Source organism: Tiliqua scincoides, chromosome 2 (assembly GCF_035046505.1).
Source record: "Tiliqua scincoides isolate rTilSci1 chromosome 2, rTilSci1.hap2, whole genome shotgun sequence".
Classification (NCBI taxonomy): Eukaryota; Metazoa; Chordata; class Lepidosauria; order Squamata; family Scincidae; genus Tiliqua; species Tiliqua scincoides.
In genome coordinates, this window is record NC_089822.1 from 72,649,254 (window position 1) to 72,772,061 (window position 122,808).

A 122,808-nucleotide genomic window follows, 5' to 3' on the forward strand; every position below is an offset into this window, starting at 1 on the left:
TAACTGAATATATTAAAGATGAACTTATATGAATGAATGAAGGTCTTGCAATAGCTCAAGGCCTATAAACAACCTTGCACAAAGCAAGGCTGGCCTTTCCTTTGCTGCTGCTACTGCATCACAGACGTAAAAAACAAGCAGTGGAGGGAGCCCTCAACCCACAGCTCACGCAAGAGGTCAAACAGTCACCCTCACACTGAGAGCAGTTGCGTTGGGCCAGTGTGGGCTCCAACAAATCTCCAGAGGCTCATTGGAGACTGGGGACTCCCTGAGGGCTGCATTGAGAGTCCTCAAGGGCTGCAAGTGGCCCCAGGGCCGGGGTTTGGGCACCCCTGGTCTAGAGGTTAGAGCCTCCATTAGCCCGAAGATAACATCAGAAGGTCGCCAGTTCGAGGACACCAGCAGCTCCCTGAAGGGCTGAGAATGGCGAGACCTTGAAGCAGCTGACAAGCCCAGCTGACTGATTCCACTTGCTCTTGGTGTGAGCAAGAAGCATCTTGGCTGCCCTCCATGTGAGAGATGGAGCTGCTTGTCAGCCTGCGTGGGAGAACTGGAGGACAGAAGTGAGACCAAACCAGGAAGATCATTCTGAAATGTTGGTTCTTGAAAGAGAGAACCTCTATGATTGTAAAAAATCCCCTTGAGAGATTTAGAAATGCCTGCCTATGTAAACCTCCTTGAATAAAGTCAGAGGAGTAATCCAATGACCAGAAAGGCAGTATATAAATACCTAGTTATTATTACCTAGTTATCTTTTAGTATGTCTTCTTGTATACATCTTGTATAAAGACTCTCTTGTTTCAGTACATTTTCACTTAAGGTTCACAGCAACATGTGTTGCCATTTTTAGAGTCATAACATTCTACTTTATTCATTTGGGGATTATTGTTTCATTTTATTGTTCCTACTAGTATTTTACTGGTGTTTTGTAATGTAACAGCCCAATCCTATGGACTCTAAACAAAGGTGGAGCACTTGTTCCGCCACTGCAGACTGACATAAAGCAGTCGTAAAGTGCTTTCTGACAGCACAAATAGCATCACACAGCCGGAGTGCCAGTGGAAAGACTGGAGCTTTCCTGCCTGCCCCAGCAGATCCCCAACTGCCCACTGAAGGAAGGAAGGTGACTGGGAGGCAGAGGAGGGCAGACCAGGAACAGGAAGGGGTGAAACAGGGCAGGGAGTGGGCATCATGAGGGTGGTGAGGCTATGGGACCCAGCTGTGATGGCGCACATCAGATCCTATCACCCTTTTCTATAAGCTTCCTGCCCCCTTTACCTCCTTGGACTTGCATTAACAAAAGCACTAGCTAGCACAGGCCCAAGGAAATCCATTGTGGAATGGGAGGCTTATGCGGGGGTAAGGGGATTTAAATCCCTTTTCCCAACTGAAGCCTCCTGATCTGCCACCTTCTGTGTCTGTTTTGGCACAGCTGCACCAGCGGGAAGAGGGATGATTGGGCTATCGTTGTGTTGTTTAATGTTGTAAGCCACTTCACATGTTTTTATAAAAAAAAAAAGAACACTGAATCATAATGATAATTCTTAAATGAACATTGTTTTCTGTAACTATGCATCATAGGTGGAACCTGAGAGAAGTGGAACCAATGCAGGTGGAACCAATAGAGGTGGTACCAATGATAGAGAAAAACACCATTTCCTAGGCCAGTTGTTCCTAAACTCCTCTGAGGGAGTTGGGAACCCTATAAGTGGTTGCCACCATGGGCAGCTACGGGGTGTGTGTACCCTGATAGTACTACAGCAATTGTGGCGCTATGGGGACTCAGGGGCATTTAAACAAACTTGGAGGGTTGTGAATTTGCCCAGGAGGTCTTGGAGGCTCACAACCCCCTCTGTGAGCTGCCTCACTGCAGCAGGTAGCTCTACAATCACAGAGGGGACTACAAGTTTCATAACGTCCCCCTGGCATGTTTAAATGACCCTGTAACCCTGCGGCACCATGATCACTGCAATGCCATCAGGGCACCCATTCCTGCACCACTCCCCTTAAGGGGACTGGGCCACTTCCGGTTCCCATGATGGGTCATGACCCACCACGTTGGGAACTGATGTTCTAGGCTATCCATCATGGAGCATTTGTTTGTCTTGTCAGGTCATGCCACAGGTCTAAAGCAGTATGAAGAGATGATGCAGTTCTGAAGGTTTGACACTCCATGGAGGACGTACGAAGGAACTTCCTGATTATTCTTCATTCTTTTTCCTGCAGTGTCTGATCAAATGCTGCTGATATTGAAAAAAAAATTAAATCATTGCAGACTCTTGCAGGATCTAATATAATGTTTAACTGTGTGATTTAAATTAGAAAACCATAAACAAGGAGTTGGAGTAAGGAATTGGAGCAAAAATCTGTCTTCTGTCCCGTAAAGCTGTTTAGATCTTCTTTGTTTTGACAACACTTTTGAGCCAGCATCTCTGGAATGCTAACCATGGTGTAGCTCCATAAGCACAAAAGCTGCTTGAGGGTATTGCCATCATCGCTCTATACAGGCTGTCATGGCTCCCATGTCAGCAGCCTGATGATACATCAACTGCCTAAATATGATTGACCTATGTGACACCTGGGCCAACACAGTTTTATATGGCTGAATACACAAAGATCATATTCTTCAAAAAAGTGTTGATTGGAGATGTTCATGCTCATGTGTATATTGTACCGATATTCTATTTCTTGCTGTGCCATGAACTGTGCTCCCCACAGCTTTTCTCCTTCCATTAATAGCACTGACTGATTCTGGTCTCCTTTTAAAAATAGGGTTTGTGGAATGAAGAGCTAGAGACACAAATAATTGGGAATTTCTTGTAGCGAACGCCCATGAAAACCAGATGTTGTTTATGGCCTTTTTTTTAATTGGTGTGGATGCATTTTGCTCTGCATTTTTTTTCTGTGTCTTCAAGTCTCAATGTGTTGTTTTTTTTTTAAAAGAGAGAGAGAGGAGAATATACACTGCTGGGCCGCAGGTGCTCTGTTCAAAAACCTCTTTTGATTAGCAGTTCTTGCGCATCCACAATTAACACGCATTGCAGAATCAGCTTTTCACTAACCCTATAAAACAGAAACGGAAGTTTGTAAAACAATATCAGAGTCCAATATTTCTTGACTTTGATTGTGGATGGGCAGGTTATAGTGGTAGTGGGAACAGAATGTGAATGAAGAGCATGGTTGGAAAGGAATATACCTATTTCTTACATTTGGAAAGCATTGTGATATTAGTTGTCTAGCAGTGCAAACCCTATGCATCTCTACTAAAAAGTAAGTCCAACTGAGTTCAATGGGATTCACCTCCAGGTACTTTTTGTCGCACTGCCACTTAGATCATCACCATATTTCAGTGTTAGTGGAACACTGTACAAAAATGAATGAAACGTGTGCATTCCTGGAACACTGTCCTTTCATTCAATGCATTTGTAGAAAGATGCTTCTAATTACTGAACAAGGTTCTGTTTGACTAACATTTCATGTTTTTTTATCGAGTAAGGGCCCCCCTGACCTGGCACTCAACTCCACACATGCTGACTCAAGTCTGCCTGTGTCTGGGGGTGCTTGCTTACTGTTTTGCCATGTGGAAAACCTCTTGGGGCAAGCATTCTGACAGGCGAGTAGCAGGGAGTTCCAGCTGGGAAGCAGGAAAGGGTTAATGTGAGCAGGAGGGGGAGGTGGAACTGGGCTCTATTTTCCCATCTCTGATAGGAAGGAAGGAATGGATTATCATTGGACAAAGATCCGCAAATTTCCATTGGCTGAAGGAGGGCAGGAGGAGGAGCAGTGGAGGGGCAACCCTCATTGAATGGCTGGCGCAAATGGGACTACATGTGAGTAGGGCTGCCAAGGATTGGGTAATCCTGGTAAGTCTCCCAGCTGCTGCTTGTGACCCTTCTCCCTCTCACTGCTTCTGTCCCGGATCTCAGTCCCTCCCACCCCTTCTGCCCTCTTTACAGATGGGCGGAGACAACATGGGAGTATTATTAATTATTATTAACAGTATTTATATACCGCTTTTCAACTAAAAGTTCCCAAAGCGGTTTACAGAGAAAAATCAAATAACTAAATGGCTCCCTGTCCCAAAAGGGCTCACAATCTAAAAAGATGCAAAGGAATACCAGCAGACAGCCACTAGAACAGACAGTGCTGGGGTGAGGTGGGCCAGTTACTCTCCCCCTGCTAAAAAAAGGAGCACCCACTTGAAAAAGTGCCTCTTACCCAATTAGCAGGGGTATTCAACCAATTAGAATACCAATTGGTATTCTAATTCATAATTCAACCAATTATGAATACCAATTGGTATTCAACCAATTAGAGTATTCAACACATGCACACACTCCCTGTCAGCAGCCCCATTTTTTCCACTTTTTAAACTGGGGCTTTTTTTTAAAGGGGGGGGGTGACTCAACTCAAGTCCATTAGAGTCACTAAAGGCTGACTCGGAGACTCAGAAAGTGCCTCCGTTATGATTCGTTTTCAAGTTAAGTCATGGGAGGCGGTGGCTCAGTGACTCGATTCAAGTCAAGCCACAGTGAGTTTTCCCATCCCTGAGTTTTCCCACCTCCATTCACCTCCAGAGATGGCACAAGTCTGAGGAGAGTGGAGTGACTTGCAGCCACTCCGTGCTGCTTGGGAATGGGGGTTGGGATTCGGAATAACAGCAGGATCCCAGCCCCGCCTCCTGTTCCCTGCCTGACCACCCTCCACCCACTCTCCCCCTGCCCCGGAATGCCTCCCTTCTGCCTCCTCCCCACCCATCCTGGAGCCCTGCGTCAGCTGATGCAAGTGTTGCTCTGTAAGCCGCCATGGAGGCTGGATGCAGCCTCTGTGCTCCAGCGCACCTCCGTGCACTGGTACAGCTTGCTCCCGAGGAGGCGCATCGAACCTCTGGCTTGCAACCCTCCTAGGCTGGCGCAAGGAACTTGCAAAAGCCTAATGCGAGGTTAAGATGGCACCCAGAGAGAGAGAGAGAGAGTTATTAACTTTAACCCATAGATCAGCACAGTCAGGACTGGACCACCCATGAGGCAACTGAAGCAGTCACCTCAGGCAGCAGATTGGTGAGGGTTGCCCATCTCTGTCCACTTACTTGACTCTGCTGTTCCACCACTTCCTTCCACTCCAGGTTTGAAAAATGAAGAAGAGGAAATGTGAAGGGGAGGAGAACACTGAGCTAGAACACTGGAGAGTGGGAAGAGCAGAGGCTGGCACATCACTGGGTAAGGGGGCAGCATTTGGCATCAGGAGGGCTTGTGCCACCCCTGAGCACAGGGAACTAACTTCCGATTTATAGAAACAAACACAATAATCTAAGAATTCCAAACTACATCAAGGCTGTGGTTTGTGTTTTACATGATCTCTCAGTTTAAAACAATGGAAGATACTAAGAAATACAGTATTAGTTGGCATATATTTTCACTGTACACTGCTGAGTTTGCCAAAATAAGTGTATCTTAAACATATTACTTAATAGACTATAGGCCATGAAGTGGCTTTTGACAATTCAAAATTTTTAAAAATGCAACAACAGTGGGGTACAAGCACATAACAATATTCAGGCACTCACAATGATAGTTCTGACCTGCTGTCACTACTACAAATGGATCCTGAATTATTAATGGTTAATAACTAATTCTTTTCATTTTGCCCATTGGATTTGGATTTTTCGCAATTTCTCATCTAAATCAAAATACCTCTGTACCTGTAGGGAAAAGCACAATGGAGCTTAAGCAGTGGTAGGTGCAAAAGGTTTCAATCCGAAGGCACTTTGGAGAAAAAGATCAAAAACAGGTTTTTTATTCAAAAATCAGATCATGAATTAAAACTGTAAAAGGAAGTAAAATGCAGCCATGTTGAGTCAGGTGCCTTTCCTCACTGCTTTATTGTGATCTCTGTCCCCTGAGGGCTGGGGATAAGAATAGGCCCTCAGTTTGGCTGTACTTGTCGTAAGAGGCGACTGAACAGCCACCGGGTAGATGGGACTCGTTAGCCTGGGAAGGCAGCTCATCTGAGAGAAGGAAAACTCTGATTCCAAACCTCCACTGCCTTGTGGCTACATCCAGTTATGGAAAAGGCTTCAGGAGTCAACCTCGAGGCAAAATCCGGAGCCGGAGTCCCTGAGGCAGTTCATGGCTGAACACAGTCACGTTCTGGCAACTCCTGCAACGCCGCTGGAACCAGCCGTATTGGCCTCTGCCTTTCCATTGGACCATTTCAGCGACGTGGAGAGGGGGGATTTGCTGCATGGGAAACAGTCTATCCTCCATACCTACTTTACCCAGGCTTTGCGCACTGGAGAGGACACTCTGTTCCAGAGCCACCATTCAGAGCGCGATACCAGAGTCTTCTTAGACTGAAGGATGCCAACAAGTTTATTGTGATCTCGGTATAAGAAAGGCTCAAACAACTTTCAAGTTCCATAAGTCTTTTATGTTGCGCTAATTCAGAGTGTCCCATAGGGCTTCGGCCACATGGTCCATGGGCACAAAAGCCACTCCCTCCCCACTATGTGTGCAGGCATAAGAAAGGATGAATAAAGAGATTCCCAGCTGCCACTTTTTAAATGCCATTGCCCATCAGAATTGGCAAAAGGGGTTCACCCACCCCTAGTGACAGGAATAAATTAATACCTTATGAATCAGAGAAACTGCCAGAGGCAGGACTTGTGAAAAGCCAGTTAGGGAAGCTTGTGCCGATAAGAAGTTTCCATTCCCCTAATGAACTTTGATTTCAGTTATCAGGAAGGACAAAGTTTCTACATGACACCTTTCATTTTCACCCTGCCACAAGCTAACACTTAAACTAGGTGACCTATGCTGGGGACTGGACAGGAAAAGTGTGCCCTTGTTAGTCCTGCTGGACCTCTCAGCAGCTTTCCACACTGTCAATGATGTCCTTCTGGGTCAGCTGAGTGAGCTGGGGCTTGGTGGCACTGATTTGTGGTGATTTTACTCCTTGGTTGATAGAACCCAGAAGTTGGTTCTGGGGAATGCCTGTTTGGTGGTCTGGTCAGTGACATGTAGGGTTCTATCCTGTCCCCCTTCTAGTTTAATATCTAGATGAAACTGCCAGGAGAGATCGTCCAAGGATTTGAAGTGAGGTCTCTCTCTCCTTTTCATCAAATTTGGAGGGGGGCTGTCCTGGAGTGCTGAGAGAGTTGGAACCTGGATGTGGGTTAATAAGATGGAATCAAATCTGGGCAATACAGAGGTCTTCCTGGACTGGAATTCTGCAATGGAGGTGCTTGATCATCAACCTGTTCTGAATGGGGTTGCACTTTTTTCAGGAACTGGTGTTCAGTTTTGGAGTTCTCCTGGATCCACAGCTACTCCTAGATCATCAGATGGTGGTGGCTGCCAGAGGGGCTTTTGCCCAGCTTTGGATGATGTGTCCGCTGCAGCTGTACCTGAGTCTGTCAGACCTTGCCATAGTAGGCCATTCCTAAACTAGACTTGGTTAGACTACTGTAACATATTACACTTGGGCTGCCCTTGAAGACTGTCTGGAAACTGCAGTTAGAGCAGAATGCAGTGGCTTGTGTGGTTGCTGGCACTCATCAGTTCAACTCTGTTAGGCCACTGTGACGGCCCATTCATTCCTGGCCCCAACTCAAGGTGCTGGTGTTGACATTTAAAGCCCTTTACAGCCTGGAACTGGTATACCGTAGGGACTGCCTGATTCCATATATTCTGGCCAGTCCCCTAAGATCATCTGATGGGGCATTGTGTTGAGTACTGCCTTTAACAGAAGTTAGAGGGGTGATGGTGAGAGCAGAGCTCTATCTGTGGTGAAACTGCAGGTGTGGAACTCCCTCCCATATGAAATGAGAACTGCCTCCTCTAATTCTAGTAGGAGCTGGAATTAGCATTCTGAATGTGGGTGGCAGGTGAGCTGCCTTTTACTAGTACCACTTAGGGTTTTCTATCAATGGATTTTTATTACTGCTTTTACTGCTGCTGATTCAGTTTTTTATCTGAAGTTCTTGATCTAATTCTTTATATTGCTGCTTTAATCGCATCTATTCTGCTATCAGATTTGAGTGGGATTGCCAGAGATTTGCACTTTTATTTTTATTTTATTAGTTTTTTTGTTTGAATTGTATTGTTATCTTTAAAACGGTGTATCTCATTTTATTAATGCATTATTTATTATGAATTTCTTAACTGCCTTGAGCTTTTATGGAAAGGTGGGATATAAATCTTTTAATACATTCCAGGGAGAATAGATTTTGGCTTACGTAGGTGGCAGACAGAGAAAACAGAATTGACCACTTTGACAATACTCCATAATGGAAGTTTGGATACTACTTTAAGATGGATGCCAGTAGTGCTTTCCAGCACTGACATAAGGCCAATGCAGCTCTGAGGTAAGGAAACAAACATTCCCTTACTTTGAGGAGGCCTCCACGAGTGGCACCCAAGTGCAGGATGCAGCACATGCCCCATTGGCACCACTATGCCAGTGCTGGAAAGCACTGATGTAAGGGGTTAGAATTGTGCCCTTAATGTGTTGTATATTAGCCTTGCTTTGAAAATGGTCCAAATGATTTCAAATCAAATATTTTAAATATGGCTGTTGCAGAATGCAACCAAGTCTATGGATCATGCTCCTTTAGGAGTTTGGGTGGCTTCTTTTAGTAGACAAGTTTAGATGACTTGCTTGACTGACTCTGCCAAATCATGTGGGAATGAGCGTGGGCGCAGACTTCTCCTCCCTACCTGATACCCTGTTCCATTGCTGCATAAGCACATGGCACGCAATGGTGCCAAGGTGCACAGGATGGGGAAAGGGATATACATCCCTGCCCTGGTCCTTACCTACTTCAATGGTGCTAGTCAAATGGATCATCTGAGTGAATCCTCTGCAATCTAAACAGAAAACAAAAATCTTCTAGTTTTTGAAGACATTTCCCCTTGGTTAAGTGTATGGTTTTTAATTCTCAGTGTGTAAATGATATGGTTTATCTGCTCTCACAGGTTTTAGGATCCATTTGGGGTTTAAATATTTGAATCTTATACTTTCTGGTTATTATGCTTGCATGCTGCTTTCAGTACTTCTTTGACCCCAAATGTAGCCTATAAATATCTCAAATATTTGGAATAGTGCAGTCTTTCTCAACCAGTTGTATGGGTACCACCAACAGTACTCCAGTGGTACTCACAGGAACCTTGAACCCCTGCCGCCTGGCAGTGAGAAAAGGAATTCAACACAACTAACAGCAGTCGGAGGCTTGAACCAGTGGGAAGAGCTCCAAAACATTCTCTTCCACACCTGAAAAAGCCCTCCCATCCACCCTGAGCCTCTTACAGGTGTTTGTTGCATTGCATTCAGCCTCCCAACCTCGAAATAACTAGTGATGATGTTGTTGCCCGTTACTTCCGGCGGTACTTCGAATAGGTGGACTATGTGAAGTGGTTTGGCAGAGGACAAATGTTGAGAAACACTGGAATAGCATGTTTAAGCTATGTTTAAGCACATAGCACAGAAATTAATGTAAACCAAAGTTTCCAAATTTTGCAGTGAAGTAGATTTGGAAAGGCAGAAATAGCATCTGGAGCTTGTTCCCCAGATACATTGTGATTAATTAATTATAAGTTTTATTATGCAAATCTACTTCTAAATACCTGGTTGCTGGGTTCAACAAAATGGCAATTGCTGTGAATATCCCTGCCTGTCCTGTGGCTGACATTTTAAATCTTCGTTAGAAGCCACATTTTCCATTTTAAGGCTGCTGTTTTACATTATTGTTCTGCTGATATTATGGTTCTTAATATGTGAACAGCTATAATTTAATTAGGCTTATACACAATGTATTTCTTTCCATTTTACACGTTCTAAGACAGTGTTTCCCAAACTGTTGGTTGGGACCCACCAGTGGGTCTGTAAGCTGATTTTTGGTGGTTCGCAAAATTTTTGTAACATTAAAAAAAAAACCTTTGCTAGCACCCTTATCCAGAAAAAATTGCTACAGCAGGCAATCCAGATGGAGAGACTGCTCTTGTAGCTGGAATGCTAACCTGTGGTATGAAGTCCATCTTCATACCCCCAAATTAAAATGTCAAATTTTCTGATTTTGTCTAGTAATTGGCATGCTGTAGATAAAGTGTAAACCCAGTTTCAGTCTTTTGTCTGGCCTGGAAGTCCCTCACTGCACATCTTGCCCTCCATCTCAGCCTTCTGGGCGCCCTGGAATAACTGTAAAGGTTTGGGGGAACAATTCTTGAACTCCATTTCTAGGAAGCGTCTAACAAATTCTACACACACATAATATATGTAAACTCTTTATGGGAGAGCTCAGGAACTACGGGGGCACAGGAGCCCGATTATTAATTATTCTCATTAATAAATAAAAATATTATTTCTTTCTATATCACATTTTCGGCCTCATTAAGCTTTGTGGGTCACGATAGACTATCGTTTAAAAAAGTGGGTCCCAGTGCTAAAAGGTTTGGGAAGCATTGTTCTAAGACATAGTGAGGATTCTATGTAAACTAGCAAATAACCTGTCAATTCAGTGTATGGAGAATGGGGAGGGTGGGTTGTGGTGCTTGCTCATTCCTCTCCTCCCTGCAGGTGCTCCCTGCCACCCCTCCAAATCAGCTCCATACCCCACCATATACCACCTGCAGTTCTGCCCATTCCTCCCCCCCCATCAGTTTCTCTCTTTGTCTCCCTCACCAGAACTTGTATTTCTTCTGCATGCAAAGTTTGTTGTTCCCAGCCAGTTTTCTACTTCCATAGGCATCAACTGATAGGCAACAGAAGAGCTGAATAGTGACAGAAGAAAGTGTAGAACTGCTTTTTTATATACAAATACAAATACTAGCAATATTGGTGGTCCAAGTCAGCCAAACATGCGGTGAGAAGATGCTTCTGAGCATGTGCAGAATGCATTTTCCTTTTTCTTTTTTTTTTAAAAAAAATTATTTTCCAAAATAAAAACAAACAACAAATATAAACAAACACATAACAAATGCAAACTCAATACACAACACAAAAACACACCGTTGGAGGGTGCAGGCAACCATATGTCAATATATCTAATCAATCAATACATATTTTCTAATCTTGTTCTTCTTCTAGTTTAGCCTCTTAATATCATTTATCTATCATATCATATCCTGTATAATATATCATGTATACAATATATTCATCTAAATGCCTATCTTATACATCTACAACTTCATTTTCAACCAAGCATAGAATGGTCTCCATCGCTCTATCTGTGTCGGTTTGCGCTGTTGATCCAAAATCTCTGTAAGTCTATCCATTTCCGCCACATTCATTATTTTCTCTATTAATTCATCTTTCGTTGGAATTTTAGTATCTTTCCAGTATCTAGCATATAAAATCCTTGCAGCAGTTAACATCATAATAACTAAATACACATCATTTTCTTTATCTATAATATCTAAGGCAGTCATTTTCAACCTTTTTCAGCTCACAGCACACTGACAAAGCACTAAAATTATCAAGGCACACTACTAGTTTTTAATTACATTATTATGTTACAATTAATTTAACTAATATAACTAAGGGCACAAGCCTAACCATAACCAGGTCTACTCAGAAGTAAGTCCTATTCAATGGGGTTTACTCTCAGGAAAGTGTGGTTGGGATTGCAGCCTAATACACTGAGGGCACAAATCTAACCAGGTCTACTCAGAAGTAAGTCCTATTTTGCTCAGTGCGGCTTACTCTCAGGAAAGTGTGGTTAGGATTGCAGCCTTAGATCATTACATAACAATGAAAGAAATTCCCAAGAAGCCTGGAGAGGAAGCTATATGTGGTTTCTGGAAAGGTTTTGAAGCAGGTCTGTTCAAACTGTTATCAACTGATATGTTCTGAGATGCCAGGAGATGCTGGCAAAGAGAGATGAGACTGAGCATACAGGAGAAACCGGGGTGGGGGGGAGGGGCAGTGAGGAGATGTGACTGAAACAAGTGCAGGATTCACTGGGGGGGGAGAGAGAAAGAGAATGGGAAGCAACTGGTTTTGAACTTTGGAAGGTGGGGAAGAGGGGTGGGGAGGGGCAGTCAGAGGGGTTAACTGCAGTTATGATGGGGGGATGTGTGTGCAGGAGGGGGGAGGGGGAGGGGTGGGGGAGAAAAGTATCACTTGCCTGCTCATTTATTCAAGAAAGAGTGCAACCAAGCCTCTGTATGTCTACTCAGAAGTAAGCCCCATTAAGTAAGTCAATGGGGCTTACTCCTAGGTAAGTGTGGATAGGATTGTGACCCAGCGCCCTTCCTGCCAAAGCCTTGCCAGTGGAGGCAAGGCAGGGAGGGTCAATTTGGGGCATTGCTGGCATGGAAAAGGGTTTCTCCAGGATCCTTTCCAGCTGCTTCTGGCTCCTACCTGCCTTCAGGCTCGCTCTCACACCCTTCTTGCTCTCGCCGTTCGCCCTCACTCCCTCCACGTTCTGCTGGGAGCTCTTCTTCCATCTTGTGATGCATATATTAGTTTTGGTCTCATTCTTTCTTTTACATATATGGCCACACCCCCTTTTGTTTTTAAATCTGAGGCTACAAATACTTCTCCTAATTTTTTGTTCACAAGCAGTGCTTTATTCATATTTTTGATGTACGTTTCTTGTATACAAATTATATCCGTATTTAACCAGAATACATCTTCCTGATAGAAATCCACCAATACACAGGACTAGGAGAACAAACTTTTGAAGAATGCAGTAAGGGCTAAACGTTTGTGTTGATAATCACCAAAAGCATAATTAGCAAGTGTGAGCTCCTTTATCCAGATGGGTATCATGGTTTGGGGGGGAGGGGATTTAGCCTGCCTGCTATGATCTGATGCAGATGGGGGACCCTATGACTGCTTTTGCTCCAGGAGAGAAACTCCCCTTGGTGCCAAACAGGAGCATCCCTGTTGGAGCAAAAAAAAAAAAAAAGCCGCAGGGAGCTCTAGTCTGGATCATAACCACGAAAAGTCTAACGTCTCATCCCCACTGCCGTTGTCTCAATCTGAATTTGGAACCCTGAAGCTGCTATTTCATATGGAAAAAAATACATTAACAGTCAGAAATACAAAGAAGCAGTGCTATTGGATTGTATGGCGCTCAGCCTCGGGTGCCAGCACTTGAGGAATCCAGCACTGCTTTGCTGACGATATGAGACACTTTCCACTAGAAACGTGAACTGCAATGTGTAGACCAGGGGTGCTCACACTTTTTTGGCTCAAGAGCTACTTTGAAACCCAGCAAGGCCCGGAGATCTACTAGAGTTTTTTTTACAATGTTTGCACCATCATAACATATAACATTTATGTGTACAATGTATGTTGGTGTACCTTGAGCCCCACTGAGTATAACAGGACTTACTCCTGAGTAGACATGCCTAGGATTAGGCTGTGAGGCTGCAATCCTAGCCACACTTACCTGGGAGTAAGCCCCATTGAGTACAATGGGCCTTACTTCCGGCGTTTCCTCCCAGAGGCACCTGAAGGGGGGGGTCGGCACTCCGCGATCTACTCATTTTGCCTCGTGATCTACCGGTAGATCGCGATCCACCTATTGAGCACCCCTGGTGTAGACCAAGGCAGAATCTTCTTCGCATTCCAAATTCCGCTGAACTGTTCAGGGCATCTGAGACATTGTATTTATACCTAGCAGGCACTGTCATTTGATGCTTTGCAAGTTTATGCACAGACCCTGTGACCTATTTCGTTGCCACTGAAGGCAATGGACGTCTTAATGGGTTCCTCCCCCACCACACACACATTTAAACCAATGCTATTTATAGAAGAATCTATAGCCAAGAAGGTTTTGAAACCCATTTTTCTCTTAGCGTCTTACTCCTCATCAAGTTTGTTTCAGCCAAAACATAAAAATATATCCCTGTGTGTCATAACTGGCATTTACTAACGTCCAATTTCCACCTTCTCATCACGTCATGACTATAAATTTGATAACAGGCAAAAAAAAACAAAAACAAAAACAAAAACAAAACAACATCTTGGGCTATTTGGATTTGAAGTGTCTGCCTTCTAGGAAGTTGGTGACATGATTTCCTCTAATGGCCAGACTTCAAGGGGTTTCACACATGACAGGTAAAGTGCTTTGGAGCTTCTCTGGGTGCTGTCTGCACCCTCTGGAGTGCTGCAAACACAGGAGAGAAAGTGAGAGACAGTCAATTTAAAATCAAAAGTATAGTCACCAAGGTAGGCTTTCATTTGCACAACAAATGCAGGAAATGCGGGAGATAAGCCTCCTAGGAAGAATCCCCTTTTATCTTGCATTCTCTTCAGAGGTGTCATGATTTCTTTTTACAGTCTCAGAATGTTCATTCCCAATTTTCTACTAAAACACTGTAATGTTCTCAGAATTGTTTTGAATTTCACAAGAGATGCATTTGTGTGCCAGGAAAGGTACACAGTGGGGAATGTACAGAGTTTCCCTTCTGCCAGAGGAATAACTCTTCCACCAAAGTAAGGGGTCCTTTATCGTATTTTTCTAAATTTTCTAAATGTATGTTTTTAATCTAAAAGCAACACTAGTGGCCCAATCCTATTCTGTACCAGTTCACACTGCACAGCTATGCTGTCGGAGTGTGTGCTGCATGGAATGGTGGGGGGGGAGGGGTGTGTGACCAGGTGGCTTGGAAGAATTAAGTAAGAATTTTGTACTTACTTCACTGTAGACCGCCTGGCCATCAGTGGGTTTCCTGCAACCTACGTTAGCTCTTTTGCTGATGTAAATCTAAGGAGAGAACATAAGAACATAAGAAGAGCCCTGCTGGATCAGGCCAAAGGCCCATCTAGTCCAGCTTCCTGTATCTCACAGTGGCCCACCAAATGCCCCAGGGAGCACACAAGACAACAGACACAATCTGCGTCCCGGTGTCCTTCCCTGCATCTGGCAATCAGAGGCAGCCTGACTCTAAAACCAAGAGCTTGCACATACCTGTTATGGCTTGTAACCCACAATGAACTTTTCCTCCAGAAACTTATCCAATCCCCTCTTAAAAGCATTCAGGCAAGATGCCATCACTACTTCCCGTGGCAAAGAGTTCCACAAACTAATTACAGGCTGGATAAAGAAATATTTTCTTCTGTCTGTCCTAACTCTCCCAAAACTCAACTTTCGAGGATGTTCCCTGGTACTGGTGTTATGTGAGAGGGAAAAGAGCCACTCTGTCCATCCCCTGCATGATTTTGTATGTCTCAATCATGTCCCCCCTCAGGCACCTCTTTTCTAGACTGAAGAGGCCCAAACACTGTAGCCTTTTCTCATAGGGAAAGGCTACAGTAATCATTTTGGTTGCTCTCTTTTGCACTTTTCCACTATATCCTTTTTGAGATGTGGTGACCAGAACTGGATGCAATATTCCAGGTGTGGCTTTACCATCGATTTGTACAATGGCATGACAATATTAGCTGTCTTATTCTCAATGCCTTTCCTAATGATCCCAAGCATGGAATTAGCCCTCTTCACTGCCACCACACATTGGGGTAACACTTTCATCGAGCTGTCCACAAGGACCCCAAGATCTCACTCCTGATCTGAGCTGGAGTGAGTCCACACTGTGAAGGGAGTGTATGATCACAGCATGCAATGCTGCCATTGAGATCCTTCCCCTGCTTGCCCCAACCTGCTCCTGCCATGACTATACTTGCGCCCAGTGGGCACCTGGGATCCACTGGCAAGCAGGTGGAGCCTCCAGCCATTCGCTCCAGCAGCTCTGGAGTGTACAAGAGCAGCCCAGCTTTGACAACACCATAACAGGGCTTACAGCAGCAAATATCTGCTGCCATAGGCCCTGCATTAGATTGGGCTATAGGTCAACAAACACCATATTCTGTAAATTCTCATACTCTTTGTGCAAATTTCTTAATCAAAGATGGTTAATATCTTCTTCTGCAGGGTTTCTTTTCCTGAGACTACAACAAATCCATGAGTAGGCCTCAGGGCCAGACACTTTCACCCACCCATACCTCCACTCCTCCTTCTCCATGTCAGAGATACTTTGGCCTACCACTCTCCTCTCCTCCGTGCTTCTTCTTTCTTGCCATCTTCCTCTTCCTTTTGCAATTCAGGGCGTAGGAAGAGCAGAGACTGGCACATCACCAGGTGAGTGGGGCAGGAGGTCTTGAACCAAACTATGCAGGGCTACCTTGACCATCAAGGCAGCAGCCCACGATTACACAATTCAAAGTGTGTCCAGTCAGTCAAGCTGGAAGCTGCAAATGAGATTTAGGGCACAATCCTAACCCACTTTCCAGCACTGACATAAGGGCAATACATTCCCTTACTTTGAGGAAGCCTCCATGAGTGCCACCCAACTGCAGGATGCAGCACACATCTCATTGGCACAGATACGCCAGTACTGGAAAGTGGGTTAGGACCTGAGCCTTAGGTTTTCAGGCTAGTTCTGGAGTGGCTGGCTTCCTGAACAAATACAGAATATGATCCAGAATCCTCTGCTCTCTGGGTTTTAGATCTCACTCTCACTTCACCCTTGAGTGACATTACAGCAACCAAACATATAATAACAGCCCAGGAGAGAGCAAAAGCATAACCAGTAAAGATCCGAAAACAAATTGCTCTTCAGAAAATGCTGAAAAGAAAAAAGGGAAGGGGCACTGTTAACCTCACAGGGACATGCATTTCACAAGGATGGGGCTACCACCAAGTAGGCCCTCCTGCACATGTTATCTGACTGTACTTCTTACAATCACAAGGAGGCCTCTCCAGAAGGTCTTGGGGCACAGGTAAACAAATGCAGCCAGAATAGGGTCCAAACAAAATTATAATATCCTGCCTCTGTCAACAATCTCAGAGCCTCATTTTGTATCAATTGTATCGAATGGATAGGACACCCTCACTTAGACTGCAGTGCAGCACTCCAAACCAGAGGTGACCAAAACCTGATCTGACCGAATCGGGAACGCCCAGCAAAGTGGCCTGAAGGGTGCCATGACTCATAGTAAAGATTGCCCGTGAAAGGCCCAGTAGAAAAAACAAGGACACCCTTCCCCTGTCTAGTTCCTAGCAAAGAACATTCACTAAAGTGATTGAGGGCCTGATCCTATCCAACTTTCCAGTGCTGATGCAGCCATTCCAACGGGGCATGTGCTGCATCCTGCAATTGTGGGGGGACGGGACAGTAGCAGATGCCTCCTCAAGGTAAAGGAATGTTTGTTTCCTTACGGTGGGGTTACACTGCAGGTGCATCAATGCTAGAAAGTTGGATAGAGTTGGGCCACAAGTTGCTTGGTTCAATACCAAGTCAAATGCCAGATTATAATAGATCCAGAAAATCAGTTTCCTCCTGGAAACCCTAGGGTTGCGTCACCACCACATGTTCCAGCACTTTCCCAAGAATTGATATAATCTGCAATGAGAAGTTTTTGAATCATTTAAATTGCAGCCTCATGAACCACCAGTTTCATTGATGGCCTCTAATAATTCATAATTTAGAAGTTCAAATGAAATGATCTAGGAACTGAGATTAATTCGCCCATATTGATATTGAATTTGTTTATTTTTACTTGCTTGCACTAATGTGCCTTTAAATTGCTTGGTAAACTCAAATGTATTTAAGGATGTGAACAGAAACAATGAAATTAGAGGCCTTTCGATTGATTTAACTAAGCATCTTAAAGTAATGAGGGACTGTGTTTTGCCTGCAGTATGCAAGGTAGTTCAGTTACCTACGATTCAGCAGAGGAAGGGAAAAAGAAATAATCAATACCACACCGATCAATGTTTATCAACAGTGGATGTTACATTAAAGTTAACAACATTATCAGTAGACATTCAGCTGAAAAATCTATTGACTTTAAGACAGTGGTTTACAACCTGGAGGTTCCTTCAAAGCTGATTGGATTTTTTCAAAGTGAAAGATCAGTAATGGGAAATAAGCTTCCCAGAAAGAAAACTTGCTCACGTCCCTTAATTGGCACTCTCAGTTCATACAGTGAGACCCAGCAGTTTGGGGAGCCCAAGCAGGCTTGAACAGTGTCCTCCATGAAATGAGCATGCCCTGGACCAAGAACATATTCCAGAAGCTTCTGCAACATCCATGGGTTCTGTAGCAAGCAAATAAGTGGAAAGGCAAAAGAGTGAGAATCCCAAGATTAAGATGAAGAAGTATGTTGGTAATGAAATATTTTCCACTGTGAAAATGACCCCATTTGGCAAAATACTGTACTACGACTGTCAACTTTTGAGAAGATGTTGGAGTTGAAACAGGCAAAAGTTGAAAACCTACTTTTGGAAGAAAATTTTAAGGAACTTGGACAATAGATTAGTCACTCCAAAGGCTGCTTGGTTTGATTTCACCAGTGTGGCTGACTACACACACTCCTGAACCAACGTGGTCCACCCACACAACATTCCACCATGCTGCTGCCTCATGTTTCATGACATGAGCTTGCAAATGCGTTTTGCTAGGCCAGTCTCAAGCTAATGTAATATGTGTACAATAGTGTTGCCACCTAATCAGTTTTAAACTGGCTTGAGCATATCTTTTTGTTGGCCACCAGGCTGTTTGCTTTTTTGCTCAGCCTCATGTTTGTGCAACCATATCATGTTTGCACATGATGAATGTGCAACCATATCATGTTTGCACATTCAAAATTCTGAACACTTACAAATGAGGAACAGCTCTTCCTTCCTGAGAATTCTATGCATGGGAATAGACCTCCTATCACCAGGTGGCTTCAGCAGCATGAGGGGCATTCCTTTCTAGTGGTATTTATGCCAACTCTTCACTCTGAGGGTGACCAGTTGAGTCTGTGGATATCTTCACTCTGTGACCAATTGTGTCTTTGGATGAAAAACCAGTAGTCTTTGGTCCCAATCCAACAGCACAGGCGTACAGCAGCAAGAACCTTCTTTAACAAGCAATATTTGTTCCAGTCACCTATGGGGGGGGGACGGCTCCAATTGCCTCCTGCTCTTCTTACCTAACAATTTCTCTGCTGCTTAGACTTCTGGTTCAGATTGACATCACACAATCTCCCCCTCCCCCAATTGGGAAATATGGCATGCATCCCTTCTCTCCCCACATGGCAATTCAGCCTTCTACAACCTATCCCTCTCAGACCTCTTCCACATTCAGATGTTTTCCACTACATTCTCATTGTGCCAAACAGTTTTCAAAGACTTCCACCGGCAGCAGCAGGACTGAAGAGCGAACTCTCAGAGCTCATTTTACCCACTCGGGGACAATAAGTGGATTAGTAACAAAACGTCCTTGAATGGCTAAATGTCAATGCGTATCTGAAAATTAGATGTCTTTTTTCCATGGTTTCCATCCACATTGCTGAATAGCGCTGTGCATTCCTTCCTTCAGGATATATGTATTTCGCTGCTGTATGAAAAACAAAACAATGTATTATGTTACAGATCCTGTTTGAGGGCATGTGGAACAGGGGAGGGCAGAGTGGATCCCAGCAGCACTGGTGTATGCCAGGATCCTATACCTGTTGCCTCTCTCCTTCCTTACTTTCCTTGGTTCTGAGCCAGCAATATGGCTGGCTCGGAGCTGAGAGGACCCAACTGGGCAGTGGAAGCTTGCCCTAGATAAGGGAATGAAATTTTATTTACCATGAGGAAACCTTCACAACTGCCCCTCACCATAGGATTCAGCATGCACTCCATTGGTGCAGCTGCATTGGCGGGGGTGGAATTAGTTAGGATTGGGCACTTAGAGGCTGAGAAGGAAGAAGGTGGCAGGATGGGGTCTTCTTCCCTCAATTGTGCCAAGCCAAGAGAGTATCTTTTGGCCCCTTTTCTTGGAGACTGAGAAAGCAGGCAAGGTAGACTCCTTTTTCCTTGGCAGAGCTGAGGGAAGAAAGTGTCTGCCCACTGCCCCAGAGAGAGAACAATGGAGTGACTTGCTCTGTTGTCATCTCCTCTGCTTACTCTTTGTGAATGGGCTTTCTAGATATCTCTGTCAACACAGAGGCCTCTGAGGAAGCCCATTTGCTGATGAGAAGGGCAGGCAAAGGCAATGACAGAGCAGTGCATCACTCTGGTATCCTACATAAAGATGGAACTTGGGGGCTTCATATGTACCTCAGGTGAACCTTCAGAGCCTCATAGGGCCCTCAACCAGTGCTCAGCCTGGATGACCTCTGACACCATCTTTGATTATGCAACTAGTCACTGGTGGTTGTATTTGCAAACATGCATCCACATTCATATAAAAAGGTGCATCCCATCAGATTGATAGGACTCCAATAATGACCATGATGCATGTGGGGGGTTGCATGCATGTCAATGTTCTTTTAAATACACATCGGTGTGGAACACTGCCTATATGCATTGATCTATCCTGATGGATGAGACCATAATATATTACACAGGCAAGCACCTAATGCAGCAGGAAAAATATCCTAAACATTTCATTCTAATTTGTGAATAGAGTTTTTTAGTGCCGAAGAATGCAATAGAAAATATGAGACACTTTCCAAATTCTACCTGATGTCCAGCTTAAATGTCTACTTTTGCAAACATCTCCTGGTTCAGCGCACTTGATATGATATCATTATATAATTGCAATGTCCAGATGTGGAACTCCCTGACCCAGGACCTCTGTCTAGGCCCTTTGTTATCAGTCTTCCATTGTCATCTGGAGACATTTGTGTTTTGGCAGGTCTTTGGCCTACTTTTGTTTCCCCTTGCCTCTGGCTAAGCAGCTTCTGGCCATTATACCTCTCGGCTTGCCTGTTCCAGCACAGGATAGGATTGTGCCCTAAGTCATATGAACACAATACTTCTGAGTAAAATAAATAACATCTTTTTCAAACAACGCTGCCTCTGACAAATAACTGAGCATCTCAGAAAGTCATAATGGCTTGCACTACATGGAAGAAACACAAACCACAGGGTTTCATCTGCAGCCAAACCCTCACTGCTGTATGGAAAGGAACAGCAGTCTTGCCACTCACTGACCATGAGGAATCCATCCTTGCCTTGTTGGAGGGCATGGCTGCTTAGCCTGTTCTTCAGATGCAGGAAGACTCTTGGGCAACCATTGAGGTCAGGTCAGAGGAAGTGAGGAGTGAGCTTCTTCTCCAACAACAGAAGGTTCATCTGGCTACTTTCTGGAGGCTTGCAAGAAACAAATTAAGATTTATTCAGAACCTCTCATTAATGTTCCCAAATGAAGCAAGCACAGGATGCCAAGATCTATGTCATCTGATTATCCATAGTGTTGCTTTCATCTTTAAAAATAATCACAGGACAGATTGCATCGCAGTGTGGGAAGAGCACGCACTGTCATCCATCTCTTAAGCAGAAGGCAGCCATTTACCTGGTTCTCAATATATCTATTGCTATGCAATTATCTTGTCCAATATTTTTCACTCACAGAAGCACCTGCCTTTGGAAAAATGTACTGATACTTCAGTCTTTCTTCTCCAACTCCTTATTCTCTGCATACTTTCTGTTCCTGACTTCTAAAGCCTTTATTCTAAACAACCCACTAATGTCTATAATTTTTAACACCCCCACACTATCCTGCAACCAGAGGCATTTTTCAAGAGTAGTCAAGCACACACTGTAGGCCACACACCTGGTGTGCCATGCTGTCATGTGGCAAAAGCAAACACGCTAGAACATGATTGAAGTCACATTTGGTTTGGCCCCGAGACTGTACAGGTTATGCTGTTACTGACCCAAAATGACTTGGATTAGAAGGGAGACAACAGAATCACCCAGGAAAAAACACAGTTTCAAATCTCCTAGCAGTGTTAGGTACCTTTCCTCTGCCACAATCAAGCACTGATTATCTGACAGGTTTTAATGAAGTCAACCTTGTTCCCAAGAGCAAAATTCCCAGCCGCTACAATGACTGGAGAATCATTTTCCACTGAGCTGAAATGTTTCTATTTTCAGAAGGTTAATTAGCAGATTACTAATGAGAAGAGATTTAATAATAGCAGCTGCTCCAGCTTCTGAATCTTTCAGTCCCCCTAATGGGTTCTGGAGCCTCTGCTTTTTTTTCCATATTGGCACAGATTTGGCAGAGAAACAGATTTTATAGAACCAAGAATGCCACTGATTGTTAGCCAACATTAAGAACCAAGCTACAATTTTTCTCTGTTGAATATCCCAACATCAAGAGATGGGGGCTCTAAGGGAGCCCACAGTGACCGTTGAAAGGGGAAGAGTTCTCAGAACAGTTGCAGCACGGGGGAGGTTAAGTTGCAAAAATTATGAAACACATGATATTAAATGATTTCATTCAAGGATGTCTGAAAAGCTGTCCTTGATGACTTATGTGCAATTCAGTGCTGGGGAGGCTTCCAATAAGCATTCAGCATCATACGGAAACCCATCATCAGAGACGGAAACCTGTCTCTGGAGAGATTTGAGAGCCCATTGAAACACTAGAAAATGCCAAATTCTACACTGAATAATGGAAGAGCCATTGTATTTGTCTGGTCATGTTGCAAAGGAAGTCTCTTTCTGCTTCTTCAAAAGGCACCTTATACATTGTTTTAGCCCATATGATCACAGAAGCTGATGCGAACCTTGTAGGAAGGAGGGACTAGAGGGTTTTTCTTTCTTTCTTTCTTTCTTTCTTTCTTTCTTTCTTTCTGAGAAGCATGGAAGAGCTATCTACCTGGCATGAAACCACACAGCACTAGCTAAAAGTCACTGTTCACACTGCTGCTGCTCAAGTTGGTGCAGGTATGGATTTTGTTTCTTTTTTAGAATAATGCTTCTTGAACTTTGCAAAATGATACTGCGGTCTCCAGGATCACAATAAAGGAAGGACTGCTGTGAGCATGTCTGTCACTTGCCTCTTTGACTTGATAGGCCTGTGCAAAGTATTCATTATCTTTCTTCCTGTTGTGAGCTTTCTAGGCTCTTTCTGCACACAACAGCTCATTTCAACCTATATATTAAGTGCATGGAACCATTTGACCTGGATCTGGGCCATAATGGAAGGAGTTGGGAGTTTTAAACTTACCCCCTAGATAAGGGCTGTTCACTCCTGTGAAAAGGGCTGTACATGCTGTTCACTCCTGTGAAAAGGGTTCTCCTGGCATTGATTGAAGCTTTTTTCCCCCAGAGCAGACAGCCACACCCACATTAGGGCCCAATCCTATCCAATTTTCCAGTGCCAGTGCAGCTGTGCCAATGGGGCATGCACTGAATCCTATCGTGGGGAGGCAATCACAGAGGCCTCCTCAAGGTATGGGAACATTTGTTCCCTTATCTTGGGGCTGCATTGCAGTTGCACCAGTACTAGAAAGTTGGATAGTATTGGGCCCTTAGTTGAGTGAAATCTATTCTACCGTCTTACCGTAACAAATTTAATGTAGACCGAAAGGACACAAGAGAGATGTTGTGGTTACATGCATACATATGTGCACAAAAGATTTTACATAGTCACATGTTTCATCTCCATTGGCTATCTTCCTGACCTCTGGCATGGAGGCTGTTTTAAAGGACAAGTTACATAATTTTGTTAGAAGACCAGCAAAACTCACATTTGAGTTCCTTTAGAACTCTTGGGTGAATATCATCTGGCCCAATTTGTTAATGTTTAATGTAGCAATGCACTCTAGAATGTATGGAGTGCTAGGGTTGTTGCCTGGGGAAAGGTAGTATAGAAATCTCCTAAACAAACAGCCTTCATTCCTTGTTACTTCTATTTGTCTCTAGACTTCTTCCTTGAAAAGATAGGGTTTCACAATCCAAGAAATGAGTTCCAAAAGATCCTTTCCCTCTTCCTCAGATGTCTTCCTACCCTGAGGCTTTCACTTTTCATGGTAGCAGTGGAGCTGTCGGCCTACAGTGGGATTCGTCTCATATCCCTAAAGTTCTCTTCAATGTATTTCGTGGACTTTTTCAGCTTCCCCAGACCAGCTTCTTGGTTTCAAGCAAACAAACTTGAGCCAGGAGCTTATTGAATCAAGGACATATGCATGACTACACATGCAGGACATGCCCAACAGTCATGTACATTGCTCCCTATGCAATTCGCTGGAAAGTATCTGCCCCTACTAGCTTTCTACCTGCACAGATATTTTTTTCATTCTCTTTTTTTAAAAGTTTGTTTACTGGAAATGCTAAGTGTTCTTTTGTATTTTATTTCTGCATTTTATTTTAGGAAGCTTAGTTCTGAGGAGGTGAAATGTTAATGCCTTGGCCTCCTTGTTTGCTACTGAACTTGTTTGTTTCCCATTTACCTCAGTGCTTTGTTGCCAGGTTGCAACCAGCCTGCACTAGGTGATAATTTAATGCAGATTACAAGAATATCAGGCACTGGAAAAGATGGACAGTGTATAGTGGGTGCTGGTCAAAGAAAGGATTTCATTTCTCCAGGGAATGAAAAGGTCTCACCACTTCTCTCCATGCAATTATCCCTTTTTCTGAACCTAGGCTGATTTTTAAGATATATTTTTAAACTGGACTGAGAGCCAAACATGCCACTTTAGTTACCTAAGGGCAGGGCCTAGGAGAGGGGGGTAAAGGGGATAATTTGTACCCAGGCCCAGGGTCAAAAGGGGGGCCCAGGAGCCAAAGGAGGGGACCCAGAAATTTCCTGGTATCTGACTCAGATTGTTGCCCACATGGGGTATTGGGGACACTACCATGACTGGGGATGCTGGGGACACTACTGGTGCCACATGGGTGGGTAGACCTAAGCTCCAAAGACTTTTCCAGCTGTCTCTACCCTCCGCCCCACCTTGCTTGGCCCCTCCCTGCCCCTATTCTGCCTGCCTGTCACCACCCTCCCCTGCTCTGTTTCACCGTTCCCTTTTTGCAAGGGAGTCCAAAAGAAACTTTGTACCCCCTGATAAAATTCCTCTCAGAGGTCCTGCCTAAGGGCAATAGGTCTAAATTTAAGCCTGAACTGATAGCTAAGCCTTACTCAAGTTTATAAACTGGCTTTTCTGTAAAGCTGCAATCCAATGTATTTGGGAACAAGCTCCATTAAACATAGTGGAGCTTACTTCTGAATGGACACACATAGGATAGCAGATAGGAAGGGCCCCATGGCCCTTCTCAGTGTATGACTATACACAAGCTTTAGACTTTGTTCTATGACTGGCTCAGCCTACCCTGTGGACCTTCTAAGTTTATACTTCCATAGTAGCTTTTCTCCTCTTCAACTTAGGAATTAGTTTGGTTTTAGGAAACCAGGAATCAGTTGGGTTTTACTGCAGCCATTCAAGCTTCAGCGCCTACAGAAGAGCTGAAGGTTTCAACAGAATCAACTGCCTCAGATTCAGCTCCTGACCATCAACACTTTTGCTTGCTGAGTCAGCACTGGAACCTCAGTTAAATAAAAAATGCAGTTCCTTTCTTCCCACACTTGTGTAGTCCCAGCTACCTGAAGGATCTGTGTTGGCCAGTTCCTCCCACATGCGGCTTGTGATATTAGAGTGGGACTGGCTGCATTGGTTCCCTTGCTGCTATGGTAACACTGCCCTTACCATTTTAAAGGCCAGATGTTGAAATGCTGACATATGAAAAAGGAAGCAATTGTAACAGATGCAATTCTGCCTTAACAATTGGAGTGAATCCCAAAAATATTATAATACATGTTGGACAGGTCAGCCATTCTGTTATTCTTAATAGATGCTTGCATAAATTGCACATATCCAAGAATCCAGTCTTAGCTTGTCTATCTGGCCACAATGTTTTTCTGTGTTTGCCTCCATGGTCATCAATATTCCATTAGGGTAAAAAAGGGAGACTTGGATCAAAGGGAGCAAGGACCTGAAAGGCATTCAGATTCCTTGGTTTCAGTCCCTGTAACAGAATTTTCTTCCTATCTAAAGAACAAACAGCTCTAGTCAGTGAAATAAGCTTTATTGATTACAATGCATGAGGTAGCAATACCCAAGCTCCTTGATTCATCACACCCACTCATACACTGGCCAAATACAGCACTGAGATGATTATGCAGCCTAGGTTGGGAGAACACAATGGGGGACTCTTGCTTTGTGAGTCTTGCCTCAGAACTCTTCTTCTAACACCTGGGGTGGTTCTTGAAATCAGTTGTCTCCTGGGATGGGCCCATCTGTATAGATCATTTGCTAAGTGTCTTTTGGGCTGGAAGATTCCAACTTGGTTTGCTTCTTTCAGGGCAATACACAGAGTTCCTTAGCTGCTCATGCTGAATTCTGGCCTATGGCTGCTTCCCTTTTCACACAGCCTTGAGCGTGTTGCTAACCAGAGTCATCTAACTTCTCCCTGTGATCAGTGGGCCTCTTTCTTCTCAAGGAGGTTGTAAACAAATTACAGTCTGTGTTAACATTTTCCTTTGATAGCTTTCTCTGTCCAGCCAGGTGGCCATTCACATGCCATTCAAACCCTTTTAACTATCAAAGGCTGCAATCCTAATCACACTTTCCTGAGAGTAAGCCCCATTGAACAAAATAGGACTTACTTCTGAGTAGACCTGGTTAGGATTGTGCCCTAAATTTCTATAGTGTCAAGCAGTAGTGGCATTTGAGATAAAGGAGTAAGGAGGGGAAGAGAAGTAAGAAAGATGTCTCTTCACTCACTGACAGCCCAATCCTAACTAAATTCCTATGTGGTAATGACGTAGTGGCAGTCCAGGTTCCACTGCATCTCATGGGGAAATTTCAGCTGCTGGAGGTCTCCTCAGGGTAAGTAGACATTTGTCCCCTTGCCTTAGGGTATGCCCCAGCAGCTACAATTGGTCAACTTGGATCTCTGCCAGCAATATCACTGGTGCAAGTCCAACATGATTCATCCTAGTTTATCGAGCCCAGGAAGGGGGATAGGATGTGGCAAATGCTGGTGCTGCCAATCCCTCCCACCCCCTCAGGGGTCTAGTCTACTCCATTCACAGAAGATGCCTGTGCTCAATTTTGGATAATTTCTCTCCTCTCTCTGCAATCCCCTTATCCTATTCTCACCCACCCTGTGAGGGTCCACCAGCTCTCAGGAGGCTTTTAAGGAGGGTATAGTGGAGAGGAGAAGGAACATCTCTTATAGAAGCCTCATTCTGCTCATGCAAATCTGGATCCAACCCTATCTCCATATAACAAATGGCAACAGTTATTGGCTGAACAATGGTTGGCTGGCAACCTTCAGTCTCGAAAGACTATGGTAGAAGCCTGCAGCACCCAGTATTCCCAGGCGGTCTCCCATCCAAGTATTAACCAGGCCTGACCCTGCTTAGCTTCTGAGATCAGACAAGATCAGGCATCTGATTTTTTCCAAAAATCACCGTATCTACAGACTAAAGAAGCAGAAACTACATTTACATGCTCTAGTTGCCAGTGCTTCAAAATACATATGTATTGCACCAATGGTTGCTCTACCGTTCCATATGGCTTACTTTATCAATTAGTGTAAATGTGGTTAATACCTCATTATTTATGTAAAGGTCAATTAATTTAACATTTATAAAGTATTTTACATTTAAAATTTAAATATTATATAAAAGCATTTTTTTTATAAATTAAAAAAGTATTTTTATATAAATTAACAATCCTGCTTCAGAGTGTGGCAACTACCTAAGTGCTCTTGAAGAAAAACACTCAGAATGAGCTTGACTCTAGGATGACACATGTAATTCATTACAGAAGTTTCAAAACAATTTGAAAGAAAGAGTTCTTTTTGAACACCTGCTGTCTTCAGCAAAATCTTTTTTAAAAGTTGTATATTACTGATGTGTCAGCTGATCCCTCCACCATACACATATTGGTACCTGCAGCTTCTCTATTTGCTGCAGAACAAATAATGAGAATTATCTACACAGCAGTCTGCCAATAAAATGGGAAAACTCGGTGAACTTGACTAGAAGATTTGTAGGCTGACTCAGTAATCCAAGAGGCTGTCTGAACAGTGATGACTGAAACGACCTAGAGTCACCAACAATACATGTGTGTACAGCTTGCACTCCATAAGATCATTCTAGACATGACCTCTTGGTTTTCCTTACAAATGTGATTTGTAAACAAAATTGTCTACTATAGAGTCTGAATTGTCCATAACATGTTGCAGATTTTCTTGTCTTTTTAGGGCAAGCAAACCAGGGCTTGTAGTCAAGGTTCTATTGAAAATCATGTCTTCTACTAATGCCACATGGTTCTACTAATGCCACAGCGTCTTGCTGCAGCTCGATGTTCGTAATAAGTCCAGGTGGCAAAGCAACAAATGTTGCACACTCCAGATGATGCAACTTCATTTCCAGAACATGACCTCTGCCCAATTGATGTGCCATGTTTCTCAGCAAGGTCCACATCTTCTCTGTCTGCAAGATCATTTATCTAACAGTCAAAAGAAAACATTAATCATTGACAGTACTGCAACACATTTGGAAATAAAAACTTCCATTTCAATAGATTGTAGACATTTGGTTTTTATTTAACAAAAACACAGGCTAACTACACTCGTGTGTGTGGTTTTTTCTCACTGAAATGACTGCAATACCTACTAAGTGCCTACTAATGAATTTGCTTAATAGATATAGACAACACTCCTAAGCATGTTAACCCAGAAACAAATTTCAGAGAATTCAACAGGGGTTATTTCCCAGTAAATGTGCTTAAGTTGCAAACCTAGCCACTTAGTATTTTTCTGCAAAGTTCTTAGTGTTCTTTTGTTTTTCTCCAGAGAAAGGAGTTGAGTCTTTTCTACTATTGCTCTTGCCAACTGGAATAAGGAGGATTCTTTGAGGAATCCCATACACCAAGTACTGACAGAGAGCCCAAGGTGAGTCTCAAGAGCATGTTTTCCGTTCACCATGCACAGTTGAGTAGGAAGGGTGCTCCAGTGCACCTATCAAAATGCAGGAACCTCTGAAGACAGCAGAAAACCAAAGATATTCCCTACCTCTAATCTAGGCTTCTTGGAACTTTTCCACGAGGGTGGGGATAACAAATTCCACCACACAAGCAAAACTTAAATGCTGTGCTGGCAGAAAAAAATGACCAATAGCATACACATTCTTGCCTTGTGGAAGGCGACAGCTGACAAAACCTGTATGCTAGCAAAATGCCACCAGTACAAAACAGAAAACTGGGAAGATTCAAGGGTGTTGTGAATGGACATTAGTCAGAATTCTAGGTTCAGTCCCTTGACAATGACAATATAATAATTAGTGATAGAGCTCAGTACTTAGTGGGAGAGCACCTGCTTTGCACGCAGAAGGCCTCTGGTTCAATCCCTGACCTGGCAGGGCAGAGAAAAGTTCCTCATGGCTGACAGTGTCAACAAAACTGAGCTAGAAGGACCAACCGTCTGACTCAGTATAAGGCAGCTTCCCAAGTTCCTAAGAGCGATGATAGAAACAGCATCACCAGTTTCCCTGTCTGTCACACAGCTTTCAAAGGCACAGGGGTCCTGCAGGACAAAGAGGTTGACTCAATCCTCTGTGATATAGTCAAAGTTACTCTAATTATATGGATAAGTTACCTGGGTGTAATACATGTGTCAGCAAGAGACAAGGATGCGCCATTGGCTAGATCCTAGGAAGACAAGAAGTGCTCCACCATTTAATATTGATTTAATATTGTGAGGTACTCAGGACCTGGTTAGAGATGTAAATGTTACTGAGCCATTGGGGAACAATGATCATGCTGCGATCCGTTTTGACATGCACGTCGGGGGGAAGAATACCAGGCAAATCTCTCACAAAAACCCTTGACTTCCGAAGAGCAGACTTCCCTCAAATGAGGAGGCTGGTTAGAGTATTGGCAACCTTCAGTCTTGAAAGACTATGGTATCGCGCTCTGAAAGGTGGTTCTGACACAGCGTCTAGTGTGGCTGAAAAGGCCAATCCGGGAGTGACAATCCCTTCCACACCGGGAGCAAGTGCAGTCTGTCGCTGGTCTGTCTCCCTGGCTATGGGCCTTCCTTCTTTGCCTCTTTGCCTCAGACTGTTGGCAAAGTGTCTCTTCAAACTGGGAAAGGCCATGCTGCACAGCCTGCCTCCAAGCGGGCCGCTCAGAGGCCAGGGTTTCCCACTTGTTGAGGTCCATCCCTAAGGCCTTCAGATCCCTCTTGCAGATGTCCTTGTATCGCAGCTGTGGTCTACCTGTAGGGCGCTTTCCTTGCACGAGTTCTCCATAGAGGAGATTCTTTGGGATCCGGCTATCATCCATTCTGGTGGATGGCTGGTGAATGGCTGGTTAGAAGGAGGTTGAAAAGGAAGGTAAAAAGAGTCCAATCTCTCCAGAGTGCATGGAGGCTGCTTAAAACAACAGTAACAGAGGCCCAGCAGAGGTGTATACCGCAAAGGAAGAAGGGCTCAACTAAGTCCAGGAGAGTGCCCGCTTAGCTAACGAGTCAAGTTAGAGAGGCCGTAAAGGGCAAGGAAGCTTCCTTCCGTTAATGGAAGTCTTGCCCTAATGAGGAGAATAAAAAGAAACATAAACGGTGGCAAAAAGAAATGTAAGAAGGTGATACCGGAGACCCAGAGAGACTATGAGGGACACATGGCCAGCAACATTAAGGGGAATAATAAAAGCTTCTTCAAATATGTTAGAAGCAGGAAACCCGCCAGAGAAGTGGCTGGCCCTCTGGATGGTGAGGGAGGGAAAGGGGAGATAAAAGGAGACTTAGAGATGGCAGAGAAATTAAATGAGTTCTTTGCATCTGTCTTCACGGCAGAAGACCTTGGGCAGATACCGCTGCCCGAATGGCCCCTCCTGACCAAGGAATTCTGTCAGATAGAGGTTAAAAGAGAATGTGTTTAAGACCTCATTGATAAATTAAGGATCAATAAGTCACCGGGCTCTGATGGCATCCACCCAAGAGTTATTAAGGAATTAAAGAATGAAGTTGCTGATCTCTTGACTAAGGTATGCAACTTGTCCCTCAAAACGGCCACAGTGCCAGAGGATTGGAGGACAGCAAATGTCACACCGATTTGTAAAAAGGGAAGGAGGGGGGCACCCGGGAAACTATAGGCTGGTCAGCCTAACATCTATTCCAGGTAAGATGGTGGAATGCCTCATCAAAGATAGACTCTCAAAACACAGACGAACAGGCCTTGCTGAGGGTGAATCAGCATGGCTTCTGTAAGGGTAAGTCTTGCCTCACGAACCTTTTAGAATTCTTTGAAAAGGTCAACAGGCATGTGGGAGAACCCATGGACATTATATATCTGGACTTCTAGAAGGCGTTCGACACGGTCCCTCACCAAAGGCTACTTCACACTCCACAGTCGGGGAATTAGAGGGCAGGTCCTCTCCTAGACTGGGAACTGGTTGAAGACCAGGAAACAGAGATTGGGTGTCAATGGGCAATTTTCACAATGGAGAGAAGTGAAAAGCGGTGTGCCCCAAAGATCTGTCCTGGGACCGGTGCGCTTCAACCTCTTCATAAATGACCTGGAGACAGGGTTGAGCAGTGAGGTGGCTAAGTTTGCAGATGCCACCAAACTTTTCCAAGTGGTGAAGACCAGAAGTGATTGTGAGGAGCTCCAGAAGGATCTCTCCAAACTGGCAGAATGGGCAGCAAAATGGAAGATGCGTTTCAATGTAAGTAAGTGTAAAGTCATGCACATTGGGGCAAAAAATCAAAACTTCACATATAGGCTAATGCTGCGGTTTTCAAACTCTCCGGGGGTTTGAAACCTGCAGTAAGTCTTTGCGGGGCAGGAGGGAGGCAACAGGGGCAGGGGGAAGGCAGCAATGCAATCCCCAGGCCAGGGCTCCCCACACACAGGGATGGCTGCTGCAGGGACTGGAGGGTACTTCCCAGTCCCTGCAGCCCCATCAGAAGGGAAAGTGGAGCAATCGTGCTCCGCTTCCGATTTTGCAGAGCAGGGCGCAATCGCTCCACTTTCACTTTTCTTGACCTGGGGAGCCCTGCCGAAGGTTGCACCGCTGCTTTCCCCCTGTCTCCTGGCTGCTCCCACCCATTAAGGGGGCAGAGGCCAGGACCCACAGGCTGGGGCGTCGCGACACCCCAGTTTGAATACCACTGTGCTAATGGGTTCTGGGCTGTCTGTGACAGATTAGGAGAGAGATCTTGGGGTGGTGGTGGACAGGTCAATGAAAGTGTCGACCCAATGTGCAGCAGCAGTGAAGAAGGCCAATTCTATTCTTGGGATCATTAGAAAAGGTATTGAGAACAAAACAGCTAATATAATGCAGTTGTACAAATCGATGGTAAGGCCACACCTGGAGTATTGTGTCCAGCTCTGGTCACCACATCTCAAAAAGGACATAGTGGAAATGGAAAAGGTGCAAAAGAGAGCGACTAAGATGATTACTGGGCTGGGTCACCTTCCTTATGAGGAAAGGCTATGGCGCTTGGGCCTCTTCAGCCTAGAAAAGAGGCACCTGAGGGGGGACATGATTGAGACATACAAAATTATGCATGGGAAGGACAGAGTGGATAGAGATGCTCTTTACACTCTCACATAACACCAGAACCAGGAGACATCCACTAAAATTGAGTGTTGGGAGAGTTAGGACAGACAAAAGAAAATATTTCTTTACTCAGCATGTGGTTGGTCTGTGGAACTCCTTGCCATAGGATGTGGTGACGACATCTGGCCTGGATGCCTGTAAAAGGGGATTGAACAAGTTTCTGGAGGAAAAATCCATTATGGGTTACAAGCCATGATGTGTATGTGCAACCTCCTGATTTTAGAAATCTGCTATGTCAGATGCAAGGGAGGGCACCAGAATGCAGGTCTCTTGTTATCTGGTGTGCTCCATGGGGCATTTGGTGGGCCGCTGTGAGATACAGGAAGCTGGACTAGACGGGCCTATGGCCTGATCCAGTGAGGCTGTTCTTGTTCTTACCATGGACCTGCTTTTTTGTCACATCTTGTAGCAATGCTGTCCAAGGTACTCCCATAAAGGTGTACTTTGTCACATGGTTGCCACATTTTCATCTCCCCAGGTCAAGATTCAAGCCTTCCTCTTCAGCTTCTGTAAGGTCACTGTGGTTGTTTCTAGTCTTTCTTATCCATATGGCTCCCTGGGGGACACACACACGACTTGCTCACCTGAACTGTGTGACATCAACACAAATGAGTTGTCCATATGGAATCACTGGCACCAGTTTCTCTTGGGGAGCTTTTGGGTTCTACCTGCTGAATGCTTCCTGACCGCTGGGCCATGGGAGACTCTGATGGGGGTAGGTGCTGCCATCTGTTCTGGCTGCATGCTTGTGGGTGCATATAACAGGTAAAATGACATCATCATGGTATTCCCACTGTTGCCATGAGTTGGTTGGTGCCTTCCATGTATTGGTGTCAGCAGCAAGTGACAGTTGCCAGAATGCTATGGGAGTGTCTATTGGTGTGTTGGCTTTGTTTCTATAGCATTTCTTGACCTTCCTGTTTCATGGCTAGGAGTGCAAATGATTATGACCGCATTACATTTGTGTTTGCTCTGGCACAGCCACCACCCAAGTTTTGGAGAAGGCAGAAGCATATTGGATTTTCTTTGCTTAAGGGATCTCAAAAATGCATTGTCAGATATCTAAATCTCTGTCAATTTAAGAAAATATAAAATATAAGAAAATATAAAAGTCAAATTTCTCAAATTTATCCAGTAGGCTCCGAGGACAACATTTCTAAATCCTGTTGAAATAAAGGTCACACATGGGACAGTTCAAAGGCCAAATATCTTCCTCCACACAGATGAAATACTAGAGACCCATTGTAAAAAAAAATTCTAGGCTTGAACCTTGGCCTATGACCTCTGCTTCACCTCTAACATCTTGATGCAATCTACATCACAACTGAGACAAGTAAAAATAAATACCCTGTAAATTCTTTTTTGATTCATTTTGTGCACACCAAGTTCAGTATGATGAGACTAAGGGCTGCAGAACTCTCAGGCTAAGTTGTGGTGCAGTTTGGCTGCTTTCTTCATTACCTGGGTAACATGAGAAGCTTGAGCCACCTGAGAGAAGCAGCATTCTTCCACATGACCTGTACCTCTCTACCCAAGTGGCATGGAAAAGAGGCATGCTGCTGTGGCTTTAACAGCAGAAAGTTAAAGCTTGAGAAGCGGTCCTCAGAGTACAGAGGCGATAGCACGAAGCACAAGAATGTCATACTTGTCTGTGGTCCATGTTTCTTCATATCGTCTTACATGGAATGTTCATGCTCGGAAGGTGCAAAAGTGGGCCCCGCATGGGAAATTTCCATGTCTCTCCAACAGTGGAAAAGAAAATATTGTACATCAAGACATGCCCTCGCCCACTTCAGAAGGTGTTGCAAAATGCAGAAAAGGGTGGAGTACTAAAAATTGTTCTTTAAGTGATGAGGGATGGGAGAACCTGACACAGGCATCACATTCCTGCTGATATATAAACAGTGTCAACTCTGCTGTTATTCTCAGTTGGTCCCCAGATGGCAAGTTATACACTATAACTTAATTTGTGTTCTATCAGCTAATCTCCCTTGATTGAAGGAATTTTTATTTTTGAACAGGTAAATGCCAGCCTCGTACAACCTGATGACCATCTCATACTTGGGTTCCAAAAACTGCACGTATGAGACAACCCAACTTCAAGATGTTTTAACTCAATAGCCTATACTGACCTACAAATCAGGACTTCCCTGGTTTGAATCTCACCTCTGCCACAAGCTCACCAGGTTGCCTTATGCAAGGCACTCCTGCTAATTTCCAGCTCCACAGAGGTATTCTGAGGGTAACTGTACTTACTTTACTGGGTTGTGACATGGACTACATCAAGAAAAAAAACACATGAAGTGCTTTGAACATTCAAAAAGAGTTATATGGATGCAAAATATTATTATTCTATGGGTCTCTTCCTTCCAAAATTCTGGACACTTGTGGGTTTCAAAAGTGAAGCTCTTAGAATGTACATTCAGTAATACTACCAGATAAAGCCCTGCTGAATCAGGCAAAGGCCCATCTAGTCTAGCACCCCTGAATTTGTCCAATTCCTTTTTTAAACTCATTCAAGCTAGTGGCCATCACCACAACTCACAGCAACCAATTCCACAAACTAGTGGGAAAAGTACCTTTTTTAGCCTGCTCCAGCATATCCTTCTTGAAGTGGGGCAATCAGCACACAACATTCCATATGTGGCCTTGCCATAGTTTTGTATTATATAAACAGCCTTATTTTCAGTCCCTTTTTTAATTACTCCCAGCATGGAATCTGCCTTTGCTACTGCACACTGAGTTGGTGTTTTCATTGATCTATCCTCCACAGTTCCAAGATGTCTTTCATAGCACAACATGGACAGCCCATGCCCTATCAGTGCATATATAAAGTTGAGAATGTTTGTGCTTATTGACACTGAATGACATATGCCATTTGTTGTGATACGTTTGGAGTCAATGCTGTTAAATGTTTTTAAAAATCCTATTTGCCTTCTTTACACTGTTTGGAAATCAGCCACCTGAAGTCTTTCCTGCTTGTATCAAAACAAGATTGGTATAACTTATAGAAATGAGCAGGTTCATTACAAAAGTGCTAATCCTGAAACTACAAACAGTGGATTATTAATGAATCCCATTGAAGTCCATGATATTTTTCAGTTTTCAAGGCACTTGAGGACTGCAGACTTATCAGTTCTAAAAAGTATACTGTACCAGAAACAGAGTAAAACTTGTTCTTATTCAGCTCTTTCTTATCTTCTTTCTTTCTGTTCTATGACTTCTAATTTGAATGCTAAAACTGTCTGAACGAAAAGGGTTTTTTTTTCTTAAATACAAGTTAAAGCTTTAATTATATGATCCTGCTATATCATTTTGTAAAATTAACAATTAACTGTAATCCTAGACAAGAGCATGAAAAAGTAGCAATTTTCTTCCTCAATTGCAGGGTTCTGCATTCTGAAATCAGATTCTGTGTTAAGAGAACCATAAGCATGCATGAACATATATGCAGTAGAAAATCATTTTCTAGATTTAAAAAAAACCAATCTTCCAATTTAATTCCAATGTACGTTATTAATTTAGGAAAGCAGAACAATAGCAGAGATTATTTAGTAAAAACTTCACCATTTCTGACTCTCTCTCTCACACACAAACAAGCTCCCTCATTACCATCCTTATAGGCTGTGTTAAGACAAGAGTTTGTGGTTGTATGTTTTAACTGGAAAAAGTATATGGAATGTATGCAAAATAAACAAGAGGCCAAGGAGACCATTAGTCTCCCAACCAGTTTCCATTGCAGCAGTTTTTAGATGCATATCTTCAGGTGCAGACTGAAGAAATTTACAAGCGATTCAAATAGCATTTAAAGTGGCCTGATATTATTGGTGTTGCTTAACTGCAAGTACACTGATTTCAGTGGGAAGTCAAAAGACAATTAGCCTTAAATGGAGGGGTGGCCCCAGCTGATCTGCTACTTGAAACAGATTCTGCTGCCCCTTCCTGCACACAGTGCCAGACAGCATGGACAGAGGGACTCTCACTCACACAAACTCTTCCTTCACTCACATAAACTCTTCCTTCAACTGCCAAGTGCCTTTTGCCATCCTCTTCCTCCTGGCTAGATCCAGTCCTCCTCGCCATGAAAGAGATGAAGTGTCACCAGGATGGTGGTGGCAACAACCTGCCTCAACTTTTTGGCTACATGATGTGGTGATGGCATCTTGCCTAGATGCCTTTAAAAGGGGATGGACAAATTTCTGGAGGAAACGTCTATCACAGGGTTACAAGCCATGATGTGTATGTGCAACCTCCTGATTTTAGAAATGGGCTATGCCAGATGCAAGGGAGGGCACCAGGATGCAGGTCTCTTGTTGTCTTTTGTGCTCTCTGAGGCATCTGGTGGGCCACTGTGAGATACAGGAAGCTGGACTAGATGGGCCTTTGGCCTGATTCAGTGGGGCTTTTCTTATGTTCGGCACTCTCCTGCCACCATGTTTGACAGTGGCACTGGAGACAGGACTCTGAGCCTACCTGCTGTTCCTTCTTGCCTGCTGCCTCTTCCAACTGTAATCTGCCATCCTATTTTCAAAGAGGAAAACAGAGCCAGCCAGAAGCAGGGTGAATAATACCCCCCAAACAATCTTTTGTGGAAGTGGGGCAAGGCTTTGCCTAATTTATTTTTCAAGCCACCTCAGTTACTCTATTTGTAAACAGGCCAGTAGAGCAAAGATGGAATAGGAGGTAAGTGGAGGCAAGGTGGAGACAGTGTGCGGGTTCAGGGTGCCGCCTATGCCCATTTGCTACCTGAGATAGCCCATCTCAGGTTGAATCATCACTGGACTGGCCCTGTTTAAATGCACAGGCCTAAATCCAGAACTGCTTCTGGGCTTTGGCATGCCCAATAGAGTTTTTAAAAGCTTTCCCCCCCTCCTTTGAACAGCATGCCCTGTGCCATAAGCAAACTGCTTTTCAAAACTCCCTCAAATTCAAAAGTGGTTTTTCATGGGGAAGGAGGAAGAGGACTGCAAAAAAAGACCAAAGACACACAAAACTAGTTGTGCAATTCTGTGGATCCTGGTCAACATGCTGAAGCAAAAGGCGCTTTCCACTTAATGCATAAATCACATTAGCTGCAGCTATGGCACACAGATGTTTCCAACAGTAAACATGCAAATATAATACATGCAAAATGGAAAGACAATGCCCCTCAATGTGCAGCAGAGAAGTTCAAAATGTCCATAAATGTTTAGAACCATGTTTTTTGTCCTTTGCTTATTGGATGTTGCAGATAAACCCCCATGCAGCTGCCGTAGCAGGGCAAACTGTCAGCCAGGTCTTTGTTCCACTGAAGTAAGCAGTACAAACTTCCGCAGGTGGCATTTAATATAACACAGCAAGATACCATCTATGCAACTGACTACTAATCTCAGGTATGTACTCACAATCAATTAATCAAGTTAGAATCTCTGCTTCCATTCACTAGAAAGGCGGCAGTGAACATGCTTTGCATGCCAAAGGGCAACATGTTACGCAAAAATTAAATAGAAACAGCGTTTCCACATACTGTACTGTACATAGCTGCACCTGTCCGTCTCTCAGCTGTTAAGATACACAGGACAAAGCCTGACCTCCTCTAGCAGCGCACAACCCTATGTCACATGACAGCCTCAGCCACTGCACTGACTCAGAAGCAATTGCTATAGATTTCCATAGCATGCTGCATCCACAAGTGACTGAATGACTATCATCATGGATGCTCCCCCAACAATGCACTCTGGGTTCTCCTCAATGAGTGAGTCACACAGCGCCTGTTTAAAGATCTCCTTCTAAGGCTGTTTAAAGATCTCCTTCCAAGTTCAAAGCATACTTACTTGAGAGATTAACAATGCAATCCTAAGCATGTTTACTCAGAAGTCATTTTCAATGAATTCCAAACACACTCAGGGCCCAGTCCTATCTAACCTGCCAGTACTGATGCAGCCCCGAGGTGAGAGAACAAATGTTCCCTTACCTTGAGGAGGCCTCTGTGACTGTCTCCCCACCGCAGAATGCCGTGCATGCCCCATTGGCATGGCTGCATCAGCACTGCAAAACTAGATAGGATTGGGCCCTCAGGTATGAGTATTTAGGATGGCAGCCTCAGGCTCACAGAAAGAAAGAACACCAACTTTTAATTACCCAACATCTGATCAAACCACATGGCAGTAGTCTTTGATCCATTTATTTGGGAGCAAGTCCAACAGAATTCAGATGGACTTCTGAGTAAATATACATTGGATTTGGTTACTGTACAATAAGCATAAGCATTCCTTATTACTAAGTGCAAGCCTAAGCATGTCTACTCACAAGCAAGTCCCACTAGGTTCAAAGGTGTTTGCCCTCAGGTAAGAGCAGCCTAAGGTGGCAATCCTATGTACACTTTCCTGGGAGCAAGTCCCATTGAACAGAATGGGACTTACTTTTGAGTCGACCTGCTTAGGATTGGGCTGAAAGGCTGCAAATCTATCCATACTTACCTGGAAGTAAGACTATAATGGGACTTACTTCTGAGTAGACATGCCTAAGACTGGGCTCTAAGTCCCACTGACCTGAGAAGGTCTTCCTTCAAAGCGCGCACGTCTAAGATGAGTCACTATAAGGCTGCAATCCTATGCACACTTTCTTGGGAGTAAGTCCCATGGAACAGAGGGAGTGAACACCACTGAACACATGTCTACCGAGAAGACGTGCAAAGGGTTGCGCTGCCAACGTCTCCGCAGCCACACGCATGCGCGAATGGGTGCAATTCAAAGAGGCAGCCTAGTCGTGGCAGCCAGTCGACCAGGGGGCTGCGATCCTACGCATGCCACTGAGTAGAGGAGCACTTATTCCTGAGTAAGCAGGCCCAGGCTCGGGTTTTTAACAGACGTGTGTCAGCCCAAGCCTATGCCTGTCTACTCAGAAGCAAGTCCCATTAGAGTCAATGGGGCTGACTCCCAGGTAAGAGGGGATAGGATTGGGCTGTGTGTGCGTGACGGAGCTGTGCCCACCCCAGCCTTTCCAACCCCACCCCTCGCACCCACTCACGTGGAAAGCTTCCGCTCTTCCTGCGGCAGCGCCCCAAAGGAGGCTCACCTGTGTGCTCTCAGGCGGGTGGCGGCCGCTGCTGCTGCTGCGCCCGGCCAGGACGAGCGCCTGAGCCCGGCGCGAGCACAGCTGCGGCGGCAGGTTGCGTGGATCAGGAAATTAGGGCAGGCGGCGGGGATTGGAGGCGCTGGCGAGCCAACCAGAGGCCGCCCAGGCGCCCGTGAGTCACCGGCGGCAGCGCGCAGGCAGAGCGAGAGAGGAGAGACAGGAGCGGGGCGGTTCGTATAAGAGCGTCGCGGCGCTGCCCTCCCCCTCGTGCCTGCTGCTCCTCGGGTCTCCCTCGCCGGCCCAGTCCGCCTCGCCCAGGGCTCTGCCCCTCCCGGAGCCTCCTTTCCCCGCGGCCACCTGCATCGTCTCGCCTCCTCCCCCCGCCGCCTACCCGTGCAATTAAAAGCAGGGCAGAGGAAGGACCCCCCCCTCTGGTTCGCCGCCCTGAACGCTGCTAACTTCTTGCGCCAGGAGGAGCAGCGGTGGCAGCGGCGGCGGCAGCAGCAGGCGCCGCACGATGGGCACGTTCTCGCGGTGGGGGTGCTGCCTCCTGCTTGCTCTGGCGTGCTGGCGAGCGGCGTGCGGTGAGTAAGGCTGGGGCTCCGCCGGCTGCGTGCAAACCTGCAGGAGCCAGCAGCACGCAAGCAAGCTGGGGGGGGGGGGCGTTGTCGGTGGCTGGCTGTCTGCCTGCCTGCCTCTCCAGAGCACCCTCATGGTGGTATGGTTGCTACAGCACCAGTGTGGTCCAGTTCTCTCTGCTTCCCCCCCCACCCTCAGTAAGGGGCACCATTGGTGGGGGGAGCTGCCCCCCCCTTGGATTGGGCTTGGCAGGAGCCCTGCCCTCATCCACTCTCTGCTCAGGCGGCGAGAGAGCCGGACCTGCCTCCAAAGGGGGGCTGTACGGGAGGCTTCCTTTGTTTCCTGTGACTGGCTTGACCCTAAAAGATGGGACCTGGAGCTTTCCTGGAGACTGCCTGCAGGTGAGCTGTTCTGTGGACAAGGAAAGCCGCTCCATCCACCTTGCCTCAAGGGGATTTATTCCTGGTGGCTGCTGTGATTGGCTCCATGGCACAACTTCACCTCTCCTACACACCCAGTGTGTTGGTACCTAGTGAGACTAGAGCAACTGTTCGCAACCTTTTGGGGGCTATGCCCCTTACGGGGTTCCTGGGTTCTGGGATTCGCCTGTCAAAACCAAGGCTAAAACACAGAACAGATAAACCATTTATTATTGAACACCAGCCTGTGGCCCCCTTCAGGTGTGCCAGGGCTCCCCCATGGGCGATCCCCATTGAGTTCTGACACTGGCCTGTAGACATCCATGGCCTCCTTGTGAAGGTGGAGTATTGTGACTTGCAAGGAGGCAAAAATGGGTTGTAACGAGCTCAGATGAAACATGTAGTTGACTGGAAGATGGTGTGTGACCTTAGCCGGGGACCAAACACATGTGCATTGTTCCAAGTACTGTTTTGGTTGGCATATTGCTCTTAACTTGGCACCTGAATAGCTCTTGTCGCTGAGTGGCTGTGTGTTAAGGGCTTCTAAGCACTTCAGTATGCAAGTGTTTGCTTAAACTGTTAACCTGCTCCTTCTCCAGAAGTCAGTAATATTCATCTAAGTTTGTCTGGGGTTGGTTGAAGATGAGCTGGAGAGAGAGAAGTCTGAGCAACAGTTCAAGATGGTATTTGGGTCCAAGTAGGTTCCATATGGGTGACTCTTGTCATTGTTATCAATGTAGAATTGTCCTTTGAGAGTCCCTGATGACTGTCTCTGCCTGGGATCAGGTGAGTTGCTTTTTCTTTAGAAAGCAACTATGGGCATAGTAGCACCACTACTGGGCATAGTAGGACGAACCTAACTTAACTCTAGGGTTGATTAGGCACCCTAACACTTGCCTGGATATCTCCAGGACAAGGACTGTAGTATTGACTCGCATGCCTGACACTTGTAATCCTATACAGGTATACACTTACCTGAGAGTAAACCCCATTGAACACAGTGGGACTTTTGAGTAGAAATATATAGGATTGTGCTGTTAATGCATCCTGAACATTATGGCTGCAGTTGTTCAGACTAGCTATTTCAGCTGTTCAGCTATAGTCTCCACCTACAGCTAGTCTGAACTGCTTGATCACTAATCTGAAACAAAGCTGTTCAGGAAGTAAAAAGCTTGTCAAGGCTGTAACTGTTTCACTGCTTGGTATAGTAAGACTGGTCTCTAGCCTGTTTGGACATATAACCCTCTTGGTGCCAATATCTTTGAGCACTGATGGGAATATCAAAAAATTAGCTTGGGTATCTGACCCTGACACCCTTGGGTAGGCTGGCATGGCCTCTCCAGTTCAGGACAAACTTGTCATTCAGTTTGAAGTCTGGTAAGGTGAGATTGACTTAGTAGTGAAGCTGCTATCTAAGCTTGAATTTTGCTGTTGGGCATTCTAAACTTTTGCCCAACAGTGTGAAGCCATTGTGGTGTAGTGTTTAGAATGCTGGGCTTTTGCTAGGGAACTTGGATTCAAGTGCCTGTTCAGCTATGGATCTTGCTAGGTGGCCTTGGCCCAGTCACTATTTTTTAGTCTAACCTACTTTATGGGTTAGGGAGAAGAGCCATGCATACTACCCTGAGCTCCTGACCTTCCTTAGAGGAAGGATCGTATATAACAGTGGTTCCCTAACTGAGAGTCCAGAACCCACTGGTGGGTCATGACCCGATTTTTGTTGGACAGGTTAGGCTATGTGCATCAAACAAGCTTCTATGTGGGGATGGGGAGGAAGCACTGCTGCTCAATTGTTACAACTATAAACCTTGGCATTTATAAACCAGGCAGTAGCCTCTAGGGCAACCATTTTCAACCTTTTGCAGCTCATGGCACACTGACAAGGCCCTAAAATTATCAAGGCACAATACCAGTTTTTTTACTTACATTAAATTACTACATTACAATTAATTTTTAATTAATATAATTAATACAATTAAATCATTACATGACAAAGGGCGCAGTCCTAACCAGGTCTACCCAGAAGTACTATTTTGTTCAGTGGGGCTTACTCTCAGGAAAGTGTGGTTAGGATTGCAGCCAAAGACTCACAAGAAGTTTGGAGAGTATGAAGTTTGGAGTATATGGGATTCTGGAAAGGAGGAAAAATGTTGTTGTTAAAGTGTAATGCCAGAAAGTACTGGCAAAGAGAGGTCAGACTGAGCACATAGTGGGGTGAGGGGCAATGAAGACACATGATTGAAAGAAGTGCAGGATTCAGCTGGGGGGGGAGAATGTGAGTGATTCTGGACCTTTGAAAGATAGGAGTGAAGGGAGGGACAGTAAGAGGTGCTAACTTCAATTATGAGATTTGGGGGGGGGGGTGTCTGTGGAAGGGAGTGGGGTGGGAAGAAGTGCCAATTGCCTGCTCCTGTATTTAGGAAAAAAGAGTCTGACCAAAAGCCCAATCCTAGGCATGTCTACTCAGAAGTAAGCCCCACTATAGTCAATGGGGCTTACTCCCAGGTAAGTGTGGATAGGATTGTGGCCCAACACCCTTCACCTAAAAGGCAAAAAACAAGACAAGACAAGACAAGGAGGGTCGCTTTGTGGAGTTGCAGGCAACTGGTGCACCAGGACCCTTTTAGCCAGCCAGTTCTTGGGCTGGTGGTCTCAGCAGACTCGATGGCTTCTGACCTGCTTGCCTGCCCCTGCCTCCCTCCCTCCCCCTCTCTCACTCACTCAGCGGGCTTCTCTAGCTGCCCAATCAGCATGCGGGCGGACTTGATACCCAATCCTAGGTGTGCCTACACAGAAGTAAGCCCCATAATAGTCAAGGGGGCTTACTCCCAGGTAAATGGGGATCAGGTTGCAGCCTTCCTCTTGCTCAGCAGCAGGATATGCAAAGCAGCTGCTACAGGCTGCTGCCTGAGAGTCAAAGCAGCCGCTTCTCCCCCGCACGCACACCTGCTGCCTGCCTCCTCTTGCCCTGCGGCACACCTGAGGCCGCCTTGCGGCACACCAGTGTGCCACAGCATAGCGGTTGAAAACTGCTGCTCTAGGGCCTCTAAAAAGTTTGGGAACCACTGGTATATAATAGTCTAATATGCATTGTAAGCTTCATTTCCTTAAGGATGGAATACTGCCTGCCTTTTCTTGGCTCAGACATGCTATTGCAGTGATGGTAAAGGCACTGTTCAAAACTATAATTGCAAGGTACAGAACATAACTGTTTTTCTGCAGAGGTCTGTTTGCCTACAGGATCTTGTCTGGCTAAAGCTGGCAGGCTTGAGGGTGGCATGAAGGGAGTTAGTACACTGACCACAAGCAAGGCATGGCTTCAGTAAGAACTAAGAGATAATGTTCAACCTGTTGCTAAGGTTGTACAGAAGGGATGCTTCTACTTGTGGACTAATGGGAGGTGCTGCGAATGAAAGCTCCAGTTCAGGTCTCAATTTTTGCCATGAACTGATTGGATTACCTTAAGCATGTACCTATCTCTGCCAGGGGACCTCTCTTCTTTGTTCTCCTCCAAGCTTTCTGCAGGAAAAACTAAGACCAGTCAATCAGAAATTTCAGCATCTAGGTTTTGTATAATACAGGGGCTCCTGTATCTGTGGATTCAGTTATCTGGATTGGGTCCACAGGGCCCCCTGTGCATGCCCCCCACACATGCCCCTCTGGAGGTGAGCTCTGCTCCCCTTACCTCCAGAGGGTCCTCCCAACTCAGCAGAGACCACAGCTGTCTGTTCGCAGCCTCTGCTCGGTTCATGTGGAGCTCTAGACCTCAAAACACATGACTTCTGGTTTCATGGAGAAATTGGAAGCGACACTTCAGGCCTCCCAACCCCTTAAGGTAGTGGTTCTCAGACTGGTGGGTTGCAACCCACCAGTTTGTGTAAAGGCTCCCATTCTTTTAAGGAGCAGGGGAGAGGCAGTGATGCAATCCCCAGGGTCGCATCACTAAGGGAGGCGCTTTTACTCACACAGGGCTGCAGGATGTTGCAGGAGGTGTGGGGAGCCCTGTGCTGCCTTCAGCAGAGCTCCCAGGGGCTTGAACATTCCCAACAAGTAATCACAAAGCACTTCCAGTTTCCAGGAGGTGATTTGTGATTGCTTGCTTTGAATATTCAAGCCTTGGGGAGCCCTGCAGGGGGCTGCACAGGGCTCCCCACACACCCCCACATCTGCTATGCCCTGCAGCCCTGTGTGAGCAAAATCGCAATGCAATCCTAGGGATTGTGTTCCTGCCCTTGCCCTTCCCCTGCACAAACTTACTTGGGGAGTAAATCTCCCTAAAAGTTTGAGGAACACTGCCTTAAGGTATGAAAAACATCACGTCCGGTTTCTCCATGAAATGGGAAGTCGTGTATTTTGAGCTCTAGAGTTCAGTCTGAGCCTGTCGACGGACATCCACAGCCTCTGCTGAGCCCCAAGGACCTGCTAGATAGGAGCCCAGTGTCCCTTGCTTCTGGAAGGTCTAGACTATGGGGACAGGCATTTGCCTGTATCCATAGTTTTGGTATCCATGGTAGGTCCCAGAGTGAAATACCTGTGAATAAGGGGCGCACCTATAATACTTTCAACAGTCTTGCACTCATAAAACCTTGGAGCCCACTTTAGGTGTATTCATTTAGTCTCCTCAGTACAAGGAAGAATGTAGTTATGTTTTAAACCAGTGGTTCCCAAACTTCTTTGACTGGCAGCTAGCTCCTTGACCTACAGGGTAATTGGCTGTGGCTCCCCATTAGGGCTACAATCCTATACATTGTGTAGAGCAGCAGGGGTTTTTTTGCAAGGATTCCGTGGCTCCCCTGGCTGGTTTCTGCAGTTTCCCAGGTGAGCCATGGGTCACAGTTTGTGAACCACTGCTTTAAACTGATGGGTCAAGTGCTCCATGATGTATTAAGTGCTTTGTACTGTTTTAGAAGAGTGCTATATTTAATGTAGTAGTAGCAAGGGGCTGGCCCAAGACCTCTTGGAGTGACATGCCAAATGCTGCCACTTACCTGATGTTGTTGACCTCTGACATTCTAGCCCACTGCTCTCTTCCACTTGTTCCCTTCTTCCAATCAGAGTAAAAGGCAGGTCAGTGGAAGTAAGCAGGAAGTATCCAAGCCAGTGGATAGAAATAGATGCCCCTTGTTGGTCTGCTGCCTGAGGCAATAGCTTCAGTTGGCATCATGGCCTTGGTATTGGCACAAAAGTTTCTCTTCACAGCCTGGCTGCTCCTTGAAGTTCACAAATGTCATAAGAGTAGTAGCAACCCTGAAACTGCCACATTGGCTTTCAGGAAAAGCCTGCTGAAGTCGAGGATGTTGGCCTGCTCAGGGTTTTTCCCCCTTAGAATCTCACAAGTGTTGCAGCTATAAATGAGACACTTCAATTTCCAGCATCAGCTTCCTGGTGAACCAGATTAGTAGATAATGCATATACGTGAGCATGGAAAACTTCTCCAGTCTTAAAGATAAATTTAACCTTGTGACATGTGAGCTAGCCTCCTTCAATGCTTGTTAAAATGGAAAAAAGTAACTTGTTTCAAAGCAGCAGAATAATTCCAAACTCTAAATGCACCATCAAGAACAGTCTCAATCTCTGAAGTTCTTCCTGGCTGTCCATTGCATACTTCAGTCCAGATTCAATCCCTAGGCAGGAGATACTGTGGCATATCTCTGACTTCTGAAGAATACATTGCTGGCTGGGACTGAGCATATTGGAAAAGTAGTTCAGAATCTCTGTCAGGATGGATTTGGACACCACATGCTCGTTTTAGTGAGGGCTGAAAATAAAAGCTCTTGGCTAACCTTGAAGTGACAAAAGCAAACATCTAAATGATGCAACAAATTAGAAGAGTTTGCATCAGGCTGTGCTAGCACTTCCTTGGCCTTTAAAATGCTCATATCATGTTTAGCTATTGCTAGATGAGCCTGGCTGCATGTGCTGACCAAGAATTCATTGCTGTACTTCAGATCAGCTTAGTTACAGGAGCAGAGTAAGTGCCATGAGGAGGAACGCGGCTCATTCATTTTCAGGGAGCTGCAAGTTCTAATCTAGAATACTGGGTTGTGAGGGAGACGGAACAAATCTGCTTCAAGTTCCTTGCACAGTGGACAGCCTTCTGATCTTGAGATAACAAAAGGAGCTATTAACCTAGGAGCTAGGTTGTATGTAGTAGCATTTAAACTATATTGCCAGTGGGTTGTAAGTCATGGCTTGTATGAGTTTTAGCACCTAAGCAATTGTTTGATGGTGTGGCAGGTGATAGTGTTTTGCCAGTTAGACAGCTTTACCCTGGATGAGAGCCTATACTTCTGGAGCCTTATAAATGGTGTCGATTTACTCTTTGCTCTGCTAACTTGCTAACCTGTGCTCTTCTGTCTCTTTCACATGGGGGTGGGGGTGGAGTAGAACCAGAAGGCTACTGTTTGTATAGAGTCCTCACTTGAAGCTGTGTAATATCATGGAGGCTGTGCAGGGCTCCCATTGAATTTGGAACTCATGTCAGGGCACCCTCCTGGGACAAGAAGTTGTTTGCATACCTGCTACAATAGTGATCATGATGGAATGAGTCTGAAAAACATGCTTTTAAAGGTGTTCTTTGTAATATGTATAGTGGCACCTTTAAAAAAATTGAGTTTAGAGTTACAAAACGCTGTTCTTATTGGCTGGCTGTAAAATGGATTCCTTTTAGGCTTGGTGATGGTTGATGAGGGTTAGGATTGGTTGAATGAAGTATCGGAGTGACAATGGGCTGTGATGGAAGACCGGTGAGTAACTGAGGGGAAAAAACACTATGATTTTGTTGCTTTCAACACATTGAAAGTGTTGGTCAGACATCACTCAGATGTGTCCAATTCTGGGCACCTTGCCTTAGGAAAGATGCAACCAAACTAGAGTGGGTTCAGAGAAGAGTGCTGAGGTTGATCAGACAATTGGAGAACAAGCCATATGAGGAAAGGTTGAAGAAACTTGGTACATTTAGCCTGGAGAAAACAGAGGAAGAAGGAACAAATTTGTTTTTTGCTTCATAGAACTAGATCAAGTGTGTTCAAATTGTACAAAGAGATTACAGCTGGATATAAGGAAGAAAGTCTTGATGGTAAGGGTGGCTTTGCAGTAGAACAGATTGCTGAGGGGTTGATGGGTTCTCCCTCACTTTAAGTAGAGACTCAACAGGCACTTACTGGAGATGTAGAATTTCCTCCTACAATCAGGGGGTTGAACTAGATGACTTTGTGGGTACCTCCTAATTCAGTGAACACTTCTAGTTTATGTAAGCCATTAAAACGAGCAGTAAAATCAGACTAGGCTTTCTGAGTGGCTAAATGTTTGCAAAAGCTGCTTCTGTTGAGCAAAATTGGGTGTTCAGTTTTCCTTGTTTTCTCCAGTGGTGCTTCTGAACTCTAAAACTTGCATTTATCTGGGAGCCAATAACTGTTCTAAGATATAATCTGTAAATTGGGGTAAAATTCTGCAGGAACCTAACAAGGGCATGTCATTCAGCCCATCAGAATATCTCTTATAACAAAACAAGTTTGTTTGCTGAGATCTTAGGAAGCCTTCTTCCCTGAATTTGAAATTCTAATGACTTGTAGGTCTTATGGTGAGTGCCAGTTGTTGGCAAACTCCTGCTAACCAGAGTTTCTTAGTAGAGCTGATCAAAGTGATCAGAGTAGTAGAGCTGATCGAAGTATCCCATCACTGTTCCTATACTTGCATGCCTGTGCCTTCTTGTGTTGCAGATGGTGGTTGAGGATACAGACCCTCTCAGAATTGCTTCTACAAAGCCTTACAGTGTGACTATTGTCTTGGCAATCGATTTGCCACTTCACCAACCCATCTCTAACTTCTTGCTAAGTTCTTATTTATGGAACTTTCTTGACCTGTTTAAGCCTACTAGACAAGTTGTTGTATCTATATTTTGTACTTGGTGGTATAGCAAATGTTTACAGGTGAATGTTGCTTAGCGACATTCCGACCAGCGATGGGCTGCATATGCAATGGCCGTTGCAGGTCCCTGTTCCCAAGCCTCCAAAGCCGAGGGGAGTTGTCCTCCAGGTCTTCCCTGAGCCTTAAATTCCTTAAAAGACAAAATAATCACTTTAGGTTTCCTTGAGAAAAACGGAAGTCACACCTTTTTGGCTGAAAAGGTCATTCTAAGCCTTGCAGAGGCAGTGTGCAGATGCGTGCTGCCTCTTTGGAGCTCAGGAAAAAACCCCAGAGGTGAGGGGAGCACAGCTCCCCTTGGCTTTGGAGGCTTCATTTAGTATCAGGCATCACTTGATGACAGGTGTAGGAGTGCATCCCTTTTAAGAGTCACACGACTGTAGTTTGATTTCTTCTTCTCTACATTGGTGCAATAGCACCACTTTGCTTGACTAGGCCTTCTGGTAATCTTTGGTACCTGAGCTAGACAAGGAAGTTTAACTCCAGAAATATGTAAATGCAGTCTTGTGCATAAATGAATCTGTATCATATACCATTACTGAAAACTACCAACTTGCCAAATGTGACTGGTGCTAATGAAATGAGAGCCTCTGAGGTGGTAGTGGTCAACTAGCAAAATTTCTTATTCAGTGAGGCCTATTTGTCCCTAACACTAAATTTAATGATTACTTGCATGACTAAGGGCCCAATGCTACCCAACTTACCATGCTAAAGTAGCCCCAAGGTAAGAGAATAAACATTCCTTTACCTTGAGGAGGCCTTGGGACTGCCCATCCACCACAGGATGCAGTGCACACCCCTTTGGCACAGCTGCGTCAGCACTGGAAAGTTGAATAGGATTTGGCCCTAACTTGGCCTTGAAGAAACTATCTCTGGCTAGGAAAGATTGGCCAATTATATGTGTGTCTACTCAAAAACAAGTTCCATTATAGTCAATGGAGCTTATTCCCTCTGCTAATTGGGTAAGAGGCACTTTTTCAAGTGGGTGCTCCTTTTTTTAGCAGGGGGAGAGTAACTGGCCCACCTCACCCCAGCACTGTCTGTTCTAGTGGCTGTCTGCTGGTATTCCTTGGCATCTTTTTAGATTGTGAGCCCTTTTGGGACAGGGAGCCATTTAGTTATTTGATTTTTCTCTGTAAACCGCTTTGAACTTTTAGTTGAAAAGCGGTATATAAATACTGTTAATAATAATAATAATAATAATAATAATATTCCCAGGTAAGAGCAGATTGGATTGCAGCCTAAATCAACAGTGGTAACTATTTCCAAAAGAGGGAAGTGACATGACGCTTGAACTAGAAGCTGTATGTTGGTACAGAGATACTAAAATGTTGTCATGGTTTGGAAAAATATGGTACTCTGATAACATAAACTAGAAGGTTAAGTCTCAGGACTACATACAGATATGCATTGTTGGCATGAAAGAAGGTATTTATACTTCAAATGCTGTCTTAACTATAGTGTAATCCTCAATTCAAGGTACAAGAATAGTATGTGAAGAATCACAGTTCCAATGTAAAAATGGCCGCTGTATAACCCTGGTGTGGAGATGTGATGGTGATGAAGATTGTTCTGATGGCAGTGATGAACTAAACTGTGGTAAGGACTTGTATAGTCACTGAATCAGTCTCTGGGTAATGATGTCCTTCAGCCAATTCTTCAGTATACTTCTGACATGCTTTGTCTGAGTTCATGTAGCTTGACAGCAAGCCAGGCAGAGCAAAGTGACTTCAGTAATAGTTTCCAGTTCTAACAGGCTTATCAAAGCAGTAATCCATATCAAGGGAGCATCAGAATATTTATAATCTGCATTTATGATGGGGTTGGATGACTAGTTTTGTTGAGTCCCTACGTAGTTCATGGCTTTTTGGTGCCAACATGCAGAACTATGCTTCTGTCTGATCACAACTAACTTGACATGACCTGGGGCAGGAAAGCTATAAATCCATACTTCTACAAGTTAGAAGTATTCAAGGTAGAAATGTAAAGATCGCATTAATTGCCAATATATGGATCAAGTCACTATGCTGGTGAGTTCATCATGCTACAAGATGTTAATGCACATTGGCTGTAGGAAGAGCTCCTTGAAAGAACATGCATTCTTAAAAGTGAAAAGATGAATTGGGCCCAAGGTGATTGCATTCTGCCAACCTCTAATTCTGTTGAACCTCTAAAGGTTGTGCAGACCTCTGGTAGTATGCCCTTTGGAGGTTGGCTTCCCTGTCACACTTATTATATGTGACTGTTTGGCTTTTGCTTGTAGGAAATAGAAACATTACTCCTAGGTTATAGTTTTTCAAGATTGCAGTGACTTCTACAACTGGCATTTGTAAGAAATTAGGGGCCTAATTTTGTTCAGCTTTCCAGCACTAATGCAGCTGTGACAACAGGGCATGTGCTGCATCTTGCAGTGGGGGTAGCAGACATGGAGGCCTCCTCAAGATAAGGGAGTATTTGTTCACTTACCTTGGGGCTTCATTGATGCTAGAAAATTGGGTAGTATTGGGCCATGCAAAATGTGTAGCTTAAGTAAATGTGTAGTTCTCCATTCAAATAGTATATCTCCCATTTATTCATGGCTGGTGCAATAAAGCCAAACTGATTTGCCATTATCTACATACATCTGAGGTATAACCGACAGTCCGTGAAGACTCTCTGAAAAATAAGAACTTCTTTAGTAATTCAATGTGAGGTACAAGATGTCTAGCTTTAGTACCATAGCATCAAGACTGAAGTACTTGTTGGTGTTATGCAGGACACTTGGTTCAATCAAGTGTCCTGGTAGTGCTAGGGGAAATCCAATTGTTAAAAGCATGCTGCTGAATTCTTTCTGTACTTCAGAAAAATTGAAACTGTAGCATACTACTTCCTTGCAGTGAAGAAGACTTGTTCTGCATCAGATTTTGTGTGCCTAAGTGGACAATGTATACCAAACAGGTGGCTTTGTGATGGGGATCCTGATTGTGAAGATGGTTCTGATGAAAGCAGTGAACTGTGCCGTGAGTAGATTTATCTGTGTGTGGTCTAGTAACACTAAAGCCTTAAACAGACTTAGATGACTAAGCATGTAGCATGCTATAATCCCCTGTGGTGTATTCTCAATAAAGGTAGAACCTCATGTGCCAAAAGGCAAATGTTCTTTGAAGTAGCAGAACAGTCTGATAGGATTGAATTTTGATAGCCAAAATACTCTTCAAGCTGGATAATGTCTTGAACCTAAGACTTTGGATTTCAGGTGAAAAGCAATATTTGAGCATTAAGTGTTGATCAAACAAAATAAAATGGGCGCTCAACCATTAAATAAGCTGATCACTACTTAGTAATGTCAGAATCTGACTTGCATTTTCCCAAATGGGATCTTGAGTTGGCTTAAATGCAAGTTCAATAATCCAACATGAAAATGCACAGTAAGATCTTACCACCAGGGACCCAAATGTCACCTTGAGCAAAGTCTTGGCTACCATACTGAAGGGGGATGAGGGTTTTGCTAGACAGGCTTAACTGGTAAGGTCACAACCATAGATTGTAGAGTATAGACTAGCCTTATTTGAAGCTGTTCATGAAAGCACAAGCTGCACTAACTAAAAGGCTCGAATAAAAACCTTAACCCTCCCCCCAGACTGGGACCTTCAAGCAGTTTCTAAAGTGAACTCTTGATCACTTCTCAATAGACATGAGAAAGTGTCGGTTTGGTGAAATCAGCTGTGGTCCTCGATCAAGTCAGTGTTTCCCAGTGACCTGGCAATGTGATGGTGAAAATGACTGTGATAATGGTGCAGATGAAGAAAATTGTGGTAAGCCAGAGTTGGTGATTGGGGTGGGGCCTCCTAGGCTAAATTGCTTAATGCATTTGGTGATGGGTGTCAATTTAGAAACATTTGACCAACATTCATGCACATGCTGAATGTTGGTGACAATAGTATATTATGCTGGGCAATGCATAGATGGACTCTATGGCATCATGAGTGATACAGAACTGGAGTAATAGAATAGCATTACTGAGAATGTTGTAGCACTACAGAAGCACACCTCGCAAATACCACTAGCAAGCATCCTGTGTTAGGCCTTGGAAATGCAGGATGGACCATTGCTAAGTCCTAATAAAAGGCAATAATAACGCCATGTGTTAGTAGTAACAAGGTCCTGCTATTGAATGGCACTCTGTAGAATGTGTGTATCCTAAAAGCAGAAATAGTCACTGCGAATAAAAAATGCAAGGATACACTGAAATCGTGATCCAGGTGATATGTAGGCTTAAGTGTGCTGCTTAATGCAAGAAAGAAGCATGTTGTAGTTCCTGGCTCCAGTAATAGCTATTGTACCTAGTGCTCTATTGCAAAGTGCTGCCTCCAGAAAACACCTGGTTATACAGTGCTCTTGGCTCTTTAACCCAGGCCCTTGATTAAATGACAGCTAGTGCGTTATTTGGGTCAAGGATATAAATCATCTTATACAGTGCCTTTTGTGTAGCAATTAACCCAGTGTGGTATCACAATATTCTGTAATCTGCACTAGGCAAATGACTAGCTAGATAGTAATAGCTTGGTGAACCTAACTCTTGTTCCTTCCCTTAGCCAATGTAACTTGCAGTGCAGAAGAGTTCACATGTGCCAATGGTCAGTGCATCTCTGTCGACTTTGTATGCAATGGGCAAGAAGATTGCAGTGATGGTAGTGATGAGGTGGACTGTACACCGCCCACTTGTAAAACTCATGAGTTCCAGTGCAAAAGTGGCACCTGCATCCCAGTTAGCTGGGTATGTGATGAAGATGCTGACTGTACTGACCGATCAGATGAATCACCGGAGCAGTGTGGCAGAAAACATGTCCCCACAGTGAAATGTCTCGAGAATGAAATGATGTGTGACTCGGGGGAAGAATGTTTTCACAAGAAGTGGCGCTGTGACGGCGACACGGACTGTAAGGATGGAAGTGACGAGATCAATTGCCGTAAGTATCCGACCATGTATTAAGGGCGGACTTGGGCAACTTCCTTGCTGGCGTAGTTGAACCAAGGTTGTAACTGGACTTTAACGTTCTCTTATCCAGCTTCTCAGACATGTAGACCTGACCAATTCAAATGTGAGGATGGGAACTGCGTTCATGGAGCCCGACAATGTAATGGTGTGAGAGACTGCATAGATGGATCTGATGAAGTGAACTGTCAAGCAGGTCAGTGGATAGTACCATAGGACTATTAAGATAGTGACTTGTGTTGATGGTCTTCTGAAACTGTAAGAAATAGAGCATCTAGACAACATGTTGGTGCTCTGGAAGTCTTAAGTTCATTAAGGTGATCTCTTAGAGGCAGGCAACTAGGTGGGGCATGCCTGTTGGCTCATTTCCTTATAAGAACTTAATTCCCTCACTGTCCAAACCTTCTCTAAGGAAATGTACTGTGCCTTTTTGTTCAAGGCAACCTAACAAGCGGCTAACCAAAGCACAACTTGCAATTGGAGCAGGTTTCACAAACTAGTTATGTAGATTGGTTTTGCTAGGATTGCATATCTTTTTAAGCAGGTGAAGGTAATGCAGCAAAGCACACTGTAATGAGGGTTAGATGAATCTCCTGGATTGGAGTGCCACAGAATAAAACCTTGCATGCATTCTGCCAGATTTACCTCTTATAGACAAGAAGGTAGCTTCTGGATCACCTTGGATATTGATGGTTTGGAAGTGGTTCTTTCTGGCATAAGGAGCATCATAAAATGAAGGTGCACAACATGATTGATCCTGCTAATTCTTTATCTCTCCAACTTCCAGTCAATCAATGCACTGGACCGAGCAAATTCAGGTGCAGGACTGGGGAGTGCATAGAGTCCAGCAAAGTGTGCAACCAGAAACAAGATTGCAAGGACTGGAGTGACGAACCCCTCAATGAATGCAGTAAGTTGGAGTCATAAGTTGGTTGTATTATCAAAGAGCCCTGGTACTGAATTTAAGTAGCTTGAATATAAAACTTACTGATGGGTCAGAATAGACTGAACAACTTCCTCTCTAGGTAAAAACTTCAGCACACTGGCATACAGGAGCAGTACTTCCTTTACACATCACTCTTGGAACCAAACAAGATGGTGTGATTCGGTCTGGCACCAAATCCATGCAGCATTCAACTCCAGTGGTCAAACTAATTCAAGAATCTGGTCTCATTCCCCTTTCCTTTAAAAATGAACCCTTGCTAACTGGGTAGGAGGCACTTTTTCAAGTTGGTGCTCCTCTTTGATTTAGCTGGGGGAGAATAACCCCAGCAATGTCTTTTCTAGTGGCTGGTGGTGTTTTGTGTCTTTTTAGACTTCTGGGATAGGGAGCAGTTATTTGATCTCTGTAAATTGCTTTATGAACTTTTGACAAGCAGTATATAAATACTAATAGTATAATAATAATAATGCAGTATTTCTGTCTTGCACGTCACCTTAAATAAACATTTCAAGCTTATACAAAGTGAGACAAATCCTAATTGGAAGGGCTGAGTAGCATCCCTCAAGTATGATTTCTTTTCTTTTCCAGATGTTAATGAATGCTTGGTGAATAATGGAGGTTGCTCACATATCTGCAAAGACTTGGTTATAGGCTATGCATGTGACTGCCCTGCTGGTTTTGAGCTAATAGACAGAAAAACATGTGGAGGTAAAACGTACTCTGCCAAACATAGCTGAAATTGTCTCCCTAGTAGGATGTAAGGGTTAATACTCTTTCTCTTTCAGATATTGATGAATGCCAGAATCCTGGTATCTGCAGTCAAATCTGCATCAACACAAAACTGGGATACAAATGTGAATGTAGCCGTGGCTATCGAATGGACTCGCATACAGGAGTATGTAAAGCAATTGGTAAGTCTCCAGTATGTTGGAACAGGTGAACAAAAGCATCTAGTACTCAACTTGTAACTGTGTTAGTGCCTCTCTGACAACTTCTGAAGGTTAAGTGGTTGGCAGTAGATTTCTGAAATGTGCAACTTTCCACAACAAAGGGTTCTCGACCACTGATAGCACTGATGCAATAGCATCTGATTCATAATGTCCTCTGCTCTGGGCTTTTCTTTCTGTTCTTGCAGGAGGAGAACCAAGCCTACTTTTTACTAATCGTCGGAACATCAGGCAGTTTACCCTTGAGAAGCGAGACTATACACTGCTAATAGAAAACCAGAGAAATATTATTTCTCTGGATGCTGACATGGCTGAGCACACAGTCTTTTGGGCTGATGTTGGACTAAAAGCTATTTTCAGGTAAATGGATGTGGAAACCAAATTATCTTCAGTATGGAAACAGCTTACAAGTTGTTTGAAATCTTAATAGTTCTCACTTGAGAAACTGATTCCCAATTTTCAAGGGCACCTAGTTGACTTTGGATACTGCAGTCTGGTTAGCATCCTGTGTAGGTCATGTACAGTAGCAATATGCCCTTAGAGTTGACACAGGTCCTAGTACAGGATATGCATTTGCTGGCAGTATGGAAGAGGTGGTGGCTGCTACAGAGCATGATCTTGGTAGCTTTGCAAAATGATAGTTGCTAGCAATCCTTGCCATGCCCATTTGGCATTCCTTAGACAATCAAAGTTTTGGTACTATCTAATATAGATAATGGTAAATGTGTTTCCCTTCTGCAATATTAACAGCAACTGAAACCACATTGGTCTGTCTACTGCTGACTTAAAATGAATCCTGTGTCGAAGACCTAAGCAAATCTTCACCTGCTTTGGTGGGCACCATGCACGCACACAGCCCTGGGATGGCACTTTAAAGTTAGTTGTTGGCTCTAGATGGCAAATGAATGGTAAAAACTTTCTGTTGGAATGTGGATGGAACAAAAATTTGCTAAATTGGTTAGAACTGGCTTGAAAGTGGATATGCTGTGTTTAAATACAGGAAGCTACATCTACTGGAGACTGAAGCTAAAACCTCTTTTTCCCCCAGTGCCTCTCTTACTTCTAGTAACAAAGCAGGCCGGTACCACCAGATAATAGAAAATGTGCACAGTCCTGCAGCAATTGCTGTTGACTGGATTTACAAGAATGTCTACTGGACTGATTCATCTCTCAAGTTAATATCTGTGGCTAGCCTTAATGGTAGTAAAAAGAAGATCCTGTTTAACACTGATCTAAGAGAGCCAGCCTCAGTTGCTGTAGATCCACTTTCTGGGTAAGTGCATATTGGCATCTTTGTGCATGAAAGCATCTGAACATTTAAGTCTACATGGGAACCCTAGTCAAGTTTTTATAGTGGAGTCTTCTGTACAAATTCCTAGCATTTGATTGGCACTTCTAGTGGCTTGATTCTGCATCTTGCAATCTGAGTGCCAATTGCAGAGGGTTTATACGTAAGGGGCAGGTGAGATCTACACAGCTGGGAGGATGTCTAAGAAAAGGAAATCTGATAGAGCTCTTTCTGCTTCTGGCATAAGGCTGTGTTGACAGAAGGGCATTTAATAAGACATTGTTGGCTACCCATGTTGCTTCATAATGCCACTAGCCACAGTTTCCAATAGACATACAGTTGGTTGTAGTAAAGAAGGAATTGTGTTCCTAGCACTGCTGCATTCTAATCTGTGTCTGAATAGGAAAAGTATTCATGTGCAGAGCCTAAAGAGAAGACATCTAATCAGATTGGTAAAATGACACTTGGGGCACAATCCTAACCAGGTCTACTCAGAAGTAAGTCAAATTTTGTTCAGTGGGGCTTACTCTCAGGAAAGTGTGGTTAGGATTGCAGCCGCAGTGCACTAAGACCTAATGGTGCAAGACAAAAGCCCTTGGTGCTGCTAAGATTATTACTTGGCACTAATGCAAAATCTGAACCAGACCAAGGAGGCATTAATGCAAGTCCAACAGACCAGTCCCCCATTGCATGCAGCCTTGGAACTAGGTGAATAGAGTTGAAGCAAGGCCTAACTATCTGATGTGGAACTATGTTTCCATTTGCTAAACCTGACTTGTTCCAAGTATTGAATTGCAGTTTCAAGTCAATTCTGCATTGCATAAACTTGTAACAGAAGCTTCTACTTTTGCATGAGAGGCAGGAGTGTACAAGCCTGTAACTCCATAGGAGCACTAGCATAGTGTTGCAGTGTCATTTAACAGTTTGCACCTGAATACAAGCTAAAGGCATAACAGGAAAGTAAGCTATTGTACCCATTAAGAAATGGATACAAAATCTAGAATGAGTTTTGCTCCTATGCTTGAGTCCTTCTTGCCTCTTGATAGCTTTTTATCTGGCTTTTCTTACAGCTTCATGTATTGGTCGGATTGGGGTGAACCAGCCAAAATTGAAAAAGCAGGAATGAATGGACTTGACAGGCAGCAACTTGTGACAACAGACATTGAGAGGCCCAATGGGATTGCACTAGGTATATAATAGGCATGCCACATCAAAATTACATAAGGAATTCTTGAAGTTACTGGATTGACTAGAATGGTACCATGATAGCGTGGTGTGGGATTGAACTGCTGGAACATGAGACTTCAGGGAGTTGTATTCCTCCCCATCCAATTTGCCTGCTTTGGGCAGGGGGTTGTATTTGGCCTGCCGTCATTGGCTTGTCAATGACTGTCACTTATTGAATACTGTTTTCTTGTACTCTGCCTTAGTGACAGCCTTAATTGCCCATTATATAATCGAGGATGCCATACAAAGTTTCCCTAGAAGTTCAGGCTTGTGATGGTAATCAAGTTGGTGAGCTCTTGCCAAGAAACTTGGAAAAGTGCCTGAAGTATCTTTTCCTCTAGATCTTGTGAAGAATCGTGTTTACTGGGTTGATTCTAAGCTGCATAAACTGTCCAGTGTGGATATGAATGGCCAGGATCGTCGAATTGTGCTGGAATCCCAGGAATTCCTTGCTCACCCCCTTGCTCTGTCAATATTTGAGGTAAGTCAAAGCTCACAGCACTTGGAGCTTGTGGTGGCAGCTCAGATGATGATGATCATAAGTTTAGCAAGATGACAGAGTTCTTGTGACCTGATCCTAGGATTTGATTGAATACTTGATAAAGCACACAACTCTTTTTGCAAGGGTCAGTCCTGCAATCTGAAGTTTTTAATCAACTTGATTCCTAGGATACTGTTTACTGGACCGATGGGGAAAATGAAGCAGTGTATGGTGCAAATAAGTTTACAGGAACTGAACTGGAAACGGTAGTAAACAACTTGAATGATGCTCGGGACATCATTGTGTATCATGAACTTGTGCAACAATCAGGTAACAGCAGTGGGGTGACTAATGCAACAGTAAAGTCAAAGGAAGGTAGTGGTTACCCCAAACTCCATCTGGGTGGTCAGACTTCATATTTTTTTCAGACTTCATATTCTTTTAATCCATAACTCGCTTTGAAGGTCTTCCAGGTACCAGGCTTGCTTGATGGTATCCTATACTGGAAAAATGGGTTGGCATTCTTCTGACTAATGCATGCGTTGGGAAGAGTACTTCAAAAGTGAAGCAAATGTGGGAAATCCAAGCATGCAGCCTAGCAAAAGTAGTGAGAGGTGATTCTTAACAGGTCAAATAAGATGTTGCTATAGCTTCATCTTGTATATGGACCAGTCTTGGCTGAAAATCTAGTTTTGCGACTAGCTATTAAAACTTCTGTTCACAGGAAAAAACTGGTGTGAAGAAGAAAACATGACGAATGGAGGCTGTGAATTTCTGTGTCTGCCTGCTCCCCAGATAAATGACCGTTCCCCAAAGTATACCTGCACATGCCCTGATGGAGACACACTACAAGATAATGGCTTAAGATGCAGAGGTATAGTAGCATGCTTTCTGCTTGAAACTGTCTTGGCAGACTAAGTTCAAGCTTACCATTACGTAACATTTTTACAAATGTGTTTTGGCCATTAACCAGCATCACAATTCCATTCCTGGCTTTTGCATTCTCATGGCTATTGCATGCTAGAATAGACCTTTGATTTAACAAGTCAAGTTGATCAGACTGTGCAGTAATAAACCTCTTCTGCCATGAATTTGCTAGGTGATGCTAGATAATTGGCACTTGTCCCTCATTCCATCTGCAATATAGGACTAATACTAACTTGCAGGGAGGCAAGATTAGAATGAATGCAGCATGTCTCAAGCACTCAGTGCTATAGAAATGCTTATTAAAAACTTGGTCCATAATGAGTTCTGTCAAACTGACTTTTCAAGATTATTGGGGACTATCCTAAGCAAGTGGCTTGTCTTGGTGTTGCAGCACTAATCCAGGCCAGAGTTGGACTGTATAGTTCTTGATATGTTAGCTTGAATGTAAAGGCTTATATGTTTCTTCTTGCTAGGTACTAATGGTGGTAATGCAGCCTGATTCAAAGAGCTTACTGGGGCCCATTGGAGCATCTTAGACCAATTCTAGCTCTTTTCTATTCTTAAACTTCACAATGAATTTCAACTTGTTATTGGCAGGAGAATTAGAACTAATCAGCAGCATCTTTTCAGTTTCATAACACAAACCTAACATCTTGCAATCAGAACTCTAAAACATGCATGATCATGCCATCTGCTATGGTGCTTTACCTCCATGGAGCCAAAAACCCAATTCAGACTCTCAAAGGTACTGATCTATAATTTCAGGTACAGAAACTACTGTGACACTCACTGAGGCAAAAGAAAGCAGCACAACAGAAAAACCACTTGGACCACTTTCTGGAGGTATTGGTCCTAATGTAAGGCAGTGCATGAGCAGGCTAAACCAAGATAAAGTTCAAGCTAGACCTTGGGACAGACCCAGTGACTATAGGAGTCTTGTACTGAGCTAGCTGGATCTTGCTATAACCACCAAAGCTCTCTAGATGCTCCTGATACACCCTAAGGCAAATTGGCTATTCTTAGACTAACAAGCATTCTGATCTTGACTGTAAATGGAATGGTCCTTGGACAATAGGAGCACTCGGGCATCCCTTCTGACTACTTGAAATATGATGGAGTGGACATGATATCTTGTCCTTTAAGGTTTGAGTGGCTTCTTGCAACTTCAAGCAAACTGGCTTATCAGCAACAAGTACTAGATAGAACGTGTACTCTAGAGAAGGTAGAAAACTTTGTCTAGTAATCAGTTTAAAGTCAGATCAGACTGCACTCTTGGACTCAAATCGCACTTAACTTGGAAGAAAATTGTTTTTCCCTTCTCAGGACAAAATCTGAGTAGTCCAGTATCGGAAGAGCTGGCTTCTTCAAGGAGCTCTTCAGCTGCATGGGCCATTCTTCCTGTATGTAAGTAGAATGGAAGAATTCCAAGGTTTACCTTATTTCCTTTCCTGATATAAATGAGTTGAGAGCATGTCTAATGTTAACGTCTTCCACATGTCATGAGGGTGGTTTGCTGAGTTGATCAGTTAATGTTAATGTGACACTTTCTCTTTAAGTATTGCTGGCAATGGCAGCTGCAGGGGGATACTTCATGTGGCGCAACTGGCAACACAAGAACATGAAAAGCATGAACTTTGACAATCCAGTGTACCTGAAAACAACGGAAGAAGACCTCTCTATAGACATAGGAAGACACGGCAGTTCAGTGGGACATACCTATCCAGCAGTAAGTAAACTCAAAGTGACTGTTCCTGCTGGTTGCAAGCACTAGAAGTTGCAGCAAATTCTAGGTATTACTTAAACTCAGCCAGGTGACTGTATTAGAATATTGTTCAACTTTCTCTAGCTAAAGGATAAGCCTGTGTTTTAAATGGATCCCCACAACTTGTTAAAGTTGGATTTGACTCCAAGGAGGGAGATGACTGTCCTGATAGCTTAGATGTCAGGAACTATGTTAAAACCAGAACTGCATAAAATACAATGCAAGCCTTCAGCAGAGTGGAAGACATCGAGTTTTGGGTGGGGAGATGAGTAACAATAGGAAAATACAAAACATATTGGTATGCGTCATGGCAGGTATACTTGTATATTAGTTGGGGCTGGAAGAAAATATGTTAGGTTGCCTAAGCTGGTCACTGAAGATCAAATGTTGCTGCTCTATGAAAACATTACCTTGGCACTATAATCTCTCTCCAACAGATATCAGTCGTAAGCACAGATGATGACCTATCTTGAATACTCTGGCAATGGTCTTTTAGTCTACATGTCTTTGGGTGGTAGCCAGGCCAGTGGCTGAACAGGTTCCTTCCCAGTCTGAAAGAAGGAAGACACATGGAGCAAGTTCACATATTTTCATACACTACTGTAAAACACTAGTCTGCAAGAATTCAGCTTTTATTGTTGGCAACTGTAACCCTCTAAAATTTGTATTGCCACCACTGGCCATGTACAAAGCACTTTCCAAAAAGCCATATTAACATTGTGTGACAGAAGTACAGCTGTAAATACTTGTACAGGCCCACTTGTAAATCTCCCCAAGGACAGCTTAAGCACTTTTGAAAAATACTTCAATTGTAAATTACTGTAAAAAATTTTTTTCAATACTTGGGCAATGGCAATAGGAGAAAACGGGTTATTCAGAGTAATTGCCAAAAATTTGTAAACTAACTTTTGTATGAATTGTGAATCTGTCCTCTCTGAATCACCTTTGGGGTGTGCAGGACAACTGCTCTGTATCAGAAACCACTGTAAATTATCAACACTGAAAACATTAAAAAAGCAAATCTAAGTATGTGGCTCTCCTTTCTTTAAGAGATCATGGTATTGCTCACAAAAGTATTTTCAGTAGTCATGTAAGACTTGACTAGATGGGACTCTTAAATGGCTGGGAAATAGGAATACTGTAAGTTAGGGTTTGACTTGTAGTTCCTGAAAGAACCTTAAAACTGCTTAAGGCCACTTAAATTCACTAACTTCATGGGAATTCCACACAAACTCTACTAGTCTTGTATGTGCTAAACTAAACAATGGACAATACCTAAACTTTCAGAGGCAACAAGTTTGTGACAGCAGAAGTTTATGGTGGCATAGCTTTGCTTAAGAAATAAACTTTAGGAGAAGGCAAGTACACAATTTCACTCTGTGAAACTGGCTTGAGGCAAAGGGGACCTGGGCCAGTTGTGACATGGCTATGAAGTCAAGTCAAATACGCAGAGTAGAACTTGAGGCTATCAACAAGCTACTTAAAGCCTTGACACTTATTCAGAGGCCATTTTTCTATGCACTATGTCCTACTTCAGCTACCCTTAAGCAATTCAAAAGGACACTTCCCTTTTACTAAATGACTTGACTAGAGACTATTCCACCTTAAAATAGCAAACTTGCTGTGTTAAAACATTTTGTGCTTAATCCTTGGATTTGGGTTGGCAGCAGAATCTTGACTCTTATGGGTTGGGTAGTTTCCTGAGGTGCACACTTCTGCTCTGAGATGATCAGGACTTAAATGGTTATTGTTTTCTAGGAGTGGGGAAGAGTAAATATTGGCTGTCCAGGCAGACCATAAACATCCTGGGCTATTTAGTAATGAGACTAATGCAGGCTTTAATGAGCAGTTGAGGGGAAGTTTCTCAGTAAAACTCAGGATCTTGGGATCTCAAACTCCTGCTTAAATGCTATGCAATAACCTGTGTAGCTGCACATATGCTTTGTGTGATAATCTGTTGGGACTAGGCCTACAGAAACTCGAGGGAGGTATGGCATGAGAATGAAACATTAAATTTACATTTAAACAGATGCTCCTATGAGTATCTGTAATGCATTGCACAGTAATACCTAGATGTCTGTTTGTGTTGAAATAGTGCTATAGTACTGCATGTTTCTTGGGGTACACTGGTGCAGGACCAGAGCTGGGATATGTCCTTGAGTCAGGGGTAGTAGCTTGATAGCTGTTGGGGGTGGGGGGAGGAGATGAGCAGTTCTGTGCCAAACTGAAAGGCAGAATTGGACTTAACCAAGAGTGGTGCTGAATTCTTATATCTTTTGTACTTGGTTGAAAGGACAAGGAGTTTAGGAAAGGCAAGGAGAGGTTTCAGAGGGTTTGTTACCCCCTTTGCTATTTGAAAGCCAATCCCACCTCCTGGGACAGCTGTATCTGAAGAGCAGTGCTCTTCATCTTTGTTCACACAACTGTCCCATTAATATAGTACCATTGTCTCTAGTTTCACCCTCCAAGATCCTGCTGCTAGAAATGAATATCTGAAGCTTGCAAAATTCCCCTTTGTACAAACTAATTAGTACTCCCTGAGGGTTGATCTAGCCTTACTCTTGGTCCTTCTTGAAATTCAGTCCTTTTGCAGAATTATCTTTATACTTCCAGGTTTTTGTTATCTACTAATGGGCTAATTTTGCCTATAGCAACTTTCTCAACCCTTCAGACTACTCTCCCTCTACTGGCTACCATTGAGATGGTTTCTCACCCCTGTCTGATGCCTGATCTGACAACTTACGAAGGTTGGTGGTGAATTGGTTTGCAACAGCACCTTTTGAAAAATGTAGACATCTGTTGACATGACATAGTAACATTCTGACTGTTAAGAAAGGATTGTTCTAATAAAACTCTGGTAAACTGGCTGCATTTCCAGGTCATGGACTTTCACAGAACAGGAGTATAAAATATGGTAGTATGTCAAACCTAGAAAGCTTAAACAATGTAAGCCAGCACATGTACTATAGGAGGTATGAAGCATCAGGTAAGGCATGGAGGGGGAAGTATCCATTTGGAGAACACCCAAATACAGTAACTAGATCCAGACCATGGAAATAAGAGCTATCTCAGGCACTCCATGGAACATGAGTATTCACTGTATACTAACTATGAGGGACAGAGAGCTAGGTTAGAGCAATGAATTTAGCTGTTTACAGTGTATCTCCTTGGAGGGATATGTGTACAGTGCTATATAACAGGACCTATGGAAAAGTCAGTCTGGGGCTTTTACTGAAGAACCGAGCAGGCTCCATATGTCTAATGGGGAGGGAGAATGACTAGAAATTATCATACTTGTGTTACATAAGAACCTAAGAACAGCCCCACTGGATCAGGCCATAGGCCCATCTAGTCCAGCTTCCTGTATCTCACAGCGGCCCACCAAATGCCCCAGGGAGCACACCAGATAACAAGAGACCTCATCCTGGTGCCCTCCCTTACATTGGAATTCTGACATAGCCCATTTCTAAAATCAGGAGGTTGTAAATACACAACATGGTTTGTAACATGTAATGGATTTTTCATCCAGAAGTGTCCAATCCCCTTTTAAAGGCATCCAGGCCAGATGCTGTCACCACATCCTGTGGCAAGGAGTTCCAAAGACTAACCACATGCTGAGTAAAGAAATATTTTCTTTTGTCTGTCCTAACTCTTCCAACACTCAATTTTAGTGGCTGTCCCCTGGTTTTGGTGTTATGTGAGAGTGTAAAGAGCATTTCTATCCACTCTATCCTTCCCATGCATAATTTTGTATGTCTCAGTCATGTCCCCCCTCAGGCATCTCTTTTCTAGGCTGAAGAGGCCCAAATGCTGTAGTCTTTCCTCATAAGGAAGGTGCCCCAGCCCTGTAATCATTTTAGCCGCTCTCTTTTGCACCTTTCTCATTTCCACTTTGTCCTTTTTGAGATGTGGCAACCAGAACTGGATGCAATACTCCAGATGTGGCCTCACCATTGATTTATACAAGGGCATTATAATATTAGAAAAGGTATTGAGAACAAAACAGCTAATGATCCCAAGCATATAATTGGCCTTCACAGCCAGGACAGATCCTTGGGGCACATCACTTTTCACCTCTCTCCATTGTGAAAATTGCCCATTGACACCCACTCTGTTTCCTGGTCTTCAACCAGTTCCCAATCCAGGAGAAGACCTGCCCTCTAATTCCCTGACTGTGGAGTGTTTTCAGTAGCCTTTGGTGAGGGACCGTGTCAAACGCCTTCTAAAACTCCAGATATATAATGACCACGGGTTCTCCCGCATCCACATGCCTGTTGACCTTTTCAAAGAATTCTAAAAGGTTTGTGAGGCAAGACTTACCCTTACAGGAGCCATGCTGATTCTCCCTCGGCAAGTCCTGTTCGTCTGTGTTTTGAGATTCTATGTTTGATGAGGCATTCCACCATCTTACCTGGTATAGATGTTAGGCTGACCGGCCTATAGTTTCCTGGGTCCCCCCTTTCCCTTTTTAAAGATCGGAGTGACATTTGCTATCCTCCAATCCTCTGGCCCTGTGGCCGTATTGAGCTGCATATTTTAGTCAAGAGATCAGCAACTTCATTCTTCAATTCCTTAACTCTTGGGTGGATGCCATCAGGTCCCGGTGACTTATTGATCTTTAATTCATCAATTAGGTCTGAAATATCTTCTCTTTTAATCTCTATCTGACTTAATTCCTTGGTCAGGAGGGGCCGTTTGGGCAGGGGTATCTGCCCCAGGTCTCCTGCCATGAAGACAGATGCAAAGAACTCATTTAATTTCTCTGCCATCTCTAAGTCTCCTCCTATCTCCCCTTTCCCTCCCTCAGCATCCAGAGAGCCAACTGCTTCTCTGGCAGGTTTCCTGCTTCTAACATATTTGAAGAAGCTTTTATTATTCCCCTTAATGTTGCTGGTCATGTGTTCCTCATAGTCTCTCTTGGCCTCCCCTATCACCTTCTTACATTTCTTTTGCCACAGTTTATGTTCCTTTTTATTCTCCTCATTAGGGCAAGACTTCCATTTATGGAAGGAAGCTTCCTTGCCCTTTACGGCCTCTCTAACTTGACTCATTAGCCATGTAGGCACCCTCCTGGACTTAGTTGAGCCCTTCTTCCTTTGCGGTATACACCTCTGCTGGGCCTCTATTACTGTTTTAAGCAGCCTCCATGCACTCTGGGGAGATTGGACTCTTTTTACCTTCCCTCTCAACCTCCTCTTAACCAGCCTCCTCATTTGAGGGAAGTCCGCTTGTCGGAAGTCAAGAGTTTTTGTCACAGATTTGCCTGGTATTCTTCCCCCAATGTGCATGTGTTGCTTCTACCTCAAATGCATGCACATGACAAGTGAGTCTCATCTGGTGAAGAAAATCCTACCTCTGTAGTTACCTCTAGGTAGACTACATAATTACAATTTAACACATCTAACTATCCAGAAAAGAAACTTAAATTGTGTCTGGGGGGGTTGGGGTTCAGCAACTGTAAAACTGAATGCAAGTCCTCTTTAACAGTCTTCATGCTTCTGGAATTGCTTGATTTGCAAATTAATACAGTATAACTTACACTGACAATTTTTGAAATAGTCAATTAGATATAGGCATGAGTGCAGAGAAGAGTCTCTAAAAGCAAAAGTTAAAAAGAGCAAGAGAAAACATTCACAGAGCTGCCCTCTGCTGCTTTTCTTAGTTTACTTACCAGCATCTTTGTTTTAATTGATGCTTTCTCAGCCATCAATGTCAATTTCAGCAGCAGTACCTTTGAGTCTAGAGCCATTAACTGCTTTAACCATTTGGGGAGAATTAGGAGGTTACCTTAGGCATTTTCCCTACAGTGCATTTCTGCATTTGAGATAACTCAGACCTTTATTGGCATATAATACAGATACAGCAGCAGCAGAAGTGGACCTAAGGTAATTAATATTAATAGAAAGGCTATATGATGGTCAAGGAGGTTCAGAGAATTTACCTCATAAAGATATACTGTCAGGTGTTATCTCTTATTCTTTTTGCCACCATTTGCTGTCAATAAACCACCACCCTCTCAGTTACATTGCTGGAAACATCATTCAACAAATGCTGTATTTTAACATAATCAGGATATTCCTTCTTGTCTACTAAAATCGGGTTTAAGTATTTGGCTCTGATATCCTCATATATAGGGCATTGCAGTAGCATATGTTGAAGAATTTCATCTGAGATGACCATAGATGGCTTTAAAGAGGGACTGGACAAATCTATGAAGGGCTGGTCTATTGATAACTACCAGTCATGATGCCTCTTGTTCAGTGGCAATATATGCCTCTAATTACCAGTTTGTAAGAAGCAGTGAGTAGAGCCCTGGGGGAAACAATGCTGAGCTAGATGAGCCTTTGGCCTGATCAATGCAGGCTTTTCTTATTAGAAAACATTGTTTTCTGGTGCCTTGTAGTGACCAAAATCAAAGAATTGCCACTAGTTTATTCATTTTTTATTTATACAGGTATTTATATACCGTCTTTCTTTGGTCATCAGATTTCTCCTCAGACTTTAATCCAAGGCGGTTTACATAGGCAGGCTGTTCTAAACCCCGTAGGGATTTTTACAATTGAATAGTTCTAGTCTTTCATAGAACTCCTCGTTCCAGCTGGATTTCTTCCGGTCTGGCCTCTCTCTGGCCGTTCTCCTCCCATACTTCATGCACTCAAGGAAGCTTTGATTTTTTTTCAGTATTGCGCCCAGTTCTTCCTAAAGAGTGTCTCAAAACCCCTTTGACAAGGGGTAGAGGGGGTGATGCTGCTGGAGGTGGGACTCTTTCAACCTGTTTGCCTACCTGTCCCTCAGTCCTCTCCAGGTCAAGTCTGTAGTCTTTTCCTCAAAGTACGCAGTACCTCCTGGTGTAGGAAATACTGTTCAGTAGTAATGTAGTGGTTCAACAGTTAACCTGTCATACAATTGTAGTCATAAAATCAAACTGCAATAGGCATTACTGGAACTATTTATTGGTGGCAATTCATAATGAAGCCAGGTGCACTGTACCAACTTGACCATCTGCTGCCATCTGTTAAAGCTGGTGTGAGGAGCAAAACTTGCTCTTGGAAAACTGATACAGAATTTAAAAATTCCCCTCATTTTGCCAGGTTTTTGCTGCTGCTGCTGCACTGCTCATGAGTGCATAGTCTGGCTCTGTACAGGCTGCAATAGTGAAAAGTAGTGTAGCCACGCCAGTGACTGCAGCAGAGGTGGCAGCCTGAGAGTCTCTTTAGCAGCAGTATGTTGGCAGTTTGCATTTAACAGTTCACCTGAACTGTTTCCAGTGCACTTCTGCTTTTCTGTGCTGTGTTTTCCCCCCTCAAAGGTTATGCTACTATTTTAGCAGGTCTCTTTGATTCAGTCAGTTGGCATCCTTCAGTCTCGGAAGACTATGGTATCGCACTCTGAATAGTGGTTCTGGAACAGTGTCCTCTCCAGTGCACGAAGCCTGGGTAAAGTAGATACGGAGGATAGACTGTTACCCATGCAGCAAATCCCCCCTCTCCTCGTCACTGAAATGGTTCAATGGAAAGGCAGAGGCCAATATGGTTGGTTCCAGAGCCGTCACAGGAGTTGCCAGAACATGACCGTGTTCAGCCATGAACTGCTTCAGGGACTCTGGCTCCAGATTTTGCCTCGAGGTTGACTCCTGAAGCCTTTTCCATAACTGGATGTAGCCACAAGGCAGTGGAGGTTTGGGATCGGAGTTTTCCTTCTCTCAGATGAGCTGCCTTCCCAGGCTGACGAGTCCCATCTACCTGGTGGCTGTTTAGTCTCCTCTTACAACAAGTACAGCCAAACTGAGGGCCTGTTCTTATCCCCAGCCCCCAGGGGAATCTCTTTATGAACTTTTGTGGGTCACTAATGAGCTGAGAAACAGCAAGGGATCTTCCAAAAGGATAGCTGAACTTTCTTGGCTTTTGCAATAGCTAAAAGGCATTGAATTACTGAAAGATTGTATATAGTGCAATAACTAACTTGGGGGTGAACAAAAAAAGAGCCGGATTACTTTTCTTCCTGAAGTTCTCATTTTCAGAAAATGTCAAACTTCTGCAATAGAATGCGTATTCCTTTGTTTCAAAAAACTGCAACCCAGTTAAGTTGTACAGCACACCTGGATTTTCAGGCTTGTCCTGGCGCTACCAGAAATATACATTACATGTACACTCAAGTACTCAGTGGCTTCTCACATTCTGGGTTGCTTTATTATCCATTAGGATCTGCTATTGCTGGCAAGCAAACACTGTACTTGACAATCATGAATGCCAGGCAGCTTGTTTAGATGCAAGCAGAAGAAGAGAACACTAGGGATGTTTAATGTCTGATTCTGTATTTTTAAGCATGATACTAAAGGGAGAAATAGGAGTATTGTCAGCTAACAGGGTTTATGGCCAAGGTTGCCTTTTGCAGCTGGCTTGCCAGACTTAGAGCCCCATCCTAAGGGCTCTAGTGCTGGCAGTATGCTTATACTACCAGCACTAGGTGTGCTATTCTACATAAGACTGTGTATAAAGACACCTCTGAATGCAGCCACTGGAGTGTTGGTTTGGGGCTGAAAATGGAACCATATTACTCAGATAATTTATCGGCTTGTCTTCAGACTTGATTCAGTATGGTGACTTCTGTTCTTCAAACCTATTTTAAACCCCTAAACCACCTGGGATATGGTGAAGTTCCACCATATAAAAAATCTGCTCAGAAAGTTTTGTTCTTCTTTGGAGACTATCTGAGTGGTGGCAGGTTGGCACAATAGAGGGCCTTCTAAGTTTTGGTACCCAGATCATGGAGTAGCCTTCCCAAGGAGATATGCCAGACCCCATCATTTTCAGTGCACAGTAAAGGCTGTTTTATTCTAATTTATATTGATGTTCCTAATTTTGTAGTGTGTGTACAACTGCTATTTTAATTATTGGTAATAATAATAATAATAATACAGGTGTTTATATACCGCCTTTCTTGGTCTTTATTCAAGGTGGTTTACATAGGCAGGCTATTTAAATCCCCGTAGGGATTTTTACAATTGAAAGAAGGTTCTATCTTTCAAGAACCACAACATGCAGATGTTTCTTTCTGATCTGGTGTCGCATTCTGGCTTCCATCCTCCCACGCTCAGAGCAGATGGAATAACTCGGCTCAGCTTGTCAGCTGCTTCAAGGTCGCACGGTGCCAGTGGCTTCGAACTGGCAACCTTGTGGATGTTCAGGCAAATGGAGGCTGTACACATTACCAAATCATAAAGATACAATTTAGCTACCATCTAATTCACCACATCTAGCAGCACCTGCCAGACAGTTCCATCTGAGTGAAACTGCTTTGGTTCAACAGGAACTGTTTACACCGGAGGGGGGAGGACATACTCAAGTTTTGGTGGGTGAGCATGCTTCCAAATAGATGTATAGTTGACCGGAGTCAGTCTCCTATGTTGGAGGAAGGATTGTAAAACACCCTGAACCTAGATGGCGGCAGCTAGGGATTAGATTTTTTAAGTAGGGTCATCTCTAGACAGAGAGGTTTGGTTTGAGAATTTAAGGAGGGAGTAGGATGAAGTGGTTAGTCTTTCAGTGGCTGCAGGGTTTTCTGTTGTGTTTGCTGCAGCAATAGATTAAGGGCCCAATCCTATCCAACTCTCCAGCACTGATGGAGCTCCAATGCAGCCCTGAGGTAAGGGAACAAATATTCCCTTACCTTGAGGAGGCCTACACGACTGCCCACCACAACCACAGGATGCAGCACATGCCCCATTGGCATGACTGCATTGATGCTGGAAAGGTAGATAGGATTGGGCCCTAATACAGCTAGCTAGATACTTTATTAACGGTCATCCAACCAGCTAGTCACAAAACAACACAACAAAATACACAAAATTAAAACCAACATCCCTTTACACATATATAAAATCATAAAATCATCAATTTATACTCTCAATTTTCTTTCTTATCAACTGTGCAGCATGACAGAAACGGGCCACCCTGAGCGATATATCAGGATTTACATCAGACAGCAGAAAGGCAAGCTGCTCCTCCACCTGCATCCCCGTTACAGCGCCAAAGATCGGGAAAATAAATTTAGATCGCAAATCATCATACTTTGGACACTGCAGAATAATGTGGGCAGTTGTCTCCACCACATTATTATGGCAGGGGCACAGTCTCTCTGAATAAGGACGCTTTGCGTAACGCCCCAAAAGAACTGCTGATAGGAGTGCATTGCACCTGGCTTTAGTAAAAGCAATCCTGAATTTTGGAATAACGATGTTATAAAAATATCTGGCAGGAGAAAGCATAAGAGCTTGATCCCCAAGAAAAACATATGTAGAAAGTCTGGCTCTCGCAGATCTCATTTCAAGATCCCCTAATACAGCTACAATCACTGACCTGGAGTGAAATCTGCCATAGATTTTGACCACATTCATTAGATTTTCTAACCTTTATCTGAGTTTTAAAAGAGATTTTAGGTTCACTAACAGCCTTCAGAAGATCTTTCGGATGTTGGACAGTTGATTTAGATATCATAGCTTCAGAGGTAGATACTATAGTAGTGAAATTTTTGCCAAGTAATCAAGATCCAATTATCACTTCACCTTATCTCTGGGTCAATCAGAGGGCAGAGCCTTTCAACTCTGAACAGTTTCCTTTCTCTGCTCAGCTCAGCAAAGCTCAGGCAGGCACCTCGTTAGTTGCTATAGTGATTTTCCTGGGACATTCCAGCCAAAGTTAACCTTTTATTCTCCTTCCTTCTGCTGCAGCCTGGTTCTGCTTGGCATATGCTTGCAAAGCAGGTCTGTTTTTGAAAAACCAGGATGGGATCCTCCTTTCCAGGCTACAATTCAGTGCACTGTTACTTAAGAATAACACCCATGGAAAGCAGTGGGTCTACTTCTGAGTAAAAAGGATTGCAAATATCTCATCTCTCTGTGTTGAATTGAATTGCACACTCTCAGTTATGTGTTGTATGTTGTATGTAGAGCCACACACCTTAAAGGTGGATATGATTCATGGTGGTTCCCAACCTTTTTCACTTGCATATCCCTTGGCAGCCCATTTCCATAAATTGTACCCTTCATATTAGCAAAATGTTTGTAATTAATAATACAAGCCTTCATCTCCTCCATATGAAAGCCCAGACTTCATGTATTCATCACATATTTTCTCTTTTCATCTGTTTGAAGAACTGCCTTTGCATTGTTTTGCACCAGAAGTGTACTGAGAAATTCTGGGTGATTGATCACTTTCCATATTATGTTTCAGCTTTTTTACTGTGCTGGTTTTCAATCACTGGTTCATAGATGAATTGATGACCAAAAACTAGCTATTGGTGGGGCTTTCATAGCCAACTAGCTACCTCCCTTCCTGCCTTGCTGGTCCTTGCAAGGCATTCTGGAGCATGACCTGCCTTTTCCTGCCATTATTCCATTCTTTTTCAAGTACCCCTAAAGGTCCTGTTGAGTGTCCCTGAGAGTACGTGAATACCAGGTTGGGAACTACTGTTTTACTGGTATGTAGTTTACAGTGCACTTACTCTGATAGTGTTTACAAAAAGGTGGTGAAGACCAGAATTTTAAAAAGAATAAAAATGTATCTTATGATCTTTTACTATGTTTTTAATAAATTAGAGACTACAGTTCTTAGGTAACAATTAGTGGTGGGTTATTTTTCAGGATCTGGCCTCAGGTAAAATCAGACAAAACTATAGTCAGACACCTCCCTAAGTTTAACCCCCGACTTATCCAAGGGTCATAGAAAATTCCATGATAGTTGGTTCAAAACCTGCCCTCTACTTATCTGTGGGATCGGCTTATGGGTGGGTGTCTGCAGTAGTTTAAATATTCTGTCTCCTATGAGCTGCTCGTACTGTGAACAAATGTGATTTGTCTGCAGGTTTGCTTTGGCTTAAGGATAACTTACAAAAGTTAGTCTTGGCAATAAAAATTAAAAGCGTTCAATGGCCACCTTTGCATTCATATTCCAGCACATTTTCTTCTTCTTCTTCCCCAGATGTTTTGCTGTTTCAGTTTTTTGTGCTAGAGCTCAGACAATATCCTTCCTGTATGATGACCTGTAATTGATATGGATATAATGGTATAGCAATGATGTAGATATAAATGACATATAAATACGATGACCATCCTACCTTGACCTATAAAACCTCCACAGCCAACACCTTTATCACTTGTTCTTTCACTTATCCATTTTCTCCATGCACTTTTCTTTAAGGTAAGTTGTGGGTGTGTGTATGCTGAGTAGTGTAAATGTAATTGTAATGTGATAGATCAGGGGTCTCCAAACTTTTTGGCCAGAGGGACGCATCAAATATCTGGCATTGGTGTGGAGGGCTGGAAAAAAAATTTAAATATAAAATTTAAATAAATAAATTAGAGATGGAATTTAGATGAGTGAACAAATGAATGAATGGACTCATTCATTCAATCTCTCTGGCCCTCAGAACACCCTACAGACACAATCAGAGCACAGTTCTGGTCATGTTCAGTTGAGTGGGCCAGAGGCTTTCAGGGGATAAGAAGTTGGCCACAGGCTGTAAAGAGGCTTGCTGCATACCGTGTCTGACCCCTGGGCCGGAGTTTGGAGACCCCTGTGATAGATCTACAATGGTTGGGTTTTTTAAACATATAAAAACTTTTTTAAAAAGTACCCTCCATGAATAACTATACCGAAAGCCAATGAAGTGAAATGTTGAATAATTGTATGTAAATACTACATTCCAATTTCAGCAATTTGCATAAGGATATTGTAGAACTATTTTTATAACAAGTGAGTACTGCTTCTGTGTTACAGAGCTGAGAGACTGAATAACTGGGATGGAATTCACTTCCTTGATTATATCTGTAGCATTGAACTGTCAGGAAACATTGTCATGGTAAACTTTACAAGCATGGCTCAGCTATAAATTGGCAGGTGCCCACAAGCTGTGTCCAGGACTCAGCCAGTTGGAGCAATGGCTAAGGCAGTGGCATAGCTAATGATCATGTAGCCCAGTGCCAAGCTCAAAATGTTGCCCCAGAAGTGATGTCACAACCAAAAGTGATGTCACGCCCAGGCTTTTTAGAAAGTGAAAATTGGGAGGAATCCACCTCTTCACCCCAGCAGCTTGCCACCTAATTGCTCTGCTGCCTCCCCCCCACTCAATGGCATAGCTAAGGCATCTATCTGCTATGTGGGGTCAAAGATTTGTAGCCCCCCCCCCAGACAAAATCAAATTAAGTAAATAAAAAAAGGGTGCCCCTGATAGGTTCAAGACACTGTGCTGGGGTGAAGAGGAATGGTTATTCTCTCCTTGTGAAATATAAGAGGAGCACCACTTGGAAAAGTGCCTTTTACCCAGTTAGCAGGGGTAACTGTATTATGATACATGGAAATCAGAACTGACTCATATTAACACCTTAGTGGTTTCATGCTGTATCATGATAACATGTCATTGCAACATGTCAATAACATGATATGTCACTGGCTCTTAGAACAATCAGTCTCACAGGTAGGTTTTGAGTTAAGAAAATCCACTTTTTGTTCCATAAGGTAATTGTGTTTTCATTTTCTGGTTAATTAGCCATAACTTTTGGAAAAAAAAAAAAACAGGTATTCCAATGTAGTTTGTTTCATTGCATTCTGCATTAAATCACCTTTCCAATGATATATGATGGTATTATACATACATACCAAGATTTTCACAATTTTGGTCATTAATGTGAAACTCAGCTTGTTGCCCCCCTAAAGCTTGATGCCTAGTGCAACTGCTACCCCCTGCACCCCCTTAGCTATGCTACTGGGCTAAGGGCTGACTTCTGAACCCTTGGAAGTGGTAGGAGGGATAGTGTCAATGCATCTCCAGGGAGCAAATGGGGGTGTCACATGTGGCCCACTGCAGGGCTTTTCCCCAGGGCCCCCAACAATCTGGCATTGGCACTACCATTAACATCAGGAGTTCGGTAACTAACTTGTTCTTGCACGCTGATGGTGAAGAAATGGGGGCAAAGGTAAAAAGATAATATTGTTCTGAGTTATAGGATGCTCAACAATGCCTTGCTCTATGACCCAGTGAAGTCTGTGCTGCTGAAGTTGCGGGTCATTGTCAGTGTGTATAGCAAACTTATCTTCAATAGCAGCCTAAGGGGTATACTTGATGTCTCTGTCTGAAAGTTGTAAAGAAACTACACTATTGAAAAACCAGCAGGGCAACTTTCTATAAATGGTAGGTAATTATGTGAAATATTTTAATGGCAAAAATGATGCCATGAATGAGAGGCATTAGTGAAAAGAGAGGAAAATGTGGCTGTTTGTTTTGAAGCAGATCCCTTTTCTAATACTTTACAACAACAGATTCGACACAGTCTGGTGCCAATTCTGTCTCTTCAAATATGCTGGCAACTCGCCTATGAAATGCCCTGCTGGATTGGGCTAAAGGCCTATCTGGTACAGCATTCTGTTTTTCACTATGTCCAGCCAGATGCCTCTGGGAAGCTCATTAAGTAGCAAAGAAAGACAGACCCCTCTCCCACCGCTGCTGTCCTGCAAATGGTTGGCAACCTTCAGTCTTGAAAGATTATGGTATAAGCCTACAGCACCCAGTATTCTCAGGCGGTCCCCCATCCAAGTACTAACCGGGCCTGACCCTGCTTAGCTTCCAGGATTGGGCATGTGCAGGGTAACAGTGTCCTGCAAATTGAATAGAGGCATTGTGCCTCTATTAAATTAAACATGCTGAGGATTGGTTTTCTCTTTCTGCCAATATGATAGGGGTCATTTTTGAGCAGTTGGGATATTTGAAATATGTAGTAATTTAATTTTTGTTGTACTTAAGCAAAATAACGTATGGCCTATAATATGCTCATATGCATAGACATACATAACACCATGGCATGATTTGGCGTGATTCCCTATGTAAATGGATTTTATTTTGATTTTTACTCAACTGAGTAGAAAATTAAGTCACATCAAATACTCGTACAACCTGACTGTTCTGGGTTGCAAACATTCCCGCAGCAAGAAGGTTATGCACATAAAGATATATGCAATATAGAATATTAATTGTTCTACAATTTAACATGTCACATTTGCAATCATTGATTTCAAATACACATTCATGGAAGGATGGTGCAAAATCTAGGCCTCAAAGGGATGAGGCCTCATATCCGTTCCACATGTTGCAAAATAGCAAATTGCCATTGTGCACGCACTTGACAGGGAGCAGCAAACCAATATACTTGTATGATGCATGTATTAATGCTCTTATCTCATTCAACATTTGTATTGTTGGGTGTATACTTAGGTATATATGTGAAAAAAATTATAAGCTGGCCCTCAGGTTTCATTGCTGTGATTTTTGTGGCTCGTGACATTCAGATTCAACTTGACTAAAATTCTCTAGTTCTAGCAGAACAGCAGTCCTAACTAACTGCACTTTCTGGTGCAATTGTGCCCAGATGTCCTGAAGTGGTCTACCAGCCCTGTACTACAAGGGTTCTGTGGCACTTTAGTTTCTACAAGAAAGATATTATGTAAATCAGGTCCTCATGACCCATGGAACAGAACGACTTGTACCCTCCGATTATGAAGCGAGTCGTTAAAATGTCAGTTAAATTTTACAGCATGAGCTTCCTGTCTTGTTTAATTAGAAGGTATGTGGATTGAGCACCCTGCGTGGGGGACAATGCAACCTTTTGTACAACAAGCAATTCTATATGATACTCAAAAGGTCTCAACTCGGGCATATTGTGTAACAATTTAATCTGCTTGATTTGATAGGGTTTGCACCAATTAAATGAGCTTAGGGAACCATCCAAGCTTTAAGGTCACATTCTCCAAGGCTTCAAACACAGAAGGAAATTTCAATCTGCTGAGCTGGGGAAGAAACAACTTTATTTGAGTTTCATGAGCAAATATTAGCATAGTTAGCATAGTTCGGAAGATCAGCAGGTGCAGATGCAAGTAAACCCATCAGGGCCACCAGGGCTCAACATGAGGTAAGGGAAAGATTCCCTTACCCCAAGGAGATCTCCAGTAGCTTCCCTAGCCCCACAGGATACAACGGTGGCAATTTTGGCACTGCTATCTTCCTTGGCACTAGGGAAGTTTAGGATAGGCCCCTTAATCTATTTACACTTACCCCATAATAAATGTGGGTGAATTGGAGGTTTCTTTGAGTTGAAAGTTGCTTTTCTGTGCATAGAGAACCTGAATGAACTATTGTTGAAAGAGAAAAGTCATATCTAGAAAAGCAAAGATTGGGATTTGAACTTTCACTCTGTGGATGGAATGAAGCTTTTCTGTCTCCCCCTTCACTCACCTGTCTCTTGTCCTTCTGAAAACCCACTCCTGAGGGGCCGGGAACCTTGGGGGGCAGGGTACAGCAGGAAGAAGGAATAGTTGAAAGTTGAGCCCCCCCCCCCTTATAGGTAGAAATGCTTTCTACTGGCATAACTACACCTTTAGATTCATGCCAAAATATTGGTATATTAAGCCAATTCTGCCCAAAGTTGCATATATGTAACAGGGATTAAGTGGGTATACCTGTAGGCTGGGCAGAAATTGGTTAAAGTTATATATTGAGACCACACAATTATATAACTGTCAAGAATATCTGTGGAAGAATGGATTTTGAGATTTCCGTTTTATGAAAGTCAAAATTTAAAAACTTGCTGAAATTACACAACAGACACATAGGCAACCTAATTCTATTCAGTGCTGGCGCAGCAAGGCTGCATGGCCTATGCTGTATCCAGCACAGAACTTGGGCAGGTTGGAGGTCTAAGGAAACATTTGTTCCCTTACCCCATGTCAAGCCCTAGCCTGTCTAATAGGGCTACTCGGATCAGTGCCAGCTAAATTGCTGATGCAAGCCTGAACAGCCCCGTGTTGGGTTTTCAGGGCTGGGGTTGGAGTTAGGATACAGGGGAGGCCTGCTCCCCAGCCCCTCCGGGGCCTGATCCACCTTCCCATACCCCCTTCCCATATCCATGCCACCCTCGCATGACCCTCTGCTGCCCTGCACAGTACCTACCTGCTCTGGCTGCTGTCAGGCTGGACACAGTGCTGGTCCTCTTGCCAGCACTGCTTACAAGTCATTGCAAATATCTTTACAGCACATTTGAGCTAAACAAGCGCATCGGTAAAGCAGCTACCACATTTTCCAGACTCACAAAGAGTCTGGTCCAACAAGAAGCTGACAGAACATACCAAGATCCAGGTCTACAGAGCCTGCGTCCTGAGTACACTTCTGTACTGCAGCGAGTCATGGACTCTTCACTCACAACAGGAGAGGAAACAGAACGCTTTCCACATGCGCTGCCTCTGATGCATCATCGGCATCACCTGGCAGGACAAAGTTCCAAACACAGTCTTGGAATGAGCTGGAATCCCTAGCATGTATGCACTGCTGAAACAGATGCCTGCGTTGGCTCAGTCATGATGTGAGAATGGATGATGGCCGGATCCCAAAGGATCTTCTCTATGAAGAACTCGTGCAAGGAAAGCGCCCTACAGGTAGACCACAGCTGCGATACAAGGGCATCTGCAAGAGGGATCTGAAGGCCTTAGGAGTGGACCTCAACAGGTGGGAAACCCTGGCCTCTGAGCGGCCTGCTTGGAGGCAGGCTGTGCAGCATGGCCTTTCCCAGTTTGAAGAGACACTTGGCCAACAGACTGAGGCAAAGAGGCAAAGAAGGAAGGCCCACAGCCAGGGAGACAGACCAGGGACAGACTGCACTTGCTCCCAGTGTGGAAGGGATTGTCACTCCCGAATTGGCCTTTTCAGTCACACTAGACGATGTTCCAGAACCACCATTCAGAGCACGATACCATAGTCTTTCGAGACTGAAGGTTGCCAACAAACATTTGTGATGGTTAGCGCTGACACAGCAGGTGCTGAGCCTGGCACTAGCAATGGTTAGGATTCACCTGTCAGTATGATAAAAATGCAAACAAGATTTTTAGTGCTGGGGGTTTGTATTCACCCTATTTACCTGCTGACAGAATTTGCTATGACAGATTTCAAGTCAAATCATGATTCCTTCTCTGCATTGCTCCATGCCAAAGTCCAACAATAATACAATATTCAGTAGTTTAGAATTGTTCCAAAATCAAAAACTTCTGGAAGAGAAGTCAAATGAACATTTTCACCATATAGTCAACCTAAGTTTGGAGATTTTCAGCATTTGTCATTTCAATGCTTTACTTAATTGGTAAGGTGTTAATTATCAACAATACAACATCTTACACTGATTTGCCTTTATAATGAGTGACAAGGGTGGAACCTCTAGTAATTGCTCCTTTAAGACTGGAATTTAAGACTATCATTCTTACCCAGAGCATCTTCTAAAATAGCAACTGAAATCTGAGGAATACTCTTTTCCAAACCTCCTTATACATCAAGGACTCAGTCATGTCCAATTTTCATTTGCTCCTGTCTATCAAAGTATAAGTGCTTAATAGAAAATGTTTAATTATTAGTTCTTAAACCAAGAATTTTGACTTATTTTTGTCCTGATTCTCTTAAGAAACAAGCTTCTGTATAATATCTAATCTTTCCAGTTTTCGAAATTGGATTTTGTTCCCACTCAAGGAACATATCACTCCAATAAGTTACGCCAACAAAAAAATAACTGGTTCAGAAGTTGTTCTGAACTTGTTAATACAAGCACAATCGCCCCACTTTCCCTTTCCCTGACCTGGGGAGCCCTGCAGGTGCTTGCGCAGGACTCCCCACACACAGGGACAGCTGCTGCAGGGACTGGAGGCTGCACCCCAGTCAGCCCCGTCAGAAGGGAAAGCGGAGCAATCGTGCTCCACTTCCAGTTTTGCGGAGCGGGGTGCGATCACTCCGCTTTCACTTTTCCTGACCTGGGGAGCCCTGCACCCCCAGGAGGCTGCAGGAGGCTTGGGCAAGTGCACCCAAGCCCCTGCAGCCCTCCTGAGCTGCCTTCCCGCTGTCTCCTGGCTGCCCCCACCCCTTAAGGGGGCAGAGGCCAGAACACACAGGCTGGGGCGTTGCAACACCCCAGTTTGAATACCACTGCCATAGACTATTCAGTAATACTGCTTGCCATTTTAGTATCCATAAAGGAGCTGGGATTAAGAATTCTTCCATCATAATCAATGACCTTGGCAGGGTGTTCTGTTTCAGTCCTGCAGTCCTACCCTTCCATGAAATATTACATGGTGGCCATTTTCATCATAAGTTGTTCTACTATTATACTTTATTGCTAGGGTTGAAAATGTTTGCTATAACCAGATATTTTATTTGCTTTTTCAGCCTTCAATATTATGCAGTTATATGAACTTCAGGAACAAATTAAAAGTGACATTTTACTTGAATTTATTAGGGTCAAGCCCAAATGTGATATTAGTTGTGTATCTACTTACAGGGTCCTGCTTGGGTGAATAACAACCTGGTTCTTTTATATGTGCCTCCCCTGTTCCATATTCTCTTGTGTGATTGGTCTTTCTGTGTGTTCTACCATGTGATATTGTTCACATCACAACTTCACTGCTTTCGTCTTTCATGATCATTGTATTCCCGAGCTTCTATATCCCTTTCAAGAGTGTTTCAGGATTTAAATTAGCTAATAGCAGATTAGTGACTGGAAAATCCTCAGGACACATGATACTGGACGCAATGTGACTGAAACATCTTGCATCTGGTTAAAAAAAATTGTGAATCTAGAAAGAACAAATCCTGTTTCTATTCCTGTCACTCTTGTGTTTGATCTTGTTGAACTTTTTAAAGGCTCTCAGAGCAATGTAGATAAAAGTCATCCTGATCTACTTCCTTATTGAAAAGACAATAAAGTGCCTTAGGGGGCTGTCTAGTCATTAAAACAGCTCTTGATTTATTATATATTGCCATAATAGAATTTTCAAATTGTAACTGAAGAACTCTAAGCGATCAAACCATCTCAAAGTCACATGCTTTCTTCTCATCAAGAAATTCACACATTGAATCCCCTTCTATTTTATATAGATTTCTCTTGTATGATGATCAGATAATCACTTGTTAATAAAGGATGTTTGGAAATAGTTCATATAACTTGGTATAAATTTCTTAGCAAAAGTGATACCTTTTAATCCTGGTTCAAATGATATATTGGTCAATGAGATGCTGAATAGATAAGATCTTTATCTTATAGACCAGTTCTCAATTTCTTTAGAGGCTGCTGCCTTTTTTATAAATGCCAAGGGATGTGGCTATAATGGAGATTGTGCAGCAGTGCTCCCCCCCAATAGCAGCCTGTTTAACCAATAATGCGCATAGCTTAATCTGCCTGTCAGGTTCACAGCCCACCAAAAATTGGGTCACAACCCACTGGTGGGTCCTGGACCCACCATTTGGGAACCCATGTTATATACTGAGAAGATTGGTATTGTAAGAGTTAGGAAATTTAAAATGTCATATGTTTGTTAAAGAGATGGGGCACTGGAACTAATACAGTGCTGGCAAATTCTACGAAGAGATCAATCTAGACTTGGATTTTAATTGCTTTCAAAGGTAAAGTAATTTCTTGATCCTAGAATGCTTAAGGGTGTACTTTAACAAAAATGTTCATCCTCGTTTGTTCTGGAAATATTTAGATTTGATATAAAGCTTCCTCTTTCCTTAGCAGGTTGATAAGTGACATATTGCTCTATAAAATGAGGAAGTCTCATTCTTTTAACAGTTTGAAACATGATGAATAAATTATCTTAACACTGAGAATATTAAGCTTGCTGCTGGATTATACAGTGTTTGGAAAAGTTGTCATTTGAGGGTGTAAGAGATTTGACAATCCCAATCTCAGCAAACTTATTCAGCTGTTGTACAATTCATTTATATAACTGTTTTCTAAATTTCTTATCAATAAATGTGTTTTACACCCATTTGATTTGGCCTCAATTTCATTACAACCTTTTCAACTTCCTGTGTAGTAAACACCTTGATGCTGGAAGCCCTGAAAATGTTCACAGCTATATCAGTGGTCCTCAAACTGGTGGGTCACGACCCACCAGCCTGAAAACCCCTGCCCATTTCCCTTTAAGGTGCGGGGCATGGGGAAAGCAGCAACATAATCCCCAGGATTACACTACTGTGGGAGAAGGAGGCTATTTTTAAACGTACCTGCTGCCAGAGTATGGGGGATACAGGGAACGCTGCAGAGCACTCTGCAGGGCTCCCAGTGGCTTATAGAAAATTACAGTAGTGATTGTGACCCATTTCTGATTTCGCAATTGCAACCCAAGTGGGTCACAATCACTACTTTCACTTTCTACAAGCCACAGGGAGCCCTGCAGAGCACTCTGCAGGACTCCCCTAATCCCCCAGAGCCCAGCAGCAGATAAGTTTAAAAATAACCACTCTTCCTCTGCAGAAGTGCGATCCTGGGGATCGCGTTGCTACCTTCCCCCCTCCCCTGCAAAGACTACTCAGGAGGTGTATTCCCAAAAAGTCTGAGAACCAGTGAAATAGTTAGTTTTGGCCTGATGAACAGAAATTATTTTTTTTAATTGCATAGCAGAAGATAGTGCAGGATGCTTTCTCCCAGTTGTGAACATTGCCAAATTGGTATTTTTCTGAACCTATTTTGTTCTCCAACATATTCTGCACTTACTCCTAGCATTCCCAATTTTGGCAAGGCTGCTAGGTTGTGCAACGTTTGTGTTGAGAGAGCACATTTTCCTTTTCTCCATTTCCCTAGTTCTACCTCAAGCACCTCTCTACTTTTCCACTGGCTATGCAAAAAATACTTCTCTCCTATTCCGCTTGTTGACTTTAGGTGGGAAAGTCTACACTGATTTTGCAAGACGTCCACAATCTGCTTATGACCCAGCCCATGGCAACTTGGACTTCTGCATAATCTTACCTAAGCTTGCCTTTTTCTGCACGCGAACTTACTACATCTTGAAGGGCAGAAGTCAGTTAACAGAGCTAAGCACCGATGTGTTCATTTTTGAATGAATATATTTCCTAAGTACTCTCTCTTTTGAGGGAGTTTTTTACAAATTCAAAGCTGGGCACAGATAGAGGGCAAGCATAGGCCTGAGGCTTGCTTGGCAGGGGCGCAGCAAAGTGAGAAGTAAACCCCAAATTTAAATCAGTTGCAGCATTTGGATACGTTTATTCAAGACTCCTGTATTGGAATGAATTTTTGCTTTGCAACTGCCGACCCTTCCAGTGTGTTGCAGCAAGCATAGGAAGAGCTGGCTTTCTTCCCTGTGACCTAAACTTATGGTGTATTCTGTTGAAACAGTAGAAGAGCTAACAGCCCAATCCTAACCAAACTGCCTGCATCACAATGCAATGGCACTGAAATGAAATGGCAACCAGTGTATCCAACATGGGTAACAAGGTTGCTGGAGGTCTCCTCAGGGTAAGGGGACCTTTCTCCCTTTGCCCTGAGGTACGCTTCAGCAGCCACTATCGAGTTAATTCAGCAGTTCTCAAACTCTCCTGGATTCAGAGTCTGAGTGCACATTCACACACCCCCCCCCACTTCCCTCTTCTCCCCAACCCTGCTACAGCCTTCACTTCCTCTTCTAGACTTTCATGATACTGAAGTCCCAGACCATTTTCCTGCTTGCATAACCCTATATGCTGACATGGTACATTTGTTTAGGGCTGGCAGAGAAAAAATAGTGTTGTGTAGCTCATCTAGTCCAACTTCCTTCTGGATCAGAACAAGTGGACAAATACTGTCACTGTGAAAACCTTACACTTGATGAATGTCTTTCAAATTCAACTGTATGAGGAGCAGTCATTCAACCCTTCAGGCACTTGGTGATGCAGCAGGTACAAAAGTTGGATACAGATGACTCCCTTACACAAATCTGCACCTAATGTGTGGTAAAATTCTCTGTGCTGCATCTGGCCAACAAGCTTTAGGGGGACAACAACCTGAGCTTGACCCTAGTAGCCAGAATTGTGAAAAAATTGGTGTGTACAAATAATACCATCATGTTATATATCATTGGAAAGGTATTTTAATGCAGAATGCAATGAAAAAACTTCATTGGAACATCTGTATTCTATCAAAGGTTATGGTCAGTTAGAAAATGAAAACACAACTGCCTTACGGAACAAAAAATGGATTTTCTTCACTCAAAACCGACCTGTGAGACTGATTGTTCTGACAGCTAATGCGATGTTAATATGATACAGTGTAGAATCAGTAAAGTGTAAATATGAGTCAACTCTCATTTCCATGTATCGTAAAATAGTTACCCCTGCTAACTGGACAGAGACACTTTTTCAAGTGGTGCTCCTCTTGTATTTAGGCAGGGGGACAATAACTGTCCCTTTTCACTCCAGCGCAGTGACTCTAACCAACAAGGGACACACTTTTTATTTATTTACTTAATTAAATTTGATTTCGTTGTGGGGAGGCTGCAAAATCTTCTTTGACACTAGGTAGCAGATAGATGCCTTAGCTATGTAACTGGTTGGGGGGAGACAGCAGAGCAAGTGGATGGCAAGTTTCTGGCGGGAGGAGGCAGGTTTTCCTCAATTATCACTTTTTTAAAAAGCCTGAGTATGACACAACTTCTGGTTGTGACATAACTTCCGGGGCATCATTTTGAGTTTGCACCGGACTACATGATCATTAGCTATGCCACTGCATCTGGGAATGATATAAGAGAACAAGCCAGACAATCAAACAATGAGGTCTAGTTTTTTTCATGTTTGGTCATTTGCCAGCATTAAGGAGGAGTTTAACAAACATCAGTTGCAGATGCCGTTAAAATTGTCACCTGCATGATCTAAACATCAATCTGATAATGTGCTACTTGCAAAATATAGTAAATGGGTGTGTTTCTAATTCATCTATGTTTTTAGTGGCTGACTGTTGATCCCAAACAGCATTAAACAGATGATCAAAAGTAGCTGAACATAGCTTGCAGAACCTTTGCATATACCTGATGTTACAGCATAGCCAATGTGACCTCCACTGCATCTCTGGTTTGTATTAGTTGTAACTTGCCATGAAGCAAATATTGACAAGTGTGACTATTGCCACTTATCCTTCAGGCATTACAGTTAACCATCAATCATTTTAAAGGTCATAATCTGGTGCTGTTAGAGAAGTAAATAAATATTTGCACAACTTTGGTATTTATTAAGTGTATTAAACATTAAGGTGCTAGGTGCTCTCACTATAGCCTGTTTACACAGTTGCTTAAGCCAATCTATAATTCCTGTAGTGGTCAAAATGTCTGCAGTTTTCCATGACAAATGGGAGGGGAAATGGGCCTTGGAGAATAGACATCTCCAAAGCCAAATCTTAAACCTTGATTCACCTTCACCTTTTCAAACTGTAAAGGGGCAATCCCCACCTTCTAAAGGATGCCTTAAGTCAGGGGATAGGGGTCTGGAGGTGCATTGGTTTGGATGTATTCTTCAGGTCTGATGCCCTGGCTGTTTAGGTTCCCAACTCAAATGAAGCAGGCGGCCATCCACCCACCCACTTGTTCTCTTCAGTCCACTTCCAAGAGCTGATGATTGTTTCAGCTATTCTCTGCTATCATTATTTCAAGAGCGTAATGTGCAGGGACATACTTTGGCCCTAGCAGAGTTTTCTTTCCCTTTTAAAACAAAAACAAAAAACCCCAGGACTCTCCTGGCTCATTGCACAGATCCCTAGTGCTTTCGTTACAGAACTCCTCCTACCTGAATCTCTCCTTGTTTAAAAACCCATCATGCCTGCACATGAACTTTACTAATGCAGTATAGAGAGTGTCATTCACAAATATGGCATCTATGAAACTGAAGAGATGGAGCAGAACCTGGACAAAAGGGCATGTTCATCACTTCAGGAATGGCCCTGGGAGCGACTGGGCCCAACGTAAATTTTTGTGGGGGCCCCGTGCCTGCATCCCCTACTCACTGAGTAACCATGGCAAGCCCAGGGCTGATGGTGCTATGCACAAAGCATGGCACCCGGAAATAGGTGGCGGTGACATGATGACAAGACTGCCAACTGCTTCAGGGAGGTCAAATATCAAACCAATCAGACGCAGGGATGGGTGGGAGGATACATACATAGTGGCTCCACTTGCCGCTCTGGCCTCACAAACATCAGTTGCACAGTGAGGTGCCAGCTGCAGCAGTGGGCACTCCACTTGCTGCCCTAGTATGGGACCCCATCACATGCATAGCCCAATTTAGCAAAACTGGCTAAATTGCATCATTTTCCTATGCATTCAGCAGAGTTTGACCTACACCAAGAGTGGAGGTCTTTACTGATTTATTGTGTCTTAAGTTGGCTGGTCATAGCAAATGATGCCTGTGCAACGTTATGTTTAAAAAAATGTGTAACCTGTCTTCTCCTCAGACCTGCAAAAGTCTTTCCCTAAAAGATCTTACAGGACAGGCAGGCTTGTGAGGGACTGGAAGCGCAGGGGCAGGCCTTGGTATATTTTGGTCCTAAATCACATAGGATTTGAAAGCTAATCACCAGCACTTTGAACACTGGTAACTGATGCAGACTCATCAACAATGATACGACGTGATCATACAGATGGGCGCCTGGCACCACCCACGCAGCTGCATTCTCTACCAGCTAAAGGTTCCAGAGGATCCTCATGGGCATTGCATAGAGTGCATTGCAGTCATTCATGTGTGAGGTAACTGAGGCATCAGTGCCCATAGTTATGTCTGTCTGAGACAGGAACAGGCACAGCTGGCACACCAGCCAAAGCTGGGCGCACAAACTCTGGATGCTGCCTGAACTTCCAGGAGCAATGCTAACTGCAGAAGTACTTCCAAGGGCTGCCTCTGATCCTTCAAGGGAAGAATAGGCTGACACACTGTTGCTTCTTCAGCAGGGCAGGAGAGAGAGAACCAGGAGAACTCTCATCTGAAATTACATTCCCCTTCTTCTCTCCATCAGGAGTTAGATGTTTCAAAGGTTTTGCAGGAATGTCAAAGCAACTTTGTTTCCTATTTGAGGGGGCATATTGCCAAATTTTAAATAGATCCATGGACTGCTCCCCAGAACCCACATGAACTGGCATGGTATCACTCTGTCTTCCACACACATGTACACATGAAGCAACCCGTAGGTGTACAGGCATTCAGTGACTTGTGGATGCGCACACACTCATTCAGCATGAATATTCTAGTCATGCTGTCCCACATTTCTTTAGCACCAACAATGTGATAGGCCCAGGATAAACCTTCCCCACTTCCTTCTCTGTCAGTTTCACTAGGGCCCCCTCCAGAGCAACTCCAATTAGAAGGCTTTCTTCCTTTCTCAGGTGGATTTCATCTTCCATTGAGGCCCTTCAAGCGACTTCCCACAGTGGGAAGTCTGTTTGGCCCTCTGGATAAAAGAAATCTTTTGGTTTTCCACAGCATGCTTTTTAAATTTTTTAATTTCTTTGCTGTTTTTTGAAATATTCTTTGTTTTATTTTGCAATACCATATCAGTTCTTATTTCCTTAAATAAATTTAGCTATTTAAATATAATCCTCAGTTTTGGGTCTTTCACACTTTGCCTCCTCCTGTCCTGGTTAACATGCTCCTAGATTTGTTACTCAAATAACATTGGACTTCTTTTATAAAAGGTATTTAAGAAGGCATCTCTGAGGGACCTGGAAGCAGTAGCAGTCCCCAGCAGGCTGCTTGTTTGGTTTTCTTTAAGTTTGGAGTTTGAGAGGTAAGGGTACTGGACATGGACCAGGGGGAGGGTAGGAACCAAAAGAAAAATGCTGTACCCTTCAGTTTACTACACTGCCAATACACCTGCAGGCTCTTAGCTATAATGAGGGCTAGAAACGTGCTTTCTCTCAAATGAAAACTTGCAGTTGTCTGAATGTTGCTGTTGGAGTCCATGTTAGACTCCATTGTCCATGCTTTTACTCTAAGAGAGCAGTTTCCAAACTATGGCTCCACGGCCACCAGTGGATCATGACCCAATTTTTGGTATTTTGCAAAAACTGACAGGATATATTAGGCCAGTGTTTCTCAAACTGTGGGTCGGGACTTACGAGGTGGGTTGCGAGCCAATTTCAGTGGTTTCCCATTCATTTCAGTATTTTATTTTTAATTTATTAGACTTGATGCTCCCATGGCATGTGCATTTGGGGAAATGTTACAGACTTGTACTTTTAACAAGCTACTATGTATATTCTTTTAACAATGACAGTAAATGGGACTTACTCCTGGGTAAGTGTGGACAGGATTGCAGCCTAGGATTGATAATTTTCCCTGCTTGATGATGTCACTTCTGGTCATGACATCACTTCTGGTGGGTCCTGACAGATTCTCATTCTAAAAAGTGGGTCCCGGTGCTAAATGTGTGAGAACCACTGGATTAGGCTATGTGTGCCAAAGGTTAACCTGCTACTTGTGGGGAGCACTGCTGCCCAATCACCATTATAGCCACAGAGTCTTGAACAGCTGGTAAAGTGAAACTTTTTTTTTAATGCTAAAAAGTTTGGGACCACTGCTCTGAGTCAAAACTGTGACCATGTGGCATAGGTGTCCTCTATCCAGGCACACATATGAGTTTACTGTGTGCAGTAAGTTTCTTGTACTCCTTCCTGTTTCCCAAAATCTTATTTGGTCACATCTTCAGCCCAGCATATCACTAGATGGCACCATCCTGTCTATTTTCTCTGACTACCATGGACCCCTGCCACTTCTGAAGGAACTATTATAAGGCCAGAAGAAAGTGAGTGCCATCCTGCCTTTTAATTTGACCTGGCATAAGAGTAAGGGAAAGAAGCTGATCTGATGAAATCTTTGGTTGTGTTCCCCATCCAGATGGCAAATGTGGAACGATAGACTAAATGCTTCGACTTAAAAGTTAATGTTAGAAACTCAGGGCAGACTCTTAAACAATGCCTTTGCAAAAGACAGATCCCAGTTTTGGGCAGGGCGGGTTCATCAGAATGTAACAGCAGCACTTTAGACAATGGCACAATAAACATTAGACCAGCAGACTTAAGCAACAGTTTCTTGAATATGTTTCTGGGGGCTGGGTGTTTATACTGCACTGTACAGTACATACGTGTTGCTTTTTCCCCCACAAGCAAGGCTTTTGTTGATTCAGCAAGACCTGTGTACAGACTGGCAACACAATCCAGCCTCACTTGGCAAGAAAACCACTGCAAAACCCCACTCCACTTCTATTCCGTTCACCTTCAGCAGTCATCCGCTGTGATTTTCTGTTTGCTTAGCCTGTATTTGGAAATGTCTTATCTTGTATATTGAGTGGCTTTAAAGAACATGATTGTTATTCCCCAGTTCATACACTGTGGCCAGAACAGATAGAACGGACAGCTTCAACACAGCGTAATGCAACTGGTGAGAACGATGATGTGATGCTGTCTTCTAAAAATAACCCAAAAGCCACAAACTGGCACTACCTTTAGAATCACTCGAAAAGACACATTGGATTGTATCCTACAGGGCATGAGAGCAATGTGTCAAGCAATCTTTCTCTCCTCTTTCTCCTTGAAAAACACCCATGAGCGCCCACAGTGTCCAATACAAGGTGGACAGGCTGCTGTGCAAAAATGGTTGACAATCACACAGATTGTCTGTATAATTTTTGACCATTCTCCTTTTGTGCTGCACCCCCTGCTCTGCACCCCACACCATTCCCAAGGGCCCTTCCCCAACACTCAGGAATGGTTTTTCAGGGAGCTCAGGGTCCTGCCAGAGGAAGGAAAGGGTAGGGAAGATAGCCTTTGCTGACACCATTAGTTCTCACACTCCTTGGGATACAATCACAGCTCTTAAGCAAGCTTCTAGCTCCAGATCTCTTTAGCAGGAGGGATGTTAAGCAAAGCAAAAAATGGGACATGTCTGAATAGGGCATAGTCACCCCATCCTCGCAAAATCTGCAGTTTGTGAGCATACAAACATGGGGTACGTGGGGAATTAGGTGTGCTCAATGTGGAGTAACCTCACCGGGTGCTGGACAGGATCTCTAGCTTCTTATTTGCACGCAGGGCTTCTAGGAAGAAAAAGAGAAAATAATGGCTATGCTCCACATTTAGAATAGAAAGTCAAACAATTACTCTGTTCTATCCCCTATAGTAATTGAAACATTTAGACCCCTTGTGAGGCACTGAACAGAATCTTCCAGCAACACCCTCTTGGAAAGACAAGAGCTGCCATAAAATGGTGTCCCTGAGCCCAGTCCCAGGAAGCAGTCCTGAAGTATACCATTGTTGAAGGTGACTCATGGGCAGGGGTTGGATTCCAGAGGCAGCAGCACATGTTGGGATCCTATCCCTGTTTTTCCAGCCAAATACATCCCCTGAACTCTCCTTGGATGTACCCCAGCAAAATAGCTGGCATAGGTCTAAGGAGACCCATTGATGGCCAGGTAGCCTATGAAGAAATGATAAATAAAAACCAGATCTTCTAGTTGTTCCCCACCATAACATGCAGGACATGCTCCATTGGTGGCACTGCCTCACATAGGATGGGGCGGGATAGGACTGAGCTCTGAGAGAGGTCCAGCATAGCCGATTGGGATGCACTCTCTCTGTCTAGTTCCCTGCATAGGTCATCCACCAAGGTGACCAGCCCATCTCCATCCCCACACCTGGCCTGAAGGGATCTTCTTAGTTTCTTCTAGTAATACCTGGAGTTGATTTGTAATTGCATGCTCGAATACCTTGATCCAGAATGGCAAATTCAAAACTGGCTGATAGTTGTCCAATACAGAAGGCTCGGGGTAGGGTTTCTTCAGAAGAGGTCTGCCAACCTTCACTTTCAACTGAAGGCAGGTTGAAAGAGTCCTCTTAACCAAAGAACCATTGTAACCCCCTCCAGCCAGGCCATCAAAATGGGACATAGTCTGTTTTCAATTGGACTTGTTGCAAATTTTCCACCAGTGTTGTAGCCATCTGCTCTGTGATTTAATCACTTTCAGTTCCCTAGGAAACCAGGGAGCTGATCTGGTTTCATGGAAGGGCAGAGAGTATTGAGGAGTGATCATGTCAAGAGCCCTGGCCATCTCCCTATTCCAAAGATTAGTCAGAGCTTCAATAGAGTCACTGGCTCTAGCAAATTCCAGAGCCATCAGGACTACATGAGGATCCATAAGCCTCTGAAGGCAGACCTTCCTAATAGGTCTTGCATCCCTGCATAAGTCAAACACAGTGGTCAGCCTAAACTCTACCATGGAGTGATCTGCCCATGTCAATGGAACGATGTTAACTCCTTCCATGGAATGGAATCATGTTAATTACCTGTGCAGAGTCTGTTCATTCTGTGTGAGAAAAGATATCTGAGATAGGACTGCGGTTGTCATAGTGACCACGAAATCCTGAGCTGCACCTTTACTGGGGTTCTTGGCACTCACACTGAATACCCAGTGCTGAGGTCCTGGGAGATTCCAAAATAATCTTCAAAGCCACCCCAGTTTCCAGGGAGACTATTGGCAGCAGGGTAAGGAGTAAACAAACAGAATCTCTATCCAGTCTTAGCTACCTAACTTCAGATCACATGCCCGATCTTGTCTGATCTTGGAAGCTAAGCAGGTTCAGGCCTGGTTAGTACTTGGATGGGAGACCGCCTCAGAATACCAGGTGCTGTAGGCTTACACCATAGTCTTTCGAGACTGAAGGTTGCCAACCACTACAAATCCAGAGACTGCATAGCAGATCACCCGGATAGGGGGGTTAGAATCATGACAGACCACCACGATTCTGCCTCCCCACCATTTGCAGCACTTTGAAGCCTGGCGGACAATACGGGGAGAGGTTTGTCACCTCTGTAATGCAAACCACAGCAGTCCATTCATCCAAGATCAAATCCCAGATGGTGATGATTTTATTACTGTCTGATCTGGCATTGCATTGCAGCTAATTCAGGCCACTAGAGCCACCAAAACCAAGCACTATTGTGACTCTGAAACAAACTGTATTGTTAAAAACTGAGCCCCAGAAGAGAACATTTTGTCAGACCCTTCCCCCCCTTGCTTGCTTACTTTAATTTTCCCATGAATGCATTTCACCTTGTCAATTCAATTAAAAACAAATCTAAAAATATCCTCTAGTCATCAACACCCCACCACCACTCCCACAAAAAAGAAGGTAAGTCATGTGGTATCTCATGGCCAGAGGCACCTTGGGGAGTACTGCATTTTAATGTACTGTTAATTCTTCTGTGCTCAAGGTAACAGAAAATGTGCCACAGGTTGGATTTGCAAGCATAATTCAATTTCTGGAGAGTGAAAGAGCTGGACTGTTACAGATCTCCATGCAGATGTTATAATTGACCTGTATGTTTTTTTTAATACATTGTGAAGGCTTCAATTATGTTGCAGGTGCAGTCAAGAAAAAAAGCCATAAAAGAGACAAGTGCAAATCCTGTCCAAAGCCAGACTCGGAACTGTCTGGTGCTGCAAAAGCTACCATCCAGATATATTGTTGCCAAGGATGAATGCAGCAAGATTGCCCCTCTCTTTCTCCGATTTCAGAAAAGTCTATTTGCAGCAAATAGCTACTTTGAGAGCAAACAGCCACCAAATAAGCAGGAAAACAGCACACGAGGAACCCCCCTGTCTTCCTTCACCCCATGGTCCAGAGCCAGATCGGGGGATGGTGGTGGTGGTGTGTATGTGCATATGTACGTACAATGTATCTGGAGGCAAAAGGACCATCTCCACATCCTGATTTAAATCTGTCTATTCTTGATGGGTTTAACATCATGTGTAGTGTGGCCCTGACATGATCTGAGTGCCCTGAAGGGACAGAAGAAGAAGAGGTGCCCAGGCCAAAAGGAACTCATAAGTCCAGCTCCCATACAAATCAGCACTGGCCTAAGAGTTTGATTACTGTATTGTACTTTTAAATATACTTTTTAATGTTATAGGCCACCTTAAGGGTCTCTTTGGAGTCAGAAAGGTGAAATATAAATACCCAGATGAATAAAAAAACATAATTGTGACATCTGATTTTAGATGGGTTGACTTCAATCAGTGTTTCAATGTGATATCAATATTTGGCAGTGCTTTAGAAATAAGTGCAATTGCAAGAGGACTGTGGAGGGGGGAGAAGGGGGGGATTGGTGAAAATTCCTAACAGGAATAAAACTAGATGCTATTGGTGCAAAAAAATCACATAGGATCCAACCCAATGTATATGAAGCACATTGAGCCATTTAAACCATGATTATAAATTACTTTTAAATATAATTTTCCAGTCATTCTTAGCTATGATCAGTTCAGTTTTATTACAGTCACCAACCAACATAAAAATAACAATACATTCATAGTATACAACTGAACATACAGTACATACGACTCATCACAGCATCCTAACATAGGCTCTTGACAACATAAAATACTAACAATTAATAGATCTAAGTCTAGATAAGACTAAGTTTGGTCTAGTTATTGTGGATTGAATTGAGTACAGTAACTGAGGAAGGTACTTCTGAAAATCTTCTAGTCCATATTGAATTAAAAACTTATTCAGAATGTAAATACTCCTCTATGAGCAACCTGGAAGGCCACAATCCACTCTCTTCCTCCTGATGCTAACTGCAGCGGCTAAAAATTTAGCCACCCTCCTCGTTACCTCTGGATTTGCATCTGATAGAAGAGAATGACTATAATCTTGACCTGGGCATTTGGTGAGCTCTTCTAACAGTGGGGAGATAAGGGATAACCGTATAACCTTCTAAAAAATGCAATCCAGCAAAACGTGACTGGTGGTTTCTGGTTGGTTTGCCCCACAAGGACACAGTTGCTCAAAAATGGGACCTTCCAAAAGCGTCCTTCCACTACAGCTGAGGGCAAACTATAACACCGCCCCAATGTAAACGCCCTTCTGTGGCTTGGGATTTCCAACTGGAAAAGGTAGAGAGCTGGGGCAGCTATATATCTGAGCTCCTCCTTGATACAAAACTTTCTGACATTATTAAGGTCTTCCTAGCGCTCTATGTCAAAGATCCGTTGCTTAATCCTAACTCCTGCCTGGGCCAGTCCCATTTCAAACAAAAATGGCATGGAAAATCCCAGAGAGGACAGTTTTCGTTCCAGCCCTTTAATCCACCTGGATTTATACTCATCTTGGAGGATTAGGGGAGCAATCCCTAATGGGTATAGGTGCAGTCTTAACCAATAAGAGCAAATGGCTTAGCTATGATCGCATCACACCACCTTTCTCCCCAGCCATCATCGCTGCTGCCTGTTAAAGTCAGAGAAATTTCAGAACCTTTTGACTCTTCCCATCCCTAAGAATTCACTCAGGCAAGCAGCGTATTAAGTGTCTTGTTGCACTGTTCACAGCATAACTCCAGAGTGATTAATTAGCTGAAGTACTTCAGATCTCAGAAACACAGTAAACCATTAATGTAATTGAACTTTACAGTCAGCACAACAAATTAAGAGACAGGAGCAATTTCCCCCCTCCCTTTTAGTTCATTATGGAGGGCATAAACTCTCCAGAAAACAAGCTATTAAATCAAGCTTCCATATAAAACTGAGGAGGGCAGCATTTTTCACACCGTACTTTGGAAAAGATTCAACCAGCTCTCATGAACGATACAGTGTATTCCTTACCCATCAGAAGTAGGCCCCACTGGGCTTTGTAAGACTTACTCCAAGGTAGGGGTGTGGAGAATTGCAGCCTTGGCATAACATCTTGATCAAGGGAAGTCCCTTCTCTGTAAATCTCCTTGGACACTTTTATCCCACAAAATCCTAGAAACAGAGGCCTGTTGCAGTTCTGTCAAATGTTACTCAGTTGCCACTGACAGCCTCAAAAAGTTCTCCTGTTTATTATTCCAGTTGAATGCCCTTGCAAAGGGATCTACCATGCCAGCTCTGGGGTGATGCTGTAAAGGAGGAGGAAGATAAACTAATGTCCCAGTCCTCTCTTCCACCATTGTCAATGATGAAGCCATGTCAATGGGGTGCATACTGCATCCAAAGGAGGGGAGGGGTCAATCAGGAGATCTGCCAGAGTAAAAGTATTTTCTATTACGTCCGGTCATCTTTGTCAGAATTTATTTCTGTCTTAGATTTGCATTAAGCAGGAACATCTGATTAAAACCAAATTTCTTTTGAAAAACCTTAGTACTTTTATTTGTTGGGCCATGTATGTCTGCTAAATTATGGAGGGTCTCGCATATAAGTGCGTGGGGGGGGGAGGGTTTGAGCCTCAGTGACTGACGAGATGGCAGAGCTGGCATGACTTTACATCTTCTCCTCCTGACTTGTGCCAGCTTTGTAGGAGACCCATTGCATAGCTGGAGGTTTATGGAGGGGTAAGGGGAAAGGCCCCTGCAGCCCCCCCTGCCCCCATTCCTTTGCTTCCCTGCCCAGCCCCTGCTACTGCCTTATCTTATCTGGCGGGTGCAAAGAGGTCCAATGACGACTAGAGAATGCTGCTTCTTCTTGTGGCAGCGCTCCCAAAATGCCCTCCCATGGAGCAATGTAAGTTCTGCCAGCAGTCATTTTGCACCAACAGAAGGCTCTTCCACTGATGAAAAGCCCTGCCCCCAATCTGAGATAGGAATGGGCTGTGAGAAGGGTACAGACATTCACATGCATGCATTCATGTGTCAGAGACACATTTGGAATAACCTTCAGTCGGCCTCAGTGCTCCATCTGTGAAATAGGCTTGTACCTCTATAACCTTGCGGAGAAATGCACGAAAGCAGTGTTCTTCAACCTTGGGGCAAAGCCTCAGTTGTGGGATTGTGGCAATTTACAGGAACGAAAAAGGTTGAAGACCACAGGACTAGAGCACCCCCAGGTAAAGGGAGAGATATCTGGAGTACCCCTTGAGGTACCAGGAGATGGTACTCCAGTCCTGCTCAGGTTCTTAGCAATTGTACTAAACAGCCTTCACTAGGGTCAGGTTTCATGGTAATTTTTTTTTTATATTCTCTCTAATAAGAATATCTGGTTACAGTGAATTGTGCTGGGAGGGTGTTATGGGGGCAAGGAGTGGGCAACAATGGGGTGGGCAGATAGGGTCCTGAGAGGGGGTAGGATTGACAGTGGGGTCCCCAGTCTCATACTTTATTTATATATTGGGGTCATGGCACGAAAAAGTTGAAGACCGCTGTAGTAAAGATTACAAAGCAGCAGAGGGCTGCAGAATGGAACGATGACTTTAGCATCCAACGCTGATATTTGCAGAACCTCAGTAGTAACCTGAGACATGTTCACGTGGGGACTTTCCTGTGTATTAACATCAGAACCGGCCCACCATATATCACTCTGCATTGACTTTTCTCATTGACTGCCTTCCATTCCCTCCTCTGCCTCATTTTGGATGGAATGTTGACAGCCTGCCCCCAGATGATGAGTTAACACAGAAGTTGCCTTCTTCTTGCCTTCCACTTCGAATCTACCTAACAATGCTTGCCAGTTCAGAACCCACAAGGGTTCTTCACACCCATCTGCTGAAGCACAGACTGTCTAATTCAAACAATCACTTCTTCTGCTAAATGGCATTCCACTGCTCAGTGAATGCAAACAAATATATCCTCCTTGCTGCACCATCTGCACAGCCATCAGGTATTCTCCAGTGTCCTCTTCTGTTCTTTGAATCTGCTCATGACACCAGAAAGCTCTCCTAAGATAGTCACCTGTGTTTGCCTCTTGATGCTTCACTACCCTTCTCACACTCCTGGAATTATGCTGCATCATATTATATTTCCTTTCCCAAGGTAGTTTTATTCCCATTTGAACTGGAATCACTGGCAGGTTTCTAACAGGTGGAAAGATGCCTGGCCAGCACTCTCTGTCCAAGGATCCAGGGAGCAGCACATCCTTATGTCTGAAGTGTTTTCTGCAGCTCTGTTCACTGAGAGCTCACACAAACAGGACTTTGCAGACAATGCTGTTGTCTTTTGACTTATTCAACAATCACAATCTTAAAAAAAGCAAATAAATGGAATCTAGCAGAAGATCAAATAAGATCAACTCTTGCAATTCTGTTCCATTATTCAATACCTTAAGGGGCAAGGTAGATTGGTTATTTACTGGGTGCTTAGTCATCCTGCATCTCACCTTTTCTTTAATAAACAGCAGTCAATTCAAATTGGAAAGCATTTCGGGGCTTTAACTCTTCCCCTCCTCTCACACCTTGAGTCCAGATCTGGCTACTATATGCTTTAGGTGGCAAGCTGCTTGCTATAAGCATCAGTACTGGCATACATTTATACTGGTATGCATTTCCCAGGTAAACAAAGTGTAGAGTGTAACAATAAATTAACAGGCAATGCAAACACAGTCACTGTAGTCCAGTTTGCATGCAACATAAGAAAAGCATATAATCTTTTTTGTAAGACTTGTATGAATCCCAATCCGCTCCCTGCAACTCAACTGACATTTCTCTTCCCACTTTGCAGCTACATGACTGTCAACATTCTGTACCTGACTGTTCCCTCTTTAGCAGTTAGAAAGTTTTTGGACATGGTGCAGCATCTGATGTGCTCAGCCCATGATTGGGAATGAGGTGGGGCTCCTAGAGGATAGGCATCCAATTTTTAGTTTATTATATATTATTACTAAATTAAAATTGCACTTATAGTTAAAATCTCTGGGTATACCGGCCATAAAATTCCAAAACAACTACTTTAGTTTGATGAATTAAAAGCAATCTTTTCTCCTACAATAACCATTCCTTTGGAGTTTGCGTTTGGGTGCCTGATGATGTCTACAGCAATTGTAGGATGAAAGGTTGCTTGTAATTCATCAAACAAAATGAGTTGTTTTGGAATTTTATGGCCGGTATATCCAGAGACTTTAAGTATGAGTGCTGTTGCCTCCAGCTATGATAATCTGAGAACCTATAAGTAAAAATTATCCAAAACATCCACAATTTAATGTAAACATACTTCCAAAGGTCAGCACACCATAGGATCACCACCTTGCCTTTTGGACAGAGGCTCAATGCTTTTAATAGCTGCCACACGACAGGTAGGAAATCAACAGGGGAAGATTTTTCTATAACTACCTACGATGAAGCTGTCAAAAGATGCAGGTGATCACCCTTATGCATCATGCATACAATTTCAGGATACATCAAATATCCTATATGCAGTCAAATATCCCATTTAATGGGGGGGGGGGGAGTTGGATTGGGATTAGCTCCAGCTGCAGCCATATAAGCAACAGATCGAGAAGAACTGTATAAGCAGATCAATTCCTTACTGAAGAAAAAGAAGGGTGGTGGTAGCGTTTAAAGAAAAACAAAATCTGTATATTCCCTAAGTTTCTGCCAGGTGCAGTTGTTGATCTAGCGCCCCATAATTAAAGTAATGATAAGATGCTCCCACAATTTGTTCGGTAAATGCTATCTGTCAGGCAAGCTGGGACGAATTATTATGGAAGGTGAAGGCTTTAGAGCACTTGGCAGTGCTGAAATCGGAAGGTAAACAGTTGCACATTTAGACTTCTGTGTGTCACAGCATGGAAAGAAACTAGCATTTGAGAGTGGACAGCTTGAAAAGAATGGAGTTAGTTGGTACTAAAAGAGGAAATACTTTTAAATTGGTTTTTTTGTTCTTCACATTGAACTGGATTCAAATATTCCCTTTCTCTGGAGAAAGAGTCCCTCGCGATCCAGCCCATGCTGCTATATTATATTACTAAAAGAAGCAGCCTGGCATGTGAAGTGGAGTATGACCTTGCGGTATAAGGTATGACCTTGCAGAAGTTACTAAGTTACAGGTCTTCAGCAGTCATAACTACTGAGTCATGGCCATGCTCACAGGCACTCACAGATGGGCTTCCTTACCTGTGATCTTTCTTCAACCATTTCCAAACGCCATAGAAAACAACAGTAATAAGCAAGGCAAGAATTTCTTCCTGCTTTGCAGGGGTGGTATCAGGGGTTGGCCAGTTCAGGTACTGGCTGAGGGTTCATGCACATACCAAGTCAAGCCAACCTTTGAATCCTCCTCCCCAGTACTGGTGGGAACTGTACTTCAAGGTGGCTGAGAGATTCACGCTGTTGGATGGCCTGACTTCCTATCTACAAATGGGTGCAACCCCTGGATATGCTCATTAGCTAGTGAGATGCTCTAATTGGCCAAGGGGGGAGGAGTAGCTGGTCACCACTGCCATTGGTTCCCCCCATTGACCAATGAAAGGAGCCACTGTCTCACCCTAACACCAACTGCCATTGCAAGCTTGGGGAGTACAGAGGACCAACACACTCTGGAAGGATCCCCCACTCCTGAGACATCACTAGGTTTCGAGATACGAGACCTCATTGCACCAGCCACATGATGGACCTCTTCCCATACCAGACCATACAGAATACATTACAATATCATATGCACAACCTAAATGCAGTGGCATCACTAAGGTTGATGTGACCTCCATTAACTTTATCTCTTTTAATATATAACAGTACAGGTCACCCAACAAATCAGTAAAAAACAAAAACAAAAAACCAGTGGCCAACCTGATGACACTCACACAACTGAATAAATGTTCTAGTATTAGCTCTGACATATGGAAATGAGAGCTGACTCATACTAACTCCATATTGGCTTTCATAACAACACCTCATTAGCTTTCAGAACAACCAGTCTCAGTTGTCGGTTTTAAGTTAAGAAAATCCACTTTTTGTTATATAAGGTAGTTGTGTTTTCTTTTTCTGGTTAAGTGGCCATAATCTTTAATAGAATACAGATATTATAAGGTGGTTTGTTTCATTGCATTCTGCATTAAATTACCCATTGAATGATATATAACATGATGGCATTATTCAAAAATACAAGATTTTCACTATTTTGGCCAGCAGTATGTTGTCGTCCCCTTTGAGGGTGTCACCTGGTGTGGCCCACACCCCCATAGTGATACCACTGCTCTCCTCAATACCCTGGTGCTGGCATTGTTGTCTTGTCTGCTTCACTAAGAAGTATTAATAGAATTTCTGAGGGCAATGAAAACAACGTTTTGAAACTTTTCCTTCTTTCTTTAGCAGTGTTGCCTACTAGACGCACACAGTCTTAGAAAGTGAGCTTTACCGCTCTAAACAATGCTGCAACTGGTAAATCAGGTAAGCAGCACCTGGTGCACATAATTGGCAGTCCCAGGATAATGCCAAGAATCCTGTTAAAACTGCACCCTGACGAACTCTCATGAAAAATGTGATCCAAGTTTGAACTATTAAAAGAGATGTACAAAAGGAGGGTGGTTGAGTGTGGGTAACAATGCTGGGAGTAGGTTTTATAGGCATACACCTGAGACTAAAGGGCAGCTGACAAAATATGCCGCTTCAAGGCCCTGTAATAAAAATGTACTGTTCTGTCAACATCACTGCCTAGAGAGTTTGAATATCTATCATTGTTCAGCCCAAGAAAATTGTTCTGAAATGGAAGTCAGGCGTTACAGTGAATGAGTGGTCTGTTCCAGGCATGAATGCCACAGTTGGAGATTCTTAAAAGTCTGACTTATCAATTGATTAGCAGCCAGGCCCTTGTGCTAATGGTTTTGCTGCAAAATATTTCCATTTATTTATTAATGTTAAGTACAGCAAGTCTTGCTGGGGCTTCTGCATTACAGACCCATTGTCTAGTGCAGGGGTGTCAAACATAAGGCCCGGGGGCCGGATGCAGTCCTGGAAGCTTTTTATCTGACCCTCAGGCTCTCAGCTGCTGAGGTGTTACAGCTGAAATGGCAGCCCACATGAAAATTGGGCTTTCCCAAATCTTGAAATACGATGAAGATTTGTGTACTTTCTCTTCTGTCATTTGCAGTTAATGAGTTTTTATATGAGAACAGGGTCTGATTTCTGGCCATTAGCTGCTTAATGACGTCACTTCCGGCCCTCAGCTAGAGCCCTGAATGCTAACTTCAGCCCTCTGTATGAAACAAGTTTGACACCCCTGGTCTAGTGGATAATCATGTGCAAAATGATCCATGGGAGATGTAGAAGTTTGCAAAGGGTTGCATGCTGTCACAGTTGTGTACATGTCTATGGACTGAGCCATGCAGCCACTTTGTGGCACAGTTGTTTCTTGATACAGCTCCTCAATCATGATAAGAAACCATGTCAGTGCCATGGGTTGACTAAGGGATTTGTTTTGGCTTGGTTGAAATAACCCAAACCACATGGGGAGCCACTATGAAACACATTTTCCTTTTCAAGCAGCAACTATGTGATAAAGTTATCATGAGAATCAGACTCAGATTGTGATTACAATTCGCTGGTTGTGACAGTCATTCAGGGACTGATGACCCATTTCCTATACTTGCTGAGGGCCAAAAATACATGTGATGGTAAACGTATCATGAATAAGTGGACTTACAACCCAATCCTAACCAACATTCCATCACTGATGAAGCTGCAATGCAGCCCCAAGTGGACTTACAACCCAATCCTAACCAACATTTTAATCTGTAGAATAAGTGGACTTACAACCCAATCCTAACCAACATTCCGTCACTGATGAAGCTGCAATGCAGCCCCAAGGTAAGGAAGCTTTGATTACACCGGCCAACACACATTTTGCTTCCTTAAACGTTACGTCAATTCCTGGGTATATTTGGGGTGCCGATTCCAAAAATGGCATCCGTTTTGCCCTATCACATCTAGTTTTGGAGACAAGGCCTAGCCTCTTTAGTGAATGGTTCAAGCAGCTTCCTCATGAGGAAGCTTACACCAGGGCTTCCTCATGAGGAAGCTGCTTGAACCATTCACTAATGAGGCTATACTATATCTCCAAAACTAGATGTGATAGGGCAAAACAGATGCCATTTTTAAATCGGCACCCCAAATTCATATCAAACCACCATAAAGTTTGGGGAAAAACTTTTCGGACCCTCAATTTTGTAGGCCTGTGATATTAGTAGAAACCCAGCACCATCTGCTGAGGTGTTACTAATTACAGTATCCATTTGATCAAGCTTCAGCTGTACGTTCATTCAGCCAAATTCAGGCATTTTTCCATCAGCCTGTTTGTACTATTTCCTACCCATATTTTTCCCCCATTTTGTTTCCCCCCCCCTTTTTTTTTTGTACTTTTAATAAACCAGTTACATTTTGACCCTTTGTCTGCCTGGTCCATGTTCACTGCTAATACTGCTAATACTGCTAATACTGCTAATTGTACACCTCTTCACTCTCCAAGCACTATGGTGGGTTTTATTTTTAATAAGAACCTCTAGGGTACAGTGGTCTCCTGGGAGGGTTTTTTCCCCCAGATTCCCCCCCCCCCCCGGCCAGGTCTGGAAGCCTGGAATGGTGGCAGCAGATACAAACTACCCAGATTTTTTCCCTTTCAGCTGCTGGCCCAGTAAAGGGAGGGCAGAGAGCAGGCACTAACCACTAGACCCTACTGCCCCTGTTCAGTAAGCCTTCTCCCAGATCCTCTTTCTAAGCCTGTGATCTCTGAAGTCAGAGCCAGAGATGGGAATGAGACCTCAGTTCTGCTTTCCTCTTTGGGTTTTCCCATAATCCAACAGCAGTTAACCCCTGGTGGTGAGAAAGAGAATGAAACTCATCTTTTATGTAGACACAAGTAACAGGACAGGACAAGTAAAGCAAGCTTAATGGCCCCAGTCCTTGAACTGGCTGGCCCATCACTGATGTCATACCCCTCTCTCATGCAAGAAATAGTGAACACAGCAGAGTTCCCTCCACCACTACCATTTTCAATGCTAGCCACAATTGTTCCATGCGGACTTGCAGCCAAGAAACTTGGGTCTTCTTTTACTGCATGTATGAAATAGGCTTTGAAACATCTCATGCTCCCTCCAGCCCCTGCAGTGTTGATCTGCAGTTGCTTTTGCAGTGCAACCTCCTGGCATTTTTTTTTTTTTTGAGTGCTGAAATGACAGTGGTGTTCGATGGCTCTTTTCTTTATTCCACTTCAAGCCATTTAGAAGGAAAGAAATGTGTTGCCACAATAACAAGGAGTCCTGGGAACTGACACAATGGAAGACAATTTCTTCTGTGGAGAGGTTCGAACTTTGCCATCCCTTAAAAAAAAAAAAAATCCTCTAGTACTTATTTGCCAGAGGTTTAGTTTAGTGCATTGACCATTTTACATTCTCCAGAGGTACAACAATCCTTTTAGATTTATCTGACATTTCCAAACATTCTTGTTTTAAAACCCAGAGATTTGCTTTTCCAGAGCATGATTTAGCATATGTAGGTTTTTTTTATCATCTTATTGCATTGATCAGAGCTTGTTGTGTTTCTCAAGCTGACTAGTAATTCTGGCATGTCCCATTTGCCCTGAGTCGAAATTCAGAACAAGCCACAGAGGTATCTTGCCATGGCTCCTTCAGTGCCAAGTGTTCTGTCTCCTAACTGACCGGCTTTTTATTTTACGTCACCAAGTTGATAACAAACATTCTTGAGGACATATCAATGAGAATATCAATCAGAGAATGACGACTGCACGGTTCCTTGGCACGGCTCAGAGGGGAACTAGCAGAGCTTGCCTTGTTGTATTGTTGTATTGTGCCTGCACAAAAACATGCCACACTTGCCTGGCAGAACTTCTGCAGTCAACAGGCAAAGAATTGTCATCTCCCATTCAGAGACTGTTTCTGTCTGTCATATATGCATTAAAGGCACAAAAGCTTTGCTGAAAAGACACATGGCAATGTACGGTGCATCAGGATAGGTGATAAAAAATGGGATTATGGTCTGTTTTGTAGAAGTTATTATGTTGGGCTTAGACTGGGGAGGCCAATGGTCAAATCACACAGTGAGAATGCTCATGGGCAGTGCCAGCCCAAGACCTCTTGATACCCATGTGTGTCAAATGCTCCCCCCTTCTTAATGATGTGCCAGCCTTTGCTTCTCCCACTCTCTTATGTTCTAGCTCAGCATTCCCTCTACATTTCCTCTTCCTCTCCATTCCCTCTTCTTTTTCCAATCCAGCAACGCCACTGGTGGAGACATGAAGGCAGACAGAGGTGGGTGTCCCCCCCCCCAATCTGCTGCCACTTCAGTTGGCCTCACAGGTGGCTTTAGACAAATCACCTTCACTAAATCTAACCTCACAGGATATTGCAAGGATAAAATGGAATCAAATTCCATGTGTGTTACCCTGAGCTCCTTGGAAGAAGACAAGCTCACCACTGTAAGAAAGACAACCCACATTTCATTCAAAATGCAAGTCCTGCAGGTCAGCCTGGTGATAACAACCAAGAGGTGCTTACAACCAACTTGCAGAGGTGTGGCCGTGTTATTCTACTGCAGCAAACATCAGCCTCAGGTCATGCATCTCAGGAAGGGAACAGTCGTCCACAAAAGTGTATGCCAAAATAAAGTGGTCAGTCTTTAACTTGACTTCATGCATGCATAACAATTCTACTGTGGATGAAGAGGGGAAAATTTGCACACTTTACAAAACAGCCAATACTTGTCCCTACCCATGCAAATGCAGGAAAACATCTTTAAGCCACATATTGTTTGAATGAAATATGACCAGGATAGGGAGCAGGTAGGGAAAGGAGGTAACCTGGGTGCCATGTCAGTTCATAGTCACTCCAGAAGGAATCAGAGGTGTGTGAGAAAGTCAGTTGCTTTCAACTTCATATCTTGGGGGCTAGTAGCTTGGTTAAAGAAAATGAAAGCAGAGAGTCTCAAGATGCTGAATTCAAGTCCAATGCCAGTTTCTGTGCTTACAGTAGCAGAGCACATGAAACATTGCTTGTCACGCTCATGAAAGCTAACATTCATCTAAGGATGTTCAACCTGGGACAGGTGTCACACATCTGCACATATTCCAAGTGAATATGTGGTATCTGCAAACATCCAAATCATTACAAATCATCAATGTGGTCCCCTGCGATTTGCAGGGCCTTGAGTACACCCACAAAGGGTCAGATCGTTGCAAGCCTTAGCCTCTTGCAAAGGCTCCACAAGATTCAAATTTAAAAAAAAAAAATTGAGAGTGGTCAGTTTGCTTGAAAAAGTTCAGAATTTGCACACAATCACTTTTGTCTAGATCAAGGGTGTTAAACATAAGGCCAGGGGGCCGGATGCGGCCCCTGGAAGCTTTTTATCTGGCCCTCAGGCTTTCAGCTCCTGAGGTGTTACAGCTGAAATGGCAGCCCACATGAAAATTGAGCTTTCCCAAATCTTGAAATATGATCAAGATTTGCGTATTTTCTCTTCTGTCATTTGCAGTTAATGAGTTTCTATATGAGAACAGGGTCTGATTTCTGGCCATTAGCTGCTTAATGATGTCACTTTCTGCTTAATGACATCACTTCCGGCCCTCAGTTGGAGCCCTGAATGGTAGCTTCGGCCCTCTGTATGAAATGAGTTTGACACCCCTGGTCTAGATTCTGCACACGGATAGCAACAAGTTCAATATTTTGAGTTCCCCTGTTACAATGCCTGCAGCATCTCCGCAATCATCTTTTCTGAGGTCAGAACATTTGAATTGCTTCTTAGTATCTTCAGTTAATGTCAGCGGTTTTGACATCTGTAAAATGGGCTGTAACTGTTATGCAGGATCGAAATCCTCCATAACTGATTGGCCGGCCTTATGGCAGACTTATGGCAGGCCAACTGGGTGATGGATCAAAATCCTACCATCCGATTGGCCCTCTAGTTAAGGTTTCAATTGCACCAATCACGGGAAGTCTGGGCGGAGTTAAAGGCTATAAAAAGCCAGGGGTTTGCCTTGTATTTAGCCAGGTTCTGTTCTGAAGATGGAATAAACGTATTGAGCTGTTATCACTATGCCTTCCTTGATTCGCATGGACCCACTTTATAACACTTGTAACAAACAAAGCTGTTCTAAGAAATACTGATGCCTAGCATGGAAAGCGCCGAGACAATTGAGGATGAGATGAGAAAGACTCTTACATAACTCCAAAAAAGAACCACTGTCATTCTTGTATCCCATTCCCCTGCTCCCCGTCCACACCCCAATTCTGGATAGATACCAAGTCTATACATATGTAGTTTAGAAAACTTTCACTTTTATTAGCAGTAATAATTCTGCCGGGTTGTTTTTTTTTTGGACTGATTATCCACAGATTTCTGGATCCATAATCATTCACGTCAGAGACAGAGGGAGCCAAGGCTGAAACAGGATAATAGCCTTTAAATCCCCTTCTCTAAGCACTCAGATCTTCCCTGTCAGCAAGATTAAAGCGGTCAACAGCAGCCCCCATGTGTCTGCATCCTACACACTGAGTTTTAGCAACAACTGGAGCTGATGGCTGGGAGAGAAAGAAATGTGAAGCTGTTCTGGTGCCGAATGCTTCAGACAAGGAGTGGTAAGGAGGCAGCAAGCAGCAGCAAGGAAACCTATTTCCCCAAAGTGGAAGTGGTGGTGAAGCCGAGAGTTGCAGCCCGCTGGCTACGGAAACATGTGGAATTTTAAGCAAAGGCAACAGTCCCCCATCTCAAGTTCTCACACTGAAGGGCAGGGCGCCACTTTGGAATCTTCCGATGACCCAAAGGAAACTGCATGTACAACACCACCAATTGGGGGAGCTGGCGCAACTGACAGGGGATTCCAGGCACAGCTGCACCCAGAAATGGAGAAGAACTATTACTGCCTGGAGGAGGAGGAGGAAGAGGAGGAAGAGCAGAGGAGACTCGCTGCCATGTTTCCATTCACATCTGCTTTTTCCTCGGGAGCCGGTGCTTCCTCTTCCTCAGTGCTCAACATCAATGTTGGCGGTCAAAGCTACCGCCTGAACTACCAGGCAGTGGCTATCTATCCCACAACTCGGCTGGGCCGCTTGGCCACATCCACTGACCGCCGCTGTCAGCTGGGCTTGTGCGATGACTATGCAGCTCAGGGCGATGAGTATTTCTTTGATCGAGACCCTGCCGTCTTCCAGCTGGTCTACAACTTCTACGCTTCAGGGGTCTTGCGGGTCCGGGATGAGCTCTGTCCATGTAGTTTCTTGGAGGAGCTGAGTTACTGGGGGGTCAGGCTCAAGTACACGCCACGCTGCTGCCGTATCTCTTTCGAGGAGAGGTGCGACGAGCTGAATGAGCAGCTGAAAGTGCAGCGGGAGCTGCGGGCCCAGGTGGCAATCCAGGAGAGCGAGCATCTGTTCCGTCACATGCGCTATTCAGCACAACGTTGGCGCCTATGGAATCTCATGGAGAAGCCCTTTTCCTCCACCACAGCCAAAGCCATGGGGGCGGCCTCCAGCTTCTTTGTGCTCATCTCTGTGGTGGCACTGGCTCTCAACACTGTGGAAGAGATGCAGCACAAGGACACGGCCAGTGGGGAGGTCCGGCCCATGCTGGAGCATGTGGAAACATTCTGCATTGCCTTCTTTACTCTGGAGTATGTGCTGCGGTTGATCTCCACCCCGGACCTGCGTGGCTTTGTTAGTAGCACCCTCAATGCTGTGGACCTCATTGCCATCCTGCCCCTCTACCTCCAGCTACTCTTAGAACATTTTGTGGATGAGGACCAGCCTCGTGGGCGAGGCTCCCAGCATGAACATGAAATTGAGAAGGTGGGGCGAGTGGGAAAGGTAGGGCAGGTGCTACGCATCATGCGCCTTATGCGCATTTTCCGCATCCTCAAGCTGGCTCGCCATTCAACAGGACTCCGAGCCTTTGGCTTCACCTTGCGCCAGTGCTACCAGCAGGTGGGCTGCCTCTTGCTCTTCATTGCCCTGGGCATCTTTGCCTTTTCTGCCATGGTCTACACAGTGGAGCATGATGTTTCCAGCACAAACTTCACCAGTATCCCCCATGCCTGGTGGTGGGCTGCCGTAAGTACCTACTTTGCCTCTTGATCTTCATTTCTCCCCTTTTTTGGCTATTTTGAAAACAGCAGCAAGGATCCAGATTTCTGAACATCTGGTTTGAACTTCACATTTAGAGTATGCACATACACACAGAGAGACATACCTCAGCTGGAAACTTTAGCACATCTGTTTGAGCTGATCAGGCTATAATCAGTGAAGCAGGGCTCAAATTGAATGGCTGCATGGTCTGGAGACTTCCTGCTGCTACTCACTGAGAAAGGCAAGGAGAGAAATGAAAGGGAGACAATGTGCCTTAACGCTGCAAAGTTCAGGCTAACAGTGGCTTCTACATACATACTGACAGCTGCTAACATGCTAGCTTGTTATGAGCTAAGGCTAACCCCAGTAGAGGGACAGGTGATGGTTCCATTTTCCTTCTTATGGGGCTCTATAACAGCATCTCTCTGCCAGATGATTTATCAGTGCAGTGGGGGGATAAAATGCTCAGACTATCCATGGTTGAAACTTACAAGTGAGGCTGGATAACTGCCCCATAGAAGTCAAAAGCCAATTGTATGTGCAAGTAGGAGACAGGCTGATCAAGACAGCTGCCCTTCATCAGGCTTTCCAGACAGCTGGTGGTAGTTGCTACAACGCAACACAAAATGATATTTGCTTTATTTATACTGAGCCAGCAGTGGTAGACCAAAATAACAAAAACGGATGGAGCAGCTGGCTCCTTGGATTGTAACATGATACAGAGCTGACAGTTTATAGGTCTCTGATTTAAATGCATCATAAGTCACCCGTGACTGACAAACATGGCATTCTTTGTAGCACAGAGGTATCAGCTAAGTAGCGCGTAGAAACAGGCGAACACCACAACATTAATGTTGTGGTGTCTTTACTGAGCTGTCAGCACCTGAACACAAAAACCACGGCTCATGTGGAGAATCTGCTACTTATCCTCTAGGACACATGCTTCCCATTGTGCCTTCCCATCATGTCTACATGTGGCAAAACACGTGTCCCAGGGGTGGCACTATTTCAATTTGAATCCCTTTGAAGGAAAATCACAGGAGACCTAGAGTGATGGGTGGTAATATTTGCTTTATTTAGGTTGGGGCATAGGTTTCAACAATATGAACACTGGGGGACCCTCGACAAAGCACAATGAGCTCCCCCAAGGCATCCCCCACCTATGATGGCACATTGGGCACTGCCTCTGGTACTGCAGGTACTCAGCCCAGCCAGGTGGGCCTTCTGATGCAAAAAGGGTTCTTGGCCAGTGCCCCGCCTGGCCGATCCCTGCATTTCTACCAAACACCTGACCCTCTATCTCACATCAGACCCCCAAGAGAGAGGCAGACCCTGGCACTATTGGCACTGAATTCAGCTCCTTGCTTATGTCTCTGTTCCCCAAACTGCTGTCATTCTCTTCACTTTCACATACCTGCCCTCTCCCTGAAGTTGGAGGAGGTGTGAGATGCCATTCCAAAGAGATCTCTGTATCAAGAAAAATCGCCTTCTAAGAATTGGTTCCCATAAAGGAAACACCAGTCAACCACCTTAGATCAAAGTGTTCTGATTGACAAAACAATGGTTAAACAGCTGGAATAAAATAATAGAATACAAAGTAGAAACTATTGTGTTCTCTCTTCACTTTTTGGGCCACAAAGAATAACTATACCCCTTTTCAATGTGTGCTTTATATCTTTTCTTAACCATCCAAGCTTCGGTAAATATTCTCCGTGTACGGGATTATTCACTGAGAAGGAAGTAAAGTATTTGCAAGAACGAGTACTAAGGGCACTCCCACATGAATGGGGTTTTGAGTGATCCTAAACTGATTCTGAAGCAGAGCTTGGAAGGGTGATATGCAAGCCAAGGGCGCCAAGGGAGAGAAAGAGAACCACTGACTGACCACTGCTGGTTAAGACAGATAAGTAAGTATTGTCATGGGAAGGACAGTTACACCCAAACAGTAGTTGCTACAGACTCCTGCAACAGGAAGTATTCTGGTGCTTGGAGAGGATTTATAGTTTCGTGTCCTACCAATAACAATTCTGCTTGTCCATCTGGGCTAACAGCTAGTGGCATCATGGCTGTCCCCAAACACACAACTCTTGAGTGACCAGTACCCCAATTCTGAATGTAGATCAGTTGCTAACCGGGCAATCGGGACGCAGCCTAAGGATGTACTTCTAGACTACCCACACTGCCCCATTGATTTAGTCACTGAGCAAAAGAGGAGGCCTTGTAGTTTGAATTGTGATTCTGGAAGACAATTCCCAAATCTCACTGTACCCCATGTCCTCTTTTACATGCGCCAGGGACAGCAAATCTATGAGATGGTCACTTCCATCTATTCACTTACCTCCACTGCTGCCCCCCTCCTCTCCACACCCTGGACAGAAAAAAGAGGAGCATCGACCAGAAAAGAAAGTATGGAGGACTGTGTGGTTGGTTAGAGCATCCCTTCCACTTGCCCCTCCCCCTAGTTTTCCAGTCCAAGAACTGGGAGGAGCACAGACTGGCACATCACCAGGTAAGAGGGGGAAGCATCTGGAAAACGGTCAGGCAACAGGAGATCCTGACATGTACCCACAGTGGCACAGACGATACTTCCCTGTGCTATATCCCATCACTGGTGCTGAATTTGGGTGAATAATGGGGCCATATATGAGTGAGGGCCCAATCCCATCAAACTTTCCAGCACTGATGCAGCTGCAATGCAGCCTCAAGGTAAGGGAACAAAAGGTCCCTTACCTTGAGGAGGCCTTCATGACTGCCCCATCCCTACAGGGTGCCATGCACACCCCATTGGCACAGCTGCATTGGCACTAGAAAGCTGGACAGGATTGTGCCCTGAGCCTCTTTCTTCATCACCACCTGGCCAGGTTGGGTAAGGAAAACCCCTGTAACTGACAGACCCCATGTGATTCCAATGGTCAGCGGCTGGGAGGATTGCATCACAGAGAAGCAGCTCCCACACCACTAACAGGCACTTGTGAAGGAGGACTAAAATACACATACGCAGAGAGAATTTGGAACATTATTTTTAGAACAGCAAAAGAATTCCTTCCTCCTCCAGTCACCTACCCTCAGATCTGCATACTTGACATTAGACTGTGCATCAGCAGAGGTCCCATACCAGAACCACAGAGGCGACTGTCAGTAGCACAGCGCTCTTTCATCTTGCTGTTTATTTTTGGAGATCCCTGCTGCATTAGCATTCAATTCTAGTGACTTAGTTTCCATCAGACCACAAAACTAATCCCTTTTATACCACTGAATACGCCAGGTGCATCCTACAAATAAGCCTGCCTGCTCCCAGTCAGGGAACCAGCTTTTGTCTGATTCATCTGAAAACATCAGGCTATTTAAAAGGGAAGAGAGCATTAGCTGCCTTCTCCATGAATATTCTGTGGCTAAACTATGTATAGATGCTTTTCTGATGGAGATCACCCCCTGGTCCTGTTGTATCTAGTTCTCGAATGCTTTGTCAACATCATCATATACCTGGGAGTAGGTTATGATTTAAAACCTGGTGGTAATACATGAGCAGTGTGAGCATCTGAATTTTATATGCCCAGTGTTCTTCAGACATAAAAACACATGATGCTGAAGAAAGAATGAATGAGCCACTCTAGGTCCACAGTCGTGCATGCAGCTAGCCGGTCACTCAAATCTTCTGTTAATATTTGCCTCCATCTGTACCCAGCTCCTGTCATTCCCAGTGTCTTCCGCAGCACCACATGGTACAAAAAAGTTAACTATATCTTAAAACTAAACCCGCTGGAAACACCTTGCTGTGTTCTGCCTCCCCAGGTACCAGCCACACACATGTTCTGAACAGCAGTAATATCAGCAGGGCAGCTCCCCTTGGTTTCAGTTAGTCAGAGCAGAGAACAGCCGAAAGAAGGTGACTCAGAATAGAACACAGCCGGTGCCCAGTAGAATAGTGGTGTTCATGTCATCACCATGTGGCATTTCTGCATATGAGTGGAATTATATATGCACAGGCAACGTTTTGGACCTGACTGACTGGTGGACATGCAAATGCAAAGGCATATTTGCCAGCTTGGGGGAACTCTAAAATAAAAAAATTTCTACTAAACATGTCAAAAGGTCACCTTGTATTTTTTTAAATTCCCCATCATCAATAACTTGATTGTGGGGTAAAATGTGCACACACCATTATTGCATGCTTGTATTTCTGTATTGGGAAGCAGCAAGCATTCCCCAGCAGTGAGCGTGCACACATTTGTTTTCACATGATGGGGCACCCATGCAACAAACACTTCTTTTCTTAGACAGAAGTCAGTGCTGTGTTTTAAAAAATGGTTAAGAAAAATGCTAGAGTTTCTGGGCAACCTACCCTTTAGAAAGAGACACCAGGGCAAATGTAGGCTAAACCCTTCACTCCAAGGGCCAAACTATACATTGCCGCAAAAGGATGTTTGGGTCCAGATTTTGGCAATTTATTTTGTTAAATGGCCTTGTGGGAGAGAGAGGGTATGCAAAATGGGCTGAAACCTAAAGTCTTCAGGTTTTAGTTTTGACCCATTTCATGTCCTCACATGTTATTTAACAAAATAAAAAGGGGGGGGAACATGGTATCACTGTAATGTGTAGTTTGACCTTAAGTTGGTGGAAAATTGCAGCCAAGAACGGTAAGCAGTGCTGCCTTGGGTTGAATGACCAGTGATCTAACAGTGTAAGGCAGGCCATCATCAGAGAAAGCTACAGCAATAACTAGAGCAATAACTTTTTAGATTGTGAGCCCTTTTGGGACAGGGAGCCATTAGTTGTTTGTTTGATTTTCTCTGTAAACCGCTTTGTGAACTTTCTGTTGAAAAGGGGTATATAAATACTGTTAATAATAATTATTATAATAACTATCCTAATGCAATAATGAGCACAACATTGTTAAAAGATCAAAATACTCTTGGTATACAATGCGACTCACATTCCTCTGAGTAACTGCCTCCATTTTGATTTGCTTGTAGGTAAGCATTTCTACAGTGGGCTATGGTGACATGTGTCCCGAAACCCACCTTGGACGCCTGTTTGCTTTCCTCTGCATTGCTTTTGGAATAATTTTGAATGGAATGCCCATCTCTGTCCTGTACAATAAATTCTCAGACTATTACATCAAACTGAAAGCCTATGAGTACACAGCGATACGGAAGGATAGAGGGAAAGTGGATTTTACGCGGCGAGCCATGAAGAAAATGTCTGAGTGCTGTGGAAACAGGCCAATGCGATTACCAAGGCACAGATACAATTAACACCCTGAAGAAAGAAAGAAAGAAAGAAAGAAAGAAAGAAAGAAAGAAAGAAAGAAAGAAAGATTTGATTGATTGATTGATTGATTGATTGATTGATTGATTGATTGATTGATTGATTGATTGATTGATTGATTGATTGATTAGGGTTCAATTCAAAAGATAACTGGGCTAGAGAGAATGACCACACCAAAACCACCTGGTCCAAAAGAGTTGTTCAAAAAAGATACAGATGCATCTCTCATTATTTGTTTGCTGATAAATGTTCTAGTCGCCATTCAAACAGTCACTAGAATCATCAATATGCTTTGGATTATAATCCAACTCTAGATTCCAATCAGGATCCACTGAGACTCAAGAAGGAATGCAATGCAAGATATTTGGTCTGCAAGTACAACCCAACAACAGCCAAACAAAAACAACTTACAGCATACTCTGTGTAGTGACATATTGACAGACTTTGCCACAGAATCAGAATTATAGCAGACTTTTGAGTAGCAATATAGTACTTTGTCCCTGATGTCACGATGGTCTTGAGAGTTCAGAGAGAAAGATGCATACAAAGCCTGCATCCTGTAAGTGCTTCTACACTGTAAGTGCATTTACTACAAAAGTAAATTCATTGTATGGAATCTGGAGCAATAAAACAGAAAAATCCCCACAATGAAGTCTTTTTTTTTTTTTTAAAACACACCCAGGGGCCAATGGCTTTGGCCAGTACAGGAACACATCCAACAAAAATAATGCTGGAGGCAAGGATATATCTGATTGATAGATGCTGAGTCTGCCAGAATAAATTTCAGAAAGTTTTCCAAGTAGCCTTACACAAACATTTTGCTAACTGAAGCAACAGCTGAACAGAAAGTGACAAATGGTGAATTTTGATCATGTAAACCAGGGGTGTCAAACTCATTTCATACTGAGAGCCGAATAACATTCATGATGCCTGCTGAGGGCTTAAAGTGATTGCATGAGGCAGGAAGTGATGTCATTCAACAGGTCATAACAAAAAAACAAGCACATTTTCTCACTTAGGAACTCATTAGCTGCAAATGACAGAAGGGAAATATGCAAACCTTGATCATATTTCAAGATATGGGAGAGCCCAATTTCCATGCGGGCTGCCCTTTCAGCAGTAACAACTCAGCACTGCTCAGCACCTGAGAGGCTGAGGGTCAGATAAAAAGTTTCCATGGGCCGCATCAGGCCCCTAGGCCTTATCTTTTACACCCCTGATCTAAACTCTTCAGCAATAGTACTTCCGTAGATATCAACACCTGGATTCCTGTCTATATGCATTAGTTATCTATAGTTCTTAGCATTTCTGCATTTTTGAGTATCCAATTATATCCAAGTACATTATCTCAGCAGTTCTTACAATGACCCTGTAAGGTAACTCTGTACTACCCCCATATTTCAAAGGAGGGCTAGCAACTGAGGAACCCTGGCTTCCTTTAAGACACCTACTTCGTTTGTGGCCGAGGTGAGATTTGGACGAGGAACTTCCTAACTGACAACTCAGGGCCCAATCCTATCCAATTTTCCAGTGCCAGTGCTGCTGTGCCAATGGGGCATGCACTGCATCCTGTGGTGGGGAGGCAGTCACAGAGAACTCCTTACGGTATGGGAACATTTGTTCCCTTACCTTGAGGCTGCACTGGGGCTGCACTGGTGCTGGAAAGTTGGATAGGATTGGGCCCTCACTTCCTTAACCACTGCACTACACTCAGTAGTCGTTCTTGGAAGTGGCAGCTTATGGGAAGTTTCCAGCACCTATCGCTACACAGGGGAAGACACCTCAGCCCCACTACCACAGGAATACTTAGCTGGCAGTAGCTGACATCATAACCTGCACTGAGTTATTCAGGCATTCTGTACCTATATGGTGTTGAATTTCTTTCTTTCATCAGGGCCCATCATATCAGTAATCCTGCTGGCATGCTTGTTTTTTCTTCTCTAAATAGCATCTGTGGCAGCTTGACCCAGAAGAGGACCATAGCTAAAGGGAAGCATAAACACTTTGCCCCGGCCATGGTCGCAATCTGAATCCCCTCCACAAGATCTGCCAGTCAAGGAAAGCTTCCACTGGTGTCAGCATTCCTTTGTATATTTGTAGCATCATACACTGGTCTGTGGTTTCTTTGCCACAGGCTCCTGCACTCTCTAATGAACTAGTGAATGACACCATATAAATTAACGAATAACACCATTTAAAGACTATAGATAAGAACAGGCTTTCAGTGGGGATGGAATGAAGGAATGCAGGAAGCTGGTGGAAACAGACTTCTGGAAGGCATTAGAGTGATTACAACAGCCAGTATTTCAAGGAGTCATTAATAAGCAAGGGGGCATTCATTTTTCTAGCCAAACAGGTCAGGAAGACCACATGCAGTTGAAATTTGCAAACCCTCCTGGAACTGCTACATCTGTTACCACCTTCTAGAAATGAGAATGAACCACAGCCTGAGAGTCAGCCAAGGACAAGGAAGGTGGATCATTCAGACTAGTGACAAATATCTGCAGAATCTAATGCTGCTTGGCAGGCTTAGGGGATGGCATTTCTCTATCAATGAAGAGCAGTGAATTAAGCCACCAAAATAAAACCCATCTGTTGTTTTTCACTTCAGAAAAAAAGCATCCAAAGTAATGCATTCAGCAGAAAGAGCTGGAGAGTTTATTTGTGACAGCCGGGTACAAAAAATGGTCTGAAGGTGTATCGTCAGATATTACTGTGATACTTACACATGTATAAATGTGATTTTGTGCACACAATGAGTTGTGCATTCCTGTATGGATGGAGAAGTTCTAGAATATGCATGTCAGTCATTAACTACACTTTTGGAGAAGGAAATATCACAGATGTATGTTTAGCCCTTGCATTTCATGGCCTTTGGGCCTGTTCACAAGGTTCGTTTTGTTCCAATACTCATGTATATATCTGCCAACTAAGGATAATTTGTCATGCCTCTGACAATGTAGCCTCCACTTCACAAAAGCTTATGCCATAAAAGGTTGTTATGGTGCCACAAGACTGTTGTTTTCAAAGGGAGAGGGAGAGTGACAGTGATGGAAAGTGTCCCTACCACTCCCACCAAACTGCCTCTTTAGCAGCTGAATTTCTGCATGATATTATCTTCGTTACATGAGTACTTTTCACATTTAGACTGCAAGTACATGCAGATCCTACACCCAGAATTTGAAGGCCCTAACTGTGAACAAACTCTTTTCCAACATCCCCGTTTCAACCCTCTTTTGAAAGATTGTTCTGGAGCTAATGCCAAAGACTGTACAAAGCCAGTTTAACATGCCGCAACCAAATAAAACACCTGGTACATTTGATGATCATGCAATTTTGCTACTATTCAGTCATGTACAGAATACAAAGCAATACAGAACCAAATAATAGCATCAAAAAAAACAACACATTTTTTATGCATACCACACTTCCATATGCATTTCCATGTGCCATGGAAATCCACATAGGTAGTCATGAACAAGTAACTGACATGCACTCACAGATTTTGCACAAGGCAGCGGTGGATAGTCATTTTACAAATTTACATCCCCCTTTTCCTCTGAGGTCAGGGCTAGTTAGAATGGAACATCAGCTTTCATCCTCAGCTATATAGTCGGTTTCCTATCTGAGTGGTGCCAGCTTCATTATGATTGAAATCAGATTTTTCCACTTTCACGCATTATTCTTGCTACTGCATCAGCCAGTGTAGAAAGGTATCTAATTCACTGCCCTGACACTCCCCATAAACATCAGGAGAGAAGGTCAGCTCATTGGTAAGAATGGGCCACTTTATCAACTACAATTCAAACATAAATTAAATCCTGCAGTGATTACTGACTAGTAAACACCTCCCTTTTAGAGTAGGCACCTACCCTGGGCGAGCCGTATACAACTATCATGTCCCCTTTTGCCATTAGCGCTGTATTTTCAACCAGAGATTGACTCATGACCCCTAGTTTTCCCCATCAATCCCAGAAAGGGGGTCAAGGCAACCAAATTGCCCATCACACTCCAGACAGCCTTTAAGATAAACTTTGCAATTTATGCCTGAAGGGCCATCAGCTAGCATCTCTGAGCCCGACAGCCTCTTGAGATTGTAGTGGCTTCCCTTAGGCCCTTGCATATCCTAGGGTGCACTCCTTGCTAAGGAGTGACCAACCTCGCTAAGATAACACTACACCTCAAGGCAACAGTCTGGGGTAGGCAAAACTCTTCCAGCCAACTGCCAATCAGGAATCTGAAGGGCAGCCAGCTAATCCCAGAGTATCCAGAGTGTGAGTGGGATGGGGCGCAACACCATCAGAGCTCAGAACACTGAACTCAAGGTAAGACCAGTGAAAACACTGATCAAACTCTGCCCCAGCAACTGACCGCACCAATCAGTTACAGCCCATCCCAGCCTTGTATAAGGTGGGGCCGGCCAATGGAAGCCCCTGCCTTAGCAGCAGAGTAGCTGCATCATTCCAGTTTGTCGGGTCACTACTGGGAGAGCTTAGAAAATGTACAGCTTTGTAAGATAAGGAATTCCATCTCCTTCTTCTCTGCATTTTTGGCCCTGAGGTTATGGCTGTAGATGAGGCTGTGTGCTCAGATCAGGCAAGAAAGAACGGCAAGAAGCACATTAACACGCCAGGAAAACGTAGGGTCTTCCTTGAAGAAGTAACTGCCCAGAGCCACACCAGATGTGAGGGAAGAACACAGGAAGTCAGACCATTGGCCCACTGCCGTTATTAATAATGACCCATTGCCATTATTAGCTGGCTCTTGAAAAGAGTGGTCCCCTAGAATTGGGGCTTGTTGTGAATCCTTATCAAAGTATAGACAATTATTGCGATGCTGGTCTGCTTAGGGCCTATTTCTCAGGCTGGACCTATATATACAACAGAAAGAGGTGGAAATGAGGCAGCAGAAAGAACTTCACTACTTCAGGTTGCACATGGCAAGGGAGAGAATAGCACTTGTGAATGCTCCCATAAATAATGAAAAGAATGTGTGGAGGAGAGGGAGTGGTTGGCTCCACACGTCTTCTTTGTCCCCCTCTTCCAGTTCAAGGAATGGGAGAAGCAGAAGCTAGCACTTCATCGGGCAAGGACAGGTAGCTTTGGGCATGCTGCCTTAGGTATTAGGAGATCTTGGATAGACCCTGGCCAGGAGGTAGCCCATGATAGGGCCTTCTCAGTTGTGGCACACCAACTCTGCAGTGTTTTCCCCAAGGAAGCTCAGGTGGCACCAACCCTGATGACTTTTGGGTGCCAAACAAAAATGTTTTTCATTTGTCCAGGCTGTTTAGCTGTTCTGGGTTTTATGAATCATTGTATCTGGTAAAGCTCTTTCCTGCTATTACTTTTTTTTAAATTTGAACTGATTTTTTTTATTTTTCATTTGAACTGATTCTGGTATTTTATTGTTCCAATTAAAATTTGTTAGCTGCTCTGGGAAGTAGTGCCCTGAAGAATGCGATATAAATCCTCTCGATCAGTATTTCTTGATGTCTCAAATATGCAACACATCACTTACCACATCACCTCTTTGATACCCCTTGGACAAACATGGTTTTAAGATATCAGGGATACTTGGTCACACCATCATAACTGTGAAATTAACATTCTGCTGCATTTTATGAGTCTAGTTGAATTTGCTGAACATTTTTTTTTTTTTTTTTTGCACCAGAATCTAATGAAATCCTAAGGGACACTGAAAATAAAGTCTCACAATATGGTTCACTAATGCTGGATGATCATCCTCCAGTGAGACAGCAGAAAGAAAAACAGCACAAGACGGACGCCTCAATGAAAACGAAACAGATGTGTTGCCCTTTATTGAGTCCCTGTGGAGACATCCCTTTGAGAAGGGCACTGTTGCTGAAACAATCCCCACTGGAAGAAGCTTTGGCACAGACATCCATCTGTTAAAAAAGAACACCTCTCTGAAAACAGATAAGGAGCAAATTTTGCTTTCTAATTCTGTCACTGTTGAAGGAGTGACTAAAAGCAGTCACTGTTTACTGGACAGCTGCTTCTATTCCCATGGCTCAGAGGCAAGTGGTAACATTTGATCTTAAATTCTGCCTCATTTTTGGCTGAAGAACCATGAAAATGCATATGCCCGAAACACACCGTACTTCAGTAATCAGGGACAGGAGGCCAACAATCTCATCTCATTCTAAATGTGTTTTTACAGCTATATTTAGTTTCACCGAAGACAGATTCTGGTCCCATTTTCTTTTAATGCATAAAAATGTTTGGCTTGCGCTGATCCGCTGTTTACATAACCTTTATTAACTTCTTTTATACTGTAGTAGAGAAATTACACAACAGACCAGTGTAATCTGCTTCTTTTATCCTGGATTACTACTTCCAAATGCTGCAGGACTCATAGTTTAAAATATGTCTGTTAAGGCAATTTTTTTAAATGGACACACAAGTGAACAATGAAAAATGAACTACTGTACTGGCATGTTCAGAGAAGGAACTGCTGAATGCACTGCTGCATCAGAGTCTACAACTGATAGTGGAACACAGCTCAAGCTGTTGCGGTGTCCTGTGAGCAACACTGCATTTGTAGCATGTTTTATGGAAATGGAGACCAACTTAACCCCTCATCTCATCTTTTTCAAGGTTCGTTTACTATCCATATATCAAACTGGATGCCAAGGATTTCATTTCGCCTGTGTGAAATTGGCATTATTAAGGTGGCAATTCAGTGGTTTCAATCTTAGGGTCCAACACTATACAACTTTCCAGTGCTGATGCAGCCATGCCAATGGGGTGTGCGTGGCATCTTGCAGCGTTGGGGGGGCATGGCTGTCACAGAGTTCTTCTCAAGGTAAGGGAATGTTTGTTTCTTTGCAACTTGCATTGCATTGGTTGCATTGCAACCTTCCTTGCAATGCAGTTGCATCAGCGCTGGGAAGTTGAAAAGGATTGAGCCCTAAGTCTTGTTTTGACTCTTCCACCTCAACATTCAGAATGGGAATTGGGCCCTCGGTCCACATTAGTCAATTGCTTGCAGACACGGCTGACGGATGCAGTCATGGGGGCAGCATGGACACTGCATAGTTTGCCTTACACCCACACGGCATTATCAACATGCTAGTGGCACCAAGTTAACTAAATGCGGGCAGAGGATATAAAAAAGAAAAGACCTTTGTCAACACTGTTCCCGAGTACTTGCTGGTTCAAGCACTGCCCTCTCTCTAAATTGGCTTTATTTACCCTCGACATTGTTGTCACACAGCCAAATCCAATTGTCTAGATAGTGGAATAGCATCACATTCAGTACGTGATCCAGGTTGGTCTGAGAGTTAATCCAATTTTATTTGTACTATTGTAAATCTCGGCCTTTGTTCCTCTTTTTAATGGGCAGGAGGTCTGGTCTAGAGGGTAGCGCCTCCGTCTGCCTGAAGATAACATCCACAAGGTCGCCAGTTCGAGGCCACCGGCACCGTGCGACCTTGGAGCAGCTGACAAGCTGAAGCCGAACAATTCCATCTGCTCTGAGCGTGGGAGGATGGAGGCCAGAATGTGAAGCCAGATCGGAATGAAACACCTTGAATGTAGTCGTTCTTGAAAGAAAGAACCTTCTTTCAAATTGTAAAAATCCCTATTTAATAAGGGATTTAATAAAGCCTGCCTATGTAAACCGCCTTGAATAAAGTCTTGAATAAAGACCAAGAAAGGCGGTATATAAATACCTGTTGTTGTTGTTAATATTATTATTATTATTATTATTATTATTATTATTATTATTATTATTATTATTATTATTTAATCAGTGACTAACTTCTAAAAATGCTCTTTACATCACCTTGTCCCTTCAACACCTGGATTACTAAACTCCTTTCACTAGTTCTCACAGCATCCCAAATTGCAGGTAAGGGAACAAACAGTTGCCCCTACACATCCAGACCTGAGTATATTCCCATATTACTAAATCACCACAGCTACTGTACACTATGCAGCATTTCAGCAACATCCAGCAGAAAGGTCATGACATGTTAATACCGCCGTATGGAAAGACTAAATACCTTATAGCCAGACAGACTACATTCCTGGGCCTATAATAATGAGCAAAATCAAACAATCGAGTGAGCCATTGCCATAAGGAAACATTTCCAAAAAGAATGCTCATATTGATTGAGCAAGCTTAACAAATTATCCTATCCGAATGTAGGAATATTCAGTTTTATGCGCCCATCACTTTCATAAAAAATAATCACATAATCCAGGAAATGGCAACCCAGAGCTGAATTTCTAGCATTTCTGGAAATGCTCAGTCTTTCTATTTTTGCTAAAATCTGTCAATCCTTTAGGATTACTATCAGGTTTTTTTTATAGTCAAGTAGTAATATTTTTATGCTATAAAATGGGTGGAAGGTTACACAATCACATGCAGTAAAAGGAGCCTGGTCCAGCAAGCTTATAAATCATCAGACAGAGGATGAAAGGGGGATATTCACACCAAATCTCTTAAAAAGAAAAGAAAAAAAACCCATAAGGAGATAAACACTCATAATCTACTATCACTACTTTTCAGCCAAAGAAATTACTGCAGAAAAAGCAGCAGGCTTACATCTCAGTGTGATGCACACCAGGACAGCAAAGTTGAAGACCAAATGGAACTACTGAGATGGACAATATGTAAAATTCTGAATACAGAAATACCTTGATTTTCATCCACTTGGCTTTGCTCTTTCAGCCATTTTCAATAATAACCACAAAATTACAAATTTTGACGTGCTTTTCTCTTTGATTTCATCCACAACGTTCATCAATGTTCTTATGTTTATTTTTCTTTTATTTCTGTTCAGGTTTTGCACACACTTGCATACATTATTCAGTTAGTAATTGCATTTTTTACCAGCCAAAATAAATCTGCAAGCTAAATAAGGCTGTACTTTGACATATATTCTTTTTTTTGACATTTTTGTCCATGTTCTGGACCCTAATCAGACAAAAGTACAAGGTATTGCTGTACATCTTTTCAGGGCAAGGGTCATACTTACTTAACTGAAGTTTTCTGGGGAGGCGAAGAGATTTCCTCTGCGCCACAAGTTTAATCAATAGCTAGTTCCCAGTTAGTTTATTTAAGGAGGTGAGGAAAAAAAACCTGTCTCTCTACTTTTTTCACTGCATCATAGCAGCCTCATATATTCAGAACACTTATCCACAAAAGCAGGCAGTTTTCACAAAACAGATGTAAATCAAGTTTCCATCATCATCAGCTTCATCATCCATTATGTATGCAAGTTTAATGTGCAAGTATGCAGGATCTAAATCCCAGTCCTATGGCTGGCCAATCGGTAGGTAGATCTGGTTTAACCTGCCAATCAGGTGAACTGAGACTGATTCAACAGCACCAATTGTGGGGAATCTGGGCAGAGCTAAGGGGTATAAAGCAAGGGGTGTTTGCCTTATGTATTCATTGCTAGGTTCTGTTCTGAAGATGAAATAAATGTGCTGAGCTGTTATCTCTTGGCCTTCATTTATTCGCATGGACGCACTATTTAACAATCTTCATTTCATTTTGATGTGCATCGTTTGACAGGTGAAACTTGTTCTCTTTAGCAGTCTAAAGGTCAGAGCAGCACACGTTCCTTCTGAGAAACTGTAAAAGGGACCCTTCCAGCTTTTGGCACAGCAGAGTAAGATGTGGTGCTCCAGCTCTTTTCTGCCTCATGACTTGAAATGGTCAGGAATTAATTTGTACTGCTATTTGTATAAAGTTCAAATTAGTCTGTACTGCTATACACTAATGCTATGCAACTGAAACTGTTTTCAGCACCAGAATCTTTTTCCTGTTGTGGTGAGAAAGACTGCCTCTAGGCATGTGCCAAGTGAATTATTATGGAGAAATAACAAAGAGAAATGCCTGAGAGTTCCCCTTATCCTCTTAGCATTTTTCTTTCTGGAAAACAAGCACCAGAGCTCCCATGTTTGCCAGGGACAAATGGTTCCATGCTACTTTTAATGCATGTCTGTACAGACAGACTGTTCATTCCATGATCAAAGGACGTCAAAGTAAAGTCCCAC

At 43.6% G+C, this 122,808-nt stretch overlaps 2 protein-coding genes and 1 long non-coding RNA gene across 6 annotated transcripts; 2 read left to right on the forward strand and 1 right to left on the reverse strand.

Annotated features, from left to right (window-relative positions):
- Positions 1-12,440: 12,440 nt before the first annotated feature.
- LOC136641726 (uncharacterized) lies at positions 12,441-39,571 on the reverse strand. Of its 3 annotated transcripts, XR_010793910.1 has the most exons (4): positions 39,403-39,571; positions 20,918-21,076; positions 14,645-14,713; positions 12,441-14,113 (listed from the first exon to the last, which is right to left on the reverse strand). It is a non-coding gene; the product is annotated as an uncharacterized lncRNA (long non-coding RNA). The 3 variants fall into 3 exon arrangements; XR_010793912.1 differs by lacking the exon at positions 20,918-21,076; XR_010793911.1 differs by lacking the exon at positions 20,918-21,076 and having other exon boundaries at positions 39,355-39,571.
- VLDLR (very low density lipoprotein receptor) lies at positions 39,555-61,905 on the forward strand. 2 transcript variants are annotated; one of them, XM_066617729.1, is made up of 19 exons: positions 39,555-39,986; positions 49,806-49,925; positions 51,203-51,325; positions 51,998-52,120; positions 52,901-53,275; positions 53,375-53,497; positions 54,089-54,211; positions 54,833-54,952; positions 55,030-55,155; positions 55,380-55,551; positions 56,240-56,464; positions 57,550-57,668; positions 58,048-58,187; positions 58,376-58,517; positions 58,912-59,061; positions 59,880-59,957; positions 60,438-60,518; positions 60,671-60,840; positions 61,314-61,905. In XM_066617729.1, exons 1-19 carry the CDS (start codon positions 39,920-39,922, stop codon positions 61,347-61,349), a joined length of 2,613 nt encoding a protein of 870 aa, XP_066473826.1. In that variant the 5' UTR covers positions 39,555-39,919; the 3' UTR covers positions 61,350-61,905. The 2 variants fall into 2 exon arrangements, with proteins under 2 accessions (XP_066473826.1, XP_066473827.1); XM_066617730.1 differs by lacking the exon at positions 59,880-59,957.
- A 44,215-nt stretch (positions 61,906-106,120) lies between these two features.
- KCNV2 (potassium voltage-gated channel modifier subfamily V member 2) lies at positions 106,121-112,764 on the forward strand. Its single transcript, XM_066612579.1, has 2 exons — positions 106,121-107,494; positions 112,483-112,764. The coding sequence occupies exons 1-2, from the start codon at positions 106,121-106,123 to the stop codon at positions 112,762-112,764; spliced, it is 1,656 nt and encodes a 551-aa protein (XP_066468676.1).
- Positions 112,765-122,808: the final 10,044 nt, after the last annotated feature.

Excerpts from the sequence above, each read along its gene's own strand:
- KCNV2 (XM_066612579.1), top strand. The coding sequence starts at position 106,121 with ATGTGGAATTTTAAGCAAAGGCAACAGTCCCCCATCTCAAGTTCTCAC. Across the intron at positions 107,495-112,482 it reads ATGCCTGGTGGTGGGCTGCC|GTAAGCATTTCTACAGTGGG; the intron begins GTAAGTACCTAC and ends ATTTGCTTGTAG.
- VLDLR (XM_066617729.1), top strand. The coding sequence starts at position 39,920 with ATGGGCACGTTCTCGCGGTGGGGGTGCTGCCTCCTGCTTGCTCTGGCG. Across the intron at positions 39,987-49,805 it reads GTGCTGGCGAGCGGCGTGCG|GTACAAGAATAGTATGTGAA; the intron begins GTGAGTAAGGCT and ends CCTCAATTCAAG. Across the intron at positions 55,156-55,379 it reads AGGAGTATGTAAAGCAATTG|GAGGAGAACCAAGCCTACTT; the intron begins GTAAGTCTCCAG and ends CTGTTCTTGCAG.